The 121,896-nt window shown below is 35.8% G+C and overlaps 1 protein-coding gene and 1 long non-coding RNA gene across 8 annotated transcripts; one reads left to right on the forward strand and one right to left on the reverse strand.

Annotated features, from left to right (window-relative positions):
- Nucleotides 1–9,843: 9,843 nt before the first annotated feature.
- On the forward strand, nucleotides 9,844–118,916 carry ZNF638 (zinc finger protein 638). 7 transcript variants are annotated; one of them, XM_074341289.1, is made up of 30 exons: nucleotides 9,844–10,012; nucleotides 65,060–66,572; nucleotides 70,921–70,982; nucleotides 75,693–75,731; nucleotides 76,531–76,823; nucleotides 77,892–78,169; nucleotides 79,540–79,686; nucleotides 80,579–80,701; nucleotides 86,861–86,919; nucleotides 87,144–87,196; nucleotides 89,813–89,863; nucleotides 91,706–91,777; nucleotides 92,559–92,645; nucleotides 92,912–92,980; nucleotides 93,394–93,431; nucleotides 94,765–94,896; nucleotides 96,971–97,099; nucleotides 98,390–98,431; nucleotides 98,923–99,057; nucleotides 100,658–100,783; nucleotides 103,703–103,740; nucleotides 108,036–109,257; nucleotides 109,866–109,931; nucleotides 111,835–112,789; nucleotides 113,607–113,711; nucleotides 115,024–115,212; nucleotides 116,088–116,189; nucleotides 116,939–117,057; nucleotides 118,331–118,457; nucleotides 118,596–118,916. In XM_074341289.1, exons 1-29 carry the CDS (start codon nucleotides 9,897–9,899, stop codon nucleotides 118,349–118,351), a joined length of 6,381 nt encoding a protein of 2,126 aa, XP_074197390.1. In that variant the 5' UTR covers nucleotides 9,844–9,896; the 3' UTR covers nucleotides 118,352–118,457; nucleotides 118,596–118,916. The 7 variants fall into 7 exon arrangements, with proteins under 7 accessions (XP_074197390.1, XP_074197393.1, XP_074197391.1 ...); XM_074341288.1 differs by lacking the exon at nucleotides 118,331–118,457 and having other exon boundaries at nucleotides 9,846–10,012; XM_045523214.2 differs by lacking the exons at nucleotides 9,844–10,012; nucleotides 118,331–118,457 and adding an exon at nucleotides 53,863–54,004.
- LOC123619370 (uncharacterized) lies at nucleotides 53,606–54,507 on the reverse strand. The gene is made up of 2 exons (XR_006727967.2): nucleotides 54,233–54,507; nucleotides 53,606–53,967 (listed from the first exon to the last, which is right to left on the reverse strand). It is a non-coding gene; the product is annotated as an uncharacterized LOC123619370 (long non-coding RNA).
- Nucleotides 118,917–121,896: the final 2,980 nt, after the last annotated feature.

A 121,896-nucleotide genomic window follows, 5' to 3' on the forward strand; every position in this document is an offset into this window, starting at 1 on the left:
TTATTTATTTTAAAATTCTTTATTGGATAAGTGGTAAAAGAAAAGTGTCTGGTGTCAGAATAACCAATAAAAGGGGGAATTTTCATATAAAAGAAAATGGTCAAAAATATCCCACATCTCACAACAATGAGGATGAGGACTGAAAACTGGCAACAGAATCTAGTAATTATAAGGCCGCTGGTGCCTCAGGAGAGAGCAGTTTCTATGGAGTGGTGGGAATAATGAACAACGGGCAATGGACAAGGACTTACTGCAGAGTGAAAAGAAACATGAGTTCCCTAAATGGGGAGGGAAAGAGAAAAGAACATTGAGATCTAAAATGGCAGGGAGAGGAGGGAGTAGGGGTGGGTGAGTGGGATGACTCAACTCTTTGTAATTTATACTGCAGGCTTTTGTCCGCTGAGGACGTGCGATGGTGCAATGGTTAGGACAGGCTTTGGGGCCAGGCTGCCTGCGTGAACATCCCAGTTTTATCCCGCTTACTAGCTGTGTAAACTAGGCAAGTTATTTAACTTCTTTGCCCTTAGTTTCCTCATCTGGAAAGTATAATTTTAAGAACTTCTTAGGTTTTTTTAAAAAAATTATTTTATTTTATTATTTTTTTTGGTGGGGGTAGGTAAACAGGTTTATTAATTTTCTGAGGAGTTACTGGGGATTGAACCCAGGACCCTGTGTATGCTAAGCACGTGCTCTACCACTTGAGCTATACCTTCCCCCTACTTCTTAGGTTTTTGTGAGTACTTAGAACTGCACATAGTAAGCAACCAGTAAGTGTTCATTATCAGTAATACTATTAGTATCATCATCATCATTACTACATTAGTAAATTCTGGCTTTTTCTCTCAGAGCAAGTTCTAGGACAGTGATTTTCTAAGGTTGGTCCAGGAACCTCTGTGGGTCCCTGAAACTCTTTCAGAAGGTCTGGGAGATCAAAACTATTTGCATAATACAAAAAACATAATTCGTATTTTTCATTCTCAGTTTTCCAGGGGCAATGTGACGTGTAATATTGTAACAGATTGATGCAGAAACAAATATATGAAAACCCAGCTGTCTTCTATTAAGCCAGACACAAAAAAGACTTTCAGAAATACAAAAGAATGCCACTCTTCTCACTTATTTTTGTTGTGTTTTGGGAAATACAGTTAATTTTCATAAAACATGCTATTTATGTTAACATATTAATTATTGCTATTTTAGATCATTTCAAACTAAATATTTAAAAATTTATCCATTTAAATTTCTCATCCAGTAAATACTCAAAACATATGATCCACATAAACAAAAGCTCTGTGAGGTCGCCAATAATTCTTGAGTGTAAAGGGAAACTGACACGAAAAAGTTTGAGAATCACTGCTCTGGGGACTAAATCAGAATCAGAATAGGAAATGTTAACTAGTTTGTACTCTTCTCCCTAGTCACACGAGACTACTTGCTTTTCCTTAATGATTTCTGTTCACAGCTCTGAATCTTTGCTTGTGCTGTTCCCTCCGTATAGAGTGTCTGTTTATCTTTCTTTGTCAGAATCCTGCACATCCTTTAAGACAGCTAAAATCCAAATTTCACTTGCTTACGGTGATGCTGGTCCTCCAGTTCTTTTAAGAGCATCTTATTTTTTATTTTTTTAAGAGCATTTTGTTATCTCAGAAGCTGCCCAGAATCAAGTGTACTTGGGTCGCTTCCCTAGGCTCTTTCTTTTTCTCTGAATTATTTTTTAAATTGAAGTACAGTCAGCTACAATGTGTCGATTTCTGATGTATAGCACAATGTCCCAGTCATGCACATACATACACTATATTCGTTTTCATATTCTTTTTCATTAAAGGTTATTACAAAATATTGAATATAGCTCCTTGTGCTATACAGAAGAAACTTATCCCCTGCCCCAGTCTCTTTCTTATTGTTCACCAGCCACAAACACAGGAAGAGCTATGCCCCAATCTCAGTAGAGGTGGGAGGGTCTTGATATCTCTACCATGGCCACTGTCCCCCAAGAGAACCCTTCCTCCCTGCCAAGGGTGCTGCTCCCCATGCTCCTGAGGCAGGAAGTCCTTGACTTCCGGTTCTCACTGTATAGCTGGAGCCACACTCCAATCTGAGCAGAAGTGTGAGAATGCACCTCACCCCAGTTCTTTGCTAAACTTTGTCACCTGGGCCCCCAAGCACCATTTCTTGTTTGCCAATCCTTACACATCTGCTACTGTAGTTTTTTCACAAGTCCCTTTCATCAGTCAGACACAGTCAGGGCCTGAATGAGAAATACAATACCCTGTTCTCCATACCTTCATCTCTCCTGTACACCTCCCAGGCTCAAGCACTAAAAACATCTTCTTCACATTTGTAGCATTTCTGCCAGGTTCCGAGTCTTCTTTTAAGCTTAGTTTAGGTCCCCTCCTGTTGCCTTCATCATCTTCATCATCATCATAATCCTCATATATATTCTGATTCCCAATAATTCTGCAAGGAACATGTTATCTCATTGTATTACTTATCCACTAATATGTAACAAATGACCATCAAAACTTATGGCTTTAAACAACATTTATTATCTTAGTTTGAGTCTGGGCTGGCTTAGCTGAGTTCCCTGCTTCATAGGCTGCAATCTAGGTATGGAACGAGACTATGGCCATCACAAGCCTCAATCGGGAAACAATTTGTTTCCAGGCTGACTGACATGATTGTTGGCTGGATTTAGTTCCTCCTTGTCTCTTGGCTGGAGGCCGCCCTCAGTTCTTTGCCACATGGGGCTCTATAACATGGCAGCTTACTTCATGAAAGCATGGAAGTAAGAAGGCAATAGAGAAAAATCCAGTAAGACGTAAGTCAGTTTTTGAATCTCCATCATAGAAAAAAAAATTGCAGTTTTGTTTGTTAGAAGTAAGTCACTAGGTCCAGCCCTCAGTCAAGGCAAGCAGATACACAAGGGCATGAATCCTGGGATCATTGAGGGCCATCTTCAAAGACAGCTGCCACACTCACTTTCCCAAATAGTGCAGCTGAACCTCGGTGAGAGTCAATAATTCGACCAAGGTCACTCAGCTAGTAAATGGCAGAGCTGGATTTGAACTTAAGTCTTTCAGACCTCACAGCTTACCTCTAACACTTATTTCACATATTTTTTTATTTTTATTTTTTATTGGCATATAGTCAGTTTACAATGTTGTGTCAATTTCTAGTGTACAGCATAAAGGTTCAGTCATATATATACATACATATATTCATTTTCGTATTCTTTTTCATTATAGGTTACTACAAGATATTGAATATAGTTCCCTGTGCTATACTGGAGAAACTTGTTGTTTATCTATTTTATATATAGTAGCTAGTATCTGCAAATTTCGAACTCCCAATTTATCCCTTCCTACTCCCTTTCCCCCCGATAACCATAAGCTCTTCTATGTCTGTGAGTCCGTTTCTGTTTTGTAAATAAGTTCATCTGTATCTTTATTTTTTTAGATTCTGCATATAAGTGATATCATATGGTATTTTTCTTTCTCTTTCTGGCTTATTTCACTTAGAATGACAATCTCCAGGTCTACCTATGTTGCAGCAAATGGCATTATTTTATTCTTTTTTATGGCTGAATAGTATTCTATTGTATAAATATACCATAACCTCTTTATCCAGTCATCTGGACTTTAGGTTGTTTCCATGTAAATAGTGCTGCTGCAAACACTGGGGTGCATATTCCATATATCTTACATTGTGTTTGTCACTTGGCTATCTCCCTTATTCAAATGCAGCCTTATTAAGAATGCTTATGTCTCTTACAGTGACAAAAATGTTGGTGAATAAATAGATGGGTGAATTCATGAATCAATTAAAATAGTCCATATGTTGGAACTGTGCATACAGAAATTGCTAAACCAGGGTTGAAAATAAAACAGAACTAGAAAACAGAGCATGGGTCAAACTGAGAAGGCAGGAATGGAAGTGAGTAAAGGAGCAACCCAAATACACTGTTGACCCCTTGGAGTTTTTCACACTCTTCACCTTCTCTGTGAAACATAGGTGATGTTTGGGTGAACAGAGATAAATCCTGCATGTTGCCAGAATTTAGACAGAATGGCCAAGAATGCATAAAAGGCATCTGAATAGAGCTAGATCCACTCCCACTCCAAATGTATTTAACCTATGTATTTATGTGTATTTAACCCAGAAAATCTTAACCTATGTCACTGTGCTGCTTAAAAGGAAAAAAAAATGGTAGCAGCCAAAATATTTATGCTACAAGAGACTGAAGGAGCAAAAAGTTTCATGCAAATTTGAATGTTTGGATTATTTCTTCACCTCATGATAACTGGGTTGTTAACATATTAGTAAAATACTGCCTGCAAAAGGTAACATTTCTAATAACCCTGATTTTATTGGTGGATATTTTTAATATCCAGATAGTTCCATTGTTCCTGCTTTTCATGGGGCTTCTGTAATATGGTTTCAAATACACCGTTATGCTATGGAAAGGGGATTGGCTTCCACTGCTCTTACCAGTGAGATGACAGCTCTCTGAGAAATAGTTGCTAGACCTATCACTTCCTTTCTTCTATAGTACATTTAGATTTTATGTTTCTGGTTGGGGTCTTGTAGAAGGCACAACACAGAAATAGTGCAGCCCCTTATATGAAAGGGAGGAAACTAGCAATTAAAAAATCCATAGCCTGTGGTTATTTGTGATATTCCCACCTGAGCTGGATTGAAAAAACTTTTTTAACTTTTATTTATTTATTTGTGATGGAGGTCCTGAATGGAGGTACCGGGAATTGAACCCAGGACCTCACCTGTGCTAAGCACACACTTTTTCCTTTGAGCTATATCCCCCAGCCCCCCGGGCTGATAGTATTAACCCACTTTACACAGCAAACATCTCAAAGAATCCTTTCTGAAAAGTGGGAATGGGATTAACCACACTCCTGAAAACAAGTTATTTAAGTTTTCTAATAACTGGATCAGTGCAATATAAAAATGCACCCTAGAGAACAGTCACCTAACAGTGGTTTGCATAAAGCTCTGAGCAGAGCAGCTCAGATAGAGCTCGGCAGCTAGCTGAGCAATCTCTCCAGGGCCTCGGTACCTAGAGACGTAAATTTAGTGGCTAAGCCCTGGGGTTCTAACTATCTGACTATCCCAGTCAACTTTTCACTTCTGTTAATTCTGTAAGGAAACTTACAGAAAGTTATCGCTGAGGGACTCCAGAAAATCCTGCCTCTATGAAAACGTTTACACACTTTTGCAAGATCCTGTAAGCTTGCCGATATTACAGTGTTGCAAGTCATTATTTGGAAGTTTAGTCTTTAGAGGGAGAGGGTGAAAGGTGACCTCTGCAGTTCAAGCTCCACACAAGTAGAGGCTTCATAACAGTGGAGCTGTGCATTTTAAAAATTTTGCAAGGGTCAAAGGGAATTTTTTTTTCTGAAACTTTTGCTTTAGTGCTTGGGTTGTTACTGTTTATAGGATTAGGTAGGTCATTTGCTGTTGTCAAGTTACATCTGCAATTGTTGAGCAAGACTCCTTTCGCCATAAAGCTATGCTAATCTCTCCAGGACATTCATTCCTCAGCTCTTTGCTGACAGTACACAAGTTATCATACAGCCTTCATGGGAGTGTGAGGTCCAGTTCTATTTTCAGCCCACCCTCTGGCTTGCTCTGTAACCTTGGGAAAAATCACTTCTAGGCCTTGTGCCACAGATCTGCCATCTGTAAATTTGGGCTGGTTAGTAACCCTCCTCTGGCTGAGTCAGTAGAAGTCCTGAATTCTGGAACTGGGCAATTAAGGACTTCAATGTGCTCACCGAGAGTCCTTTACATATTAATCCTTTCCCCTGTGAACTTTTCTCACAGGCCAGTTCTTGAACATTTGATCATATTTTTGCTCCAGTGATACTTCAACAAACACATAGAACAATTTTTTCAAAAGCTGGACAGCCCAACTACATTCCCTCCAGCCCTGCTGCCACCTGAGATTGGGTGTTAATTTTTTCATCTTGCGTATTCATTTTCATTCCCCTCAGCCATTATCCAGGGTGCACCTGAACATCACTTCCACTGGAATTTGCCACGGCAGGGGCTTAGCCAGGATCCATTCATTCTGTTTCAGTCAGTGGATGGTGATCAGTATTGTTAGAACAAATGGGAACTTTTTAAAACTTCATACATTTAAGCCTCTTGTAAACTTAAAACACCTGCAATTACTTTATGTTATCGTTCCATCCCTATGTAAGGCAGATGTCAGCTAGAGCGGCCCTTCCCTCTGTAATTTAAGTACGATCCTCCCAAACATCAGTTTGGGTGTTCTGAGGCCTTCCCAAGATTCCCAGTAATTTCTGAGGGGCTCATTTTCTTCCGTCTTCTTTGGCCCTGAGCCCCTGCGTCCAGTGGTGCTGTCTTTTCACTGTCCTAACCTCAACTTCAGTCTCTTCCTTCCCTTTTACAAAACTCCATTCCCACAGAGCTTTAGCGACATTTTAAGATCAGAGAAAACAACTTAAAATGTGTATACCAGACACTCGTGTTCCTTTAATAGTCCCATCTCCTACCCACCCAATCACCAGCGATTTCCCAGCAGCCTTCCCTCCACAACGCAGCCCGGACTGACTTTATGTCATCACTCTGTCCCTATGTAAGGCTCTCGGTCCCCTCTCAGCTCCTCTCCCATCCCTCCCTCGCTTGGCCCATCTCTTCTCCCAGCTCCCGCGCCCGCTCCCTCTCTCTCAGCAGCAAAAAGAGATTCCTTCCATGTTTTCATGCAGAGCCACTTTTCTTGTGTGGCTAGGGCTTCTGCTCACACCCATGTTTTCAAAGTCTCACCTAATACCAGAAACAGTTTATCGGAATATTTTCCCAAAGACAGTTTTTCCTAAGAAGAATTCTGGTAACATTTATTACTAAATTTTCTCCTCTTTATTCTCAACCATGTGCAATGTACAGTCATCAGAATTTAGAAACATTTATATTCTACTTTCTCATTATTTTGCATGCACTTTCCCCCATTTATTATATATGTTTGTTATGTTATTAAGTGCCCTTCCAATTGTCAGGTATTTGAGTTATTTCCAGTTTTATTTTGTTTTGCATTTTGAATAGTACTGCTATAAACATTTTGTGAAAATTGATTATTCTCATTTGGATTCTTTTAAGGGAATGTATCCCCAAATGTGGATTATGGGACACATATGAATAACTTCATAGATCTTGTGTTTGCCTCAGTACTTTCAAAAACAGTTGTCCTAATAAATAATTGTGTCAGTTTATGAGTTTGGCCATTTTTCTTAGCTCTGCCTATATTCTCCTTTGTAATTATCAATTAGCCTTGCAGCAAGGCTAATCATTTCCCCAAGATTAAGTTCCTTAAGCTCTGAGTTTCTTCATGTATGAAATATTTGGTCAGATGCTTTGACCTCTTCTCTAGTGAAGTCTAAATATTGATTCTGTTTTAATACTTTTATTGAGACATAATTCACAAACCATGCAATTCATCCATTCAAAGTGTACAATTCAATGAATTTTAGTATATTCACAGAGCTATGAAACCATCACCACCATAAATTTTAGAACATTTCACTACCTCAGAATGGAACTGTGTATCTCTAGTCATTACTCCCAATCCTTTCATTCCACCCCCAGCCTTAGGTAACCACTAATCTTTCTGTTTCTGTAGATTTGCCCATTTCAGGTATTTCATATAAATGGAATCATATAACATGTGGTTCTTAGTGACTGGCTTCTTTCACTTAACATAATGTTGTCAACTTTTTCCATGTTGTAGCATGTATTCGTCCTTCATTCCTTTTGTTTTTTAAATGAATTGTTGAACTTCAGATTTTTCTTACCACTGGAGTTTTTCTTTAATATTTGTGTTTTTCCCCCAATTTTATTGAGATACAATTGACTTTGTTTAGGGGGGAGGTAATTAGGTTTATCTATTTTTTATTATTATTATTTTTAATGGAGGTACTGGGGATTGAACCCAGAACCTTGTGCATGCTAAGCATGCACTCTGCCACTGAGCTATACCCTCTCTGCTCCTTCATTCCTTTTTATTGATGAATGATATTCCACTATATGGATATATCATATTTCTTTAGCCATTCACCAACTGACAGGCATGTGGGTTGTCTCCACTTTTTGTCTACTATAATGTTGCTATAAACATTCAAGCACAAGTATTTGTGTGCACAGTTGTTTGGGGGTATATATGTAAGAAAGCAATTGCTTGGTCGTAACTCTACATCTAACTCTTTGAGGATCTACCAGACTGTTTTCCAAAGTAGATGCACCATTTTACATTCCTACCAGCAGTGTAAGAGGGTTCCAACTTCTCCACATTCTTGCTATATTAGTTTGCTAGGGCTGGCAAAACAAAATATTACAGAGTGGTTTAAACAACAGAAACTTATTTTATCACAGTTCTGGAGATTATAAGTCCCAGATCAAGATAGCCACACTTTTGGTTTCTCCTGAAGTCTCTGTCCTTGGCTTGGAGATGGTCACATGCTTACTGTGTCCTCACATGGCCTGTTCTGTGTGTGTGCATATCCTTGGTGTCTCCTCCTCTTTTCATAAGGACACCAGGCATATTAGGTTATGGCGCCACCCCCATGACCTCATGTTACCTCTCTAAAGGCCTTCTCTCTCCCTCTCTCTCTCTCTCTCTGTATATATATATATCAACAATTAAGATAAAAGACTAACATTGAATAGAAAAACAGGCAAAGGATATGAACAGAATGCTCACAGAAATGAAATTTTAAAAAATTGTTTGATAAATAGTGTATAGAGAGATGTAGTGAAACAGGTACCCTGATAAATTGCTGCAGAAGCATAACTGAAACAATAGTTTAATGGAATACTATACAATCATTAAAAAGAATCAAAGTTATCCAAGTTACGGTAGTAAGTGAAGAAAAAGCAAGGTAGCAAAGCTGTGTGGAGTACTGGGTGTGTATGTGTGTGGGTGTGTGTGTGTGTGTGTGTGAGAGAGAGAGATTGGGGAAAGAGTAAAAATTCACATACACAGGCATATTTAATGCACAGAATGTCTCTGAAACGATATGCAAAAATTAGTTAACACTGTAGCCTAAAAGGAAAGAAAACTAGGGGCAGCGGATGATGGAAACTTTCTTTTCATTGCATGTCATATATTTTTGAGGCTATTGAAAACTTTAACTGTTACATATACTACCCAGTCGTCTTTAAAGAAAAAAGAAAATAAATGATGTGTGGATTGTTCTCCACTTAATCATGGCCACTAGAATTCCAGAGTAGCATGCTCTTCAGTTCTCACCTGGCCTAAATCTCCCTCCCACCGCCATTGCAAAACAGGACTTTTGAAATTGGAATGCACCTTATGCAGGCTTCCCTAGTTACCTGTTTCCTTATCTCCTTCTGTATCCGACCGACTCGGGGATTCTTTAAAGTAGGAGGTGTTTCTCATTGCCGTGCGTCCCCAAGCACTGTGGCTGGCCCTCAATCGGTGTTCTGTAAACAGTAGATGAAATGTTTGATTAAAAATAGAAAGAGACCCCGCAAAATCAGAAGCGAGTCCTGTAGGTCTTAGACACTCACAGATCTTTTATTTGCGGAATGTGTTTCTCCTCCCCTCTTCTCATTCACCTGAAACACACTTCCAAGCTGGGCCACGAGGAAATCTGGACGCCTCTCAGCGGGCGGGCGAGGCCCGCTGAGCCTGCCGAGTGGCTGGGCGGCCCTGTCCGCTCCCGCCTCGTCCCCGGCTTCCCGCGCTCCGCTCCCATTGGCGGTCCTTGGGGATGGGCTGCGCCCATTGGCCGTCCTTGGGGCTGGGCGGGCCCCACTGCAGGGTGCCTTGAGCCTAGGAACCAAACGGCTGGCGTGCGCGGAGCGCTAGGAGCTGCGCGGATGTGGCGCGCGCGCGGCCGGCAATGCCGCGGGACAGCGTTCCTGCCGGGACTACAACCCAGGCGGCTGCCGGGTCCGCTGCTCCGAGCTCCGTCTCCGCCACCGCCGCTGCATTGCGGACTACGGACCCGCTGAAGCGGTGAGCACTTCCTGGGCTCCCTGCCCTTTCCCATGTTCAGGGGCAATTGGCAGGCGGTGGACAGCAGGGGCGAGATGGCCGGCTGGTTCCGCGCCAAGGCATCGTCACATCGCGGCGTTGGGACCCCCACCCCGACTCCCAACCCCGTGACTGTTAGTCCCCAGTCGGCTGGTCCTTAGCGCTAAGCAAGTTGTGTGTGCGGAGGCGTCAGCGGGTCAGCTCGCCATGGAACGCCTCACTGGCACTTGTCGCTCGACTTTGCGGTCCCAGTAACTCTTCTCGGGTCCTGGACACGCTCAGTGGACGCGGCGCTCTGCATGAGGGTCTTGGGAGACCACGATTAAGTAAATGATCTTTACACGCAGGCTTTTGGGGTGGGGTTAGGGTGATGAGGGCTCGCCAAATAGTCTCTTTTTCGCTTCGAAGTCAGTGAAATAGCTCGGATGAACTTGGGCTCTTTCTAAAGATTGTTCTTTAAAAAATTACATTGCAGAATAGCATAATATGCTGTATCTCAGCCAAAAATAGTGTTTGATGTCAGGGTAGTCATTTGAAGACAACGCTGACACTTTTATTCCGTGGATAATAGGTTTTGAGCTTTCTTACTTTCGAGTGATAGATTTCTTTCATTAAAGGAATTTCTCAAGTACAGAAAAATAAAGGAAGAAACCATGCATACTGTTTTGAGCCATCAATGTCAAGGGATTTCCATGCTCCCCCCGCCCTCCCCATTTGCTTAGGCTTGCTTTTACTTGCAACCACATACCCACGTTCGATTTTGGAGTGGTGTAAAAAGCGTGTGCGCCCCCGCCCGGGTTCCACTGGACAGCCGAGGGATGTCGGCCGTGTGCCGGATCCCGGCTGCGCTGCCGACTCGGGTCATTCCCCGGAGCAGGAGAGGTTCCGGACAGCCGCCCGGCCCGGTTGTTGATTGCAGCGATTTGCATGTTCCGAGAGAATCCAGGAAGCCGGGCTGCACGCCAGTTTAGGACACTGCTCAAGTCTCAATATGGGGGTCACTTCGCAGCATCGGCTATTTCTTTTAATTTCTGTGGCCTGAGTTGACCTCTGGTCCTTCACTGGAGGCAGGCAGAACTGACGCTTAGAGTAATTAAGTGAATTGCTCAGAATACTAAATACAAGTACCATAACTGCCCTCTTCTAATCTCTGTGCCGTTTGTTGCGAGTTGATGAGAGCCGGGAGTGAAGAGAATGATACACGTTTTGCAGAACGGAACGCTGTGATGTTGTGTCATGTTTCTTAGAGCTGGTTTCCCAGTCCAAGTTCTGGTGGCATTGTTTCAGCCTGCTTTGCCCTTTTCCAAGCCCCCGTGGGTTAGTTTGAGTCAAAAAGGAATGCTTATTTCTTATCCCGTAAGAATTGGGAAGGGGGACTGTTGGCTTGAGAATAAGGTGCTGGAATTTAGTCTGCCTCCTTCAGAGATTCTGAAGATTATGGATTTTTAAAAATGAGGGCATATTGGAGATTGTAGAATACTGTAATTATTGTTCTTATTAAGGGGTTGGAAAACAAATGCCGTTCTCATATTCAGTAATCAGGAAAAGTGAAGTGCTTTAAATGCACACTTTAAAACTGCCAATGCTTCTGTGAATTCTCTTGTAAAATCAAAAAAAGGACCCTTAATTTATCATTTCTTTCTTTCTTTCTTTTGAATCTGCTTAAAGGACTTGGGTTGTGTTTTACTGTTCCTAGTTGTCTGGATTCTGAGTGACTTTTAGCTGAGCTTTAAGTGTCTTTTAGGGAGGGGAGTTGAGGGAGTTATAAAATGTAGTGAATCTTTACTTTTTGCTTCTGAGGACATTTTGTGGTGGCCAGGAAAATTTATTTAGGACTGATCCATGAGAATAGAATGATTTAGAGAATTTTGCTGTTTTTGAAAAAAGTTACATTGTGTTCATTATGATTTCTGGAATGCTATAGTATGCTGTTATCTCACCTTGAAATAGTTTTTGATGTCATCATAGTCAATGGAATGCAATAGACATTTGTTTCTTAAATAATAAATTGTGAGCTTTCTTATTTTGTGGTAGTAACACTATCTTTTCTTAAAGAAAATTTGCCAAATACAGAAAAAAAAAAGAAAAAATATGTATGTTGTTAGAATCATCGATTTTGAAAGTTTTTTTTCCTAATTTACTTAGGCCTGCTTTCACCCACAACTAAATACTCAGGTTCCAAATTTGGAATGTTGTTAATAGTGTTCAATATGAAATTTGGGAGAGTGGGGGCTTATTAAAAAAGTTATTTTTCTCTATTGAAATGTCAGCCCCTGCAGAGACTGTTACGGTATTTTCTCCTTCAAGAAAGGGATTTGATGATAAAACCCTTTCATAATTTTGAATATTATAACCACTACCATTAAATGCTGGGCTTTCTTAAAAATGGAATTAAATTGGAAGGCTTTGAGAATTTAAATCTTTCTGTCATCTCTCAGTGACACGTCATTGCTAAAAGAGTTTTCTCTGTCATAGAGATCTCTCTTTGAATCCTCAAGATTTTCCTTGCAGCTCTCACATCAGAGCTGTGGTTTTTGATATCAAGGTTTGTCACCTTCCTTTTTGACTTTTTGACACGTTACAGGAGCAACATTTTACAGTTTGAGATTTGGGAATTTACCTGGTACCTGAAGACTCACAGGTGGAATTAGTAAAATATCCTGTCACTTCCCCTAAGTACCTTATATTTACTTTCCCATTAAGAGCTAATTAGGTTTTTGGAAGGCATATCACTTATACTTATTAAAATTCCTTAATTTTTTAGATACATTTGACCCAGCAATTCCACTTCTATAAATTCATTCTCAGGAAATAACAAAGGCTACATATACAGGGTTAGTTACTGGGACGTTTGTTGCAATGTTGTTTATGATGATGTAACTTTGAAAAAACTGAATGTCCCTAAAAAGGGAAATGGTAAAATAATTAAAATCATAGACTATAATAATTCACACTATATATTTATATAATGTAAAACTGTACAATCATTATAAATTATATTACGGAAGAAATTTGACAAAATGAAAGGTCGTCATAATGTCGGGGAAAAAATAATAAATTCTTTAAAATTATGAGTATCATTTCACTTCGGTTAAAAGAAGTATAAAAAGATTGAATTGTAGTAAAGATTATTCTTGATTCAGGCTTGCCACTTTAAGAGTTCTTCTGCATAGTAAAGTTTAAAAACCCTTGAGCTACAATGTCACTAATTATCAGAGAAATGCAAATCAAAACTACAATGAGGTATCACTTCACACTAGTCAGAACTGCCATCATTCAAAAGTCCACAAATGATAAATGCTGGAGAGGGTGTGGAGAAAAGGGAACCCTCCTACACTGCTGGTGGGAATGCAGTTTGGTGCAGCCATTGTGGAAAACAGTATGGCGATTCATCAAAAAACTAAAAATAGTTTTACCATATGATCCAGCAATCCTGTCCTGGGCATATATCCAGAGGGATTCTTAATTCAAAAAGACCCTTGCACCCCAGTGTTCATAGCAGCACTATTTACAATAGCCAAGACATGGAAATAGCCTAGATGTCCATTGACAGATGACTGGATAAAGAAGTTGTGGTATATTTATACAGTGGAGTACTACTCAGCCATAAAAAGAATAAAACAATGCCATTTGCAGCAACATGGATGGCCCTGAAGAATGTCATTCTAAGTGAAGTAAGCCAGAAAGAGATAGAAAAATATCATATGATATCACTCATATGTGGACTCTAAAAAAAAAAGACAAATGAACTTACATGTAAAACAGAAACAGACTCACAGACATAGAAAACAAACTTATGGTTACCAGAGGGGAAGGGGGTAGGAAGGGATAAATTGAGAGTCTGAGATTTGCAGATACTGACTGATATATATAAAATAGATAAACAAGTTTATACTGTATAGCACAGGAAACTATATTCAATACCTTGTAGTAGCTTACGGTGAAAAAGAATATGAAAACAATATATGTATATTCATGTATGACTGAAACATTGTGCTGTACACCAGAAATTGACACAACATTGTAAACTGACTATACTTCAATAAAAAAATTAATTAATTAAAAAAATAAAAACTCTTGAGCTAGATTGCAAGAAGGAAAAAGGAAAGGCTGTATTCACATATCTAGGCTGAAACCTTTATGTCTTTGAAATAATCATCGAATCCCTAGAGATGAATGGGGAGTTTTCAAGTGTCCCTGCTAATCCACAAGGTTTACTACTTTCTATTTTATTTAAGCCTTTATAATCTTATTATAGGTTAGTAGGTTTTTTTGTTGTTGTTGTGAGGATTAAGAGACTGGCAGGTATGTTCTCATGTTGGCATGTAAATGTGCAAGTTCCAAATACGTGATAAGATTGCCCTGTATGTGCATCAAAGTGTTAAAAGCAGTTATCTCTGGAGAGATGGAGTTTGGGGGTATTATTTTCTTTATTTTCATTACTTCACCAAACATTGAAAATAATGATGTTTTAATTTTACACCAAGATAAGGAAGTATGACAATATATTTTTAAAAATTTGAGTAGGCAATCATTTCACAGGGTTAAAGATCAAAAAGTTAATATACAGTATACTAGGGAGAGTCTTCCTCTCTCCCCTGTCCCTCATCTCCATTTCCATTCCTTCAACTCGCCTGCCCTAGGTAATCATTATTACTAGTTTATTGCTTATCCTCCAGAGATAGTTCATGCATTTCCACATCAAAATAGATTTACATTTTCCCCTTCTTAGATGTATCTGCAGGTTTCTTCCATTGCTTTTTCCACTTGACGTACTGTCATCATAGAGAGCATTTCACATCAGTACCTAGAGAGCATCCTCAAAAAGAGTTTTTTCTAAAAAAATGATTAGCACAGAAAGAGAGAATAAAGACAAAAGATGGGCCTTGATCAAAACATTGAAGAGACAATTAAAAGAAGAGTTTTCTTCATGGTTGGGGTGTTGAGTACAAGGCCTTCTTGCTGACTGAAGAGGAAATCACTTGGAGTACTGATAAACTCCGTGGGTCCTCTTGTACACAGATTTTTTTTCTTCCTTCCTTCCTTCTTTCCTTTCCTTTCCTTCCTTCCTTCCTTCCTTCCTTCCTTCCTTCCTTCCTTCCTTCCTTCCTTCCTTCCTTCTTTCCTTCCTTCCTTCCTTCCTTCCTTCCTTCCTTTCTTTCTTTTTGTTACATGGATTTTTTTCAATGAATATGCTGGAAAATTTTTTGGAGATTTACAATTTGAAATACTTGCAGAGAAACTTTGTAGATTAGAAATATCGAAAAAATTAAGGAAAAAAATGTTGTGAAGGTATAAAATACATATAAATACTAGTCTATCCTTAAGCATAAGATGAGTGATATTTAATATGAAATTAATAATGTATAAGTTTTCTTACTGTTTTAATGACTTTGATTTCAAAGAATTACATTATCATACAGTATGCCTCTCTCTTTTATCTTTAAGTTTTTTTTAAGGTAATTAAGTTTATTTATTTATTTATTTTAATGGAGGTACTGGGGATTGAACCCAGGAATTTGTGCATGCTGAGCATGCGCTCTACCACTGAGCTATACCCTCCCCCATCTCTTTCTGTCGTTCTCCTAATTGGAGAAACTGTGTATCAGCATATCATCACAGGAAAGTGGGGTTTTTTTTTAAGTGTAACAGTGTTTCCAATACTGTATTATGAATATGACTGTAAAGATGTTAAAAAATTTATAATGATTTCATTATTAGTGTATAGGCTAGGTTTCCACAAACAATCATGTTAATTACACTAGGCTACCATAAAGCAATCATATTGCTGCTTCTTCATTATCAGTGCATGTTGTTATGAGGTGGGAAGCCCCATAAAAAGACAGACAGGACCCCCAGGCAGGGCCACTACTCTCCTGCCAGCACCATCCGGTTCCCTGGCCCAGAGGCTCTATCTCACTTTTTGCCTCTTAAATGGCTTACTTCTAAGAAAGTGGAACTTATCCCTATAATTCTGTTGGTTCCCTGAGCTCACTCCTGATTGGTTATTTCCTTCACTCCTGATTGGTCCATCTCCCTAACTTCTGATTGGTCCATTTGTAGTACTTCATTTACATGGAGCTCACTCCTGATCGGTTATTTCTCTCCTTCCTGATTGGCCCATTTTACAAAACTTGTTCCTAATTAGTCAACTTTTATTATACCTTATTTGCATATGACATTGCAAAGTGTAAACTGGCAGCCTATAAAAGCCTGTGTAAACTTGCAGATGGGGGTCCAGAGCTTGGAGTGTTAACTTCTATGGGCCCGCTGGCGTAATAAACCTGAGTTCTCCAACTCTCCCAGTGCTGCTTGGTCTCTCGCCTGGATCCAGGTTGCTGTCACAACTGAGGTGTAACACTGAGCTGTAACACATTTTTTCTGCAACATTTCTATGTGTAAATAAATATGAATTTCTTTTTCATGTTATCTTTTCATTTTTAATGTCTAGTGTTAGTAATACATGTAAAATCTAGTGTTTTGTATCATATAAGATAATATGATCTAGGTACTGACACAATTCATCTTGTAAACAGATGTGATGTTACAGTATCAAATACAGTATAGTACTGTAAATGTATTTTCTCTTCCTTATAGTTTTAATAGCATTTTCTTTTCTCTAGCTTACTTTATTCTAAAAATACACTATGTAATACATATAACAAACAAAATACACGTTAAGCTATTGTTTATGTTATTGGTGAGGCTTCCAGTCAACAGTAGGCTATTAGTAGTCAAGTTTTGAGCAAGTCAAAAGTTACAGGTGGATTTTCCACTGCATGAGGGGGTTCAGTGTATCTAACCCCATGTTGTTCAAGGGTCAACTGTATAGGTTTTCTCTTAACCTCCTCATCTTCTGCCTGGTACCTTATCTTTACCCTCTACTGGTAACCTGGAGGCAACAGCCTGTCACCTGCTGTGGGGCTGACAAAGTCACCTGTTTGTAACAACGGGGAGAGTGGCCCCAGGAAAGGGGGTATCCAACATTTTGTATCAGTAAACCATTGCTGTGTACTTCTGACTAGGCAAGGGGTTCTCAAAGTGCAGTCTTGGGGGTTCCTGAGACCCTTTTTGTAATAATACTTACATGATATTTGCCCTTTTTTTCTTTTTTTAAACTGAAGTAGAGTTGATTTACAATGTTGTGTTAATTTCAGATGTATCCCAAAGTGATTCAGTTACATGCTTTTTCTTATAAGCATAGGATGGAGTTTTCTGGAAGCTATATAATATTGCAATAGACTGAACACAGAAATATAAAGCAGTGCCACTTTTCTCACTAATTTATTTTTTTGTTTTGGAAAATTTATTTTGTCATAAAAATTATGAGTTTATTATTTTTAAATGGACTAATAAAGATTTTTAAATTTCTTGGTTTTTCTTAAGATAATAAATCTAGATAGATATAACCCACATAAACAAAAGTTCCTTAGGGTCTCACCCAGTGCTTTTTAAACATACAGGTCCTTGGACCAAAAAGCTTGAGAAACCTACATTTCCCATTTTTCGGAGTCTAGCCGTTTGCCTTTTACTAGGTGTCTGTTTATACCTGTGTGGTCCAGATAGCCGCTAGTCACATGTAGCTATTCAAATGTAAGTTAAATATATTATATTTAAATATAAGTTAATAACATAAAATTAAATTCAAAAATCAGTTTCTCAGTCATACTAACCACATTTGAGGTGTTCAGTAACCACCTGTGGGTAGTGGCTACTGTATTGGGCAGCATAGATGTAGAACACTGGCATCGTTGCAGAAAGTTCTTTTGGACAGTGCTGATCAAAGCTATTAGAAGCTTTTCTTATCTCCTCCACTTATTCTTTCCTACCCCATGCTGTTTGTTTACATCATGATAGCTGAGCACATATACATCTATTTTTTATTCATAAAACATTTTATCATCACCAAAGCAAAGGGATGGGACAGGCATGCTTCTAGTGCACACACCCACGCACACTCAGATAGCTCGTGAAGTGGAGGTGATGCTGCCATGTATGCAATGCAGACCTATGCAGAGCACCACACAGTGATGCATGTTCACAAAAACTGCAGTGTGAGTGGCTCCCACTGGAGGTGCGCAGTGCAGTGGACCTGAATGCCTCAAAGAGCCAGGATCTGAATCCCAGTTTGTGTAATTCTCCAGCCTGTGCTTTGAAAAAACCTTGGTTAAGAGCACCGAATCAGTCCCTCTTGTCTCAGATAGATGTGCTGTTGAAGGAAAATTTTCAAAAATGGGTAAAATCATGATTTTCATGCAGATATAAAATGATTTTATATAACTTATTTAACTCATTAATGACATGAGGGAACCAGTAAGATGTTACAGCCAGTGCAAAGGGAGAATCCAAAGAACAGACACGTTTATAGATGAGGAATATTGAAATGAATGTGCAGACAAAGGCAGAACTGGCCTCTTCCACAGTAAAGTCAATTAAACCTCTACCAGACAGAATTTACAAGCCTAGAGGCAAGAGTTATTTTGCAAAACTATCAGTTTTCTTCAGTAGTAACTAACAAAGTAAAATAGTTCAACAGCAATGAAAGGCTGGACTCATAATCTGGGAGGGTGTGATCTAAATGCAGCATAGTTTTCCACTGAAGCACACATTTTTCTCTTACATAATTCATCCAGCAAAGTTTTTATTTTAATTTGCCTGCTCATGTAAAATTATCTATCTAAAAATTCTGGTTGATGGAGAAGTTACAATTTGTATTCTGGGTTTGTTTTGTTTGCTGAGTTACTTGCTTGTTTTAAGCAACTTGTTTAGATTTATGAGGCAAATCAGTGATGAGCTAAATAGATAATTTAGAAGGCTTCTCAATTGGTCCCAGACTGTTTTCCGTACCAGTCCGGAGAGTGACTGGCAATTTGTTTAAGTTCAACACTGCCTAGAGCTTGGAGGGCTAATAGCTTTGCAGGTAGACAGACAGACTATGTGCCATGTATTTAGGAGTTTTGACAGGAACTGGCTGCAGAAACAAAACAAGAATTTCTCATCCCAGGAGTTTTCTTACTTGTTTCTTATTTATTTTTCTCCACAGGCTTAGTTTAGAAAAGCTAAAGAACTAACTCCATTTTGAGCTCAGTTTCATTAGAACAAGGCAGTTTGGATGACAAAAAATTAGGAGGTGAGGCCATTAAAAAGGCAAAAAAAAAAAAATTAGGCTTTTTAGACGCAACTGGGCGTTCTGGGCAGTTAACCAAGGTTTGGTAGGAGACTGTTAAGCTCCAGACAAAGAAGGAAGGCCTTTTGTGTAGAAAGACTACTGTTTGCTTTGCTAGTTTTACTAAGAATATAGGTCAATGTTGATAGGACTTGAATCTTATGATGGGTCAGGGGAGGGTATCTGGAGGGGAAGGTGTCTCAAATTGATTGGCTGTGGACCATTTGTTGGGCCCTTACAGTATTTTGTATGTTTTGAATTAGTTGCCAACACTTTAAAATAAAGCAGCTTCAGATACACACACACACACACACCCCTGCATTTCTTTCCACACACACACACACACACACATACCTGCATTTCTTTCCACACACACACACACACACACACACATACCTGCATTTCTTTCCACACACACACACACACACACACCCATGCATTCCTTTCCAGTGTTTAAAGACCTGGAAGCTCTAAGACCACTGAGATTACAGTAGTACCTGGCTGCAATAGGCTGGAACTGGGGAGTGCCTGTCCCTTTTAGAAAGGCATGTGCTCTCCACTTAGATGTCCCCACCATTCCCTCCTGCCCCCAGTATCTAGGCTAAGTGTCAGTAGCCCTTTATCCTTTGTACTTATGATGCTGTTTTTCCACTGTAGCTTTAAGAAGGAAAAAAGGCCTTTTCATTATTAAAAAAAAAAAAGAGATTTTGTTTGTTTGTTTGTGGAAGCACAGAATGCCCCTGTTTTAGTATGCAAAGTGTATCTGTGTCAAAAATATGCAAATTAAGATGCATTTTAAAACCAACCATACACAGTAAGCACCCTAACTAGTATACAGAAACGATACAATAGGGTTTGTGTTTGAGTGGGAATTAAGTAAGGGACACCATTACAACATGTAGTTATTTATTTGGTGAAAAAATTTCCTGGGTCTCAATACATTACATCAATAGTAAATTCCTAAATCAGTGCCTTTAGAGTAGAGCAGAAATTATGTACCTCAAACAGGGAAAAAAACTAAATAAATGTAAATATAATTGGAAACAGTATTTCCAATTAGACTTCATAATTATATTTCATAGCATACTGAAGATATGACCAAACACTTAAAAGGTATTATGAATTTAAATTATTTATGGCATTTTCAATTTAAGCTTGTGAAAATACATATATAGATAATATCACACAGCAAAATTTGTGGTATCTGGAAATTTGAAGGAGTTGAAGAACTTCTGGATTTGTTGCCCATGAAAAGGCCAGTATCAAATAACTCATGTATGTATATTAGAAATGTCTGTCAAAATTTAATGTAAATGGGTAAAAATATATTAACTTGATTATAGATAGTACATTGGACCATATTGAAAAGACAATCCATGGATTTAATAATTTGTTTATTGCAGATTTTGCTAGGAATAATTTTAGGCCAAAAGCTTAAAAATGCATCCAAAATAGTAATTATTACCATAAATTGGATACTGATTCTTGAACTTCAGGTGTCTCAAGGATTTTCAAGATTCGTAGTAAGCGCAACTCTAGTCTCCAATACGTTGTTTAGGGCTGACAGTGCTTTTTGTTAATCTGTTGTAAGAAATCAATCTGTACTTGTCATCCAAGGGAAAATCTTTACCCTCAGTTTACCGATGACAAATGGTTCAAAGATCTGGCTTTTTTTGGTTGACATCACAGCTCATCTAAATACTGTAAAATTTTTTTTTTGCATGAGCATTCACAAGGAGTGCCACATTTATATGATTCAGTTCTCCCATTTGTAGTAAATATATATGTTTTTCGGCAAACTTTTTTTTTTTTGAAAGGACTAACCAGGATCACTTTTCATATGCTAAAGTTGGTTTCCAGAAATGAGAATTATGGCCTTAACTTCATCCCCTAAATTACGGAATTTAAGACTGAATTCCAAGCAGGCTTTTTGATTTTACACTTTATGAAAATGAACTTTTTTCAATTAGTAGCAATAATGTGAATAGATAGCTACAGATGGAAGTATTAAAAACTGATTATTGTAACATCAGAGCAACAGAATTTCTCAAATACCTTTGAATTATTCTAAATTCAAAACTCACTATACAAAAATTTCTTCTTTGTTTGAAAGTAACTATTTAAGGGGAGTTGTTTTCTCTCATGAAACTCAATTTAAAAAAACATACTGCTCTTAGTTCAAGGATTCAGGGCTGAAAGCTATATTACACATTGTATACAACTCTAACTACACTGAAATCTTGGCATGGGCAAGGGGTGTCAAGTTTTTTATTTTAGATCAAAAATGTATGAGCTACAAGAAAAATTTAATAATGAAGTTCCTATTTTTTAATTTGTATGTTTTTGGTTTCAAATTTATAATCTCTGATAGCATAAATGGTTGCATTATGTTACATGCCTAAATCATCATTCAAAAATAATGTTGGGGGGGAGGGTATAGTTCAATTAGTAGAGTGTGTGCTTAGCATGCAGGAGGTCCTGGGTTCAAGCCCCAGTGCTTCCATTAAAAAATAGATAAATAAACAAATAAACCTAATTACCTCCCCCCCGAAAAAGAATATAAATAAATAAAGAAATAGGTAAATAAATAAACAAATAAACAAATAATAAAGTTTGATTCTATTTCTAGCTCTGAATTTTCTGTTATCTTGATCAATTATTTATGTTACTAGCTTGTCCCCTGTACATATTTGAGTTTGTGACCCTTGTCATAGTTGAAAAGTAAATCTCAACTATGTCCTTGGGGAAGATGCCTATGAAAATATGGTGATCACATCGTTCTAATTGATTTTACAGTTTTACCACTTTTCCTTAACTTAGGCATGAAACATGTTTTCATGGCGGTTTGTTTCACGGTGGCAGTTTTAGGAAAGGAAAATTGAGCATTTATACTTACTTATCTCAACATTGCAAGCACACGTTAGGCCTCTCAGTATTACGCGGCAAGAGCTTTTCCCTTCACTCTTCTGTCACCCCCTGCAGAATCCTCAGTGAGAATTCCCTGGGAGAATTTCTGGGCAAACCATTGAAAAACAACACCCATAAGCTTCGATAGGATCAGAGACTCCATCCAGACTCTGTTTAGACGGGTAGTTCTGTTCTGGGGAGGAATCAGAGGCTGTGCTTCGTTTTGTAGTAACTGCTGAGTGTCGGCTGTCGCGTCGTTGATTCGTGGCTTCGGGATCGCGCATGTGCGGTGCGTGAGAAGCCGCCTGGTACTCCCCTCTCCGCCGCGGTGCTGTCCTCTCTTTGGCTCTGACGCAGCTATGGCTCTGCCTTCTCAATTGCTTGCTGTGTGTTGCCTTTTAATAGAATTACAGACCTTTAAAGAGTGTAGTAAAGCTTTGACCACGGAAGAAAAAAAATTTGGCTAGTTTCCAAACTGGCCCAAGGAAAACAAAGAAAAAGAGGACTAGGTTTTCTAAATCTTAAGTAATTTGTAGGTACTAAATTGTCGCTATTAACATTTTTTTCCCTTAAGTTCAGTGTCTAGTTGGGTGTTTAAATTTTAATTTTTCACTTACATGTGGAATCTAAGAAAAGATACAAATGAACTTACTTACAAAACAGAGACTCACAGACATAAAAAACAAACTTATGGTTACGGGGGGGGGTCAATTGCGAGTTCGGGATTTGCAGATACTAACTACTGTAAATAAAATACATAAACAACAAGTTTCTATTGTACAGCACAGAGAACTATATTCAATATCTTGTAGTAATCTATAATCAAAAGGAATATGAAAACAAATACATGTATGTATATGTCTGACTGAAATTTTATGTTGCACACCAGAAACTGACCCAACATTGTAAACTGACTATAGTTCAATTTAAAAATGTTTAATTTTGCTGAATGTTTAGCGAAAATCTGTTTATTTAAAGAAATGATAATATCAAGGGGTAAAATGGCAACTCTCCAGTCTTCACATTTCTTCTTGCTCCCTTTTGATCCTTCTTTGGGGTCAGATAGGTATCAGGTATTGTGATGTTTTTCAGTAGTTCTCAAGTGTGGTCCCTCTGCCAGTAGTTCCCAGTACAGTCTAGGAACTTACTGAAAATGCAAAATCTTGGGTCCCATCCCAGATCTACAGAATGAGAAACTCTTGAGGAGTATGGTGAGTAGCAACAGGTGGTGATTCTGATGTACACTAAACTGTGAGAGCCACTGCTCTATATAACTTGAATTATACTGTTAGCTTTGTACATGGAAACCTACAAAAGTTTTCAAACAACTCTTTTAGTGTCTTCATACCTTCCTTTCATTGCTTTGGGAGTCTGGGATAAAATATATATTGTGATGAATAGGGGACCTTTCTCCCAGCTGGCTGGGACTTTGTGGTAGCTGCAGTCAGTTAACTGCCTTGAATGACAGTTACTCATTGTTGAGGTAATGGATGAGACAGAGGCACTTCCAGAAGAAGTCACTTAGATCTGGGATCCCAGGAACTACTGATCAGAGGGGAACCTACTTTTGAGATGTGGCCAAGAGCAATTATTCTCATCCTGATTACATAGTATAAGTAATCCACTGGGAAAAAAAAAAGTCTGAGTATATATATGACTTTGTATGTGAAATTGTGTGTTCAATTTCTTTTTATTGTGGTAATATGTCCATAACATGAAATTTACCACTATAACCTTTTTTAAGTGTACAGTTCAGTGGCATGAAGCCCATTCAGATTGTTGTACAACCATCACCCCCATTCATGTCCAGAAGTTTTCCATCATCCCAAACTGAAATTCAGTACCTCTTAAGGAACAACTACCCTTGTTAGTAATGGACTCCCTGGAGCCCCAGATAACCATTGTTCTGCTTTCTTTCTCTATGAATTTGACTATTCCAGTTTCCTTATGTAAGTGGAATCGTACAATTTTTGTCCTTTTGTGTTTAGCTTATTTCACTTAGCATCATGTATCCAAGGTTCATCTATGTTGTAGCATCTATCAGAATTTCGTACTTTTCAAAGGCTGAATAAAATTCCATTGTTTGTATGTACTACATTTTTTTCCCCATTCACCTGTGGGTAAACATTTGGGTTGTTTTTACTTTTTGGCTCTTACAAATAATGCTGCTGTGAATATTAGGGTACAAATATCTGTCGAAGTCCCTGTTTTCAACTCTTTTGGGTATATTATAGCTGTAAGTGGAATTGATAGATTTACGGTACTTCTGTGTTTAGTTTTTTGAGGAACTGCCATATTGTTTTCCACAGTGGCTGCATCATTTTACATTCCCACCAGCCATGCACTAAGTTTCCAATTTTTCCACATCCTCACCAACACTTGTTATTTTCTGGTTTTTTGATAATGGCCACCCTAATGTGTGTGGTTTCTTATTATGGTTTTGGTTTGTAATTCCCTAGTGATTAGTAATACTGATTTCATGTGCTTGTTGTTCATCTAAGTATCTTCCTTGGAGAAATGTCTATTCACATCTTTGCCCATTATTTTAATGGGGCTATTTATTTCTTTTGTTTTTGAGTAGGAGTTCTTTCTATACTCTGGATACTAATACTTTATCAGATAGACAATTTGCAAACATTTTCTCTTATTTGTGGTTTGCCTTTTTACTTTTTGCACTGCCCTTTAATGCACAAAAGTTTTAATTTAAATGAAGTCCAATTTATATGATTTTTTTCTTTTGTTACCTGTGCATTGAATGTATAGCTCTCTTTGGGTATTATTGACATTTGAATAATTTTAAATCTTCCAATCCATTTTTTTGATGAGTGTTTTTTTAATCACAAAATGATGTTGAATTTTGTCAAGTACTTTTTCTGCATCAATTGAGATGATTGTATGATTTTTTCCCCCTCTAATTCATTTTATGAAGCTAGTGTTACCCTGATGCCGAAACCAGACAAAGAATTTTTCTTGAGGTACAGATCAGGATCCCTCATAATACTGAAGATGCAAAATCCTTAGCAAAATATTAACAATAGAATTCAACAAGATATAAAAAGAATTATACACCTTGGCCAAGTGAGGGGTGCAAGGCTTGTTTAATACTTGAAAAATTAATCAGTGTAATCAATCATATTAACAGGGTAAGAAGAAAAATCACATGGTCATATTAATCAATGTAGAAAAAGTAGTTGACAAAATTTAACATCCATTCATGATAAACACTCTCAAAAAAGAGAGAGAGGAGAGCTTTCTCAGCTTGGTAAAGAGCATCTATAAAAAACCTACAGCTAATATCACACTTAAAGGTGCAAGACTGCTTTCTCTTTAAGATTTGAGAACAAGAATGGGGATGGAAGTTAGAGTAGAGAATAGAAGGCAGCAGATCAGAGAGGAAGAAATAAAACTGTTCCTATTTTTGATGACATCATAATCTTAATAGAAAATTCCAAAGAATCAAGAGAAAAACTAGAACTAATACATGAGTTCAGCAGGATTGTAGGATACAAGAAAAACATACAAAAATCAATTATGTTTCTAAATGCTGGCAATGAACACGTGGACACCAAAATTAAAAATACAATACCATTTACAGTTGCTCCAAAACCCTGAAATACTTAGGTGTAAGTCTAAGAAAAAACATACAGGAATTGTTTGCCAAAAATTATACAACACTAAATACTTCTTTCAAGAGAAATACTGTGGATTGGAAGACTCTATATAGTGAAGATGTTGGTTCTTCCCAAATTGATATATAGATTTAAAGCAATTCCTATAAAAATCTCATCAATTTTTCTTGTCGATCTAGATAAGTTTATTCTAAAGTTTATATGGAAAGGTAAAGAACCTATAATAGCTACAATCTTTAAGAATAAGATTAAAATGGGAGCAGTCAGGCTACCTGAGTCTAAGGCTTACTGTATTTAGCTACGGTAATCAAGACTGTTGGTGTTGCTGGAAGGAGAGACACATAGATTAATGGGCCAGAACAGAGAATCTAGTTACAGGCCTATACTAATATGCCCAACTGATTTTTGACAAGATGCAAAAGCATTTCAGTGGGGGAGAGAGAGCTTTTTCAACAAATGGTGCTACCGCAATAAGACACCCACTGGCAAAAATATGAACTTTGGCCCAAATCTCATTGGTTATACAAAAATTAACTCAAAATGGATCACAGACTTAAATATAAAGTATAGAACTATAAAACTTTCAGGAAAAAAAATAGGAGAAAATGTTCAGGATCCAGGGCTAAATAAAAAGTTCTTAAAATTAATCATAAAAGCACAATCTAGAAAAGGAAACAGTGATATAAATCGGTGTTTATCACAATTAAAAACATCTGCTCTACAGAAGGCTTCGTTAAGGGGATGAAAACAAGCTACAGAGTGGGAAAAAACATTTGCAAACCACGTGTCTGACAAAGGACTAGTATTTGGAATATATAAAGAACTCTCAGAAGCTAAAGACTTAAAAATCAATTAGAAAATGAGCAAAAAAACCTTAAATTCCTTAAGAAACATTTCAACAAAGAGGATGTACAGCAGAGAGGGGATAACTCAGGGGTAGAGTGCAAGACTAGCATGTTCGAAGTCCTGGGTTCAATCCATAGTACCTTCACTAAAATAAATAAAAACCTAATTACCTCCCCCTTAAATTAAATAAATAAATTAATTAATTAATTAATTAAATAAATAAATAAACAAACAGATGGCAAGTAAGCACATGAAAAAGATGTTCAATATCATTAGCTGTTAGGGAAGCACAAATTAAAACCATAGTGAGATATCACTATACAATTATTAAAATGGCTAAAGTAAAAAATAGTGAAAACACCAAATACTAGCACGAAGGCCAAGAAACTAGATCCCTCATACTTTGCTGGTGTGACTATAAAATGGTGCAGTCACTCTGGAAAACAATTTGGCAGCTTCTTACAAAATTAACCATGCAATTACCATACAACCCGGCAGTAGCACTTGGGCATTTATGTATCCTACAGAAGTGAAATCTTACTGGTGAAAACAGGGTTCTTAATGGTGAAAGATTGAAAGTGTTCCTTTTAAGATTGGGAATGAGACAATAATGTCCATTATCACCCATGTGTTCGGCAATGTACTAGTGACCATAGATTGTGCACTAAATAAGAAAAAAAAAAAACCCTAAACTATCCTAAGATTGGGAAGGAAGGAATAAAATTGTAATTGCCATAGATCAAATGATTGTGTATGTAGAAAATACAAAGGCATCTAGACATAAAGCATCAGGAATATTAAGTATCTAGGAATACATCTACCATAATGTATGTACTGTATCAATGCTGAAAGCTATAAAATATTATTGTGAGAAATTAAAGTTCTAATTGAATGGAGAATATGACATGTTTATTGTACTGTAAAGAATTGTAAAGATTTCACTTTTTTTTAACATTTTTTATTGAGTTATAGAGGATTTCACTTCTTATCAAAAGGATCTATTGAGTCAATGCAATCCCAACCTAAAATCCAATCGGTTTTTTTTGAGAACTTGACAAGCTGATTCTAAAATGTACATGGGCATGCAAAAGGCCAAGAATAGGGCCAGTCTTGAGCAGTGGGAAGACGAGCTGTAAATTAGCTATCAAGACTTTATATAAAGCTGCGATTATTAAGAAAGTAGCATATTAATGGAAAGATAAAATTGAGCATCAGAATAGAATACAGAGCCCAGAAACACATGCATGTATCTGGATACTTAATATACGACAAAATTGACCCTAAAGAGAAAAGGGGAAAGGACTAATTTTTTTCAGCAAATGATGCTGAGAGCATTCCTGAACTCAGGTCCGGCTGCTCGCCGCTTGAAAACCAATACCCAAGACGCATATGTTGGTGGAAATGAAAAGTTGCTTTCAATCAGAAAGCCAGCAATCTAGGGAGAAGGTGGAGTCATATCCCCCCAAAACCAACTCTGAAGATCCTGCTCAGCCGTGAAAGTTTTTAAAGGGAAAAGGGGAGGTAATCTCAGTTAATCATGAAGACGGGATCAAACTTGCAGCCCTCTCCCACTGCATGCAGGCTTGTTGACTTCCCATGACCTTTTTTTTAGATAATGTCTTGTTCACACAGTCTATTTGCAAGATTACTGAGGGGCAGCTAGGGAAGAGAACTGGTCATCTGTTAATTACTTATTCTTCATTTCTACTTCTTTGATCTTCGGAAAGAACCGATGGGTTAGGCAAGGTATTGTGTGATCCAAAGATGTGAAAAGTGTGCTTGGGCCGGAGATGAGTAGAGCCGGGGTGGGGGGTGCTGGTTTAAGGTTAGTTACCATAGAGCTTTGCTAATAGAGCCATATTTCATGGTAGCATGCCCTGAACCCCGTCATTTGTAAATTGGTAGAGTACTTTGGGAGAATGATTTGGCATTATCTACTAACGTCGAAGATATGCATACTCTTTGGCCCAGAATTTTTACTCCTTTGGTTTATATTAGGGTAATCAACCATCCCAGTTTATCTGTATATTCAACAGAAATGCATACACATGTGCACCGGGAAGCATGCACAAGGATGTTCATAGTATCATTATTTATAGTAGTCCCAAACTGGAAACAAATGTTAAAAAAAAATTCAACTGAATAAATTTTAAAAATCTTACTGATTTTACTCAATGATTCGTGAATCTGGCAGCATCCCGTCTAGCAGATAGAAAGAAGCTCTGAGGAGCTGTTCAAAATGAAAGGCTTTTATATACAGAAGAGAGAAGGACAAGGAAGTTATACCAGCAAAAAGCAGATGGGCTGTGGCAAGGTCACTTTCCTTTAGGGGATGGTAAGGGTTTATGGGACCCATTAGTCTTGATCAGGTAATTCCAGATTGACTGGTTTAAGATTCCATTTCTGGGAGAGTAGAAAGTGTAATTAAGTATTAAGCAAGTCTTGGTTTGGTGATGTGGGGTTTAGGATAAATAGCTTCATTTTGCAACTGTCCAGTTTTTAACAAAGTGAAATACCCTCCAGCAATAGAACAGTTAAATTATAATACGTTCAAACAATGGGATATTATGCAGCAATAAAAATGAACAATGAAAGTGTAACCATATAGGTGACTTTCATAAACATAACATTGAGTGAAAGAAACTACATGTAAGAGAATACATGCTGTATCATTCCATTTATATAAAGTTTTAAAATAGAGAAACTAAATTAAAAGGTTTAGGAATGCAAGATTAGGTGGTAAAATTATAGTGGAAAGCAAGGAAGTGATTATTATAACCATCAGGCCCATAATAGTGGGCCTCTGAAAGGGAGGGAGGGCTTATTATGGAGAAAGGGCATTAGAGGGTCTTTGCAATGTTTAATTTCTTGATCTGGGTGAGTTATATAGATATTTACTTTGTCATGAATTACTGAGTTACACATTTTTGTCTTGTCTTATTTTTTCCCTTGTGTATATGTCATATTTCTCAAAGAGCTTCCCTCCCTCTCTCCCTTCCTTCCTCTCTTCTTTGCTTCCTTCCTTCCAACCAAGTTTTAGCCTTGCTGGGGAATTATTAGAGAGCAACAATTTAAAGAAATCATTGCTCACCAGGAATATTACGGTAGTATCCTCTCACAAATGATTGCAAACCTTCAAGCCTTTTTCCACAATGAGTGGTATCTGGCAATTATCAGCCAGAATGACTTTTCAAAGGTCTGACTATACATCTAATTTTGATGCTTTTTGGCTTAAAATTCTTCCACAAAGACTGGTTAAGTAAATGCTAGAATAGCTCCATAAAGTGAAATATTCTGCAGTCATTAAAAAGGATGGGGTAGAGCTCTTTGTACTAATATAGAAGAATCTCAAAGAATGGTTATTAAGTCAAAAATAAGGCACAGAATAGTATGTTTATAAATAGGCAGAGGAGTAAATAGATACAGTGGAATTTCATCAAAATTCCTTTATGTTACTCAAAATCAACCAATTCATGGAGGTAAAAGGAAGAGAAATATATATTATTAAGGAGGGACAGGGGGCAGCTGTTGCCTTTTCCCTACTTTGTGAATATGTGGTCCGTCCTACAACAGTCTATGGAATAGTATGCAAATAATTTTAAGGGTTTTACTGACCATTTATAAAGAAGAGTTATGCGTAATTTGGGAGGCCAGATGAGTGAACCGTTGTGGCTTTCTTAACTCTTGTGCAGGATTATTAGTTTTAAGAGTGTCTCACCATTGCAGGATATTTAGTATATCTGGCCCTCAACCATTAAATGCCGGTAGTTCCTGAGTTATTGGGTCAATCAAGGAACCACCCCTCCAGATCTTTGAACAGAAGTGGGTGGAGCAAAGGTTTGGCTCATGCTGTCTCAGGTTGAGAGCACTAGAGGAAAGAAAGAAAGAATATAAGATCATTGAGAAAAAGAAAGCTGAGTGAAGAGAATTAAGGGAACTGACCACCTGGTTGTTTAGGATTGGCTGCACAGAACTGTGAATGCTCTATCTGAATAAGGAATTTTCAGATTATTATGACCATAAGCGAGGCAGAAAAGCAGGCAAGGTGAGTGCACTCAAGTTCTCTCTGGGGTTTAAGTTGGGCTGTCAAGTTGCCAACACCAGGGAGCTGCCAGGGAATGGACACGTGCCTAAGAGACTCATCAGTCTTCCCCTCTGACCCTCACCGGGAAGTGTTCCCCCGGGATCTGCACTTGCCTCCTCAGCCCAGGGCCAGCCTGTCCCTCCCCCTTCCCAGAGGAACGGAAGGGGAGATACCCTCGAGGGGGGAGAACAGCCCTGAGGTGAGGAGATATGACAGTGACTAATTTAAGAATTCTAATTTGATGCAGAGTGTTACTGGATTAGACTAAGGAAACCCAGAATGAATCCACCATAGAGACTTATAACTGTGAAAAGCCACACAGACTTCTCGTCAGGAGGGGCTTGGTCCAACAGCTTTCCCTTCTGGTTTTGGGCATGGCCATCCTTGGTCTAGCACGGCATTAATTGACTGGGCTCAGTTTTGGTCTCCACACTTTAAAAAAATTGATGTAGATACTGGATTCAATATTTGTCTTTGGCTTTACAAAGTAGCTTGTATTTTTAGAATTTTCTACATAATATGGTAAAATGTAGAGCAATTGCAATGCATCAGTAAAATGGGTAAATTTTCTGATTAAAAAAAAAAGAGATGTAAATTCAGGAGCCCATAGAAGGATATCAGAGTGATCAAAAGCAGGCAACATATCAGCCCTAAGATTGGCATTGAATTTTTTGGGATCCCAGCCCAGAGGTGTTTATAGTTTTCAGTAGCAATACTATAAAAGGCCACAAGATGGCGACAAAAGAATGCCAAAAGGCCACTTTTTTAAAGCTAGATTTGGGATCAGACGTTCCTTGATGAAAACAAGAAAAAGAAAGTTTAAGAATGTCTATATTTTAAAACCTACGGAATTATCAAAATACTTGCTCTGGCAGTTTTTGCAATACTTGCTTATTGTTTAGACGAAGGATTTCATACACGTTAAAGGACAATGTTGTGGTATCCACTTATATGTGAAACTGAAAAAAACCTCAAAGTCATAGAAACAGAGAGTAGACATGTGGTTTCCAGGAGCTGGAGGGTAGTGAGGGAAATAGGGAGAGGTTGGTAAAAGGGTACAAACTTTTAGCTATAAGATGAATGAGTTCTAAGGATCTGATGTGAAACATGACTATTGTTTAATAACACTGTATTGTATAATTGAAATGTACCAAGAGAGTGAAACTTTTTTTTTTTTTACCAACATTGTGGTGTTTTACCGAGAAACAAGACAGTGAAACATTTTTAAATATTCTTACAAAAATTCATATATGGGCATATATATATAGTATATATATAATTAATATATAGTATGTAGTTAATTTATATATCCATCACTATTTATATAGAGTATAAAATAGATATAGTATTATATACATATATATGTATAAAGCCACATGGTGAGGAAGCAGTGTCACAAGAAGATGGAACCACTCTCAGCCAGGGACAGTGTGTGATTACTTGGGACAGAACCCCTTTACCAAAAAGCATTGGACATGTAGCACAAGCCAAAAAAAAAAAAAAACCTTTGTTGGGTTAATCTAAATATATGTATGTGTATATGTATATATGCACATACACACATATACAGGGTGATGAATGTTATAGGATAATGGGTGTGTTAATCAACTAGATGGGAGGAATCTTTTCACAATCAGACCCGTATCAAATCACCACGATGTACGCTTTAAAAATCTTACAATTTTATTTTTAAATTATACCTCAATAAAGCTGAGGAAAAAAGAAAAAAGAGCAATATTGGTAAATGAGTTAGATATTTGTTTCTCAGACTTTAACAGACATCAGGATTGCCTCCTTAGCCTTCTGCCGTCCTTTGCTCTCTTTTCTGACCTCTATCCCTCTCTCTGCTTCCACCAAGACATCACAATTTGAGGAAAGCAGTGTGACATAGTGGTTGACGGCATGGGCTGTGGAGCCCTACTGTTTGAGTTCAAATGCAGACTACCAGTTATTAACTGTGTGACATTCAGCAAATTGCTTCACTCTGCCTTGGTTCCTTTGTCTGTAAAATAGAAATAATAAGAGTGCCCTCTTCATTAGATTATTCTCAGGATTAAATAAGCTGATATGTGTAAAAACACTTAGAACAATGCCTGGCATATAAAAATGTTAATTTTTTATAGAATTAAGGTTTCAAATATTTTCTACTCATTTACAGAGTTGCATTGTTTTAATTTACTAAGCAGATGAGTGAACTGTTTCAGGATTTGCTCTTGTTAAAAAAAAACTTTTAAATCAAATAGTTGCTTTGGTGTAGGTGGTATTTAATAGTTTTTTTTTTTTCTATCAGTCATGTTTTCCTATTTCCCATCCTTAGATTAGTTACTGAAGAGATGATACGAATTTTGTTTATATGGAAGATTTTTATTAAAGGGTATAGGGTTGTTATGTTCCCAGAAAGTGAAAGAAAAAAAAACGACAGATTAAAGCAAACATTTTTATTTTATAGATATTCACTAACTGTATAGAAGAAAAACCTTTTCAATAATCCAGAAGATTTTTTTAAAGGGTACTATGCTTACTTATTTAACCATTTCAGGATTTTACATATATATTTTAGAGGGTTTTCTTAATTTGTGATATAGTTGATTTACAATATTGTATTTCTTCCAGGTGTACAACATAGTGATTCAAAATTTTCATAGGTTATACTTCATTTATAGTTATAAAATACTGGCTATGTTTCCTATGTTGTACAATATATTCTTGTAGCTTATTTATTTTGTACATAGTAGTTTGTACCTCTTAATTCCCTTCCCCTATCTTGCCCTTCTCACTTCCCTCTCCTTTCTCGTAACCACTAGTTTGTTTTCTATATCTGTGAATCTGTTTGCCTTTTTTTAATGGTCATTTTTTTGTCTTATTTTTTAGATTCCGCATATAAGTGAAAGCAGTATTTGTCTTTCTCTGACTTCTTTCACTAGGCATAATACCCTCCAAGTCCATCCATGTTGTGGCAAAAGGCAAAATTTCATTCTTTTTTATGGTTGAGTGGTATTCCACTGTGTGTGTGTGCGCACGCACATGAATATATATACATATACACACATATATATATAAAAGAAAACGTGGCATATATATATATATGTTTTTTATCTATTCATCTGTCAATGGACACTTAGGTTGCTTCCATATCTTGGCTGTTGTTAATAATGCTGCTGTGAACATTGGAGAGTATCTTTTTGAATTAGTGTTTTTGTTTTCTTCAGATATATACCCAGGAATGGAATTGCTGGATCATATGGTAGTTCTAGTTTTAGTTTTTTGCAGAACCTACATGTGGTTTTCCACAGTGACTACACCAATTTACATTCCCACCAACAGTGTATGAGAGTTCCCTTTTCTCCACATCCTCACTAACATTTGTTATTTGTGGTCTTTATTTGATGATAGCCATTCTGACTGGTGTAAGGTGATATTGTGGTTTTGATTTACATTTCTCTGGTAATTAGCGATGTTGAGCATCTTTTCATGTACCTGTTGGCCATCTGTTTGTCTTCTTCGGAAAAGATGTCTATTCAGGTCTTCTGCGCATTTCTTATTGGGTTTTTTTTTTTGATATTGAGTTGTATGAGCTGTTTATATATGTTGGATATTAAACCCTTATTGATCATATCATTTGCAAATATTTTCTGCCATTCAGTAGGTTGTCTTTTCATTTTGTCAGTGGTTTCCATTGCTGTGCAAAAGTTTTAAATTTAGTTAGGTGTCATTTTATTTATTTTTGCTTTTGTTCCCTTGCCTTAGGAGACAGATCCAAAAAAATACTGCTACAATTTATAACCATTTCAGGATCATATTAAAACTATCTGCTAATGAAATTGAAACTTGTACATTCACTCTTTAGAAAACAAAACTTTTTTAGAGGGGAGGGTATAGCTCAGTGGTAGAGGGCAGGGTATAGCTCAGTGGTAGAGGGCATGCTTAGCATGCAGGAGGTCCAGGGTTCAGTCCCCAGTACTGCCATATACATAAATAAATACCTAATTACCTCCCCCCCAAATAATAAATTAAATTTTAAAAATTTAAAAATGGTTAGGCTGATAATCTAGAAAACAAAACTTTTTAAATAAAATACTTCAAGTATCCAAAAGATACTGTATATATTTGTATAATAAATACATTTTTATATTTGATAAAATCATAAATATAGAATTAATGCCATGTACTTACAACTCAGTTGAAGAAATAGAACATTAATAATACTTTGAAGCCCCAGATGCCCCTAGGAAGCCCTTTGTATTCCATGCCATTTCTTAAACTTCCCCCATTCTGACTTTTGGTTTTCTTAATCTTTTATCTTAAAAAGTACTTTCTAATTTATAAACATATTCATATACACCATGTTGCATATTTGATTTGCATGTTTGAAAACCTTACATAACAAAAAAAAGTTTTTAATTACTTGTCTGATAAATATTCTTCCACTTTGTGACTTAATTTTTACCCTTTGGGAAATACCGGTATCTTCTGATAAACAATTTTCTAATTCTAAGCGGTGAAGTTATTAATATTTTCCTTTATGGTGCATGTTGTTTGAGTGTTCTGTAAGCAATTCTTTCCTACCCCGAGGTCATAGGGATATTTGCCTGTTATCTTTCGGTTTTAAAGCTTTAGCTTTCTTTCAAGTATCTAATCTGTCTGGAATGGGTTTGGGGGAATGCTATGAAAAAGGAGTGCATTTTTTTTTTCATATGGGTAATTATCCTTTCCCTCACAGATCTGCATGCCACCTCTGAAATATATCAATCAATTTTCCATAAATGCTTAGGTCTTCTTCTGGGCTCTCTTTTTTGTTCCATTAATTTTTTGTGTATTTCTGCATAATGCCACACTTTCTTATATATTATAACTTTAATGCCGCTTAATATCTGGTGGAACAATTCTCCCCTTCTAATTCTTCTTCCATAAGAGAATCTTAGCTATTCTTGGCTCATTATTCTTCCATAGAGATTTTAGAATTAGATTATCAAATTCCAAAAAAAATACAGTTCAGGTTTTAATTGAAATTCAATTAAATTAACATGTCTTTGGGGGAGAATTGCTATATGTATTGAATGTTACCATGCATAAACATAGTATATAGTTCATATTTATTTAGATTTTCTTTAATATCTTTCAATAAGTTTTAGGATTTTTCCACATAGAATCTTGCATATCATTTACAAAATTTACTCTTGGTACCTAAATTTCTATCACTACCATAGTTATTTTGATTACATTTTCTGACTTTTGATGTAGAGATATGCAGTTGATTTTGTAATTTGCTCTTATATTGTTACTATGATAAACTATCTTATTAATTCTAATTATTTACCTGTCGATTCTTTGAAGCTTTCTATATACATAGCCATAGCATCGTAAAAGTGTGATAATTCTATTTCTTTTTAATCTTTATACTGCCTTTTTAAAAAAATCTTACCTCATTAGCCATGACCTCCAATGTAATGCCCAAAAAAGCAGGGAAAATGGGTATAATAGTTAAATAGTGTCCCACAAAATTCACATCCACCTGGAAACTTAGAATGTGAACTCGTTTGGAAATTGGGTCTTTGTAACTATAACTAAGAATCCAGGTGAGATAATACTAGATTAGTGTGGGCCCAAAATCCAATGAAAGGGTTCTGATAAGAGGCAGAGAAAGACACACATAGACACAAAGAGAAGAAGGTGATGTGAAGATGGAGGCAGAGATTGTAGTAATATATTTACAAGCCAGGGATTGCCAGCAACCACTGGAAGGTGGGAGAGAGAGGCATGTACCAGTTTCTCCCTCAGAGCTTTCAGAAGGAACCAACCCTAATAACGCTTGCTTTTGGACTTCTGGCCTCCTGAAATGGGAGAATACATTTCTATGTTTTAAGCTTAAGTGGTTTGTTATTGCAGCTCTAGGAAGCTAGAGCAATGGGCATCTTTATCTTTTTCCTGACGTTACTGCCATGTTTATTTATTTATTTTCTGTGTGTGTGTGTGTGTGTGTGTGTGTTAACTTTAAACTTGAAAGAACTTTTTTTTAGCCCACTCTTTTAAAAAATTATTTTGAATAGGCAATGTATTCACATGGTTCAAATTTAAAAGGTATCAAAGTGTATACTCCAGCTACTCCCTGGACACAGTGTTCTGCCTCTTATTTTTCTGTTGTCACTAAATACAACTTAGTGATTTTTCCTGATCATTGTACAGAGTCCTTGCTCATTTCTACAACTTCATAGTGTTTTTATTGGCTGGGATGTACCTTGCTTTGTTTAACTACCTTGTTGGTGGATATTTAGGATAGTTTCAGTTTTTTGCAGTTACAAATAATGCTCAGTGAATAATCTTATATGTTTGAACAATTATGAGTACATCTGCAAGATAAATTCTCAGTAATGGAATTCCTATGGATTCCTAGCATTGCTGTTTCAAAGAGCATGTGCTTTTGTAATTTTGACAGATATTGCCAAATTGTCTTCTATAGATGTCCTAACAAGTTGCACTCAAAATAGGAATACATGGGGGTGCTGATCACCCACACTCTTCCCAACATAATCATACTTTTGGATCTACGCTAATCTGATAACAGTAACAGTAAGGAGTTATTTTTTCCTTATTGATATACAGGTGCTATGTAGTAGAACTAGTCCTTTGTAATATGTGTTACAAATACTTTTGTAGATACATTTACCCTTTAATAATGTTTTCCACACTTTCTGATTTTGTGATTTTTTTTTGTAAATCATTTCTTTCCTTGGTGCTAGTATGTAGTTTTGATAAGCACCAGGCTAGAAAAAATACAAATTTAGCATTCCCAAGAGACTATATTTTCAAAGGATCTTTATGTGATTTTGGCAATCTTTAGTCAAAACTTGAGGGCTCTTTCTGCTAAAATCTAGAATAAGCCAAGGATGCCCATTCTCACCACTTTTATTCAACATAGTATTGGAAGTCCTAGCCATAGCAATCAGATAATAAAAAGAAATAAAAGGGATCTAAACTGGAAGAGAAGAGGTACAATTGTCATTATATACAGATGACATGATACCATATATAGAAAACCCTAAAGATTCACACAAAAACTACTGGAGCTGATAGAAGAATTTGGCAAGGTAGCAGGATGCAAGATTAGCATATAGAAATCAGTTGCATTTCTTTACACTAACAATGAAATATCAGAAAAGGAAGTAAAAAAAAAATCCCTTTTAAAAATCACATAAAAAAATACTTAAGAGTAAACCTGACCAAGGATGTGAAAGACATATATGGAGAACTATAACATATTGATTAAAGAAAATAAAGATGACTTAAAGAAATTTAAAGTTATCCTATGCTCTCGGATTGGAAGAATTAATATTGTTAAAATGGCCATACTATCCAAAGCAACCTGCAGATTTAATGTGATCCCTATCAAATTACCGATGACATTTTTCACAGAACTAGAACAAATAAATCCAAAATTTATATGGAATCACAAAAGACCTAGAATTGCCAAAGCAATACTGAAGAAAAAGAATGAAGCTGGAAGAATAACCCTGCTGGACTTCAGACAATACTACAGAGCTATAGTAATCAAAACAGCATAGTATTGGCCCAAAAATAGACATACGGATCAGTGAACAGAATAGAGAGCACAGAAATAAATCCACAGACTTACGGTCAATTAATCTTGAACAAAGGAGGTAAGAATATACAATGGAGAAAAGACAAGTCTCTTCAAGTGATGCTGGGAAATTGAACAGCTGCATGTAAATCAGTGAAATTAGAATACATCCTCATACTATATGCAAAAAAAAAAAACCTGAAAATGGCTTAACGACTTAAATATAAGGCAAGACACTATAAACCTCCTAGAAGAAAACATAGGCAAAACATCTTCTGACATAAATCTTAGCAATGTTCTCCTAGGACGGTCTACCCAGGCAATAGAAATAAAAACAAAAATAAATAAATGGGACCTAATTAAACTTATAAGCTTTTGCACAGCAAAGGAAACCATAAACAAAATAAAAAGACAACCTATGGAATGGGAGGAAATATTTGCAAATGATGTGGCTGATAAGGGCTCAATTTCCAGAATATATAAACAGCTCATGCAAGTTAACAACAACAACAACAACAACAACAAAAACCCAATCCAAAAATAAGCAAAAGGCCTAAACAAGCGATTCTCCAATGAAGACATACAAAGGACCAATAGACACATGAAAAAATTCTCAGTATCACTAATTATAAGAGAAATGCAAATCAAAACTATAATGAAGTATATCACCTTACACACCAGTCAGAATGGCCATCACTAAAAAGTGCACAACCATAAGTGCTGGAGAGGTATAGAGAAAAGGTAACCCCCCTACACTGTGGGGAATGTGATTTGGTGCAGCCATTATAGAAAATAGTATGGAGATTCTTCAAAAAACTAAAAAGAGACTTACCATATGATCCAGCAATCCCACTCCTGGGCATATATCAGGAGGGAGCTCTAATTCAAAAAGATACATGCACCTCAGTGTTCATAGCAGCACTATTTACAATAACCAAGTCATGGAAACAACCTAAATGTCCATTGACAGATGACTGGATAAAGAAGTTGTGGTATATTTATACAATGGAATACTACTCAGCCATAAAAAAATCGTGCCATTTGCAGCAACATGGATGACTTGGAGATCATGAGTCTAAGTAAAGTAAGCCAGAAAGAGAAAGAAAAATACCGTATGATATCCGTTATATGTGGACTCTAAAAAAGAAAGACACAAATGAACTTATTTACAAAACAGAAACAGACTCAGATATAGAAACCAAACTTATGGTTACCAGGGGGTGAAGGGGGTGGAAAAGGATAAATTGGGAGTTTGAGATTTGTAGATACTAACTACTATATATAAAATAAACAACAAGTTTATACTGTATAGCACAAGGAACTACATTCAGTATCTTGTAGCAACCTATAATGAAAAAGAATATAAAAAGAAATATGTATGTATATGTGTGACTGAAACATTTATGCTGTACACCAGAAATTGACACATTGTAAACTGACTATACTTCTGTTAAAAAAAATTTTAATACTCTTCTTTGATGTATGTTCTGTGTTTCAGGTAAAAATTTTAAATCTGAGAACTGTATCCTGGCATGCACATAAGTTTTTAAAAGTTTGCTTTGGCATAAGAAAAATAAAACTGTGGTCATTTTAGAAAAACAAAAATAAGAAAGTATAGAAATAGAAATAATCAGGAAAAAATACCTCTCAATCTCTCCCACTGTTAACTCCAGGCTTTTTATGACGTACGCTTTTGGATATATGATTACATATGTGTTTTTTGTTGTTGTTTAAGAATGGGAACATACTACAGATAGTTTAAACTTTTTCAGCTAATCTTACAAATCTAAAAAATGTAACTAGTGAGTAATATTCTATTATAAGAGTATAAAACCATTATGTGGTTTGACCTCAATTATTTCCGCAGGCTCATCCTTTCCTTCAGTCATTAAATATTGCCTATTCTCAACACTTGGCCGTCTTCTCTTCTACTCAGTATTATCTCCCCAGGTAATCTCATTGATGTCTCACAGCTTCAGTTATTAGATGCATGCCAGTGACTTCCAAATTTATGTCTCGTAAGCCTCTTCTGAGCCCCAGGCTGGGTGTCTAACTGCCTACGTAGCATTTCTACTTGGATCAAAGACACTTCAAACTCTACTTATTCCAAGCTAGACAGAACTAATGGCTCCCCCCTCTCCCAATCCAGGGATTGGCTATTTTGAATACTACAAGAACATACCTGTTGTAACTCTATTTCTTTAGGATCAATTCCTAGATAAAAAATTGCTGCATCCAGGGTAGAGACATTTTTTAAAAAGGATTTTGTTAAGCTAAGTTGCCTTCCAGAAAGACTGCATCCCCATCAGTGTTGAAAGGGAAAGTTCATTTCTGTTCCTTAGCAATAGGCCTCTTTCTCTGTTAAGCTCCTTCAATAAATTTAACTGTTTCAGTCTTGGCCTCTGTCTCTGTCATCTTTGAGTGGGCTTGGGGTTTGAGGGAAGGGCAGCTTATTGTCCTCTTGTCCCCAGTCTGCACCTCAGAGACTGGTTCCTTTTGTCCCACCTAGTAGTAGCTTGGGGTGGGGCTGGAGAAGGAAGAAGGGACCTTGGCCTTTCAGGCATGGTGGTTCTTTGGCTCTTCCTGGGTACTGATCAGATCTCCCATTGTGTCTCCTTCTTTACTTTAGCATGCAGTAAAAGCTTTGGCTTTTGCAACCTAGTAAGGTTAGTGATATCTGATTCACACCCACTTTGGGATTAACTGTCTGTCGGCAATAAAGGTGCCTCTTTGCAAGGCTTTATGGTATCTCCTATCTGCTTTCAGATGGACCAGTTTGAAGCTTGTTCTTTTTTGCAAGAATTACATGTCAGAAGTGGCTAATTATATGATAGGATAGTTTTTGATTTTGAGATACAGAAAAAAAAATTCAGACAAATAAATGTATTGTTTTGCATAACCAGAAGTTCAGCAGTAGGGTGGGCTTTAAACTGGGAAAGATTAGCAATAGCTCATTTATGTCATTATACACCCAGATTTGTTCCTGTCTTCATCTGCTATTATCTGCAGAGGCTTCAACCTAAGACTGACTTCTTGTAGTAACAAGGGAGCTGCCAGTAACTATAGAGAACACAGACTTCCTGGGTGATATCTTGGGACATCTCCCACTAAAATGAAATAACTCTTTTCCCTTAGTCTGATTGGAACAACCTAGGTCATGTATTCACATCTAAAATTTTCTAAAATCCTTTAAAGATTGAGGGTTGATAGGCTCGCTTTGTGGGCCATCATGTGATCTATCTTGGGGACTGTTCCATGTGCACTTGAGGAGAATGCGTATTCTGCTGCTTTCAGATGGAATGCTCTATAAATTTCAGTTAAGTACATTTGGTCTAGAGTGTCATTTAAAGTCCTGTATTTCCTTATTGATTTTCTGTGGATGATCTATCCATTGATGTAAGTGGGGTATTCAGTTCCCCCACTGTTATTGTGTAACTTGATTTCTCCTTTTATGTCTGTTAACAGTTGCCTTATATACTGAGGTGCTCCTATGTTGGGTGCATATATATATGCAATTTATATATCTTCTTGTATTGAGTCCTTGATCGTTATGTAGTGTCCTTCTTTGTCTCTTATAACAGTCTTTATTTTAAAGTCAGTTTTGTCTGATATAAGTATTGCTACTCCAGCTTTCTTTTGGTTTTTATTGCATGGAATGCCTTTTTCCATCCCCTCACTTCCAGCCTGTATGTTTCTCTAGCTCTGAAGTGGGTCTCTTGTAGACCCCATATATAAGGGTCTTGTTTTTGTATCCATTCAGCCAGTCTAGTCTTTTGGTTGGAGTGTTTAATCCATTTATATTTAAGCTGATTATTGATATGTGTGTTCTTATTGCTATTTTGTTCATTGTTTTGGACTTGTTTTTGCAGATCTTTTTACCCCCTTTTTTCTTTTGTTCTCTTGTCTTGTGATTTGATGACTATCTTTAGTGTTATGTTTGGATTCCTTTCCCTTTTTTGTATATATATCTATTATAGATTTTTGGTTTGCAGTTACCATGAGATTTTGGTATAGAATTCTATGTATATATACACATGATTGATTTAAGTTGATGGTCTCTTAATTTCAAATGCATTTTAGATACCCTGTATTTGTACTCTTCTCCCCTCATGATTGCTGGCTTTGATATCATATTTTACATCTAATTATTTTTGTGTATCCTTTTACTGATTATTGTGGGTACAGATGATTTTTGCTACTATTGTCTTTCAACTTCCTTATTAGTTAGTGTGTGGATGATTTCCTATCTTTACTGTATGTTTGCCTTCCCTGGTGAGCTTTTCCATTTCATAATGTTCTTGTCTCTAGTTGTGGCCTTTTCTTTTCTAGGGAAAGAAAAGCTTCTAGGGAAGCTCCTTTAGCATTTGTTGTGAAGCTGATTTAGTGGTGCTGAATTCTTTTAGCTTTTGCTTATCCATGAAGCTTTTGATTTCTCCATCAAATATGAACTAAAGCCTTGCTGGTGAGAGTGTTCTTGATTGTAGGTTTTTCATCACTTTAAATGCATAGTATCACTTCCTTCTGGCCTACAGAGTTTCTGCTGAAAAATCAGCTGATAACCCTATGGGAGTTCCCTTGTATGTTAGTTTTTGCTTTTCTCTTGTTGCTTTCAATATTTCCTCCTTATCTTTAATTTTTTAATTTAATCTGTTTAATTACTATGTGCCTCAGCATGCTCCTCTTTGGGTTAATCCTGTATGGGACTCTGTGGTTCCTGGACTTGGGTGACTATTTCCTTTCCCAAGTTAGGGAAGTTTTTAGCTATTAGCTCTTCAAATATTTTTTCAGGTCCTTTCTCTCTTCTCTTTCTGGGACCCCTATGTGAAAATTAGTGTGCTTCATATCGTCCCAGAGGTCTCCAAAACTATCCTCATTTCTTTTCAGTCTTTTCTCTTTTTTCTGTTCTGCGGTGGTGATTTCCACTACTCTGTCTTCTAGCTCATTGGTTTGTTCTTCTGCCTCATTTAGTCTTCTCTTGGTTCCTTCTAGTATATTATTCATTTAAGTGTTTGTGTTCTTCATTTCCGTTTGGTTGTTCTTTATATTTTATAAGTCTACTAAAAACCTAACTTCTTACTATGTGCATCCATTCTCCTCCTGATTTCTCTGATCATCTTCACAATCATTACTCTTAACTTTCTTGTGTAGATCTCCTATCTTCTCATCGTAGTTCTTCTTGTGGGATTTTATCTTGTTTCTTTGCCTGGAGCATATTCCTCTGCCACCTCATTTTGTCTAAATTTCTATTTGTATTTTTCTGTATGTAGTAGATTAGTTATGTTTCTCAGCCTTTGAGAAATAGCCCTCTGTAGGTGACATCCCATGAGTTCCAGTAGTGCACTCCCCTCATAACCCAAGGGCCAGGGTGGGGTGGGTGGCAGCTGGTCCCAGGGTAGAGTCTGGCCTTCATTTGTGGACTCCTTCCTTAGGCTGTTGGATTGTTGTTTTCTTGCTTCTGGTGTCTGCCCCCTGGTGAGTGAAGCTGGACTAGAGACTTGTGCAGGTTTCCTGGTGGGAGGGGCCAGTGCCTGCCCCCTGCTGGGTAAAGCTGGGTCCTGGCCCTTTGGTGAGAGGGGTTGTGTCTAGGGGCGTGTCTAGAGACAGCTGTGAGGTCAAGAAGTTCTTAGGTAGCTTAGGTAGCTCTGCTGATGGGTGGGGCTGTGTTCCCACCCAGTTAGTTGTTTGGCCTGAGGCATCCAAGCACTTAAGCCTACTGGCTGTTGGTTGGGGCCAGGTGTTGGTGCTAATGATCCAGGCAAGATGTCAGCCTCCAGGAAAGTTTATGTGGCTGAATATTTCCTGAATGTCTGCCACTAGCTTTTACATCTCCCAGGTAAGCCACAGACGCCCCACCCCTCCCCAGGAGACCCTCTAAGACCAGCAGGCAGCTCTGGCCCAGGCTCATATGAAATGACTACTTCCACCCTTGGTCTCAGTGCACATGAGATTCTATGTGCACTCTTTAAGGGTAAAGTCTCTGTTTACCCCAATTCCGTGGAGCTCCTTCAGTTAAGCCCCACTGGCCTTCAAAGCCAAATGCCCTGAGGGATCCTCCTTCCGATGCTGGACCCCCAGGCTGGGGAGCCTGATGTAGGGCTGAACTCTCATTCCTGTGGGTGAATCTCTGCAGTGCAATTATTCTCCAGCTGGTGGGGTTGCCCACCTGGGGTATGTGACCAGATTATATGGCAAGCCTGCCACTCCTACCATCTTGCTGTGGTTCCCTCTTTATGTCTCCAGTTGACGATCTTTTTTGGTAGGCTCCAGTCTTTTTTATCAGTGATTGTTCAGCAGTCAGTTGTGGTTTTGTCGTGTTTGTGAGAGGAGACAAATTCATGGTCGTACTACTACACTGTGTTGTCTGGAACTCCTGTAGCATTCCCTGCAATGCTCGTATCATTCCTGCTAATAGTCCAGGGGATACAATCGCCATCGTTTTTTTTTTTTTTTTTTTTTTTGGTGGGGGGAGGTAATCAGGTTTATTTATTTTTAGAGAAGGTACTGGGAATTGAATCCAGGACCTTGTGCATGCTAGGCATGCACTCTACTGCGTGAACTATACCCTATCCCTCAATCTCCATCCTTTTTGTATTGTTGGGTCTGAAGTGTGTGTTCTGTAGACAATGTATATTTTTATCTATTCTGATGATCTCTGCCTTTTGATTGGATTCTTTAATCAATTCACATTTAATATTTTATTAATCTGATTGGATTTATGTCTGTCATTTTACTCTTAATTTTCTGTTAGTCTCATTTCCTCCTTTATTACTTTCCTTTGCATTATGTGGATGTCTTCCTAGTGTAACATCTTAATTCTTTTAATATTTTTTCATTATATAGATATTTCTTGAATTATTTCCTTAGTTGTTTCTCTAGGGTTTACCATATGCATTTTAACTTTTCAGAATCCATTCAGACTTATACTAACTTAATTGTAGTAATATTTAAAAGCATTACTCTTTACTTCTTCCCCTTTTTGATGCTTTTTAAATGACATTGTATATGTTACAAACCCAAAAATACATTGTTACAAATATTACTTTATATAATTTTATGACTTTTAGAGAAGCTGAGAGAAGAAAGGGGAACAAGTAATATGTATTTATTTATAGAGTTTGTTATAGTAGCCTTCCTATTTACCATTTTTGGTTCTCTTCATTTGTTCCTGTGTTTTCAAGTAGTGTCACTACCTTACTGCAACAGAGATTTGCTCCTGTACACTTCTTTTGTTCAATTATTGTCAAATGGATTACATGTCTATATGTTACAGGCTAACAATATAATTATGTACCTGTTGTTTTATAGGTTGATTTTAAAATCACTTAAGAGAAGAAAGGAAAAGAAATAGGCATTTATATTGTCTTTCATAATTACCTTTACTGGTGTCTTTGCTTTTTCCTGAGGATTTGAATTACTGCCTGCAGTCTCTTGTTTTCCACCTTAGTAACTTCTTTTAGCATTCTTACATATCTGTAAGATAGGTCTTTTTGCAACATATTATCTCAGTTTTTGTTTATTTGAAATGTCTTTATTTCACTTTCATTTTTGAAAGATAGATTTTGAAAGACAGATTTCTTGGTTGATCATTTTTTTTCCCTCAGCACTTTAAATACGTAATTCCATACCTTCTGGCCCCCTTTGTTTCTGATGAGAAATTAGTGGTTTTTGTATTGCTGCTTTCAAAATTCTCTTTGTCTTTCAACATTTTTGCTATGATATGTTTGTGTGTGGATCTCTTTGGTTTATACCACTTGGTCAAGCTTCTTGGATGTGTAGCTTAATGGTTTCCATCAAATATAGGAAGTACTTGGATATTATTTCTTCAATTTTTTTTTCTTCTGCTCCTTTCTCTGTCTCCTCTCTCCACTCTTTTTGGTACTTCCATCATGCATATTCTTCATTCTTTTCATTCTTTTTTGTCTCTGTTCTTCGGGTTGCACAATCTCTATTGATCAAATCTCTAATTTTCAGGAGAGCTGATTCTTTCCTATGTCAATACAAACCTGTTGTTGAACACCTGTAGTGAATTTGTCATTTCAGTTATTGTACATTTTACCTCCACAATGTCTATATAGTTCTTTTTAAAAATTACTTCTCTCTCTTTATTGACATTCTCTGTTTGTTGCAACATTGTCATATCTTTATCCACTTTGGTTTTCTTTAGCTCTTTGAATATGTTTATAGTGGTTATTATGGGATCCTTGCCTGTTAAATCCAATATCTGGGCCTTCTCACAGCCAGTTTCTGTTGCCTAGCTTTTTTTCCTGTGTATGAGTTACATATACTGTTTTTCTGTATGTTTTGTTGTTGTTGAAAACTGGATCTTTTAGGTAATGTAGCAAATCTGGATACCGATGTTCTGTGCTCTGGGGCTTGTCCTTGTTCTTGTTTATTTGTTTAGTGACTTGACTATTTTAGTGATGTCTGTTGCTCCTGCAATATGCAGCCTGTATACTTGCTCCTCAGAGGTTATAATGTGCACAAGTTGCTCTGAGATGACAGTGTTTTAGCAAGGCTCTCTTTGTCTATTCCGCTGATCTCTCTGTTAAGCTATAGGCCTCTTTTGGTATCACACCCAGCTTTTAGGTTGATTGCTGTGTTGTTTCTGACGATCCCCTGGGAGATAAATTTCTTTACACTCTGATCCAATTCAGTTTGGGCTTCCTTTGCTGGGGTACTTTTTGAGACTAATCTCTGACATTACTTCTGTCCTCAGGAGGCTCTCTGAGCTTTATCTTTTCTTGGTTCTCTCTGTTAAACTTGCTGACCTACCAGTTTAGCTTGCTGATATTATAAAGCTATCAGCTTTCTCTTAATTCTTATCCAATTTCTTCATTATTTCTGAGATTGCCCTTAGGTTTGAACTTCCTTACACTGTTAAGATCTCTGTCGTTATGGCCTCCCTCTCCCCCTGGGCAAAATTTCTGAGCCACTGCTCCAGAACAAGTGTTGGGGAGAATGGCCCATTTCTTTTGGACAACAACCCTGCTTATGAGCAGGACTCTGGGTAGGGGCAGCACAGCCTCTGTTCTTGTTGGCTTGCCTCTCTTAGAGTGGAATCTCTACCACTCTAAGTGGTACCAAAGGCTTGGGACAAGGCTAATCAGGGCCACAGTATTTTGGGCCTGCTTCATCTTTGACCTAACCTCCAACTTATGAATGTAGGCTAGGTTTAAGAAGAGAGCCCTAACCCGCTGTCCTGCACTTGCCTGAAATTTAGCCTCTATAACACATCGCCCGCAGGGAAAGAAGTGTTGGTGGCCTGTCCTCCTGGAGGGATGCCATCTCCCTTGGAGCTAGGGGAAGAGGGAGCCCCATCTTCTTATCAGTAGCAACTGGTGTAGAGCTTCCATCGCACTGAGATTGGTGGGAGTGGTAAGTGAGTGGGCCATGGGTCAAGTACCACAAACTCTCCCTTCTTACCAAGATTTAGTAGATTTTCTTGAAATAAATGTTTCTTCATTTGCTGTATATCCTGAGGACAATGTATAGAGACTTTAAACGATTTTTTTTAAAATAATTTTCACCAGTATGTTTGGTTCACTAGGGAGTATGTCTGTACAACTTTTCATGCTTCCATTCTTGAAATGGATCATTTTCTTGAATTGCTTTTGTAGCTGGTGTGTAGACGCTATACAAAGTGCTATGGGGTAAGGAACTCATAAGATGAAAATCCTGAAGGTAATGGATTATTCTCATTTTATGCTTGAGGAAACTGTTTGCTTGTATTGCTTAAATCAGAGTTCAAGTCCAAATTCTGTTGTTTCCAAATCCTAGGTCTTTGATGGATATATCATGCTTTTGATTTGTATTTTTAATAAGTTGAGACCTTAATCTTCAGATAACAAGTGCATTAGTTATGCACTTTTACATAAAAAATAATCCCAAAACCTAATGGCTCAAAACAACGACAAACATTTTTTTTTTAATCTTTATCATTTCTAAGGGTCAGAAATTCATAGCTGGGCAGTTCCTCCTTAGGGTCCATCATGAGGTTGCTTTCAGAATGTTGACTTAAACCACAGTCACTTGAATGCTTAACTGAGGCTGGAGCTTCTATCTCCAAAGTGGCTCATTGAAACAGCTGCCAATTTGGTGGTAGCTGTTGGCAGGAGGCTTTACTTTCTCTCCTCATGGGCTTCTCAACAGGCTGTTTGGATGTCCTCATGACCTAGCAGCTGGCTTTCTCTAGTGTGAGTAATCCAAGAGAGTGAAGGGAGGGTCAGATGCTGCCCTTTTCATGACCTGCCCGGGGAAGTCACACAGCATCACTCGCACCACATTCTGTTCACTAGAACCAATTTGCCAAGTCTGCCCTACATTCAGGGGAAGTGGAATTAGTTTCCACCACGTGAAGTGAAACGTATCAAAGAATTCATGGACGTAGTTAGAAACCACCTTAACAAAAGAGGCAAACTGATTTCTGATCACCATTATAGAAGCTTTGATACAAACTCAGAAAAATAACTGCTTGTTTTATTGAGTTAGTTTCTAACTATTTTATATATAGAAATAGTTACATATATAAATGCTGCAAAATTCAAATAGCAGAACCAAGTTTTCTTGATGTTCATGTCCTTTTGCGGGACATGAAATGGCTGAGGGATTTCTCAAACTTTCATCCTGGCCCTGTGTCTATCCCAATAGTTAGATTTGGGTTCTAAAGACAGAAGGAGGGCAATGGTTGCCCCCAGATCCTATTTATTGGGACACTTGCACTTGAGATGAAATGGCAGTGAGATTCTTTATGTCACTGAAACAAAGCCCCATTTATGTTAACAAGTCACAGGGGAAAGTTTGTGATGACTATTCTTTTTCTAATACGTTCGGGCCTAGAGCTGTGGCTGTGCTGAAAAAGCAGAAGCTGAGCTCTGGATGGAGCTGCTCAGTACTCTTCTGGCCAATCAGAAAACAGAGTACATAAAAGGAAACGATGGGGAATTGTGGAATAGAGTGATGGTGAGACAAGGATGTGGGGTTGGATAGCTAGCTTTTCTTCTATCAAGAATACTGACATCTTTCGATGGGAATTAGAATGTCTGTAAGTGGTCCAAGGAGACTAGATGATATAAGAGCTTGGAGTAGCATGGATATAGTGGACTCTAAGAGTTAAAAAATATTTTTTTGGAATGCCATGAATATTGATGAGCATCTTTCAGTTTACAGAAGATTTCCAGACTCACATCTTATGGGCAAGCTAACCTAGTCCTCTCCCTTGTAAGACATTGAAAACCAATGAGGTTAGTATCAGAGCTGGGGCTAGGAGGGTAATCCAGTGTCTTGTTCAGTGTGCAGTATTGCCTTGAGTGGTTTATAAGGAGTTTCATGATCTGACTCCTTGCTGCATCTCCATCCTTGTCCTTCCTCTGCATCACTTCACCTCAACTAAGCTGGCCTTCTTGTTATTCCTCAGACAATGCAACGTTCTTCGGTCCCAGGGCCTTTGCACTTGATGTGTTCTCTATTGAAAAGCTCTTCTTCCAGGTATCTGTATGACTTCCCCCTCTTTCTTTATATCTCTGCTTAGCTGTCACCTCACCGGTGAGGACTTCCCTGATTACCCTGTCTAAAGCATTTACCCAGCCCCTGCTTCATCATTTTCCCTCCCTGGCTTTATTTTCCTTTAAAGAAGTGATTACAGTTCAATGAGGTCATCTGGGTGGGCCCTAATCCAATATGACTCGTGTCCTTATAAGAAGAGGGAGAGACACCAGGGATGCACACACATAGAGAAAAGTCCACTTGAGGACACAGCAAGAAGGTGGCCAGCTGCCAAGAAGAAAAGCCCAAGAAACCAAACCTGTCCACACCTTGACCTTGGGGTTCCAGCCTCCAAAACTGTGTGAAAATTAACTCATGTTCTTTAAGCCAGTGGTATTTTGTTACAGCGGCCCAAGCTGACTCATACAGCCTATAAGTGTTCCTGGTTCCCTTCCACCCCATCCCCTATGTCCCCTCTTACTCATGCTATTGCAGCCTGTCCGGCCTGCTTGCTGTTTCTCACATATGCCAAGATGGCTTTCACCTCATTGCTTTTGTATTTTGTGTTTACTCTGCCTGGAATACTCTTCCTCCCAGATAGCTCAGCTATTCGCACATTTCAGTCAGGTTTCTGCTCACATGCTGCCTTCTTGGTGACGCCTTTCTTGACCATCTTATTTAAATTACAAGCCCCATCACCTCCTGTTCCCTGTGTCCTGACCCCTATGTTTGTTTTTCTCCATAGCACTTATTACCCTCTGACATACTATGTACTTACTGATTGTCCATCTCTCCCATCAAAGCTGTATGTGTCATAGGGCCGGAGTTAGAGTTGGTGTTGCCTTCTGATTTGTCACTGACTCTTTGGTACTCAGAAGAGTCCTTGGCACAGAGTAGGCCCTCAAGTAATATTTTTTGGATTAGTTAATGAATGAATAAATGGTCCTGGCCCATGGGTAAACAGATAGATTAGTAGGACAGACTAGAAGGTCCTTAAATCCATTTTCATAGGAACTTAATAATTTGTTGTTGCTGTTTTTTAAAGGGAAGAAGCATTTCAATGAAGGGGGGAAATGGTGGTTTACTTAGTATCTGGAAACATCACGTGACTGATTTAATACATTTGGAAAACAAAGTTGGATTGCTACTTCATATCACAAAAAGAATACATCTTAGATTAACTAAGCATCTAACTGCAAAAAATAAATTTATAAAATTGTAAGCAAAACTTTAGAAATTTTAGGAGAATTTTTGTATAATTTCTGGGTGTATATGCTTCTGGGCGGTCAGATGAGTCTTCTTAGACAAAAAAAAATTCCGAAGTTATAAAGGAATAGATTGACAAATTTGATTATGTTTAAATTTTATAATAGCAAAAGACACTCAAAATATTAATGGGGAGAAACCAACTGCAACAGATTTGATGAAGGGTTATACTCTTTATATTCAAGCACTATCTCCTGATAAAAAAGGGACAGTTAGCTCAATATGAGCAAAAACTATACTCAATATCTTGTAGTAACCTATAATGAAAAAGAATATGAAAACAAGTACATGTATGTATATGTATGACTGAAACATTATGCTGTACACCAGAAATTGACACATTTGTAAACTGATTATACTTCAATAAAAAAGAAAAAAAAAAGAAATACGAGCAAGTAATATTAAAGGGTATTTTTTATTTTTTAAAGAGGAAATGCATATGGCCGCTAGGTATGAAAGGATGCTCAACAATTTCATGCACACACACATACATACATACATACTCTCTCTCTTTTTTTAACCCATCAGTGTCGTTCATTCTTTCATCAAATATGCACTGATTTTCTACTGTGTGCCAAGTATCATTCTAGGTATTGGAGATAAATCAGTAAAGAAAACAGACAAATATTCCTAACATCATAGAGCTTGTGTTCTAGTGGAAAGAGATAGTTAAGAAATAATAAGAGATAACATGGTATGTTAGAAGGTGCTAGGTGCTGTAGAAATAAAACCATATAATGGGACATAAAGGAAATGAAAACAATTGAAGAGGTTAGTTTGCCCAACTCTCAGGGAGATGAATTTGAAAACCTAGATCGAGTGGATGCTTTTTTAGGAGAATGTAAATTACAGAAATGATTGTGGAGAGAGAGAAATCTAATGAAATTATATATTATAAAGTATCTAGAGAAAGTTATTCAAGAGAAGCCCCTAGAAAAACTACCAGAAGAGATACTTCAAAGGTGAATCCTACCAATCTTAAAGAGCAGACAGGTCCAACGATTTTTCGGTTATTTCAGAGTTTAGAAAAGAAGTGAGGTTGTGGAGAAATGTCCATTCTCTTACCTGTTTAGTGACAGTGGGAACTTGTATAAGCTTTTTTGAAAGTATTCTGACAATATCTTGTAAAATTAAATTATCTATCTTCCTTTCTTCCTTCCTTCCTTCCTTCCTTCCTTCCTTCCTTTCTTTCTTTCTTTCTTTCTTTCTTTCTTTCTTTCTTTCTTTCTTTCTTTCTTTCTTTCTTTCTTTCTTTCTTTCTTTCTTTCTCCTATAATCTAGTTGTCTCACTTGGGATTCTTGTCCTTGGAAATAAAACTATCATTTGGTAAGGCTGTTTGTATTTGTGTATGTTTGTAGGAATAGAAAGAAATATATGGAAGGAAATAAATATTAAAGTTAACATTTGTTATTTGGAGTTTTGGGAGAGCTTGTTGGTTTTTTCTTTTTTGTTTTTGGCTTGTTGCCTCTAGCAGGACTTTTTTTTTATTGAAGTATAGTCAATTTACAATGTTGTGTTAATTTCTGGTGTACAGCATAGTGATACAGTTTATCTGTCTATCTATCTATCTATCTACCTATCCCTTTTCATATTCTTTTTCATTATAGGCCATTACAAGGTATTGAATATAGTTCCCTGTGCTAAACAGTAGGACCTTGTTGTTTTATCTGTTTTATTTATATTAGTTAGTATCTGCAAATCCAAAACTCTGTTTATCTCTCCTCACCCCTTTCCTCTCTGGTAACCGTAAGTGTGTTTTCTATGTCTGTGAGTCTGTCTGTTTTGTCAATAAGTTCATTTATGTCTTTTTTTTTTTTAAGATTTCACATATAAGTGGTATCATATGGTATTTTTCTTTCTCTTTCTGGCTTATTTTACTTAAAATGACGATTTCTAGGTCCATCCATGTTGCTGCAAATGGCATGATTTTATTCTTTTTTATGGCTGAGGAGTATTCTATTGTATATATAAAATGTCAGTGGACATGTAGGTTGTTTTCATGTCTTGCCTATTGTAAATAGTGCTGCTGTGAACATTGGGGTGCATGTATCTTTTAGAATTAGGGTTTTAGCAGGACTTTTAGTTTGAAATGAAACTCTGATAAGGTATATTTTATAAAAGACTTTTCTTTCAGCCTTTTCTATGCTTATTTTAATGAGAATAAAAGAAATACATCTGCTTGGGTACTAGGTAACGCAGATGCTTTAGACTCAGGGTAGATGGTGTGAATTGTGTGGTAGGGCAGGACGTGTGAGTTTTACCAGATTTTGCCCAATGATTGAATTTTTATGTTGGTGTAGTGGAGTAACGTTGAGAGGTTACTCAAGTTCTCTCAACCTGAAGTTTTTAATAATTAAAATAAAGGTTAAAAATATCTATCACTTTAGGTAGGTATCTTTATTGTGAAACGACTCGAGAAAGGATTTTCAAAGTATTAAGCTTTTAGCTCAGTAGGCTTTAGCTGAATTCAAATTTCCTGACATTTTCAGTGTCTATGCTATACCTCGCATCATTGCTATAGGGATTCAAATCCACATCTATTCCTGTGTCTATATCTATCTATAGAGAGGATAAAGGCAGGCAAAATCTTAACCACACAAAGCATTACGATATCCAATGTCAGATGAATACTGTGTGTTTTAATGTATTATTGAAGGCAATAATGATCAGGGAAGACTTCATGGAGGAGGTGAGACAATGCAGGTCTTACCTACCCTCAGGGGCAGGACAACGCGGGAGTGGCTCACGGCAGGCAGAGCCACTGTTGCCCCAGTTTCGCGAGAACGCCGCACGCGAGAGCGCCTCCTTCCGGAACCAAGTCCCTCTGGCCCCTTTCCCGTGCCTCGGGGCGAGCGCGGTGCCGGCGATACGCAGGCGCCGGGAGCCGATGAGGGCTAGCGAAGGCTCGACAGGCGCGCATGCGTGCAGCTCTCTGGAGGCGGTAGCTTCTTCGGAGTCGAGACTGGAGGCTGAGTGCTAAACTGTGTGGGGCGCAAATGGGATCCGGCTGTTAGTCGGGTAGGCATAGGTCGGACGGCTGCCTTGTGGGGAGCAGGGGGCTGGAAGGCGGGAGCCCATAGCGCGGGGCTCCTGAGTCTCTCCTGTGAGATCCGGGCCGACTATTGTATCTGTGTCGCAGCGGCTGCGCACAAAATGGCGGCGGGCAGACGGCGGGGGCGGGAGGAGTTTGGGGGACCCCCGGGATGGGAAGGGGAGCTCGGCCGCACCGCCACCGCGTCGGCTCACCGCGCTGCCCCGGAGGGCCGGGTCGGGCTCCGGTGCTAGGACTCTGCTTCAGGAAGAGCCGCCTGACGCCGTTGCGCTGGGCCGAGGAACGAAAACAGCCCTTTGGCAAGGCCGTGGCGGCCCCTTCCCCATCGGCGCAGGGCCTGCCGAGACTGCGCCAGGCCTGACAGCCGGAGGAAGCGGTGGTGCGGGAGCGTCGCCGAGGGAGGAACCGTTCCCGTCGGGCCTGGAGGAGAGGCGGTGGAGCTCGAGCTGAGCCCTTTGGCAAGCGACATTGTGCAAGAAGCGTGGAGAGAAGAGCGTGTTTGTGTTTGGGGCCGGGGAAGGGGGGGTTGGGGTGAAGGGGGGACGTGGTGGTCTGCGGCATTTGCGGTTGGTGTTTCCTCCGTCTGCCTTGTGCGGGCATGAAAGCAAAGGAAATGTCACCTCTCTGCGGGATACGGAGGGCTCATGAACTGCTCTGATACTTACTTCAGAATTTCTCAGAGGAATCGAGAATGCGGATCGTTAGTGATTTAGTTTTGTGTGATTCCTGGCTTGGGCCCCGTTCTGTTGAAGATGGGGGTAGAATTTATACCCTGTACGAGAATCCTTGAAGACATCTGAAACAAATCTTTTGTTGTTTGAGATAACTGTGAATGAGGGAGACTTTTAAAATCATTAATTGAACTAGGCAGTGACGGCTGCCTCAAGCTATGTTTTTTCTTGGTCTTAGAATTTGCTCTTTGGCGAAATTTGGGGGGGGGGGAAATACTATTTTAATCCGGAGGAGTTCTGAAGAAAAACTTGTTACTAGGATCCCGCGATTTATGTTGATTCAGATTCTTTTTCTAACCAGCTTCGGAATTGTGCACACAAACATTTTTTTTTCTTTATTTGTTGTAGAGGGTTAACTTATTTTTAAAGGATGCTTGCTGGTTCAGATTCGCAATTGTCATGGATAAACTGAAAAAAATTAAAAGAAAAAGTGAGTGTAATGAAGTTTATAAAGGAAAAGTGACGCAAAATTTACATGATTTCAACATAGCTTTAAATATTGTTGATGGTTAGGTATTCTAGACTTAGTGGGCTTATGTTTCGGTTTTTTTTTTTTTTTGACAGTATTTCATATACACTTTATTTTGTGTTCTCATATTCTGTGATACACACTTTTAAATAATTATGTGGAATCAACATGTTGTTAATACACTAAAATATGCTGGGCCATTCCCTTCCTGATTGTTTTTGTTGGCACCAAGTGAGGGTGAAGATAAAACAGTTGGAAGAAATCACAAATCCTCATTCGTTTTCATTAACTAGTATTCAGAATGTATTTAGTCGTGTCACATATATCTATTACCTTGAGTCTTGGTTATATTTTAGGTTTGTAATCTTTTGTATTTTGTTTTGGAGGGTGTATACAGCAGATACTCCAGTTTAAAAAAAATACAATCAGTGATCACTTTGTACTTCATAGCTGTCTTAAAAGTTCTCTTGGGTGCTCTTAAGAAGGTGCTCTCTGGAAATTTTTATGTAGTGAAAGAATGAGATAAATAGTGAAAAGAGAATAGACTTTGGAATCAGAAGATCAGACTTTGAATCCCTGTTTTCCTTTTACTATATGAGTGTAATTTGGAGTAAATTATTTTAGTCTTTCTGAATTTTTGTTTCCTTATCTGTAAAATAGTGATAATACTACTTGTTTGGGATTATTGTGAGGATTAAGTGAGACGGTGTATGAAAAGCCCCTATCCCTTGGTACATACTAGGTGCTTAATAAATGTTAGCTGTTGCTGTTGCAAATTTTTAAGTGCTTAGGCAGCATCTTTTGATAGAAAATTGTAACCTGTGGCTACTCCCTCTTAATTAGAAAGAAGAGGCTGAAAGGAGTTTTGATAAAATTGATAGAATTTTGGAGCTGAAAGATCATCTAATCTTTCATTAAAATATTTTGCTAATCTATAAACTTTACACCTCTCTTGACCTATCAAAATATATTGTAACCATTTACTTATGTGGTTGTTACGCTCATCTTTGTATCTATTCCAGTGCCTAGTATGTATTAGATGCTCACATGTTGAGTGAATGAGCTCAGCTGATTCAGCTTATCCTTAACTTATTCAGTCTCTGGATCAGAACACTTGGAGTCCAAATCGAGCTCTTTCTCCTATGGCTTAATGTATCCTTATCAAGTTTAGGAAATACCTGCCCAAATAATTAATAAAATGCTTTATATATTAAGAAACAGTGCTTCCAGTATAGGTACCCAATAACACATTTTGGGCTGTTTTGCAAGGAAACAAGCTACTGGGTGTTAAAATGTGGTTTAGAGATCCTCCAAACTGAGAGTAATTACATTTGTGGCTAAAGTTGCTAAGCCATCTTTGTATCCAATTTATTCTTACATTGCTTCAACTTTATTTACTGTAGTCTGAAATTTGTGGTTGAAATGAAAATAGAAGGCAGATAGGTATATGGAAAATAAGAGAATAATGGAAAGGAATAAATAATGGTAGGGAAAAGCTGAAGTATAGAAGTAAAACATAGCTCCAATAATAACCGTTGAGGATCAAGAATAATGAGCTTTCTATTGAAAAGAGAAATGTTCAGGGAGTATAAAGAGTTTCAAGGTACACATATTTTGATATTTTCTTAGTGCTTACCTTGGAGTACATATATTTTGGATTATTTTTCAACTCTCTTGAGCCCCTTAAAAATATATGTACTTATTGTTGCAGTCATTCTGCAGTTTTTATACTTTTTTCCCTGCCTTGTTTCCAGTCTTCATTTTTTTATTGAACTTTCAACTGATTTCCCTGTTGTCCCTGCTAATGAGTGAATGTTGCCAACTTTCTTTTCTTTTGAATTTCTTCACTTTAAAAAATTTTTTTTATTGAACACACAAAACAGAGTGTATTATATAATGATTCGCCCATGTGTCTGTCACCTGGTTTCAGCAGTTAGAAGCTAATGGTCAATCTTGTCTCTACCCTCCACCCTGTTATTTTTAAGCAAATCTCGTATTATTCGTTAATTTATAGTTTGGAATTTTTCTTTAAAATATTTAGGAAAAAGCATGCTTATCACACCTAAAATAGTTCCTTAATATTAAGATGTTCAGTCAATATGCAGATTTCCCCAGTTGTTTCTTATACACCACACACGTGTGTAAATACACGTATTAATTTAATTTGTTTCTACTACCGTATTGAAATTTTCAGAAATTACCCGTCTTAATAAAAGGAGCAAACAACTACCTGCTTCTTAAATAAAACATTTTGTTTACTATTTAACATTTTTTAAGTATCTGTTGTATGTCAACCCGTCTTGACACCAACATTCTGTGTCGTTACACTGAGGCTTGGGTAATCAGCTTGCTCAGGGTCACATTTTTAGCAAGTAACAGGATCAGCATTAAAACACTGAGTCTAGGGTCTGAGTTCTTAAAAAACACTGTGCTACATTAGTGCTAAATTTTACTTATGGGAGTTACTCAATTTTGCATGAAGTCACTTGCTGGCGCACCCCTCCTAGCAGGGTGGGTATCTTCAGATCAGTGGAAATTTCCCCAAAGATCAGATTATTATGAATTGCGTAATGGGCTGACTAACAGTCAATAGTTAGGGAGTGAACATGATGCACAAAAAGAACAACCAAATCCAAAAATGTGCTTAGAGCTGATGCTCTTTACCATATTGCCGGCATTCTGCCTGTTGCCATACTTGCTTATAGTCCTTTTCTGACTTAGCATATAATTCTAAGATGTTAGATAGTCCAGTGTTGGTTCACTAGTTTTGAATTAATTTAACTGTTTGCTGATGGGTGAATTCCTTATTTCCCTTCCCTTTGTCCTTTGCCAGCTCACATGCACACACATGCACCCACTCACCCCTATTTTTTTCCTGAACTGTCTTGAGAATAAGGTGCATGTATTGTGCTCCTATATGGGTTATTAGTGTATTAATTAGTTTAATAGTTTATGTCCTAAGAATAAGCTGTTTTCTTTTGTAGTTATAGTACAGTTATCAATCAGTTTTTTTTTTTAAACCACATTCTGATTTTATTAGTTGGCTCAATAATGTTTCTTACAGCAGGTTTTTGCCTCCTCCAGTACAGTCAGTCTAGGGTTAGGTAATTGCATTTCGTTGTCATGTTTCTTAGTATTCCTTTCTCTGGAATATTTCTCTAGTCACTTTATCTTTTGTGAAGTTGACATTTTTGAAAAATACTATCTGCTTTTTTTTTTTAATAGGACGTTTCTTATTTTGGATTTTTTTTTTTTTTTTTGATGTTTTCTCTTGAATAGATTCAAATTATGTGTCCCTGGCCAGAAAAATCAAACTGCTATTTTCCCCAGTGGTGTCAGATTGGAGATGCACGAAGTCCATCTGCTTCTCATGGATAATATGATGTTTGATCATATGTCTAGTTAAAACATTTGATTTTTCTTTTTCCCCTTGAACTAATTGATCTGTGGAAAGATATTTCAAGACTATACAAATGTTCTATTCCTTATCAAACTATCACTCAAGGTTTAACATATAGATGATTCTTGTCTGAGCCAGTCTTTACATTACTATATTGGTTACAAAAAGATTTTCCAACTTAGCAGTTTCTGTACATTTATAGTGATTGATTGGTATGGAGTTATGGACTCCTGGTCTTCTCAGTTATTTGTAACTTATTACTGTCCAGTTCTTTCTTGCTTTCTCCCATTTCTCATATATATATATATGTATATGTATGTATATATATATATATGCACACACACACATACATATATATGTCTTGTTTTCCACAGTAAGAGCTCTGGTTCCCAGCACTATCAAAACATTTGCTTATTTGCTCATTACCATTATCTACAGTAATTTAAGGATTGCTTCTCCCATACCACTGCAAAAAAAAAAAAAAAGCAAAAAACAAAATAAACTACTAAAAAGAGAATTTGTTTGTAGTTCTCCCTTTTCTTCTAGCTCCACCAAAACTGAGAATGTGTAAATCAAATAGTGTGTTCATAAATTACTTGCATTAGTGTTTTTCCCCTCAGTGAGTTACGGTACTTATTTGAAAAATGAATTAGTTTGCTTTCAGGTTTAGCTTTTTTTGCCTCCCTCCCATCCTTGTTTTAATTTTTTTTTAAATGTAGATTGTTAACATGCTTCTAAAAATCAGAACTATGTAGTAAGATATACTCCATGAAATATCATTCCCATTTATTTCCTTTCAGTTGTCTCTGTTACCCCTTATAAATAACCAACTTCATTGTTTTCTGTCACCCTACGTCTATTTCTATTTGTAACCATAAGCAGATATGTTTTCTTATTTCCTTTTTTTTATATAAAGTAACATTATATATAATTTTTTGTACTTTGTAAAGACTTTAAAGCATTTGCCATTTTAAGGCATTTGGCCAGGTAGTTTAGGTATTCTTAATTGAAGATTTTGGAAACCCGTTTTAGGCAGATGGGAACAATTTTTGGCTCATGCACTTCATGAAAGAAGTGAACAATCAAATGGCAAGGAGGGCAAGGGTGTATGTAGTTTGACCTCAAGAACAATTGGAACTGATTAGTGAATGTCTTCAACACTGTATTTACCCGTTGGTCCTGCTTTCCTGTTTATTGGCTTTATTTTGTTTCAGTGTTTGTGCTTTCTTCCTAAGGCAGTAAGTATGCTATCAACAGCATTTGAGTTTTATCAGCATTCACCACTTTTCTTATTTCTAGTTAAAAAAAATCCCAGAAGAGATTTCTTTACTCCAACTTGGATCTGGTGGTTTCTCTTGGACTAATGTGTTGTATTTGTTGAGGTAATAAGCAAAGTAATAAGCAGGCCCACCAATGAACATCTCAGGGGGAGCATCATTTATTATGAATACTATGTTATCTTTAGAGACCCATTTATGCATGCACATAATCCTAAAAAAAGAAAATCATCAGATTATACTCACATATCCTGTTTATCAACAAGTTGTTTTCCTGGAAATAATAACTATTAAATCATTGCTATATAAGATTGTTAATGGTTTTCATGGTGATCTGTTCCTGGTATTGTGCATTATTAGTAAGTTGATCTTCCATTTTCTTTCAAGTTTGAAATCATGGTTATCAGTCTTTCCAGGTAGCAGTGAAGTTGTGATGTCCTTCATGATAAAACTATTTCTAATTTTCTGCTTATTTTTTTCTTTCTGTTTCTTGGACAATTTCATTGAGGTGCCACATTTTGGCATTTTTAACATATCTATATACTGGAGAAGATTAGAAGATTGAGTAACAGTTACACTGAAAAAAGCACAGAATGACTTGTATCCACCCTGTATTAACTGGCTGGTGTAGTATCTGCATTCTTAAGGTGTGAAAGATTTTATATATTCTGAGACAAGCAATTGGTCCAAGAAAGGGTATCAAATGAGTTATGTGGGTGTATACCTAGAAAAGTAATGTTAATGGTAATTTTCCCTTTGCGATAAGATTATAGAAAACTTTTTATTCTTTTCTGTGTGTCATGAGGATGATTTTTCTTTCTTTTAGGGGAGGATGGTAATGAACATGTTTTGCTTTTTTAAAAAATTGGAAAAAACAAAGCTATAAAATAAATTTTATATGTTTAGAATACAGCATGGAAAGAACACTGAGAGGAATTAGGGGTTCTATTTGTGACCTTGCCACTTAGTTCTAAGGCTTTACTTAATCTGCAAACTTAGATTCACTTGCCCACAGGGTTGTTGTAAGGCTTAAATGAGATAATAAAAATCAAAGTGCTTTTAAACCATGAAGTGCTGTCAAGCTCAAGTATGGGATTTAATGTAAATCTTTTTATTAATCTAATGGAGATATTATGATCTGGCTAATTCTTGATGATGCTTTTATATTTTTAGATTTCAGATTTCTTTATCAATATTTGTAAAGAAAATTAAGGATTCCCTTCCTTCTGAAAGACTGCATCAAAAAAGCAGGCAGTTTTTGATTGTCCATGGTGGTGGGTATCTCAGAAATATCTCATGAGGTATAATGGTGATATCTTTTTAATTCATCAAGCCATTTCTTCATGTCTACCTCAAGAACTCATTTTCGTCTAGATGCTTCTAAAAGAATTTTTATGGTTGACATTGACTAATTCTTGTTTAAGAGTGGCATATGTTAGTTCTTAGTAGAATGTAGAAGAGTTTTGAACTGCTACTTGTCAAAATAATTTTTAGGAGTTCAAAATGTTTTGTGACCATAAAATATCATATTTTTGAAGATTTTTAAATATAGGAAAATGCTGATTAAAAATAACAAGTAGTATAGTTCAGTAGTATAGTAAAGTTTGCTATACCCTCCTCCCCTTCCCATCCATGTATGTATGCACGTACAGAAAACTAGAATTATATCAAGCTAGTAGTTCACTGGTAAGGATTTCATTTACTACTTTTTATTTTAACAAGCATGTTATTTTTATCATCAGGAATAAAAATTTATTTTAAAGGGTTAGTATTATTTAATTGCAGTTACTTTCAAAGAAGTTAATAATTAAGAACTCAGATCTCAGATTTTCCAAGTTAGTTTAATGAAGTTGACTCTCCATAAATTCTGGTAAGTTAAGGAACCTCTTTATGGCCAGAACTGGAGTTAAATGAAAAAGGCTTTATAATTGTTGTCTGCTCAGTTGTTTTCCGTGTGTTAATGCCAAATTTACCCTTGTCTTACTAGTTCTTGTTTCTTATCACACTGTTTTTAGGTTATATCAGTTTCATTCTTGAAAAACTGAGGGTTTGTTTTCTTTGGTGTGGCGTAACTTAATTCTTAATCAGAGGTTTCGTATCAAGAGCCCTTTGCTTGTTTTGCTTGATTTTACTTTCTTCATCTCACGAGTAGTTTTTTTCTACCAAAAGGTAAAATGAAACAGAAAGTGAAATGTGAAACTGTTTAATAAATGCTGTCATTTGAGTCAGGTGGGAAGGAAAGATGTAGGTAAAAATGAACTAAAATGAGATTTTAGACTTAAATCTGCATTTGTTACATATACATTCCTGTTAATCATAACAAATTAGCTGCTCTTGGCTTTTGTTAGACCTTGGTGTGATAATGTTAGATTGAGAAGTATGAAATTATGTCGGTTTTATACTCTCCCACACCCGTTTTTTGCTTTCTGTTAAAAATATACCTAATATTTAGCACTTTGACTTTTTATTTTGGTAATTTTCAAACATGTAAAAAAAGTAGAGAGGAACGGTAATAAATTCTTATGGACCCGTCACTCAACTTCCACAACAAATATTTTTGTCAGTTGTGCTTCATCAAACTTCCCTCACCCACCAGCTGCTCCCTTCCCTCCTGCTGACGTGCATCCTTTGTTTACTACATTAATTTTAATGAAAATCCTAAATTCCATCATTTCCCTTTTTAGATTCTGGAGTCAATAATATTTGATTGTTTAAATGCCAGTGCTTCAGTGAATCTATGTGGATAACTAGATTTTCAGTTTATAATAGCCAAGGAAAAAGTGTTTTTAGTGTTTAGACTGGAACATACTATTGTGTGGTTGAGGAGCTTGCCTTTTTTTAAATCTTTTTGCATTTTGAGGGTTTTTTTGTTTTTAAGATTTTAGCATTATTGGGAATTAATTTCTTCAAAACAGTGTTTTATAAAGCACAGCTGACTTTTTGGATTGCTTTCACCTTTGGGCCTCCAGAGCATGTATTATATTGTAGTTCTTCAAAGGTAGGTTTTGTTTTCTGGAGAGCTAACTGTATTCTTAAGAATCTGTTAAGATAGAAAGAGGTTGTGTGTGAATGGGGATAGAAATTATTTTTATAATTTCTGCTTTTGCTCATCTCTTAGGCTTTTTTTTTTTTTTTTTTTTTTTGACCTGTCTAAATTTTAACTACCCTCTGCTTTGCAGAGACAGATTTCAAAGATAGTGATGCTTAGGACTGTGATTTGTCTACCTGAAAGGCCCCTGCCCAGTGGAGTGAGGGTAGGGAGTGTGGAACTAACATTTATTGGGCAGCTCCTTTGTTAGACACTATACATACTCATATTTCATCTGACTTAGTCCTTAACAGTAATCCAGAGAGGAAGATACTTCCTCATTTTACAGATGAGGAAACTGATGATCTGGAGGTTAACTACTTGTCCAAGATCTCAGTAGTAAATGGTGAATCTGGTAGAATTCAAACCCTTCTATTCTGACATACAGAGATACTAGCTTAGAAATGAATTTGAAACATTGCATATATTACTGCATTTATTAGATTAATAGTTTGATGTGTGCCATAGGAGATGGTCAAAGAGATTCTTGTGTTTGAAGAGTGAGTTTGATTCAGAGAGCTAAGAGTATTCTGGGTGGTGGGGTATGAATAAAGTATGGAAGCAAGAATATGTTGAAAGTGGTCAGGAGATTGCAAATAAACCAATTTGGGTGTAAATTTTTGTTAAATATTGGCTAGTAAAGTGTGAAAGATAGATTGGGATTAGGTTATATACTAAGTGCCAGGTTGACAAGTTTGGACACTATCTTACAGGCAAGCAGTAAAGTGGTAAAGATTTTTATGTAGAGGAGTGATATTGAAAGAAGTGTTTTAAGGATACTAATTAATAATGACGGAATGAATAGGGATGGAGGCCAGCTGTGGTATAGAGTGATAAGAGCTTGTAGTGGTGATGGTGGTGAAAGGAAAGGTACATATTAGAGATATTGACAGGAATACATAGAATTTTATGATTAGTTAGAAATGGAAAATAAAATGTTTTTGGACCTCATTGACTAAAGTTGTAGAAAACAGGGTTGAAAATGGGTAGTTTTTGGAGAAAGTTCCAAAGTCAGTAAAAACAGTCGCTGAAAGTTGTCATAAGGGAGATAGGTTCTTGGCAAATTTTTTTCTGACTTCTTAGATGATTTTTATTAAATAGTCATGGAGTTACTGAAGATACAAATGTCTTAACTGAAGCTGTATTTTATCTTCGTCCAGAACTTTATAGCTTTGTCATAAACATGCAGTTAATAGGTTTAGTTAGTTATAAACTTTTAAATCATTCCAGCAAGCTGTTTTCATCTTATTACAGTTTATTTCAGAAACCTTAACCTAGGCTATTCTGCATTTTCTAAAATTCGATAAATACAAGTTTAATAAGACCTTGTTACCTGAAATCTCTCTTCTCCCAGGTCCCTCAAAACTCTAGAAGATACTCATCCTATAAAACTCAAGAATTCATGACCTCTTCCAGAAATAAATCCTTTTCTGATACTTTTTAGCATTGTTGTAATACTGACAGACCCTACTACAGTTGATTTGTTTTTCTTATTAGATTGCTTGTACTTTGGCTATAGGAATTATGTTTTATTTGGCTTTAAAACTCCAGAGACTAGTATAATGACTGTCATATTAGACAAAAAATGTTTAATAAATTGAATGAATGATTCTGAACTCATCCCTTTCCACTAAAATCAAAAAGAAGGGGGAAAAAGATCTATGGTGATAAAGAAGCAACTACTGAGAACTTAACTGACTACAGCAACTGAATGTATATCCTCACCCCTTCCCCCAGTGGCATGCAGGATTTGGACACTTCTGAGAAGTTTTAAAAGGCGTTGTAATTACCTCTCAGCACCTAGGACAGCACCCAGTGCAACACAGTGTACATGAACTCTGGCTTGAGGTTTGGGGTTTGTATTCTGGATTCGGGAAAGAAAAGAAGAGAAAGTTTTTGGGGAAGTTTAAAATCCTCATAAGCACTTACTCTAAAAGTATATGAAATGCGGAATGGTTTCATGGCTTTGTTTCAAAATGTTTTACACTGGCTGTAGAACCCACTTCATGAAGTAGTTTGAGTTAAAATGATCTAATATTTGTGTTTTAACTTTCAGCTTTGTGTTATTCTTGGAAAATTTCGCACCACTTGTGAATTCCTTGAACCTGGGCATTGCAAACCCACTTCTGTTGGGCCCATCTCCTTTGCACTTTGCTCAGATTAAGACTCAGTTGGCTCTTCAGCAGCTGAATGCCGTTGCCTCACATAATTCAACACCACCTTATACTTTATTAAATCAGGCTTTCTTGAAAATAGCCATGTCGAGACCCAGGTTTAATCCTCGAGGAAGCTTTCCACTTCAGAGGCCACGAGCACCTAACCCTTCTGGGATGAGGCCTCCAGGACCATTTATGAGGCCTGGATCTATGGGTCTCCCGAGATTTTACCCAGCAGGGAGAGCCCGTGGAATTCCACACAGATTTGCTGGTCATGAATCTTACCAGAATATGGGACCACAGAGAATGAATGTTCAGGTAACACACCACCGAACTGATCCAAGATTGACCAAAGAAAAGTTGGATTTTCATGAAGCACAGCAAAAGAAGGGAAAGCCTCATGGTAGCCGATGGGATGATGAGCCTCATATACCTGCAGCAGTGGGAGTGAAACAGAGCTCTGTAACGCAGGTCACAGAGCAGAGTCCTAAAGTACAGAGCCGCTATACGAAGGAGAGTGCCTCAAGTATCTTAGCAAGTTTTGGATTATCTAATGAAGACTTAGAAGAACTCAGTCGCTATCCTGATGAACAGCTAACTCCTGAAAACATGCCGTTAATTTTGAGGGATATAAGAATGCGAAAAATGGGGCGCCGATTACCTAATTTACCTTCTCAGAGCAGAAATAAAGAAACACTTGGTAGTGAGGCAGTTTCGAGTAATGTGATTGATTATGGGCATGCAAGCAAATATGGCTACACTGAAGATCCACTTGAAGTACGTATTTATGATCCTGAAATTCCAACTGATGAGATCAAGAATGAATTTCGGTCACAGTCGAGCATTTCTGCATCTGTTCCCGCTCCAAATGTGATATGTAATTCTATGTTTCCTGTTGAAGATGTGTTTCGACAGATGGACTTCCCCAATGAGTCCTCCAATAATCAGTCGTTTTTCCCAGTTGAGAGTGGAACCAAGATGTCAGGCTTACACATTTCAGGACAGTCAGTTCTTGAACCTGTAAAATCTGTCAGCCAATCCATTAGCCAGACAGTTAACCAGACGATGAGTCAGTCTCTGATTCCTCCATCTGTGAACCAGCAGCCTTTTTCATCAGAATTGATTTCAGCTGTAAGCCAGCAAGAGCGGATCCCACATGAACCTGTCATTAATTCATCTAATGTACATAGACCGGGAGGAAGTAAAAAGAATTACCAGCCAGAGGCTGATATTCCCATTCAGTCTCCCTTTGGGATTGTGAAAGCATCATGGCTACCAAAGTTTTCACATGCTGATGCCCAGAAGATGAAGAGACTTCCAACTCCTTCTATGATGAATGATTATTATGCAGCATCTCCAAGAATATTTCCACATTTGTGTTCTCTGTGTAACGTAGAATGTAGTCATTTGAAGGTGAGTGTTTTTAAAAGATCACTGTATCATGATACTCAGCGCCCAAGTTTCCTCTAAATTCTCATATGTTTGCTGGTATTAACTAGTCATTGAGGAAATGGCAGAAATTAGTTTTGATTGCAACATCAACACTTAGATGTAATCTCAGTAGCCCTGGCCTAAGTACTGAATTGAGTGTTAGGCTTTCTGTATTCCTGTGACTGGGCACACCACACGGATTTGTCCATTTGTTTTGAGCTTTTGATAAATTATCCCAGAAAATACAACAAAAAATTTATATGACATAAACTGTGTACTTACAAGACAATGTTGTGAAGTTACTTTTATCTAAATAAGAGAATCTGTTAGTATAAAAAGTTGAAATGAAACATTTGTACTGCACACTTTTAAGAGACAGTATATCGTAGCCTTGCATGTGTCTACCAGTCTTGGGCTAAAGACAGTTACTGTCAATTCAGATGTTTTCTGACTCTTATCTGGAATAGGATTTTTAGTGTTTCATGAGAAAGAGCTTTCTAAAATAATGTAATCCATAGCAAAATTGAGTTAAGATGAATTATTTTGGGACCGGCTGTGGGCTCAGAGTATAGAGTGTAGAATGATAGAACTTTAGAGAAACAAGTCTTTTAAAAACAACGAAGCTTTAGGTATCTTCATGGTTATTATAGTTAGAAGGAAGTATTTTACAGAGGTGTTGAAGAATAATGTAGAATGTATTGTTTGATAGTAATCGTTGGTGGATTTGAGTAGAAATTTCCAAGTATGTTTTATATACTTACATATATTTGGAAATCACTGTTTTTTCTATTTACTAATGTGATTTGAAGATGTATATTACAAATGGGCAGAAGCAGTGTACTTCCCATGGGAATAAGCTGTGATTCAAGGCCGTAACATTGGTTCTATACTTTAAATAGGCTTAAGAGTCTATAGGTGTTAATTATCTGGTTTTTTACTCCTTCCAGTGCTGCCTTTTTATTGTCTTTCTATTACCCACTCACCAGGTTTCAACCAACAAGAATCTGATACCTAGAATTGATGCTTTTGTCATAAAGGCTAGCCTCTAGCAAAGGAAAGCAGCATTCTACCTCATTTTAGCCAGATTTGCTGAGTTCTAATAAAATAATTATTGTCCAGCCCTATCAAAAGGGATAGCAAAGTATTGAAAAATCTCAGAATAATTCATAGCACTTAGTTAAAATCTGTAAGCAGCCCTGGCCTAAATATTGAATTGAGTGTTAGGCTCTCTGTATTCCATTTATTTTGAACTTTCAATTAGTCATGATGAATCCAAGGAAAATACCTTAAAGTTTTAATATTTAATCTGTAGAATAGAAAAGATACACATTTATTCAGTAAGCATTTACTGATTACCAGTTTTGCATAAGATTATATTAAGTGCTAGGAAGGAAATGAAGAGCTGTATAAAATTTACATGTTCTTAAGCAGTTTATACAGTCTCACTGAGGAGAAAAATTTCACACCTAAATAATTTTTTAAAAATTGGAGGAGGGCAACAAATGGTTCAGTAATTGTAATTAACTTATTGTGTATTCTGTAGGAGGAGAGATGTTTAATATTTCTATCTTGATTGTAGGCTTATGTCAGTTCAGGCCAACATTATCAATTTACGAATGCCTATTGTGTATTCAGTAGTATGTAATTAAAAAGTATACTTTCTGACATCAGGAGACTTCTGTAATCTAGTTAGGAAGGACTACTTGAGTGACTGACTGCACTAAGTCTGTCTGGACTAGAGTGATCTGGGAGGGAACATTTCACAGAGTAGGTTGAAGTTGAGTCTTGAATGATGAGTAGGCTTAGATACACCTAGGGGAGGAGGGATGCCGTTTCAGGTAGGAGCAACAAGTATGAAAGCCCTTGAAAAGCCAGCCTAAGGAGTTAAGACTTGAGGGGAGAGGCATTAGGAAGCTAATTAAGTTTCTTCATATGTGAAGTGATATGTTAAAAGTGTATTTCAGGGAAATCTGGCTGATGTGTGCAGGATGAATAGGAATGAGAAGAGTGGGGTAAGGCACCTAATTTGAAGCTTCCCTAGTTTCTCAGATGTAAGTTGGTAAACATATGGGTTAATAAGATAAATGTAAAAATAGGAAAAGAAATCATTTAATGATCGTTAGAGTTCACAGAGATTGATTGCCATTTAAAATAAACACGTTTTAACAGCATACTGGACTTAACTAATGAATTCTTCACTACTGGATGACAAATGTTGTGAACATGGACTTAGGTGGTGAACTGCCTTTCTTGTTTCTGTGATATATTTTGCTACCTTGTAAGTAAGCATGTATTTGACATGATAAATGTGTAACCAATAAATGTAAATTACCAACTGCAGATTTTTTTCTTGCTAAGTAACATCTGACAATATGTTCCCCACCTCTGAGTCTTTAAAACTATAGCCTAAAAAAGGCAACAGTAGAATGTGAAATTATTTCTTTTCTAAATTGGGTTTTAAACATTAGAGAAGGAGCTTAGTTTAGAAATTACTTTTTATTTGACTGTCCCCAGCTGGTTTAGAAGCCTGTCCTTGGTTTAGAAGCCATGACTTTTAAACTGAAGTAATTCAGTTCAAGAAAATGCTGACTGGCATAAAAGACTTTGAAGATAGTTGGAGGATTAGAGAATGAGCTCTGTTGTGGATTGGTATTTTCGCAGTTTGATTCAAGGCCCATGCTAGTCCACAGTCCTTGCAGCATCTCCTGCTTAGCAGGTAATTATCACTTTCCTCTGGAGAGGCAGTACTGCTTTTGGACCCTTGTCTTACTGGAGAGTCTGGGGTGGCATAGATATATTTACTGAGCTTGAAGCAAGTAATGTCAGTAAAGTGGGCCTGTTAAAAGACAGTAGAAAGTGTGTGTGTGTGTGTGTGTGTATATGTGTGTAGAACTGGAGAGAGTAAGCCTTAAACAAGTTAGCTATCAGTATGAGCTGATAGTTCATCCATTAAATACATGTTCAGTATTAATTATATCTTCATGTATTTTTAAGAAAAGCTGGAAATCTCTGGTTTTTTAAATGTTGGCAACTTATTCAAATAAAACATTTCATGGTCCAATTAAGTCATGCCCAACTCACTACCTGCCAGTGTGTCTGTGTGATGTAAACAATATGCAGTTAATGTCAAAGACATGGGTTTAGCAGTTCTAGAAACTCTAACTGCCAGTCTCTTCTAGATTTCTCTTTGTATCACTGAGCAGGATAAGCAAACATTTCTTTTTTACAATCCACAGTCAGTTCATGGCTTAATGAAATAATTTAGTGTTTGTTATAACCTATTGCTGAATATTCCAAGTGGCATGCACTTATTTTCAGATAGTTCTTGACAAGGAAGTTTCCAGAATTAGTGTGAACTGTGGCTTTTAACTCTGGATACTTCTAGTTCATCTTTAGCAATGACAAACTAAAATGTTTTTGAAGTGAAATGAGTAATATTTTCCTCAAGGAGAGTTTTAAAATATGGAGCTGTTCAGTAAGTTTTCTGCCTGTCTAAATGTTGGAGAAACAATAAAACATTGAGTAATATGCATGTTGCTTTTAACTAATTGTTTCAATTGGGGGACTGTATCTTTAAAAACTGTATTGCCTTAAAAAAAAAATCAGATGTATCTTCCAGGAGCTATTTATGAGTACAGACTGTAATTTTAGGGCAGGTTTGTGAATGAAGCTGTGTATAAGAAAGCCTTTTGTTCATTGTAAAGCTTCATATGTAAGGGATACTGTGTCTTTGAAATGGTGTTACTTTCCCTTGTAGCCTGACAATAAATTAGAATTAATCAGCAGCATTTTTTCATATTTTTACTAATCTTATCCTTTGCCAATATAGTGAGTACTTTGTTTGGAATGGTATTGGCCTAAGAGGTAGGATTTTTTTTTGTTGTTAACGTTTGCCTGAATTTTAGAGGTGTAGGGCATTGAGATGATATTTTGAAGATGCCATTTCAGATACCATTCTATTTATAGAGTTCTTGGTCTTCTCTGGAGTGTTGTTTCATATTTGAGATGAGTTGTTTCTGATTCATGCTTTTATTTTCTCCAAGTTTAAATACATATTTTTCTTCAAATTGAGTGTCCATGGGTGTGATTTTTTAAAACGTTGTCTATACTAAAATGTGTTAAAATGGCATCAGTGAGGTATGATATTAAGTGCTTTTGTTTCGAGGCCTTTTATTTTTATTTGTGAAAATTTTATTAAGTAGCCAAATGCTATTTATAATTAGATTTGTTTAATTTTTGAAAAACCTAAGTATGCTGTGTCATTTTTAAAAGCCTAATAACTTTATTAGTTGAGGAATATTCTAATTTATGCACTTTTCTTCTACGATAGGATTGGATTCAGCATCAAAATACATCCAATCATATTGAGAGCTGCCGGCAGTTACGTCAACAGTAAGAACAATTTCTTTTTTATACATAGCAAGTGTACAAAATAGTTAATGTTTCAGGTATGACTGCTTAATACCTTTAGTGTGATACTTTGGAGAAAAATATTTTTAGAAAGCCATTGCCTATTTAAAATAGTAATTTTATATAAATATATTAATCTTTTTCTAAAATGAGAGAAATTAATATCTTTTCTTCTGACTCCTTCCTAATTTAATCCTAGTATATAGACTGTAATGTCGTTGGGTCATTCCTTGCTGGCTTGCCTTCCTTGGAATGGTTCATTTCAGAGCACATAGTCTTCACTTTTCCTATACTTCCTCCCCCTCCATCCTGCCCATTTCCCAAAGGATAAATAACTAAAAAAGCACCCAAACCAAACACTAGTGTTTAATTTCAAGTCTAAACCTCTTTGGTTTAGAACCTATTTTCAGAATAAACCTTAAGTAGGAGATGAACAAGCTAGATACGGTGCTTTCTTAACATTGGTTCTTCAGTTCTTTCACCTTTTCCTTCTGTAAGACGGGGCACCTGTGACAGGAACTGTATTCATTATATGTATGTATACATATGTATGACTGAAACACTATGCTGTACACCATTGTAAATCATATATATTTTAGTTAAAAAAATAAAAGACAAGGCACTATGAAGATGCAAAGTGTGATTTTAGCAGAATTTTTTTGTATCCCTTGGAGTTACATAACGTTAAATTGTGCTCCCCTAGCATCATTAAACATGCTGATACAGTTGTGTGTCAAGTTCCTGGTCACCAGACTGATGACAGTTAACATGCTCTTGAGCAAATGGATTTGTGGCGGCTGTTTTGGTTTTTGATTTTATTCTTTATGAAAACATCACAAAAAGTTTTTGAGATTATTCAGGACTCTTCTAGTCGTATGTGATAAACCTAACTCAGACTAGTTTTTTAAAGTAAGGGAATTTGTTAGCACATTAAACTGGGAAGCTTCAGGAGTATTTCTGGTTTCAGAGACAGCTGAATTAGATGCTCAGACAAAAATGAAAGTGTCAGAAATATTTTCTTTTTTTGGCTGTTCTCTTCTGCTTTGGCCTTACGAGATCCCAGGCACACTTAGTGCTGCACAAAGCAGAGTGACTCCCATAGTCCCAGACTTACGTGATCTGTATAACTAACAATTCCAGGAGTTAAAAAATTAAATAAAAACCCTTCTTTCCTCATAAATTATGTAGAAGTTCTTGGTTTGACTCTTTCAGTCCACTTTAGGTTAGTTGTTCATCTCTAAACCAATTTCAATGGGAATAGGATACGCTACCTCAGTTGGTGTCATGTGCCCACTCCTGGTGCTGAGTGTGATATAAGCATTGCCTGAACCATACAGACTAAGACTAGAGATGGAGTTGCTTACCTGTATAGATGCTGTGCACACAAACATAGGTTATCATACAAAGATAATTTGTTACTTGAGTTGGATAGTCCTTCCTGCCACTGTAAATAGAAAATCTCTCCTAAGCCGTAAGTCTCCCACAGATACCCAGTGGGATGTCTAATTTTTATGAAGGTAATGGATTTAGGTAGGAGTTAGTTATTTGCTGTAGGTAGGCATTAATGCTAGTAAGAGATTTCTAGCTACATGCATTGCCATTAATTTACTATGTCATATGGCACGTATACCTATTTAAAGCCTTTTGTCTAGATGAGCCTTTTTTTTCATACACATGGGACCCTGATTTTAAAGCGTGTGTTTTCCATACTTGCTATTTCATTGCTCTATCTTACATTTTTACCTTTTTCAAGTTATGTGCTCTTGAATAATTTCTTCATGGCTTTCTCTCTACTGCAAGAAAAATTTAACAAATACATAAGATTTGACTAGGTGCTTTGGGTCCCTCCATGGCAAGATACATACTACTTCATTTTTTTTTTTAAGCTGCATTGTGTTGTAGGTTGTATTGTGTTTCTATACTTTATTTAGTTGCTCTTTTGCTGATGTGTATTTGGGCTCTAATTCCTTTTCTTAAGGCTTATTGTCTCTTCCCTCTCTTTGTCTTGTTGGATCCTTCTGGATTGTGACACAGGAGTAGTTGGTTAACTTAAGATACAGTGCATTAGAGTTTTCATATTAAAATAATAAGACCTATATGCCTACTGTGTGCTGGGCATTCTTCTAAGTGTTTTACATAGCGTCTTTAATCTTCAAAGCAATCCTATGAAATACATGTGTAACGAATATTTGTGATTTTACCAGTGAGGAAACTGAGAAGCAATTTCTTTACTATTACACAGCAAATAATTGACACAACTAATCTGTCTAGCTCATGGATTTTTGCTCCTTTTTTCCCCTCAACATTTTATTCTGAAGTTTCTAAGCTGCAAAAAGGTTGAAGGGATAGTAAACATTCATATATTCTTTATCTTTATTAACCAATTATTAACATTTGCCACATCTATTTTATTACATCTTTATATACATTTTTAAAAACTACCTGAAAATAAATTGTAGGCATTATAACGCTTCACTCCTTAATTCAACATGTGTCTCTTAAGAATAAGGAAATTTTTCTACAGTGGTTATCTGTTACAACCACAGTATAACATATTGGTTAACAGTGATTTTATAATCCTTTTTTTTTTTTTTTTTGAGAAGGATATTTTTCACAGTAGTTGACTTCTGAAGTGTCCATGAAAGTTGTCTTGTAGAATATTCCACATTCTGCACTTTTCTGGAGTTTTTTTCCTCAATAAATTCAAGTTGAACATGTTTGTCACAAAAAATTTGTAGGTGGTGTATATACTTACTGCATCACATTGGGACACAGATAATGCCATTTACATAGGTCTTTGTTCTTAGCCATTATTTTATAATGCCTGTATATCATGCTTCTGAAACACATTTTTTAAAACTAGGTAACATATAGGTAATCCAGACTCTAGTTGCAGAATAGCGTATATGCTTTACCGTTCTGCTCTGAGTAACAGAGACAAGAATATGTAGAGAGCTCTGGAAATTTAATAACTTCTGTGTGTTGACAGCCAGCTTTATTTCTAGCATTGCAGATAAGAGAAAAAACTAATTCATATTAAGTAACTGGCTTTCTGATACATGGCTGTAAAGTGGCATCACCTACACTTAGACCCTGCTGTGTTTGATTCCACAGGTCTTGCTTTTAAACACAATACCATAAGACTGGAAATGTTTCTTCTTAAATGGTACAGGGTCGTGAAAGTTTTTAAAATGTAGTAGTAGATGAAACAAAATTGTTTGTTTTGATAGTTGTTGACGCCACGTGATGGATACATTAAAGTTTTTTTACCTTCATAATTTGTCACCTTATAATTAGAAGATGCTTGAAGCATCATATCTGTTCTCAACACAGGAAGAAGGGGTTAGAAGTCTGCCAGTGTGGTTTTGAACCTATGTCTCATTGGTTTGAACCTATCACTGAGGTATATCCACCCCCTGAGAATTGCTTTTTAGTTAACCTGCTAACAATGTCTGAGACAAACAGCAACAAGTAAAAGCCACTTTACCCTTAGTAAGGTTTTGACCTCACTTTATTTTCCTGCCAGGTGAATTGTTGAAGAGTCTGCAGCCTTTATTTCCTTACCTGGCTCGGTTACTGAAATTTTTGAACATCAGTGATTTGATGATTTGATTTAATCACCATTTCCAGTTAACTTTTAAAGTCTAGATTCTCTAGAAAAGGTGTGTTCTTCTTAGGCTTCTGTGATGTTATTGTTAAATTCCTCCTTTCTTTCTTTGATTACTCCTTAATCTTTTTCATTAGTTTATCTGCTTTACTCTTAAGAGTAAACTTAAGTGTTAGTGTGCATAAGACTCTGTCTTGTGCCCTTTTTTCCCTACAAACTCCATTCTCCTTTCATCTCACTTTTAGTACTATAGCTGTGGCTTCTGTATGCCTGATTTCTAAATATCTCAGCCCTCATCTTTTCCTCTAATCCAGACATTTATTTCCAGTTGTTCTGAAAACATTCCTATGTTCCTTTCACTTTAGAAATGTTTATTGATTCTCCATTGCCTTTTACTTGTGTGTAACCTCCTTAGCCTGATTTCAGGGACCTTCACCGTTTGTCTCTGAGCTGCCTTTCCAGGTTTTCCCCCTCATGATTCTTTTTCATCATTTCTATGCTACAGCCATACCTGTTCCTGGAATAGAGCACATGTTTTGCCTCCAGTCCTTCTTTTACGTATTGCCATTGTATGAAACCTAACCCTATCCATGCCTATTGATAGACCTTTTTTAAGGGCTATCTGAAAAGCAACCTTTTCTGTGAATTCTCTCTTGATCTAAGTATCACTTGGTACAATGTAAGGGGCACCATTCATATCTTATTTTGTAGAATGGTGTCCCCTGGAGTTCTGTAAAGATCTGTCTTTAACCCCTACCTAGTCTTATGTCTTATACCTCTTCTATTACCTCTTAACACTTTCATGTGTACTGTCTGTTTTACCTAAATGAATATTGAGGTCTTAAAGTATGAGGAATGTGTTTCCTTTCCCTGAATAATACTAACGTAATACTTGGATTATTTACTGAGTTAGACACTCAGAATATTTTACTTCGAAGACAATTTTCATATTTTAATATACTAATAAATAATGTTATTTTAACTTTGGTTTTGAACAGCCCTCTAGATATGTTGCAGGGAAAGATTAATTGAGCTTCATAATCTTATTTTAACTATTCCTTACTACTGTTTATTCTCAAAATTAGGTATCCTGATTGGAATCCTGAGATCCTCCCGTCAAGAAGGTAGTTGACTTTTTTTAAATAGTGGTATTATTGAAGCTTAATTTTCTTTTAAAAGTAAATAAGTAGTTTTTTTTTTAAGTACTATTTTGAATAGGGTCTTATTTTGACCATTTTTACTTTAAAACAGCAGGTAAATGTAAACATTTCTATGACTCTTTCTTTAATTACTCCAGCTTAAATGTGATAGCTCCTGTCTGTGAAGTTTTGTTTTTTTTTTTTTAGTCTTTTCTGAAAATATTTTATACTTTTAACATTATTTTATGTTTGTGGGATCCTAGATTATAAATGCCTTGAAAGCTGGGAATGGCTTTATTAAGCTTTGTGTCCCCTGGGGATAGGGTTCCCTATTCACTGTGTGCGTATATATACACACACACACATATAAGTACAGCAGTCAAAGAAGTGTTTGTGGATGGCATAATCTTTGAGGAAAAATTGTTGAAAAACTTTTTTTTATATGTCATTCCCTAAATTCTTTTTTCCCCCTAAATTCTTTATGTAACTTAATATTTTCAAAACATAATTGGATATAATAGTGGTATAGGAAAAGTGCAAGAAATTGATGATATTCTTTTGTAAATTATTAAAACAGAGGGGTCTAAGCAATTAGAGGGGTTATCTGCTCTGATTGTTTCTTATTCATCTGCAAGGCTATATTGCATCATAACAGGTTTTTACTTTAAATAAATATTGGCATTGTTAATAGTTTGTTTTTAAGAAGGTAAATCTGTCATTTAATGTAAATTTAAGTTTACATTAAATTGGTGAATCTTGTGGTTTTTTCCCCCACACTTTGTAGAAATGAAGGCAATAGAAAAGAAAATGAAACTCCAAGAAGACGGTCTCATTCCCCCAGTCCTAGACGGTCTAGGAGATCAAGCTCAAGTCACAGGTTCCATCGATCTCGAAGCCCAATGCATTATATGTATAGAGCAAGAAGTCGAAGTCCAAGAATTTGCCATCATTTTGTACCTAGATACAGATCCAGATCCCGTTCACCATATCGAATGAGAAATCCATTTAGAGTTAGTCCAAAATGCTATCGCTCAGTTAGCCCTGAAAAGATATCAAGGAGATCAGTGAGATCATCAGGTACACTTACGGTTGTGAATGCTTATTTTGACTAAACTTTTTTAGTTTTTTGTTTGAATTTTTTATTTCCATATTTCTATTAAGATTGAAATGGTGACTTATATACGACTGTCAAGAATTTTTTTTTAGTTGACATTTTGAGATATTTGCCTCACCTTTAAAAACTTAAGGTTTTTAAAAAATGAAATGTTCTATTTTATTAAATTTTAGAATTGCCATATGAAATCTTACCTACATCCCAACCTACTCCATTCCTCTTCCCTTCATCAAGTATCAGAAGAAATGTGGGAGATTGTATCTATCCATCCAGCAAACTTAAAAACCAGGAATATACAAACATTTAGGTTTGCCTTAGTAATGATTATAGACTTGCTATTCCATGAATTAACTTAAAACATTTTAAAGTCATACATATTTTCACCCTATGTTTTAATATTGGTTTAGTGACCTTTCCAGAAATAGCTCTTATATAATTTTTTCCTAAGATCTTTTCTTTAAATATTACAACCAAAATAATATATCCAGCAGATTGGATGCAGAAGCAGATATGAGAATTCTGATGTTTTCTTTTAAGCCCAACATTAAAGTGTTTGGGAAATATACAGTGGTGCTACTCATCTAACTAATTTTTGCTTTGGAATTAATGCTGTTTTTCATAAAAATATATTATTTATGTTAACACAGGAGTTTATTATTATTAAATGAACTAATATTTTTTACATTGTTTTAATTTCTTATATGGTAAATATTGATCAAATTTAACACAAACAAAAGCTCTTTGGAGTCCTCAATTTTAATAGTATAAAGGGATACCGAAAAGCAAAAGTTTGAGGACCACTGGTATAAGAGAAGCTCACTGAATAAGGGATCTTCAAGTAAAAGTCTTATGAGTGAAGAATTAAAGACTATAATGTTTTTGTGTGTATCTGCTACCTGTTAGGCCTAACAATGGCTCAGTGTTATTATTTGGGCTGTTGAGAGATTATTCTTTTTTTTAATAATGTGATGAGATGTTTCTTACCTTAAGTTGTTTTCAACTGAAGTTGTATTTATGTGCTTTTTTACTAGATAGAAAAAAAGCATTAGAAGATGTAGTACAACGATCTGGGCATGGGTCAGAATTCAATAAACAGAAACATCTTGAAGCAGTTGAAAAAGGACACTCACCAGCACAAAAACTTAAAACTGGCAGTGGATCAAAGCCATTAGTTAAATCTACAAGCTGTACAAAGAGTGATTCAAGTATAGGAGGACATTGTACTCGTTACAAATTAAAGGATCTTGAAGATGAAACCTCACCAGAAAGTAAACAGGTGTCTGATAAAGCTGTTTCTCTGCAACGTAAGGTCAGTAGTTCTTTGTTAGTGCAAGTGTGTGCGTGCATTTGTTAATATGACAGAGAAAACAAAGTTGTTCTGAATTTTTTATTTTCGTATTTCCGAAAGTTTAAAATCGTGACTTGTTAAATTATGGTGATATGGGATATTTTTATTGGTTCCTCTTCTGAATATAATAAAAGTCCAGTAATTACAGTCTTCTGGTTTACAAATCCTAGAGGTTTCGCATTTGGTACATCCAAAGTGAGAATTTTGATGGTTTGGTGTTTTTGGCTAGCCACACAAGGAGATCCGTGTGATGAGTTTTGCTCTCTGGTTGGGGAAGTGGATGTAATCAGTAGCATTAGTGAGCTTTTATAATCTTTGTTAGTAAGCTGTAAGATCCTCTGCTGAGAATTGATCATTTTTAAGCTGTTTTATACTTTTGCAGTACAGTTCAGAAGTCAAATACTTTGTTGTCTAGTGTAGAATACTAGTCTGTCTTCTGGGTACTGATTTATTGGTGTATTTTGATGGCATTGTTTTATTGTATATGTTAATTAAATTACTATTATAGCAAATAAAATATAAAGCATCCTGAAAGTATCAGAGTAACTCCTCATAGGCAAGATTAGCAAATGTTTAGTGTATTGTAATATTAACAAGTCTTCAAGTATTTTAGGTATATATACATTGTTCTTAACACTGTCTTAACTTTCAACAACTACAGTTCCCTGACCCAAAGAATTTAAAATCAGTCTGCAATTACAGGATTTTGAAGAGCATTAAGAAGAAATGTTGAATACAGGAAATTAAACAGGCTGAATTACTCTGTAACATTCTTTCATTTTGTTTCTAGACTTCTAGATGGTGGCAGTGGAACCTTTTAAAAGTTTTTTTTTTGTTTTTTTTTGTTTTGAGTCAATTTTTAACATAGGTGGTAAATTTGACACTGAAGTATATTTAAATTGTATGTAGTGTATATTAATCCTTTAAAATATCATTCCTATCTAGATACGATTTTTAATTATTAGAACACGGAATGAACAAAGCTGTAATTTCAGCTTCATTATTGATGTGCCATGCAGACTCATATAGGAAAATACTCTTTAATAGTTGTGGACCATTTCACAGGTCTTATTTGGTACAAAATGCTTCTAAACAGAAAAGAGCTTCTGTGATTGGTTACCTATAAACTGACCACTGTTGGGTTTGAATGGTAAAATATAAAATATACTTACCACTTTTCTGTAGCATTTAAAATTTTTAATAAATGTGCTGAAATATTTAGAAAAGACTTTAAAGGACTGAATTTAATGATGGAAGAAATTATTTTGGGAATTATTGTGACTGTACTTTGTCACTTAATTTGGTTTACTTTTCTTTCATCCCAAAAATAGCTTCGGAAAGACCAGTCTTTGCATTATGGTTCCGCTCTTCTTATATCTGAATTACCAGAGGATGGCTGTACTGAAGAAGATATTAGAAAACTATTTCAACCATTTGGAAAAGTTAATGATGTCCTGGTTGTTCCATATAGAAAGGAGGTGAGTCATTTAGTCTGTTCTATAAATTCATACAAAGTCACTATTTTATAAAGACTGTTGTTGGATCTTTTAGCTGCTTTTACTACATATATACTTGTTAATTGAGAGTTATGTAAATGTTTGGATTTGAATTAACAAGGTCCCAAAATATTGATTTATATCCTTTAGAACAGCACACTTTTTCAGTGAAGGGTCGGATAATATTTTAGGCTTTGCATGTCATAGGGTTTCAGCTACTCAGCTCTGCCATTGTAAGTACAAATGCAGTCATATAGATAGTATATAAATGAAATGAGCATGGATGTGTTCAAAAATAACTATTTATGAAAACAAGTGGCAGGCCATAGTTTGCCATCCATTGCCTTAGTACACCAGTAACGTCATGGTGAAAAAATGATTTTGTTTGTACGGTATTTTTTACATAGCTTTATTCCTGTAACTCACATAATTAAAAGTTCACCAAAACTACGAACCTTAGACTAAGCAGAACATAAAATTGTGAGATAAGACAAGAGAACATAGTTAGTATTGTTTTCTTTGTTGCAAGAAGTCTTAAAAATGTCAAACTTACAGCATCTAGAACAGATCCGATCCTGCCTTCTCTCTGATTTTGTAGTGAGCCTTGCCTTCCCATTTTTTATTGTTCCATGATCCTGCCATGGACCACTGCTTCCCTCTTACCTTGGTGATGTAAGGTTAATATCTGTAAGGTTAAATATCTGTTTCTTATGTGAAAGCATCCTAAAGATCAGAGTACACTTTAGCAAAACAAAAAGAGGTAAAAGCAACCAGGACTTGAGGCAATTTCATAGTTTTATGTTCCACAAAGAAATGCTATACAGAGAATTTTAAAGTAGATTATTGACTAAAAATGGAATACTTTTTATTTTAGGCTTACTTAGAAATGGAATTTAAAGAGGCAATTACTGCAGTCATGAAGTACATTGAGACAACACCTCTTCTGATAAAAGGGAAAAGTGTGAAAATATGTGTTCCAGGAAAGAAAAAATCACAGGTAAACTGGATTTAGATCTTATATGGTTTGTTGTTGATCAGTTTAACTTTTAAAAGTATGGCACATACAGAAAAATGTATAAAACACAAATGTTCACTCCGCAGATTGTGTATAAATTCAGATACACTGAACTTAGCAACTTCTTTGTGTATATATATATATTGCACTAAAAACATTACCATTAAATGATAAGCAACAGACTAGGAGAAAATACTTAACAGAATTAATAGACGTCTATGAAACCTCTACCTAGGTCACAGACTATAGCATTAACAATATCTTGGAAGCCCCTTGCATTTTTCTGAATCCTCACACCTTCTCTTCTGCCTCATAGTAACCCCAATTTGGCTTCTAATACCATAGTTGAATTTTCCCTGTTTTGAACCTTGTATAAACAGAATCGTAGAGTATATATTCCTTTGGGCCTTTTACTTCTTTAGAAGTATCAATGTTTATGAGTTTTCTCTTTGTAGATAATTTTCTATGCTTTAGTTTATTTATCCATAGATAATGTTTATAAAAGTGCTTTAAAATCTCCACTAAGTTTTGCTTTGTGTTTGTGTGTTCTTTTTATTTTATTTTCTTCTTTGCTGAAGAATGCCTGCTTTGAAGCACACATTTTTCATTCAGTTATTTGATTTGGAGGTCAAACCATGTTAGTACATACAGATTTTCATCATTCTTTTAAAGTTCTGTGTGTTACTACTTTGTATGAATATACTACAGGTATTTTGCCAGTTCCTTATAGATTGATATTTAGGTTGTTCCTAATTTTTCATTATTGTAAGCAGGACTTTAGTTAACTTCCTTGTGTATGGCTTTCACAGGCCTTTGTACACATTTATGATAGTGTTTTTTAAGGCGATATCTACAGTGGAATTGCTGGGTTATAGGATATCCAGAAGTAAGTAATATCAGACTGCCGGTTATATAGCTGTTATAATTTACAGTCTGATAATATGTGTGAGTACTGGTGTTTCTGTATTATCAATGACATCATAATACTAAAATCTTTAATATTAAGTTTTAAATTCTGGCATGTAAAAAATGATATCTAGTTTTAAGTTGCATTTTCCTGAGTATATTGAACTTCAGCATCTTTCAATATGATTATTAGTTATTTCTATTACTGTTTTAGTGAGTTGTGTAGACCTCACATTTTTGTTTTGGGTTATTTTCCTTTTTAAAAATATTTTGTCTGAAGGTGTTCAATACCCTAGATACTAATTTTGTATTATGCATGAGAAGTATTTTCTTTTAGTCTTACTTGTATGTATGCATGTATAAAGTTTTAAATTTCAGTGCACTCAAGTTTATTGTTTTATTCCTCCTAATGGCTTTTGCTTTTTTTCTTTTGTCTTATTTTAGAATATCTTCTTTACACCAGTGCCAGAAAGATACTGCTTCCTTCCTCCTTTATTTATTTATTTATTTATTTATTTATTTATTTATTTATTTATTTGTTTGTTTGTTTTTTAAATGGCAGCACTGGGGATTGAACTCAGGACCTTGTGCCTGCTAGGCACACAATCTACCTCTCAGCTGTACCCTTCCCTCCATTATTTTTTAAGTCTATGATAGGTGATACTATGTGTGGGATGACTACTGTTTCCAAAATGGGTAACCAGTTGACCCAACACCATTAATTTGTACTTCCTCGTTGATTTGAAAAGCTGTCTTTATGTGTATAAGTCACCCTATACACACAGATCTGTTTCAGTCTGTTTATTTTTGTATGAATCCTGTGTGGTTTCAGTTATTATTAACAATTACAACTTTATAATATTTGCCTATTTTTCTAATAGGATCCTTTTTCTTTATATTAAATTTATTTTGGTTAATCTTGAAATTTATTCCTGCCTATTAGTTTTAGAATCAGGTTAAGTTTACTGAAAAAATCTTACTGGAAGTTTAATTGATACTATATTGAATTTGTCTTTACAATACTGAGTCTTTCTGTCCAAAAACATAGCTTATCTCTCCATTTACTTAGATTTCATTTAGTGTCCCTCAGAAAGTTCTGTATTTTTTTCTATAACATTCTTTTGTTACGTTTCCATAATGTACATTTTGGAGGAGGTGTTACATTTACTTCTTACTTACATTTATTTGTATATATCATAAACAGTATTTCAGTCATGATTAGAGAAAGGAGTTTTATTTTTTGTATTTCTTATGTTTTCTGATTAGTTACTACTAGAGTAACCCATCATCCTAGTTTATTAACACTTACTATGTACATGCCCATCCCATTGTCCCATTGTCCTGATTTGAATATGAATTAAATGGTGACCCTAGTTATTACAATTAAGAATTTCTTTCATTTCCAACTAACAGAAGACTTCACCAGTGGTATATTAAACAAATAAGAGGTTTATTTATCTTATAACAGGAAATTTGCAGATAGGTGGTCCAATACTGGTACAGCAACTCCAAAATATCTTCAGGAACCCAGCCTTTTTTTTTTTGTGCTCCACTATCTTTAGCATGTACTTTTCAACCTCATCATAAGATGGTTGCTGTATCTTCTGGCATTATTTCTGACTTCTAAACAGAAAAAAGGAATGAAAAGAACAGAATGGATTCTCCCCACCTCCACCCCTCCCCCAGAAGAAGAAGTTCCCCAGCAACTTTTACCTATATTTGATTTACTAGAACTGTGACACATAGCTACCTCTAGTTGCAGAGGGGGGTAAGGGGAAGCAGGAATTGAATGCATAATTTAAGAATTTAAACTTTATCCTGTAGACAGTTAAATGTTAATTACAGGTTTTTAACAAGGCTGGGACACAACGAAATGGATGGATTAGAAAGATTCATTAGGAAGTGATTTGCGGAATGAATTAGTTGGGTAAATGACTGAAGGCAAAGAAAGCTTAGATTGATTAAAATAGAGAAGAGAAAAGATCACTGGAGTCCATTTAGAAGACTCAGCTAGCCAACCAGACTATTATAGTAATAGTAACGGTTTGGGGGTAGATTAGTAACCCAGAATAGAAAGGAGAAATTGCTTATACCAGTGATTCTCAAGCAAGACCTGGCTGATCATTAAATGTGGAGAACTGGGGAGATTGGTCTTCTTTAATTCTAAGAAGTTTAATATGGGAAAATAGGCGAGTAAGGATACATTTAGGGTATTAGAGTATTTCAAACATATTAAAATAATTCTCTTAGATGACTTCTTTATAAGGTTGGTAAGGCAGCAACTTAAGTCGAATAGCCCAGTCGTATTTACTACTTTGATTTTCATAGTAATGAATGGGGTGAGTACTAGCACTGGGAACATGAAAACATGTCACCTATCTGTCCAAAACATTGATGTTCTTCAATTAAATATGGTTTGGATGGTGCTGAATTGAAGAAGCCTCAGAGGGCTAACTCATGACTTCTCTGTTGTGATAGAGCAAAATGCCTCGGGATTGACTAGAGGGGACCCCCTGCAGAACTCTGGTTATGGCTTTTTCAGGGTAGGAGTATGTGGACAGTCTTCTTTGGCCTGTTATCACAGGGGAAGACATCAAGTTGTCCTATCAGAGAAAGCACAAAATAGGCTAAAAATTCAAATGAGGAGAAAAAAGGGCAGTGCTATAGTTTTCTTGGTCTCTATCTTAATTTTGGCATAAATAGTTAAAACTGCAACAAAACTTTTCTACTCACATTTGATATTTATGTTAGGACTGCCTTTGACACTGGCTGTGATTCATAGAACATTCTCTTCATTTTGCTACTTCTTGGCATCAATAATGAAATGTTAGAGAAAAGGTAAAAATTTCCCACATCCCTGTATTTAAGCCTGAAGGATTAAAATATGGGTCTGCATAACTCTGACAAACTCAATAACCTTGTCTTTAATTATAAGTCAGCATAGACCTCAGTCCTTAACAATAATTCTTAACCTTTTTTGAGCTACTCTCTCCATCACCACTACCTATAATCTGCTGAAAGCAAGCATTTTTTTTTTTCCCAGAGAAATGGACACATGTTTATACTCACAAAATTTTCCTTAAAGGAGCAAGAGCCCTTGATATAGAAAAAAGTATAATCAGATTTTTCAACAAACAAAACCTTTGCAACTATAAAATAGTGCTGAACTCAACCCTTTGCAAAAACAAACCAAAAAAAGATTTAAAAATTTTTAATGGTCTTCAGCAAGATTAACAGGACATTACATCTAAAACCTAAAGCATGCAATCAGCTAAGATGTAAGAAGACTGCATGGAAATAAACAGTGCTGGGAAGCAGTGAGCAATAGTTCGAGAGTTACAGAAAATCCAGTGAATGATAAAGAGAGAAAACAAAGAGATACAGCCAATTCAGGAGAGTTTGATTTCATTTTATTTCAAAAACTATTAAACATCTGTTATGTGTCAGGCATTGTGGTTTCTGTAGAAGATGTAGTGATGAACAAGGTGAATGTACTTCCATCCTTCTTAGCGCTTTCAGTTTATTAGGGAATGTTAAAAATTGTAAAATCATGAAGAGGAAGGGCATGACGGTTTCATCTAGGAGACCCACCTGCATATAACTGGAATTCCAGAAGGAGCTCACCACTTAAATACTGGTGAATATTTTAAATTTCATAGTTATAAAGGTACAAGCTATAGTGATCCAGGAAAAAAAAGGCAGAAAGTGTAAATGTAAACAGGAAGAGTCTAGCCTCAGATAGCCTAGCAACACATTCTCAAGACTGAATAGGAAAAAGATTGAGTAGTTGTAATTCAGTACATGCATTTCAAGTCAGATCCTAAGTTGTGTGTTAGGACAGTATTCTCAGACGTGCATGAGCTTGGAGAACATTTCATCTGTATATCTTTCCTAAAATAGTGCTTTTATAAAAATGAAGAACTTAAGTGGAGAAGTTATGACATAAAATGATTGGTAATGAGTAATGAAATCATTTAACCATAAAGTCTAAACAGTCATATCTTTATAAAATAACATAAATTGTAAAAAAAAAAAAAAAAGGTCAATTAAAATTAAAAACTATGATTTTGGTCTAAAATATGTTATTAAAATTGGCATGTAAGCCAAGGGGTAGGGGCTCTTAAATTTATACAGAATAAATCAATAGTTTCAAATTTCTTTTAAAACTAAAGATACCCATTAGTAGAATAAAAGTAGGAGGATGAATGTCTTCTAAACCATTGGAGTGAGGAAGGTATTTGGGATAAAATCCTACATAGCACAAAAGGAAATGGCAAGGATGCCCCAAACAAACAAAAAACATGACAATTAAAATTTAAGTTCAGATCAATTTTACACATGTTTATTGAATGTTCACTAATTGTCAAGCATGATTTTAGGCACTGGAGATAGAGTAGTGAAGAAGAGAAAGACCACAAGGAAATTAAAAGTACATACATACTATGTCTGTTAGCAACAAGTGCTGTGGAGAAAAATAACAAGAAAAGGAAAACAGAAGTGCTCTTGTGGGGGAATGAAGAGCTGTGCAACTTTCAGTAAGGTAGTGATGGAGGTCTCATTGAAAAGGTGATATGTGAGCAAACTGTTCCCTGGATTGAGAGCATTCCAGAGAGAAGGAACAGCAACTGCAAAAGGCTTCTGAGGTCCATGCCTACGTAGCTTGTATGAGGAGTATAAAGGGTGCTTGGGATTAGAACTAGAGAAGGATAGGTGGTTTGTGGGTAGAGTGGGTGGAGAGTGTGGTGTAAACTCTGACGTATTGGCTTTTTCTCTGAGTGTGATGAAAAGTTTTTGAGTTTAGGAATGGCGTCATCAATCTGGTTCTACCTTAAGAATGGAGTGAGAGTGGGTGAAAAGGCAAGGACAGAAGCAGAGACTGTTACGAGGCTATTGTAGTAATTAAAGCAAAAGATGGGGGTAGATTGGACCAGGGTGATAGCAGTTAGACATCAGAAATGTTATAGCACTGTTTGGAATAATGTGTTTGGAAAATACTGATAAGAAAATGTAGATAAGTGATGAAAGACAGGACGTGAAATTACACTGTATGATCATGAATTGAAGAAAATATTTTAATCTTATCTATAAATAGAAAAAGGTAATTAGCATTTATTCTTCAGGAAAATTTTAGATTTTTTTGTGTGTATATATTTCTTAATGCTTTTGTGTATTTTCTAAATAGCCTTTTATAATCAGGGAAGAAACTAAATTCTTCAAAATACTTTTCCTTCATAGAACAAAGAGGTGAAGAAAAAGATGTCAGATTCAAAGAAAACAGCTGCATCTACTTTAAAGTAAGTAAATCCATGATTTCCTGTGTGAGAATGAATATGCATATGAATTAAATTTTTATTTTTACAACTACATTTTTAATACATTTTATCGCCGTGACTCCCGTTTAAATGGGACATTGTTAAAGTTGAAGTATTTTAAACTTTTTTATATTTAAGCGTTGCATCTTTAGAAGTTTTAGAAGTTAGAATTTCATTCTGTGTTAAAGTTTTTCTTCTTTTAATAGAAAAGATACAGATGCTTCCAGAGCTGTTGAAACTGTGACTTCAGCCTCTGCTAGTAAGTTGTTACTTTTAATACTCCTCCAAATGAGTATATTTTGTCAGTTTACTAGAATCTTCTTGCAAGATGGTGCTAGGAAAACATTATTTATTGTGCTTTAGTGGAAGGGACCTGCATTGGCTCCTGTATTAGGCTTGTGATTAGTATTTAGTACTGTTTAATTATGAAGTCTCTTCTGGGATAAATTTAAGGACTCAGTGAGAATGAGTGAATGGGTGAATGAATGGACAAACCATGGTATATACCTACCACTCAGCAATTAAAAAGGAATGAATTATTGATACGTGTAACAACTTGGATTATAGAGAAATAATGCTGTTTGAAAAAATCAATCAAAAAATTTATGTATTGTAAGCTTTCATTTACATAACATTCTTGAAATGATAAAACTAAAGAGATAGAGAACAAATCAGTGGTGGTCAGGGCTTGAGGAAGGAGGAGGGAGGGAGGTAGCTGTTTCTGTAAGTGAGTACTAGGAAAGACCCCTGTGGTGGAACTGTTCTGTATCTTCACTGGTGGTCACAGTAATCTTCACATATATGATAGAATTTCATAGAACTAAATATACATTGAGCATATGTAGCCTGGGGAAATTTGAGTGTAAATTGTATCAATGTCAATTTCCTATTTGCAATATACTACTTAGTTATGCAAAATATTGACATTAGAGGAAACTCCTTAAAGTGTATATGGGATCTCTCCCTGTTATTTCTTAGAAGGCCATGTGAATTTACAATAATCTCAAAATTAAAAGTTAGAGAAATGGTTTAAAATGCTGATAAAGCTATCATAGTAAATTGAAGCTGTAGATCAGTTTCATTTGATGTAAAGTTTTTAAGTAAAATTTTAGCATATAATATCTGGAAGTACATTAAATGAATAATGTACTATGCCCAAGAGGGGGTCGTATCAGAAATACAAAGATGGTTCAAAACTAAGACATCTGTCAGTTCAGTTTACTATCTTAAGTAGAGATATAAGTGCGAAATTCTTTAAAGTAGATGACTACTTCCTTAATATGATAGCATGTTTGTGTAACATACTTTGATTTAAATACATACAGACACATACATCACGTCAAAAGCCAAAGTATGCTTAAGAGTAAAACAGCAGAAGCGTTCCCATTAAGGTTGGGAACAAAACAAAGGATACCATTCATCATATCTATGAGTTAACATAAATATTGTTCTGAAACTAGTAGCCATTACCCAGCACACTGCAAGCAAGAGGCATACAAAATGGAAAGTACGATAAAACATCATTTGCATTATTTGATGGAAAACCCAACAGAGTCTGTTGAAATGCTATTAAATATAATTAGCCATCTTAATTCTCTAAAATACTTTAAAAGTTTTAATTGCTTTATTAGATAAATAGAGTAACCATTTATATACTAATAAAATACTCTATATACAATAATAAGAAAGGTAAAAGCTATGAAAAGAAAACTTAAATACTAAGAGGCATAAAATAAGGCTTAAATAAGAAAACAGTTCATTATTGGATAAAAAGCTCTATTATAATATGCCTTTTTTCTTATATTAAAACATAAATATTAGGAACCTAGTAAAAAAAACCAACTGAATTAAAGTAAGATTTTTTTAAAACTCTGTAAGCTGACTATAAAGTTTATAGATAGACAGGAAAATTCTGCAAAGGAAGAGTAATTAGGACAGACTAGTACTGAGAGATACTAAAATATATTAGAAAGTTAAAGATTTATATAGTATCAAACAGCTGCATAAATAGACAAAAGATCAGTAAAACAGAAGAGATTCTAGATATTCCTCCAAACGTGGAATATCAGCAAATCATTATGGTAATATTTCATATTAGCAGGGAAAAGATCAATTATTCATTAAACTGACTAGCCTCTTTATAAAGGTAATGCACTTGTAATATCAGAATAAATTAGCAAGATCAAAGATTTAATGTGATACATAGATGGTAATTTAAAGTGTTGAAAGAAAATGTGGAGGGTTTTTTGGTTTATTTTTAATTTCACAATGAGAAAGTCCTCCCCTATCAGGAAGACATTGACTACAGGAAAAGTATATTTGTACAAGTATTTTTGCATAACTGTTTTCTTAAAAATTGTTACCTCTGTAATACAGGCTAACTTTCTTAATATGTAAAAACCTCAATAACCCAAAAGATAAATTAGCAAATATTAAGAATAGGCAGATCACAAAGAAATAGAGATGAATTACACATATAAAAATTGACATAATTTTACTTAAAATCAAAGAAAAGATTAAATCATACTAGTTTCCATCTCAGATTGGAGTGATTAATAACTTTTCTCACATACTGTGTGTGAAAATGGGGAAGTCGCAGTCTTACGTACTATTGATGACATTAATTGGTACAACCTTGTTGGAGGACAATTTAATTTTAATTGTTAAAATTTAAATCTGTCCTTTTGTCTCAGCAAGTCCATGTCTAAGAATTTATGTATAGGTTATAGTTCCATGGGCATGCAAAGATGAGTATAAGGATGTTTCTTGCAGTGTTTTTTCCAAAATTATTGCTAAGTTAGCTCTTTTCTAAGTCTAAATGAAAGTCTAAATGATGTTATTTATATGTATTATTAATATATTTTTCTTATTTTAGCTAAAACTGGACAAACCAAGATATCTGCAGCCAAAATGAATAAATCTTCAGGTATTTTTTGTGTGTGTGTATTAGGATTCTAAGCAGATGAGTTAACTTTAAATTGTTTAAGAAGTTTTTGTCAGTAGTCTTGGATTACACGTGACATAGTGTGTGCTGAGTATATACTAACCTTTGAAATTTAGAGTCATCTAGAAATTTTGAGAAAGCGGGTTTAGTAGATAATGCTCTCTCCTTATAATAATTATCAAAATAATTTAACTGGAAAACTATTTCTCATGGTGAATATGAGAGATATTTCCCTGTTTCTCTTTTATTAAGGTCTTCTCTTTGCTTAATTTTATAAAATAGTCCAGGTAACCTTAGAGCAAATTATATTCTGTTTGCAGTTTTTATGGGCTATAGTGGGTTTCAAAGTAATTGTTAATTTTTTTTTTCTTCTCCTAGCATTATCCCCCTTTGTTTTCCCTCCCATTTCTGCTCAATGCTGGTTAATTATTTTCTTAAGTGGATGGAGATCAGTGTATTAAATTGTCTTCCTTATAAAGGTAGAAAGGAAAGGGAGCAGTCTTGAACTAGCAGATATCGTTGTTAATGGCAGATCTGTAATTTTCATATAGTAGTTTCTTAGAAGCAATAATCTGAGGGAGTCGGGTGGCTAGAAAACTTGTTTTGAAGATTTATTTAGCAAACACTTTAGCATTACTTTAATAGTAAGTTTATGGGAGTCATTGGTGGAGATTTGGGGGAGCGGGTGCTAAAACCGTTAAGTGTTAGAAATTAATTCTGGATAGTTTTTCTTCAGTACTAGTCCTCAGTTACAAATAGTAAAATGAATTGGCTTGTGGTGGTGAAAGACCTTAAGGGCTTACTGGGGCTGAGGTTACTGCTGTGTGACAAACCTTGGAATTGACTAAGAAATGACGAGTTAAGTGACAAGCTGTAAGGATTGGTATTTTCTCTTTTTGACCAAAAATTAAGATCTGTCTTTAGATATAAAGGGTGGTTTTATAAACAACTGATTTTTGTAGATGTCAATAATTCTTTTTATTTGTTTGATAACTTTTTGAAAGCATAATCATATTCTCACAAAAAGTCATGTTAGGTTGTTAGGACAATTACCACTCTTGTTTGTAGACGGGGAGACGTGCACAGAAATCAGTAAAATTTCCCTAGACTTCACTACTTACTTGGAATTTAACTTGGATTTACTGACTTCTATCCGGGGGTTTTTCCTCATAGTACCTTGCTAGTTGTTGGGAATCCTTATTTTCAGAGCTAAACCTCCTGTCGTTCTCTGAAGGAAAAAGATTTTGGCTCTTTGGCAGTCTTTTTAGTGACACTTAGATGATTACAGTCTTTATAAGCAACAGTAATATATGCACATGTACAAAGAAGCGTCAGAGCAACTTAAATAGTCCTGTTCAGAGAAAGCCCATTAGAAGTACGTCAAAACCAGTCTTTATGTGGCCTGACCAATATGTAGTATTCTTAAATGCTTTTTGATCAGCTGGGAGCCAAGGAAGCATGGGCTGGGGGGCCCTAAATATAACTGCTTTTGGAACCATTAAAGGCATCAAGGGGTTATTTCTATTCTTATAGTTAGTAATTTTGCTTCTAGTTCATTCACACATTTGGAGATTTATTTAACTTGCCCGAATGGCTATTTTTAAGTACCTCAATGGAGAGGTGAATTCTTACGGCAGTGATGTTTCTCTTCCTAACAAACTATCATTTCTAATTTAGCAAATGACCTGTGTCCTGATGATGACAGCGTTTTATGTTTTGAGTAATATACAGTCTGTTGCTCTTTAAAATATTCTTTATGAAGTTCTTTGGGGATTGTTGATACTCGTTAAATAAACCAGTTTTGACCAAGCTTTTGTGATTTAGGGAAATCAGCGGGTTCTGTAAAATCTGTGGTAACAGTAGCTGCTAAAGGTAATAAAGCTTCACTCAAAACAGGTAAGACTGTTGAAAAGGAGAGATTATATTGTTTATTCTAAAGTTGCCTTAGAAGAATTAGTAAATATATCAAAAGCAAATTTTAAATTCATATAATTTGTAGTATCTAATAACATCTTGAAAAGTTTAGTAGATACTTCCTAGATATTTAAAACCTGACACACGTAAGACTTTTATTTTTTGATGCTTTGGTCTTTGAGAGTATCTGCCATTGCAGATAACATTTTTGACAGCTATATAATCACAGACTGCTCTGCCACTCCCTCCTACAAATTGTTTAATCTTTGTTTTCCTCATTTTAGAGTTGTCACTTCATATTACCTTCCCCAGCTTATACAATTCCTCTGATACTTGTTACTTTAAAGAAGGTTTTCATTCGATGTTATAAGAATGTACCCTCAATAAAGAAATGGAACACTAAATTATAACATGTTGAAACTAACATGACCATTTATTAATACATTTTTCCAATTGCCTAATGCAATTTTAAAGAACTTTTGTAGAAATTATAAACTATGATTTTTTTCCTGTGAAATTATGATATGCTTTTGCCATATGAGGACTTAAATTTGTGAATCGTTAATGACCCTCAACAAAAATTGTATTTCAGTTTAAATTTACTTTTAATCTTACTGGTAAACAGATACTGAAAATAAATGGAAATATATATGTGGGAAAGAGCTGCTTTTATAATAAAGTTAAGCTACATTTACTAATAGTGTGAAACATGCTAATTGATTGAATAGACCTTATAATAATGGTTCGATTCTACTTTTAAAAGCAAAATCTAGTGGAAAGAAGTCTCTGGAAGTAAAAAAGACTGGAATTGTCAAAAACAAAGACGCCAGTAAACCTGTGATTGTACCAGGTAAGCTTGAAATGCTGTCATTCAATGCTTTCTTTAAATCCTGTTGGTATACATTCAAGGTATATTTTGAAATCATTGCTTAAAAATCTTCAAAAGGATTGTTTTGTGTTTCAAAGGAAAACTTGTATTAGCTTTGACTTAAATCAAGTCAGCCTGGAAGACTTGAAATTACAAAATAAACTAGCTTATCTTCCTGTTTATAGATTCATTAGTTTAATTTTATTAGTGTGTATTTCTAGACTATTAAAGTAGACTATTTCATGCAGAAAACTCTGAAATAAAGACGAGTGTGGAAGTCAAAGTCACTGAAAATGGTGCTAAAGAAACTATTTCAGGTAGGTTGATAGAAATTTTATTTTCTTCTCTTACATTTAAAGGTAAAAAATTTTCTTCTCTTACATTTAAAGGTAAAAAATTAAATTTTAAGAAAATAAGATATTTAATTTTGTGTCACATATATTTTTTTTCAATACCAGGGTCATAGTTAAGTGAAATTAAGAATGCTATGATTCAGATCTTCACCCTGTCTCTTGATTAGTCTGAAATTTTGTTCTCATAAGAAATAAAACTAAATGTACTATGTAAAAGCCAGTATAACTTTTGTAGTTATTTCCTATTTAAATTCTCTAGTCTTTTGCCCATTGTATACATTTTTATGTAGCTACTGTTTAGTCTATTGTGGAATAAAGTGGGATCTTGATAAATAAAATATATCTGCATGAATTCTTATGTTATTTTCTATCTTAAGCTGCTGCTTTGGAGACCACAGAAAATGAACCAGTTAAGGTCAGTTTTTATATTTTATGTATTTTTTAAAAGCTTAAGGAATTTTGACACAACATATTTTTCTTACTATAGACCCAGGTAAAAAATGTACAGGATTTGGCATGGTGAAACATCCTGGACAGTTGTGATTTTATACATACGGTTTCAGTTCAAAAACCTTGAGTTGTAGAGTAAGTCACAAAAATTTAGGTGCAGATTATCAATAAATGTACACGTTATTGAAGATTACTTTTAACTGAGAAGAAAATGTTAGGCCAGTTAGCTTTTTGAGTAGAGTAATTTGTCACGTTAGAACCAATAGAATTTTATGAAATCTTTTTTTTTTTCCCACGGAGTCTAATGGGAGATATGTTAACATTTAGAATACCAGTTGTTTTTTGTGTTTTTAGAGTAGCAGGTAGGGTTTGCATTTTTATTTGACGAGCAGGAAGTTCACTTTATTGTTTTCTTGTGGTTATATGTCATGAATGTATTAAAATTTCATTAATTTAGACTTTACTGGTTGAAATTTTGAGATCCTTCAGGTGCTAAGGGTAAGTTTATTTTAGACTGGTTGTGCCATTCTTCATGTAGTAACTAATTTACTATTTTCTTTTAGGAAGAATATTTTAAAGCATCAGTAGAATATTTTAAGTTTACTTAAAGCACTTTAGAAGGAACCATTTGTGAATACAATTGATATGCTAGTTAAAAATCATTCTCAGCTGACTTATGAAAATTATAATTTCCCACCCTTTTCCTTCCCAAAAGAAGTCACAAGTTGCCTAATTTATACCTTCACATCCACTAAAGGAACAGTTGGCATTAATGAGAGTCATCTTGAAGAATAAAATAGATCTGAGAGAAGAGAAGGCAGAAATGAAAGTATTTACTGTATTGTGGGGATTGGGTTATGGAGTGAGGACTCTAAGAGACTAACTAAGCTTCTTTTATATTGCCCAAAGGGGGTTTATTTTACTCAGTAAGGTAAAAAGATATGCTCAGATTCAGACCTTGAACATGTTAGCATCATAAGGCACAGGAACGACAACAGTATACAAAAGGAAGGAGTTGTAGTTAGATACTGACACACTTGTGTTTTTAAACCTTTTTTTAAGCAGTGGTTGCAAAAGAACCAAAGACCTTGACTAGATGACAGATGGTATGATTGTTGAAATTATTCTGTGTGCTTGAAGAGAGGAAATTTGCATTTTGTTTTGTTTTTAATTTGTAGTTCAGACCAACCTTCTGAATTGATCAGACTTAGTATTAAATACAATTTAAATATTAACATGATCTGCAGTGTTTAAATAGCAGTTCAATTTTAATGTCGATTTTTAAATTTGTTTTGAAGGAAACAGAAGAGATGTGTGTGGTACTTATTTCTGATTTGCCTAATAAGGGATATTCTGTCGAAGAAGTTTACAACCTAGTAAAACCATTTGGTGGCTTAAAGGATATTTTGATTTTATCATCTCATAAAAAGGTAAGGGTTAAAAATAGTTGCGAATTCATATGGCTGCAAGCACATTTTGAAAAATGTTAAACTTCACAAAACTAGGAAGAAAGGGTTTAAGAGCAACACCTCAAAGTAAGCTGTCTCAAGCTAAGATATTTTTAAAATGTAAAACACAAATAATCCCTTATTTTAAAAATACATTATTCCAATCAGACATAATTTTATGATAGGAAGGATGGATTTCCCCATTAAAGTTTTGCTCAAATGTTTGGTTTAACAGAAGGTATTTTGCATCTTTAATTGTTAATACAGAGTTTTAAACAAGTTATAAAATTTTATAGAATACTCTTATTAGTATTTCTGCTGTTTGACCAATATACTCAAATGAGAAGTAACCATTTTCAGACTCAGACTAGTGAAGTCATCAGAACTTAGAACAACCTAGATTTATGTGTATGTTTTCAGTTTTCTGTAAGTATATATTGCTTTTGTAATTTTAAACAAAACAAAATGTATGGTTAATAATGAACAACTTGTGGAAGGTATTTTATAGGAGGTGAAATTTCAGGCAAGTTTAAATAATGGAAACAACACTGTTGTAAGTGGTGGAAAGTAGTGTTCTTAAAATAGAAAGGAGTTGATGATCACTAGAGATTTTTGAGAGCCCAGCCACTGTGCTTAAGAAAACAAAGTAAGAGGGGAGAGTGAGTTTAAGTAGTTAAATGCAATTTCACTTTATGTTAAAAGTAGATTATTTGAGGCCTTCCTTTTGCCTTTTGAGATGGCTCACACTCTGTCTTTGGAGTGTGTATCTACTTTTACTTTAAACTGAACACCTACCCCCATGCCTCATGGCCTCTCTGGACTTCTGAGATGGCCTGCACTCTCTCTATGGAGTGTGCATCTCTCTGAGAAAATCTACCTTCACTCTTAAAAAAAGAAAAAAAGAAAGATTATTTGAATCATGCGCAACTCTAAATATATTTAACACTGATGAATTGTACACTTAAACAAGTGAACATTACGATATGTAAACTATATTTCAGTAAAGCTGTTTTTTAGAAAGCACATTATTTGTAATGTTCAGTGATATATAAGAATAAAAAATGCATTTTTAATGTAAGAATTTTATGTGACAGTACATTGAAATAGGGGGAAATTCTGTGAATCTGGGAATGAATAATTCAAAGTCATACTTTGCATCATATACCAGAGTAGATATATATAGATAAATATGAAGTCCAAATACAGAAAATCTAGATTATTATATGCCCAATTTTGCTTAGAGTTGAGTAGAAATATTAAGTATTTGGAGATTTAATATTTTTCTAGATGTTAGATGGGAAGATAACTGATTTAGTCATACAAACATTTTAGAAATTTGTGAAGCTAAAATTAACATAAAGCAAAATAGAGATAAAAATTAATTGTGTAAAATGGTAAACAAAGGATTTGTTTAAACATGCTGTAAAATATTGAAAGTTTAATACATTGGCAATTGACAAAGATAATTCATTTTTTAATTACAACTATAAACAAAAATATGGGATATTTCTGCCTCATTAATTATCAGACATATGGAAGAATGTTCAGTCTCTTTACTTACCCAGGTATGAAAATTAAAATGTATGGAACTACAGTTTTACACTGTAAACAATGAAATAAAATAACTTGGCCTCATTACATATTTCTTTGGTTCTTTCATTTCTCATATATTTCTCATATTTTGTCAATCATTAAGTTTATTTACTCAGTAGCTGTTCATTAAATGTCTTCTACATTCTAGATATTGCTCTAGGCACTAAGGCTACAGTGATGAATAATAAAGATAATTAAGATTTTCCTTACTGTCATTTACTACAATGTCCCTTCTTATTTCTCTTTAATATTGCCTTATGAGTTCAGTCATTCATTATTTCTTGGTTATGGTTGTAATGTTCTAAGTCTATTGACCTCACCTTTCTAAGGAATGCATTTTTTATCTTAAAAATATTTACTAAGTTTTTCAGTTCATTTGACTCTTACGTATTAAATTTTTTCAAGAAAAAGTGAATTAATTAAGACATTTATTTTTTCATTCTTGTAATTTCTATTTTAAAAGGCATTTATAGAAATAAGTAGAAAGTCTGCAGATTCTATGGTAAAATTTTATACCTGCTTCCCAATATCGATGGATGGAAATCAACTCTCAATAAGTATGGCTCCTGAAAATATGAATTTAAAAGACGAGGTAAATAATAGACTTAACATCATATTTACTAGAATATTATTAAATTTCTAAATCAAAGTTATTGTAGGCTGTTATGTTTTCTAGTTTTCTTCGCTGGGTCACATATTTTTCCTCAAACAGTGAGAAAGCATCTTCTTGTTTCTCCATACTCTCCCATCTCACTGTTTGAGAGTTACTTCCATATTGAAGGAATACAATCCCTCATGTATGTTGGAATGGAAAAAAAATTGTGAACTACAGTCTGTAGAGAACTCTATTCTCGTCTCCCTGCCATTATCCATCATCCAAACTGGAATTCCAGAGGTTATCTTTAATTTTTCCCTCTCATTTCTCACAACCAATTGGGTCACTAGTCTTGTCTGTTTTAACTCCAATAGTTCTGGAGTTTGTTCCCTCTTCATCCCATTCACCATTGCTTCACCTCTTAAAAACTCTAACTAAAATAGTTACTCTTTATATCTTCTACCTTCAGTTTTGTCTCCTTCAGAACCCTTTTCACAAAGTATGAGCCTGCATAAAATTTGAACCTAATCAAATTTAACTGATTTAGAAACTTCATTGTTTCTGTGTGGCCTACATTTACTACTAAGAGGCATGAAGCAGAGATATTAGAATCTCTACAGGAAGGTAGAAATGCATGCATCTTGGAAAAGCCCTCCATTGAGAATCACTCTAATGGGATGTAATTGCTAAGGTTGTTTTATATATGTCAGTACTACTGTCAAAGAGGAAAAAAAAATAAGAACTGTAGTCTCATAAAGTTCCTTTTCTATACATTGAAGCCTTCTGTTAGCTAGCGTCTCCCAGCTTTGACATCCTAGTCTCAATGTCACTCTTGGCTTCTTTATAATTAGCACCAAATCACTGTACACTTAAAACCCTGTGATGTTTTTACCAGCCTACATTTTTGCTCTTCCTCATCCCCTATTTTACTTAGTAAACTTTTTGTTTTATAATTTGAATTCTCTTACTGTCTGCTAAGTTAAATCTCCTTTTCCTTGTATATGAATTTGAGTGTTCTCTCCTAAATGGTACCTATGACCTTATTAGTCTTTAAATGTACTTATGGGACTAGGAAGAATTAAGGTCCACGGGTCGGGTGGGACTTAGATAACTTGTTTAGGAAGAGGGAGAGATTTTGGAAGAAACGGAACTTTTGCTTATTTCTCACTTTATGAAATAGTTCTTAATGCTTTTTAATATAGGTTATTTTACTATAAATTTTGACTAATTAAATTTATAAATGAGAAAGAGCTTATACCTTCAGTCTTCTTCTATTTGCCTTTCTAGGAAGCTGTATTTACAACTTTGATTAGAGAAAATGACCCAGAGGTGAGTTTTGCACTTAAATGCTTGTGTACACTTGTTTAATTGATAGAAACTGATTATTTTATTGTTCACCTCTTAAGAATTAAGGAAAATCTTAGCAGTAATTGTAAAATATTGAGGTGATGGAGATGTCACATGAGTCTTCTCTTGGTAAAAATAAGAAAGGGTAAAGAAGTCCTAATGTGAAATATTTTCTAGATACTGGAGCCATATTAACTGGCTTGGGTAAATACTGAGTATATTAAGTGTTTTGGGTGAATATTACATTGATAGAAGAAAGATTATACTTTCTTTTTGGTATGTTGTTTCACTGATTCTCAAATCTAAAACTGAGACCTCACTGTCTTTACCCATATAATCATTTTCTTACTCTTGGGAGAGGACATCACTTGACCTCTGAAAAATTACATTATTGTTAATCTGTGTTTTACAGTTTGATACTTCAGCTTTGTTTCTCTTTTTCTGTGCTGTCTCTTAAAAAAAAAAAACTATAGGCAAATGTAGATAAAATTTACGATCGATTTGTACATCTTGATAACTTACCAGAAGATGGACTTCAGTGTGTACTTTGTGTTGGACTCCAGTTTGGAAAAGTGGATCACCACATACACATGAGTAATAAAAACAAGGTAAAAAGATCCCTCCTATTTCAGCTGTATATTCTGTAGGGAACATGTATGTACTGAACCATGTATTCTTATGGTCTGCAACTTTGAATTCAGCTTCTGAACTGAAGCATCTGTAAACATTAATCAGTGTCTTAGAATTATGATAAACCAGCATATTTTCTCCTGCGCTGTGATTGGAAGGAAGAGATGCTCTCTCTGTCTCTCCCCCCTCTCAGAACTCCTAGTTTTAAAAGGAAATAAAACTTGCACAAGGGAATATGTGCAAAGAACATCATCTTATGGGGAAGTTTAGACTTGAGCTCATCTAGCCTTTATTACCTTTGTAACCTTGGCTAAGTTGGTTTACAGTTTTAATTTTTATTTGTAAAACCAGGTATTTTCTAAATCCCTTCCAGCCGTAAAACACAGAGATTAGTGTTATATGGAAAGAAGTAGAAAATGATCATTCCTTACTTCGTGATTGGCTTCTTTCCTTAAAAGAAATTGTTATCCTCTTTACATTTACTATGCCCTCTGTCTTTTCTGTTTAATTCAGATGTGTCCATTAAAATCATATTTTCTTTATTATTTTATAATTAGGTCAACCATATATTACCTAGAATGGTAGATAGGGTTTTATAGCAAAATTGGCAGTGTTTGCTTTTATAGCAAAGTTGACGGTGCTTCATAAAAGATGTCTAATTGACCAAAAAGTAGATACTTATTTCTTTGACGTACTGAGTGATACATGGAGCATGTTTGGTACTTCAGAAACAGTGTGACCTAAGATGGAAGGGAAATGACAGATGGCATAAAGAATTCAGAACTTGTACTTTAGATGGTTTTAATCCCATCTTTAAAAATATATACTGTTTTTTTTCAGTTTTGCCTTGACTTTGCAACATTTAAAAAATATTTTCTCTTGTTTACTTTGAAATGAGGACTAACCTTACTTTTTTGTAATCACATGTTTTGAAGTGTGGAAGAAAAAATATTTTTAAAAACTAAATTTTTTATTGTGGTAAAGTATGCATAACAAAACTTACCATTTTAACAATGTTTAAGTTTTAAGTTCACTGGCATTAAGTAGATTCACAGTGTTATACAGCCATCACCACTATCCATCTCCAGAACTTTTTCATTTTCGCGAACTGAAACTCCCTGTCCATTAAACAGTAACTCCCCATCCCCCTTTTTCCTGGCAACCACCATTCTTCGTTCAACTTTCTGTCTCTATGAATTTGACTACTTTAGGTACCTCATATAAGTGGAATCCTACAATTTTTGTCCTTTTGTGTTTGGCTTATTTCACTTAGCATAATTTCTTCTAACATGTGTTGTAGCATCTATCAGAATTTCGTTCCTTTTGAGGTTGAATGATATTCCATTGTATGCATATGCCACATATCCACTCATCTGCTGATTGACACTTCAGTTGCTTCTAACATTTGGCTGTGTGAACAATACTGGTATGAACGTAGGTGTACAAATAACTGTTTTGAGTCCTGGCTTTCAGTTCTTTTGGGTACATACCGAAAAAATAAAATTGCTGGATAATATGGTAATTCTGCTTTTAATTTTGTAAGGAACTATTAACTATACTTTTTTGTTTACTCCAAAGGCAATTCTTCAGTTAGATAGTCCTGAAGCTGCTCAATCAATGTACAGCTTTCTGAAACAAAATCCACAGAACATAGGTGACCATGTATTGACCTGCACATTGTCTCCAAAGATGGATTCATTGAAGGTAAGATTATTTTGTATCAATTTTTGTGCTTTTAGAAAATGAAAAAAGCTTAAAGGTCATTCTCCCAAAAGTAGAAGATATACTCAGAAGGTAATTTGGAGAATTATTCTTGGTCAGTAGTCAACTGGTTCTGAGTTTGGATACACTTGGTTTTAAAATTTTATTTTGCAATCACTATTCTAATTTTCATGGTTTATGGAGTAGTACAAATTTGTCTAAATGTGAATAAATTGAGGTAATTTTGGAAAATGTAGTATATTCATTGTTACTTACTATGGACATATGTGCAGAGTGATTCCATGTATATAGTATGATAATCTCCAGACTGCAGAATCTACAGAGTCCATTTTGATTTCCTTCTGATAGAAAGTTCATTTATTTGTTTAAATTATTATAAACTCTGTTCTTGTATAAGAAACAAGATGTTAGATTCTTGGCTTGCATAGTGATAATCTATGAAAACTATAAATAGTCTGCCTATGGAAGAATTAAATTCAAACTCAGATGTTTTCTCTTTCTAATAGTTTTATTGTATCTCAGTGAAAAGTAAATAGGGAGGTAAATAAAGCCTTATCTTTGGTGTCTGCATGTTTTTTCTTAATCTGCCAAAAATCTTGTGCTAGCTCAAAAAAAATAATTCCACCATCTAAATCCAAATTAAAGTACATTTAAGTAAATGCACCATGGTAGGTACTGACTTAAGCACAAATTTGAATGGCTTGTTTAACCTGATTTCAGAAAAAAATTTTAAAGTTTTTAGCATTTTTTTCCTCAACAGAACCTGTAGTTTAAAAATTTTGTGGGTTTGATACATGTTTCAGGTTATTACTTTCAACTGTGTTCAGAATTAGAATAAACTCTGGCTATACAGAAATTTTCTTCCAGAAATATGGTCCCAAGGTCCCGAGTAGACTTAATGAAACAAGTGGAAATTATATGAAACCTCTGCCTGAATTAATGCTTTGCTTCCCAGGTCCTTACTCAGCCTTATTCTGACTCAGCTCATTAAGTTGGAGAGCACAATTGACTTATTATAGAAGACTTATTAGCTCCACTACTGATAAGAGAGCCTCCTAATCTTGAGCATGACACATAGTGTCCATTATATCCATTCAACAAATCATAAGTCGAGGCAAGTAGACTAATTTCAAGATACTGCAATGGTCTATATGAAAAGGAGTGAAAGCCTAAGCTAGACTATGAAATGGAAATAAATTCTGCCCCCACATTTTTTAATAACAGTTTTAAATTTACCATGTTCATAATGAATTAGCATCCTGTGTTACCCTCTCTTTAACACCCTCCCCCCATTTTTGTTAACCTGTAGTGTTACTTCCACAGGTAGTACATTACAGCCTTTAATTCTATAACTATAGTAACCTTGCATACAAAGCATGAAGGCTTAATTCTAAGTGCCGAAAACCAATACCTGCATTTTTGATACCTTGACTGAAATATTTAATGAGTGCGTAAGGAAAATAATGAAAGAGTAAAGAAATAGGTGTCAGTAACTTGGACACGCAGAAGTGTCTTACATTCAGTCATTTTTCAAAATGATGCTGTGTTTTTGTTTTCTTCAGTATTTGAATTATGGCTTTCCTGTATAGTTTAGTTTTTTGTTGTTCTTGAGAGGGAAAAAGAAGACTGTCTTCATGTTACTCGGTTATATAACTTAATTACTGTTTGTTGAATAGAATCTACTCTCCTTTTCAGAGCTGTTCTTCTGACACCCTGTTTAAATTTATGGCCATTTGCTTCATAAGCACCTATATACCTTTGATTTTTTGTTTATTGCTCTTCTGAGTTACTTCTGTTATTCCTTGGACTCTATCTCCTACTCTCTTAGATTACTTTTCTGTTTGCTAGAAGACGCTGTCAGATAATTTTTTCAGAAAGTATGTGTGGACGGTAACCTTTCTGATTTCCTTGCATATTTGGAAATAACTATTTTGTTCTTACGTATTTCATTGATAGTATGTCTGGGTGGAGAATTCCATGCTCAGGTTGTTCTTCCTTTTATTTTGTTTTTCTTAACCAATGTTAAGGAGAAGGCTGATTCCAGCCATACCTTTTTTATGTATTCTATTTTTTTCTCTCTGAAAGCTTTTAGCATTTATTTATTAATTCATTAAACAGTTACCTAATTCCTTCTCTATGCCAGCACTGTTTTAGACTTCAGAAAACATTGGTAAACAGAGGAGTCAGTGTCCCAGTCCTCAAAGAGCTTCTATTTTAGTGGAGGAGACAGACTATAAATAGATTAAGATATATGTATGTGTGTATACACATATTTAAAAGGATTATTGTTAAATTTTGTCCAGCACTTTTACATGTTTGGAGTAGAAAACTTTTTCTTTTAAGGCCTTTAATAAAAATATTTTGGAGGGAGGAGGTAATTAGGCTTATTTTATTTTTAGAGGAGGTACTGGGGATTGAACACAGGACCTTTTGCATGCCAAGCTTGCGCTCTACCACTTGAGCTATACCCTCACCCCCCGAGTAGAAAACTTTTTAAGTCAGCTGGTCTCCCTTATAAAAAAGTCTTTCAAAATAATAATTGCATGAAAAAGATGTTGATATTTCAGGTTAGTTGTTTTTATTCTTAGCAAAAGCTGGTATTTCTGGGCTTTTAAAGTTAAAAAGTATCTTATTTATATCATCATTATGGAAACTCATTTTTCTCATTAATTGCTGTGTGTCATTCTGTCTAATCTTACTTAGTGCTCTTTATCTAAAAATGAGAAAAAATTCTAGAGTCTGATAGTTATGTGGACACTGAAAACTAGCTGTTTTGAGATATTTTAAGGTGTGGTTTTGTTTTCTTAGCTTAGATTTTAAGAACTGAAAATACTGCGTTAATGGGTTAAATATTTAAATCCTGTAGAATAGCCTCTTACAAAATGTGGAATTATATTACAGGCTGAAGCTGAGAAAGACCCAGAACTAGGAAAAGAAAGGTATGTTGTTTTAAGTTTGCTAACATTTTCTATGGTATATAGTTAATTACTGAATTTTATTTCTATACTTCATCGTAATCATTCACTTATAACAAAAAGTTTTTATCTTTCATGATCATTTTGTATGTATGAGTGTTATGAAGGTGTTTTTGGTTTGGTTTTGTTTTGGGAGGTTTTTTTGGTTCTGTTTGACCTAAGGCTTAAATGTTTGTTGTTTGGGGTCTGTTTTAATTATTTAGGGATTTTCTTTTAAGGAAAAGTGAATGTATAAACACAATTTGAATTAAATATATAAATTTGACTTCTTTATGACGTGTTTTGCTAAGACTTTTGAACAGCTCAATTCTGTTACCACTACATTCATAGATTTTTCTATTCCAGAATAGTTAGGTACAGTAGTAAATTTTTAATATTTTTATGTAATCCTTTTAAATTTCACTGACTTTTAAAACCAAAAAGATAATAATTACTATGTATTTCAGTGTAAAACAAAATAATATGTACACTGCTTTATATTTTCAGAGGATGAAAGCTTGTTCTTCAGAATCTACAGTAACTAAACTAGTAACTCATAGTCTTGCTTTCAAGACAGACACAAACACACACCCCTCTTCTTAGTCACTTTCTCATCCTGATGAACTCCACCCTTATCACCACCTTCGTCCCACCAATGAATAACCTCCCTTTTACTGCTTGTTGTTGGGAATCACTGACTGATAATTCTTTCTTCTTTTATACTAGGTGATTTACCCTTATTTCTTAGTCAGTGTAATAAGAGCTTATCAGTTTGAAAGTGTTTAAATACAGAAAGTTTAATTATTTTATTTGATGCACTGCCTAATTATAAGATGCTTAAAAAATAAGAAGTCTTATGGATTTTTCTTCTCAGTGATTAATTTTTATACAATGAAACTTTAAAATGATAAAGATGATTATGAGTACATTAAAAGTATATTGGTAACTTTAAGCAATAGGTTTTTGCTGTATGTGTTTGCATAGCAAGTTTTTAAGTTGCACATCATCATACCAACTATATTTACACACCTGCAAAGTAATACCAGCAGCAGTGCTTGGTAGAAAAGCCCACAGAGGGCTGAGAAGGTAGCAGTGCCACGTGTAGTACTATGAATAGACCTACAGTTTGGCCACAAGTAACTCTGGCTGGTAAGTAAGTAGGCTCTTCCAAAAGTCCATTTTGTATAGTTTCTTTGACAGTTTCTTTTATATCTGAGAGAATGGTTATTGTCTCTGTATTGGTCATTTTCTCTCTCATTGTTTTGACTTCTCTTTTATTTTAAAACCAGGTATGTCTTAATGAATTTACAGATAGTTGTCTAATCTTATAAAATTAATTTTTAAAATTCTAGCACTAATCATTTCTTAATTCCTGCTTTGCAGTCAGTTTTTTCTGACTTGTATGACATTAGAGAAAAAATACATTGGATGTGGCCAAAAACTTCACGTTTCTTTACTGGAGTAAACTGATTCTGGGAAAATGCTGGTGGTTGTTGTGTCTTTTGTTTTTGTTTTAAGGGCTTGCGGGTGCTAATTCATCATGAATATGATCCTATTGCTTATAATTAATGTAAAGTATTTATTTCCTTTTTAAAGAAATCTCACATGGATATATTAATAACTTAATAAAATTCTACATTTTGCCTGTTCTCTCACCACCCCCCCAAGTGAATGTTATTTATTTATTATGTGATTAAGGCTCCAAATATGGATGCAAGATGAAATGTTCACCACTTCATTAACAATGTTGGGAAGTACTCAGTGGCCCTCTGAAATAAATACTAATCTTCAGTGTTGTTAAGTCTCAGTCGAAAGTTTCTCGGAAAGTGTATGGTATGACGCTAACCTTTGTTCTCATGGCCAGCTTTTATTGTGTACATTCTCTGAAGATTTTGAAACCTTGGTGTTATGGAGGGATGGGAGTAGGACAGGAGGGTGGGAAACTAGGTATCTGTATCCTGAATCTAGCCCTCCTGCAATCCTTTTTAGGGCCATTTCCCAGAATATGATTGTGTTTTCTTTGATCTTTTAGAAGACTTTTTTTTTTTAACTCTGGTATTAATTTTGTTTATTTGACATCTCAAACTGACTTTCCAAGCTTACTTGATGAACACTGAAACTTTTTACTATGTTAGCCAGAATACTAGATATTAATTTTTAGAAAATTAATCCTATGAAGAAAGCACTTGGCAATTTTAAAAGATTGACACAAGAACAAATATGGAATTAAGCCATTTTTCAAAATAGGTTTGTGCTCTCTGTTTGAAGTATGGAACTTGCACAGTGATTCATTTTGTATAAAAGATAATAGCTTTTTAAATTTATTGACAAGATATAAATAGGTAAAGGGGAAGGACTTGCTATACCCTAGAGCCAGGAATCAAAATCTCCATTGTTACCCTTCTAGCCCAGTAAACTGGTGTTTTTGTATAGCCCTAATTTGTAAAGCCTTTAGGGTTAATGTCCTCTTATGTAATGAGGCAGGAATTTAAATTCAGTCTTCATTATTGGAAATGAGTCTTGTAACCTAAAAATGAAAGATTATTTTTTGAGAAAAAATATTTACATAACTGCTGTAACTGAACATCACAACTTTTCCTTATCTTTGTCATATTTGTACTTGGCAACAAGTTTTATTTTGACTTGTCTTAAGAATTTGGAACATTGGAAATTAGTCTTTGTTATTTTTGAATATAAGGGATGTGAATTATTTCAAATAAAAAAGCTTAAAACCCTTTCATCATACAAAGGGTAGCTTATACAAATGAATAGAATACACGTTGATTAAGGTCTGTGATTACTGACTTTTTAACTTAAATAAATTCCTCAGATTTTTTGGCCTTAACTTTTCTTCAAAAGATATTTCTTTGATCTCTTAGAAAAGTTTTCTCCTTTGGAAGTTTAAACTTAACGATCTTTTGTGGAGGGAAGAATGGTTTATTGGCTCATATGATTGGACCCTGATGTGGTAGTGCTTACTTCTTCCAAACTTCTGAAATATTATTAACATCTCAAGATACAAATAAACGTCATCTTACATTAACCTGAGAGTATATGGCCACCCTGTGAGAAGCGTATCAAAGGGGATGTCTCATCCCCTCCTTCCTTAAAAAGTAGGGGGAAAAGTCAATACTGAGATACTGATATGGCATGATCACTTTCTGGTGTCTTTTTCCAACCTGCTGCTATTCTGATGTACTTAAGTGAATGTATCTCTTAAACTTTAATTTGTGTTGATAGCGTGCTGAACATTGTCTTCAGAAGCTAAGAAGCTAAGATTTTCCTTAATACTCTTCAAGAAAACCGCTGATGTATGGAGCATTAATATCAAAACAGTTTATCCTCTCTGTGTCAGTGAAAATAGTTAAACCACATACTTTTAAAAATGTTGGATTTCGGAGGACCATGGTGAAATGAGATCAATCGCATGTACTTGCCGTGTATTTTCTGCATTTCTTCTGAATAATTTTACTTAAAATCTTAAGTTATGTATTGTAATCTTAAATTATTCTCTGTAACTGGAAAGATTTCTTTTAACATATTTCTTCTAATAATATACCCAAAGGCACATATTTTATAATAAGACTACGTGTTTATGTTAAGGTGATTCTATTCGCTTTGCCTCTAACTTTAAATCTCCAAAAGTGTATTTAAAAGATATTTCCAAAGAAAGTTTTCTTTTAAGTATTACTAATAAATACAGTTCTTGGGAAATTAAAAACAAATCTGTTACACATCCAAAAAAAAGAAGTGGTTAGAGTCTGGCCTATCATTTTCTGTTTATCTTCCTTTTAGGTAAGGCTCATTTACAAAATTTAGAATTTTAATCCGTAGATCATTAGTTTCATTGTAGAACCATAAACATATTATTTCAGCTACAACTGTTGGGATAATGAGACCTAATGATTTGATATGTCTCAAGTTCACATACGGTCTTCTGATGTCAGAGGCAAACTTGACACAGAAGGAAAAAAATTGGCTGTAACTTACATGAGTGAAAGGATCATATCATATTGCCATTATTTCCTTTTAACTAAAAAGAAATCTTCAGTGCAGTGGAGGATCTCTTTAAAATTTTACACTGTTTATATATTTACATCAAAACTTAACCATTTTTAATGCTGATTGGCTGGATTTCCCAATGCTTATTGCTAATGCATCAGGAAGTCTTAACAATTAGCATTGACAGGATTATTTATGATGGTTGATTCTCATCATAGTTTGATTTTTGTTTGTGTTTTTTGTTTGTGTTCTTTTTGTTTGTTTTTAAATACTTTTAGCCCTGACTTGAAAAACAGTCCAGTTGATGAAAGTGAGGTGCAAACAGCAGCTGATAGTCTCTCTGTTAAACCTAGTGAGGTTGAAGAAGAATCTGTTCCCAACATTCAAATAGGAACTTCTATACAGCAGGAAGAGCCTTGTGAGGAAGAACCTGAAAAAGCACTGTGTGACTCTGACTTTGTTATTGAAACGTTGGAAGTTGAAACCCACGGAGAGGAGGTCAAAGTGGAAATTCCTCTTGTAGCATCCACTCCAGGCAGTATTGACTTATTCACTGACAATGTAGAGGAGTCTGTTTTAAATCAACAGGTGTATACCAGTGACTTTGAGAAGGAAGAGGCAGAAATTATTAACCCTGAAACAGAATTATCAACATCTGATAGTGTATTTATAGAAGAAGGGAACATCAAAGGAATTCTAGAAGACTCGCCATGTGAAGCAGAAGATTTCTTTTCTGGGATTACACAGTCTATGATAGAAGCTGTAGCTGAAGTAGACAAACATGAAACTGTTTCAGAAATAATACCATCTACTTGTGTTGTGGCCTTAGTACCGGGAATTTCCACTGGGGATGAGCAGGCAGTGAGCACAAAGGGAATTTCTGAAAAAAGTAACATGGATGAAAAGGAGGAGAATGAATTAAATACCAAGGAAACCAGAATGGATCTGCAAATGGGAATAGAGAAGGCTGAGAAGAATGATGATAGGATGGTTGCAGAGAAGTTGGAAAAGATTGTGGCTACAATAAAAGAAAAGCCTGCAGAAAATTCAGTGACCAAAGTATGCCCAAATAAAGGAGTGGGTCAGGCCAATAAGCCTGATGAAACTAGTAAAATCAGTATGCTGGCTGCATCAAATGCATCTAGCAGTAAATCAAGCATCAAGGCTGGTATGATCTCTCCAAAGGCAAAAGCTACGGCCTCAAAATCTGAAAATCAGAAAAGTTTTCTAAAATCTGTACTCAGAGATCAAATAAATGCAGAAAAGAAACTTTCAGCCAAGGAATTGGGTCTGCTTAAACCTACAAGTGCCAGGTCAGGCTTGGCTGAAAACAGCAGTAAATTGAAACCCACTCAGAGCGGTGTTACCAGAGGAGGCAGTGGAAGGATCTCAGCCCTGCAAGGCAAGGATTCTAAACTGGATTACAGGGATATTACAAAACAATCTCAGGAAACAGAGGCTAAACCTTCCGTCATGAAACGGGATGACAGCAACAATAAGGTGAGGCGGGTAGGAAGAGCGGCCCAGAGTATCCTTGAAGTGATTAGCTCTCTGCTGTAGCTAAGGAGTAGGAGATGTAATCTTGTTTTATGCTTTCACCTCCTCACTCCCTTCACCCCCAAGCTCCCATTTCCCTTTCTTAAATGATTCCTTTGATTTAAACCAATAGACACTTAGAATAATAAGCTCAAGTTTGTAATTTATTAACAGGTTTGAAAGCATTGTTTGGATAAAATGTGGTCAGAAATACAACTGTGTTTAAAAAGTCTGCAGTGAATCTCCTAAGGTGATTTAGCGCTCTGCTTCTGAATGGGAAACCGGTTTTCTCTTTTAAATTGAAGCTTCCTGTATCAGCTTACTGACTGCCCAACTTAGACATTGTGCCTATAGGGAAGAAAAGATCAGTAAAACTGAATTTGACTACAACTTATGGAGATGATGCCTGTACTGTTAACTGATTGTTGACTTAGCTTGGTATACCTGTTAAATATTTGTATAAATGAACGTGTTTGGATACTGTTTGCTGTTTGAATTCTTTTTTGTTTTAAAGAACATTAATAACCTCTTTATAAATTCTGTTTTTCTGTATTTCTTATTTAATATTTCAGACTTCGACTGGGCAAAACACTAAGAATCCTAAAAGCACCACTGGTAGAAGTTCCAAATCCAAAGAGGTAAGAAATAGGCCACTCATATTAACCCATCTAGTCCATCACTCCATGAAAGAGTTCATCTACTGTGTAACTTGTGTCTTTCCTGCAATGACTAGTTTGATAACAAGAGACAGGAATGAGAAATTTACCTTTGACCTCCATCACCAGTTCTTTATCTGACCTTGAGCTAAGTTAAATAGTTTGTGTTCTTGGTGGAGGGCAAAAAGTTACACAGGGGTGGAAAGGGAATTAGAGTAGGAAGACACCTCCAGTCTCGTATCGATAGGAGTTCGTTATAAATGCATCTGTGTAAAGGAGACTGGTGTTTAACTGGAGTCCTCTCCATTTTGTGGTCCTTTGGGTATAGCTTAGTTTAACCCACTGGATGGGCTCTAAGATTTATTTTCTTGGTACTGGCCTCTACTGCCAAATAAACATAGAACAGTTTATATTTGATTGTTTGGTATTTTAGGTTTCCATCATTCATAGGATATTTTTTCAGTTACTGTATTTTTTCCCTTGGTAGGGAATAAATTAAGGCCGATTTTGTTGGGGCAAGGAGAAATGTCAGTAGTTTAAGAAGCAGAAATAAGGATTGTGGTTCGTTCCATGGCTTAATAAATTGATAGTACAATTGCTTACAGATTTCTCCCCCCACCCCAAAATTACAGAGTATATATTCTGATATCATTATTATATTTGCTAGTAATTGACCATTGATAGCATACTAAATGTGTAGGAGGGCTGCCAGGAATTTATTTTCTTTAGTATTGGCACCATATTTCAAATTACAGATACTGTTTTTTTTCAGGTGCAGTTCTATTTGGCTTTAATAATTTTTCCATATAACTTTCTCACAAAAAAAAAAAAACCTCATATAGGCATACCTCACAGATACTACAGGAAGATGCAGCTGCACATCTAGCACAAGCTCTAGTCACTGTGGATGAAGTACTTCCAGACCACCATAGTAAAGGGAATATTGCAATAAATGCAAGTCACGTGAATTGTTTTGGTTTCCCAGTGCATATAAAAATGTTTATACTATACTGTACTCTAATAAGTGTGCAGTAGCGTTATGTCTTCAAAAACAATGTACATACCTTCATTAAAAAATACCTTATTGCTGAAAAATGCCAGCCATCATCTGAGCCTTTATTGAGTCGTGATCTTTTTGCAGTAGTAACATTGAAGATCGCTGACCAGAGATCACCACAACAAATAAAATAATATTAAAGGTTTGAAATATTGTGAGAATTACCAAAATGTACAGAGACATGAAGTTAGCAAATGCTGTTGGGAAAATGGCGCCAGTAGACTTGCTCATTGCAAAGTTATCACAAGTCTTCAATTTGTAAAAAATGTATTATCTGTGAAGTGCAATAGAACAAGATATGCCTGTACTTAGTATTGCATATCTTAAAATACGTATTATATAAATTTTTTTGTGTATATATATAAATTGATCAATGGAATAATCTAGTTAGCTACTAACTTTCTAGTTGCCTTTGAGGTGCTTTTAATAGTCCACAGTCTCCAAAACACTTGCTAGATATTATTTAACATATGGAACAGTAAATTCTTTACATTATATTAATTGTTTGATAAATGCTTTAAATATAGTATTTTTGTGCATCATGTTTCAAAACTTGTACATCATTTAGGAAATAGCTGTAATCTTACTGAAATTAAGTAAAGGTGGAATTAGATTGATATCATTAGGATTTTACCTTCTGTGTTATTTTGTAGATTTATTTGTAGGGCTTTAAAAAATATAACTAATATTAGTTTTAGGAAACGTGTCTACACTGAAATTCTCACAAATGATATTGCACATTTATTGAGACTGTTTGGAACCTGGCCAGTTGTCAGTAGTTGTTCACAATTCTGCGTTTTGTTTTGTTTTTCTTAACTTTTCCAACAGGAACATTTATTTCCATTTAATTTGGATGAATTTGTTACTGTGGATGAGGTTAGAGAAGAAGTGAATCCTTTTCAAGCCAGACAGAATCCACTAAAAGGAAAAAGGAAAGAAGCTCTCAAAAATACCCCCTCCTCTGAACTTAACTTAAAGAAGAAGAAGGGGAAAATCTCTGCTCCTCGCATGGTTGAGGGAGAATTATCTTTTGTGACACTGGATGAGATCGGGGAAGAGGAAGATGCAGCTGCACCTCTAGCACAAGCTCTGGTCACTGTGGATGAAGTAATTGATGAAGAAGAAATAACTATGGAAGAAATGGTAAAAAATTCAAATTCACTTCTTACATTAGACGAGTTAATTGATCAAGATGATTGCATTTCCCACAGTGAAGCTAAAGATGTCACTGTACTGTCTGTGGCTGAAGAACAAGATCTTCTCAAACAGGAACGCTTGGTGACTGTGGATGAAATCGGAGAAGTAGAAGAACTACCGTTAAATGAGTCCACAGACATAAGTTTTGGCACTTTAGGTACTAAAGGAGATGAGGGAAATACTGGGAGGGATTCCATTGGGTTCATTTCTTCTCAAATGCCTGAAGACCCTTCCACTTTAGTTACTGTAGATGAGATCCAGGATGACAGCAGTGACCTGCATTTAGTGACTTTAGATGAAGTAACTGAAGAGGATGAAGACTCTCTGGCAGATTTTAACAACCTTAAAGAAGAGCTTAATTTTGTTACTGTTGATGAAGTTGGAGAGGAGGAGGATGGAGACAGCGATTTAAAAGTGGAGCTAGCACAGAGCAGAAGTGACCATCCCACCGAAAAAAGAGGGGATAGAAAAAAGAGATCTGTGGACACAAAGAAGACAAAACTTGAAGCTTTGTCCCAAGTGGGCCCAGTAAATGAGAGTATTATGGAAGAAGATCTGAAAACCATGATTGAAAGACACTTAGCAGGTAGATGCCTAAAAGTGGTAGTTTTTGTTTTATGGGAGGACTACATTTAAAATTTTTTAAGTATATGTTGCAGCCATTACTAATAATTTCACTGTTTTGACATAAGAAGCCGACAGGTTTACAGCCAAATGGTATTTTCCAAATAAATGTGTTCAAGTTTCACAAATTTCTTTTAGTTCAGAAGCAGACATTACCCCCAAGGTACTATATATACCTTAAGAAAAATTGATGAAACCAGAAAGCAAACTGGAGTGCCCATTAGAATTGGAATGAAAATTATATGTTTGTATTTTTGGGAAAGCGTAGCTTTTGATAAATAGAAGGATGTTTATATCAGACTGCCTCCTAGCTTTTGCTTAGACTTAGGATTTAGAAAAATTTGTGAAGGTACCATTTCACTTTTAAGTAATATTTTGATGGTATAGAATAACAGGTCAGCTCACTCAGTACTTTAGGGAGATCAAAATAATTTTCAATACAAAAATCTTGAAAGATTTAACCAAACTAAGAATAAAAAATACTAGTAGGTCCCACAGTCTTGTGGAATAAAATAAAAAATATGTGTAGGATCATTGAAGAAAGCAGGTAGGAAGGTGTAATTTTGATCAAGATAAATGGGAAGATAAAAGGAAAATGCTTAGATTAATGCTGGATGTTTAAAAATAAAATCCTATTTTAACCTAGAAATAAGTTTCCTTCCCAAATTTGAGTAATATCTATCTTGTTTGCAGGAAAAAAAAAGTTAAACTTGTTCAGAATTAAAAGCAATTTAAATTCTGTTACTGTGGCAATAAAGGAGACTTTCTCTTTTTTAAAGCTAAAGTGCCAACCAAGAGAGTTAGAATTGGGAAAACACCACCATCAGAAAAAGCTGTTATGGCAGAACCAGTGAAAGGTGAAGAGGCCTTCCAAATTAGTGAAGGTAAAGCAGGATTGATAGAAGTGAGGTGGTTAAAGTTCCAAAGATCTACCATTTAAGAAGAAGAATAGAAAAACAGTGAACTGGGCAGAGGGAGGAGTGAGGGGGTGGGGGAAGGCAGCCTTACAATGACTAGATCTGGATGAAGATTTTTGTCTTTGTAACTCACAGAGATAATGGAACACAATGGAGTGGGATAATAAAGACTGTCCTGTTATAATAGAATGTGACAAATATGTGGAAATGATCCACAATAGGTTATTCTGACCGTATTGCAGCATCAAGTAGAAACCACGTATTAACTAGCTCTTATTTGTGGACCAGATCCCTTGCTTTCTGGATGCTGCCAAGCAACCTGCCAATGAATTAAATAAGATGTCTTAATAACATTAATACGATTTATGTTGAAACAAATAGGGAACAGTGTCTAGTGAGGGAGAATACTCCAGTTACCTACCAAGCATTTGTCATTGTGTCCATTATATTCATAGCAAAATGCTAAAAAAAGGTAAAAAAAAGAAAAGCACACAGGTCCAGATCTCGAGTTTATTGATTCAGAGAGGTAAAGCAAAAAGTCAATTACTGGTATGATTTAAACAGCACTATAAGGATGTCCCCTGTGTCATTCTCTTTGTAGCACCCTCGTTGCCCTCTTGCTTTTGTATCTTATCTTCTATAAGAAAAAACTACCAGCTGTGATTCAGTTCATTGAGTCTGATCTCAGCTGGGTCCTCAGTGCTGCTCCACTATTTAGGCCTCCTTCCTTTCCCATTTCCTAACCAGGTGTAATAAAAACCTGAAACCCTTCTGTTTGTTGTCAGATTGGATTTACTGAGTTTTTTTCTTCTTAATTTAGTCTTATTTGACTTCTCTGCATCATTTGTTGCTATTGATCCCATACTCTTTCTTGCTCTCTGCCTTGGTTGGCCAAGTGGGTATTCTTCCTTTTTCTGTTCTTTTCTATTACTTTCTCCTTGATACCAAGCCATACCTAGTGGTTTTACTAACTGATAAATGCTTTTAACATGATTTCATGAGGGTTCTCCCCCTCCACCAGAATTTCTGTTGTGACAGGGCAACTTCAGCTACCGGCTTGCTTAGAACTGCCTCACTTCCATGGAAGAATAGAGAGAGGATTGTTTCTTTACTGCTTTTATAACCATGTATTTTCATTAGTGGACAATATGTTTGACAAAAGAACCTAGCTTAAGAAAAAGTCATTTTTTAAACGATTTTTAACTTAAAATTTTTGTTTTAATCTATTAAACTTATTATGTAATTATATATAATATATTATTATTGTTGTTGTTGCTAGATAAAGGTGCCTTTGGAGTGGCAAGAGAAAATGTGTTTGAGAGAGATTATTACTCTGGTGAGGGAATAAATTTTTGTAGCAAGAGACCAGAGGCTGTTTTAACCATCAAGTCAAGAAAAGGAAGAGACAGCTTTTTTAATCGACCATCTTTGGGCTTGGTGACTGATAAATTCGAGGAAAAAGAGAAGAGTAAATAATGATTTCATCGTTTGTAGCCATCCCCTCACATCTGGTTGGTAACGAGTAGCCTAATTGCATGGGGAAAGCACTGAACTTGAAGTCGCAAGTCTGCCACTTACTCAGTATGCAATCTTGGACAGATCAGTCTTTACAACTCTCTTGGTTTTGTTCTCTCCATCTGTGAAGAAATAGGGCTAATAATGACTTGACCTGTGTATCTCACACAAGATAAAAGCTAAATGAATGGCATATATGGGAAAGGGATTTGTCAAGTACCGTACAACAGTTAGGTATTTCAGCTACTGAGGGCAACCGGAATTGCTCGAAACTAGTTTTTGTTTTGTCTTCCTCTCATCTATTATGCAGTCTGCTAATAGCACTGAGTGCCTCTTAGATGTTAATTCGCTTTGCTGGGCTTGAATGTTTGTAAGTCACTTGTGAGTCTGTCTAACAAGGGTCTTAGTCCATCAGTTTAGGCTCAGTTTTTCTTGACTAGATGGTCTTCAGTACAGGGCGTCAGCATTACTGTCTGCTCTTGTCCTTTTCCCCTTAATCCACACTCTTCCCCCAACCCAGCACTTTGCATACATGTGTTAACTTGCCAGTAACATAGAATTTGAACTTCTTCTGTTACCCTTTAAATTTTTTCTGGAACTATGTATAAATAAAATATGCTATAAGCTTTAGTCCCATATCCTTAAATACATGTAATAAGATTGAACAGATTTACCCATTTATTCCTTTCATAAAGAATCTTGAAAGAGTAGTCAGATGGGATTAACCAAGAAAGATTTACTTAGAGAGATGATTATCTGTGTTAGTTGCACAAAGTAAGTACGTCTATTTTGAATAACTTTCTTTCTTGAAAAATTTAATGACTTTAGTTGATGAAGAATCTGAATTAAAGGATTCAGAACCAGAACGAAAACGCAAGAAGATTGAGGACGACTCTTTAGGGAAATCAATGGCATCTGATGTCCCTGAAGGTAAAGTACAAATGACATTTTTTCCTTATCCATGTGAAATAATCAGTGTTCTGTTGTTTAGATGAGTAATGGGACAACCTTGCTTAGAAGATTATTTTAAGGTGGAAATTAGCACATTGGCATTTCTGAGAACAGTTTATTGAGCTGTGTTTTTACCTAGCAAAGATATTTTTATTGCGCTCTTGAAGTCTGGGGTGTGTCTCTTCTTGTATTCCTCGTGCTTTCTTTGCTACTCTGGTAAAAATTGAGTTCTCCTTGCCTAGGCAGGCATTTCCAGTTGAGTAGAATGTGCTAAAAAAGCTCAGCTGGTAAACTGTTCATGGCCAGCTGAGCTAAGGGGCACCTTGTTTGTTTACCCAGTATATTCTTCAAGCAGACTGTTGCCTGTCATTCTGCGTCTTCTTCCTGTTTTTTTTTTTTAAACAGTAGATTCCTAAGAGGTTTATTTCAAAAACTATTAGGTTCTTTCCTGATGAATTGCTATTTTGAAGAAATTCCATGACATTCTTGGAGGCACTGGAATATTACAGAATTTGTTAAAAAAAAATAAAGACCTCGGTTTTGTGATTAAAGGCTTAATTGTCCTTGATCCCTAGATATATACAGCAGTATATGTTATGTATGTATATAAGTATATACTGTGCTTAGTATGTTTATCATGTTTAAATAAATTGATTAACACAGCTGTAGATAAATTATTATTCATTCTTTCCCTCCCTCTTCCCCCTCTCTCTCCCCCTGTCTTCTAGATTTAGACTTCCTTGTACCGAAGGCTGGATTCTTCTGTCCAATTTGTTCCCTCTTCTACTCAGGTGAAAAAGCAATGACAAATCACTGCAAGAGTACACGTCATAAGCAAAATACAGAGGTAAATTTTTTTATTCTCTACTCCTCATAAAACCTTTAAGTGGTCGTATTATAGCCAAAGTACTGATGTCTCCACCCAAAACGTGGATTCCTTCCCTCTGGGAGAACTTTGTAAGGTTTGTGCCAGGATGTTTCTCTTGAGTTCAGAGTCCCGTTCATGTCCTTCACTGTACCTTGCCAGTGACTTCTAGTTTTTATTCCTTTTCCTCTGGCAGCATTTGCCAGAGTAGATGCTGCACATCACTAGTCCCATGTGATATCATCAAAATGTGGAAAACTGTGTATTCTGATGCCCTCTTGCAGAGTCATAGACATAGCATATGTAAGTTTCTGAATTGTCTGACCAAAGAATCCACTAAACTTTAACCCATTTCCTAAACTGACTCAGTCACACCCCTCACTCTGCCCCCTCCCCTTTTAGTTATACATCACTTCGGGAAGCATTTAGAGTAGAACTGTAGAAAGTCACCATTAGCCATAATTGAAACAATGGCTCTGGTTCCTCCTGCATGTTTGAGAGTTGCTTTCTATGTCCTCTGTTTGTGGCACAGACACTCATCTAACATTTATTGAGCTGTTTTTTGCTAGAAGCTTATTCAGTCCCCCCCCCCCCCATCAACTTTATGAGGTAGGTGTATCGTTCCAATTTTAAAGATGAGGAAACAGGCTTAAAGAGTATCTAAACGCAAGTATCTAACCGCAAGGTCACACGGCCGAGCTGTGGCAGATTGAGGATTTGCGTGTCTGGGTCGTTCTAGGCTCGTGTTCAACCGCCGTGCTGTGCTACTTGTGCTCTTGAGTTTATGGCGTCATTTTTCCATTTGAAATCTTCCACTGGCTTCGCATTACACTTGGAATAATATCCAGACTTCTTATTGTGGGTCTGTAAGGCCCTGCATGATTTGATTCTCTTCGACTTCTCTGATCTCAGTTTTTTATTGCTTGCTGTTTTCCAGCTTTTCTGGCTCTCTTTGTTTTATTTTTCATACAAGAAAGGCCCCTTTGCTGCCTTCGCGCCTTGATACCGCTCTTCCTTTGCCCTGTCTCAGACCCCCTTGGATAGCTGATTTTTCCTCATCTTTTAGATCTAGGCTCAAATAATAGCTTCCCAGAAAGGCCTTTGCCTAAGAAAGACCTAGCTTAAGGTAGAGCTCTCCTCCCACCCCCAAAAAGGTTCAGTCTCATTTGCTTTACTGTATTTCTTCCCTTGATAATGCTTACCACCACCCGTATTATCTTGTTTGTTTATTTTTTTGTTTTTCTTCCCCCACTAGAATGTAAGCTCCGTGAGGTAAAGGGCCTTACCTATCTTGTTGACCACTGAGTCCCCAAGCATCAAGCATAATGCCTAGTATATCATAAATATCAGATGATTCATGAATGGAAGGAAGGAATGTTAATGTAAGGCACTGTGTTTCTAATCTTTATTTTGTAGGATCAAAGCGCTTTTAAATTGTAAATGAAATATATTAGATATGTTTGTATACACAGCAAAGCAACATCTAATAAATATTTTATATTATGAATTGCTTTTAACAGAAGTTCATGGCCAAGCAAAGGAAGGAAAAGGAGCAGAATGAGGCTGAAGAAAGAAGCTCTAGGTGATTGGGGGAAAGGGGAAAGAACTCATTAGAAATTCGTTTAGGGTCCAGTTGATTTGTGTATTTTTGTTATCACTTAATTTGTAATTTTTGTTTCAGAAGCAAATATTCATGTTGTACAAATTTCTGATTGCCCTTGATGTAGAGAGACTGATGGGGAAAGTATGATGGGTTTGATTTTTATATCAAATCATCAGGCATGGAGAAATATCTTTTAGAAGTGTTAAATAAATGTTCCTACTGTATATTTAAAATACAAGCTTGTGTTTGTGACTGATTTATTAAGGATTTGCCTGCCTCTGATTGCAGACAGGCTTCTTGCAACCACTGTGGCTCGGGATATTTGGATTTTCTTCGTGTATTACTGGAAGTCACAGACATGACCGTGTTTGCCTTTGTTTCAGCCATCCTTGTACAGGTCATAGACTTCTTAAAACTCTCAGTTTTTCTGGATAAAATTAGATTATGGCGTGTTTGGCCCAGGTAGGTTTGAGTGAAACTTTGCTTGATTTTTTTAATGGGTTAGGAAGATACTTCTTCTGCTTCTGGTAACATCTGCTGTGGGTTTTTCTAACTCAAAATTTAAAGCTAAATTAGTTAGAAACCTGAGGAACACAACATAAGGAAACTATCAGAGAACACTATTGAATCTCTCTTATCCTTCTGTGAGCCCTTGATTAAGTAATTGACTTGTATTTTAGGCCTTTCTTACTTACTTAAGAAATACATTATCATTAAACTTGGAATTACGCTCAGTAGGGAGAGCTGTACGTGCTGAGATGGGCATCTGTGACCTACAGACAGCTTGAGTCATGTCTCCCTGTGTCCACCGAGGGCCTTTCTCCTTGAGTGGTAACATGAAGTAGTCTTGGATAGTACAGCTGAGTGTCTTGATCTTCTTGGTGGCTAAGGAGGGCTACACATAACAAAATTGCATAGTGCTATATACACACGAGTGCATATATAACTGGTGAAACTGAACAGCTTTATGGGTTGTACTAATGCCACTTACTGATTTTCATATAACTTTATAGTTACTTAAAATGTTAACACTGGGGGGCGTTGGCAGAAGGGTGTATACGAACCTCCCTGTATACTTCTTTGCCACTTCCTGTGAGTCTCTTAATTATTTCAAGAATAAAAATTTTAGAAGTTGAATTCCGGGATTGCATTGATCACGTATTCACAGAGTACACGGATAACCTCTTTGTCGGGGGTGAATAGGACGTGGTAATCTGGTATGCAGTGTCATCACAGTTATTCCAGTTATCACCAGTGGTACCAGGGAATGAAGTGCAGTGGAGGGCAGGCATCAGAAGACCAAGCTTCTGTGGCACTTAAGTCACTGTGACAGCAATAGTCATTATAAAGATTGTAGAGTCACCTCGTTTCCTGTGGCCTCAGTGAGCATATTTAGGGAGAAAGAGAAAAGTTATGAGCATACAGTTGAAACAGGCATGGAGACCCGGGAAGGTCTCTGTGGCAGCTTTGAAGGAACTCCTCACCTGGCATCACCAGGCAGGTACGGGTGAGGAGCTCCTGATGTGACACGTTCCCTTCAGAAACCTGCCAGCCACTTGCTAGCTGGTTGACTGTATTCAGCCCCTCCCATCGTGAAGGGTACAGTGCTTTCTCCTTACCAGGCACGTACACATTTGCGGTATGGATTTGCCTTCCCTAAACTCAGGGCTTCTGATAGTCCCACCGTTTGTGGACTTAGGGATGGACTTACTCATCACCATAGAATAACATCCAACATAACTTTGACAAGGAGATACATTTTTGGGTAAATGGACATGTGAGCCATGGGCTCGTGCCCACAGACTTCACGAGTTTTACCATGTGCTCCATAACCCCGCAGCTGCTGGCTGATAGGTAGAATGACCTGCTAAAGACCAGTTGCGGCCCAAACTGGAGACAGCGTGCTGGAAGGTGTGGGTGTTGTGCTACAGATGCTTTATATATTAGAGGCCAGTATGTGGTACCATCTCCCCCGTGGCCAGAAAGCATGGATTGGGGTGTTCCCCTCATTATTATACCTATTAACCCACTGGAAGGATTTTTATTTCCCTTCTGTGTGACCTTGACCTCAGTCTTTTTGGAAGTCCAAGTACCCAAAAGAAGAATGTGTATACACCAGGAAATAAGGACGTGACTCTAATGAATTAGAAGCTGAGACTGCCCTCTCACCTTTTGGGGTTTCTCATGCCACTGGACCAACAAAAAGGGAAAGAGATCATATGCCTGAGGGGGTGATTGGTCTTGTTGACCAGGGGAAATTAGTTGCTGCTACACAGAGGGGGCAAGCAGGACTGTGTTTGGCACCCAGGGGATTCGTGGGGTGCCTCTTAGAACTCACTTTCCCAACAGTTCCAGTCAAAACTGTGGCAACCCGATAAAGACAAGACCAGCAAGGACTCAAATCTGCCCTGCCTTCCTGTAAGCAGAGGTGGAATGAGCAGTGGAAAAATTAACTGAGATTATCAACATCGGCCTTGTTACCAGATACAGAGGTGGGGACTATAGCAGCCATGTTATTTGATTCTTTTTTTTTTTAAATCTCTTTTGCCTCCATTATTCTATATGCTGGACGTAACTAAGGATGCTCTGACAAGTACCCAATTCTAAAAGCAAGAAGGGACTTGAATATTAGTAAAGATTGATCGCAGAGCTTCAGCCTGAAAAGGATCAGCTTGGAAGAGAAGATGTTCGCAAATGTTACGGGTGCCAGTAGCATCTGATTTCTGGATCAAACAGCAGGCGATGATTGGGCAAGAGAGAAGAGCAACTGAAGCACTGGGAACTGGGTGGGAGATGCCGCAGCATGCTTTGTTCTGCTGTCTCAGGAGGAACTTTGGCTCAGTTCTGTTCTTCTCAAGCAAAATATGTTAAGAACCTCGAGATCTTCCTCAGCTGATTCTATAAAAAGAAAGCTCTTGGGAAGGGTGGGGACTCACCAGGACCAAGGAGTTAAGTGGGTTTCCTGGGTTTGAGGGAGCCTGGTTAATAGAGAATGTTGTGGAAAAACAGAAATCACAGGTCGCTTCTTTTTCAGTTCATCGTCTGAGAGATGGAATGGTCCCTAAGGTAAGTTGAGGTGTTACTAGATGCGCATCCTTGAGCTAGTGTACCTTCCCCTAAATGTCGGAGGGCGGAAGTCTCTCCTGACCACCTCCGCTAGCCCTTGCGCTAGAATCGTCATCTCCATCGATCGTGTTCTCCAGTTTCCCCTCTCCTGT

The sequence above is a fragment of the Camelus bactrianus genome, chromosome 15 (genome assembly GCF_048773025.1).
Source record: "Camelus bactrianus isolate YW-2024 breed Bactrian camel chromosome 15, ASM4877302v1, whole genome shotgun sequence".
NCBI lineage: Eukaryota > Metazoa > Chordata > Mammalia > Artiodactyla > Camelidae > Camelus > Camelus bactrianus.

Bases quoted from the DNA above. Each gene is read 5' to 3' on its own strand.
- ZNF638 (XM_074341288.1), top strand. From the start codon at position 9,897: ATGCCGCGGGACAGCGTTCCTGCCGGGACTACAACCCAGGCGGCTGCC. The intron at 99,058-100,657 runs GTAAAAAGATCC...TTTACTCCAAAG, and splicing joins ACATGAGTAATAAAAACAAG to GCAATTCTTCAGTTAGATAG. The intron at 116,190-116,938 runs GTAAAGTACAAA...CCTGTCTTCTAG, and splicing joins GGCATCTGATGTCCCTGAAG to ATTTAGACTTCCTTGTACCG.